The 144179-nt window shown below is 45.8% G+C and overlaps 1 protein-coding gene across 3 annotated transcripts; it reads right to left on the bottom strand.

Moving 5' to 3' along the window:
- Nucleotides 1-73656: 73656 nt before the first annotated feature.
- On the bottom strand, nt 73657-127317 carry GATA5 (GATA binding protein 5). Of its 3 annotated transcripts, none has more exons than XM_081011446.1 (7): nt 127049-127317; nt 100442-101112; nt 86732-86901; nt 78551-78676; nt 76703-76790; nt 75209-75333; nt 73657-74425 (listed from the first exon to the last, which is right to left on the bottom strand). In XM_081011446.1, the coding sequence occupies exons 2-7, from the start codon at nt 100974-100976 to the stop codon at nt 74270-74272; spliced, it is 1200 nt and encodes a 399-aa protein (XP_080867572.1). In that variant the 5' UTR covers nt 100977-101112; nt 127049-127317; the 3' UTR covers nt 73657-74269. The 3 variants fall into 3 exon arrangements, with proteins under 3 accessions (XP_080867572.1, XP_080867573.1, XP_080867571.1); XM_081011447.1 differs by lacking the exon at nt 127049-127317 and adding an exon at nt 108070-108171; XM_081011445.1 differs by lacking the exon at nt 127049-127317 and adding an exon at nt 106519-106920.
- Between the last annotated feature and the right edge of the window lie 16862 nt (nt 127318-144179).

The raw sequence follows: 144179 nt of genomic DNA, 5'->3' as shown, positions 1-144179 counted from the left end.
CCTTCCTTCCTTCCTTCCTTCCATGACTCTCTTAGGCCACACTTGCCCCATACATTTAAAGCACTATGATACCACCTTAAACAGTCCTGGCTTCCCCCCCAATGAATTCTGGGAGCTGTAGTTTGTTAAGGGTGCTGAGAGTTCTTAGGGGACACATAATTTGCCTCAGAGAGGTACAATTCCAAGAGTGGGTTAACAATAGGTTGCCAAATGTCCAGAATTTCCTGGACATGGCTGGGATTTGGTCATCGGAAACAGTGTCCGGGCGGAAATCGCTGAAGTGTCCGGGGAAAATCTGGACATATGGTAGGTATCCCATGTCAGAAGTGCTGATTTTCAGCTCACAAACAACTTCTTCTTCTTCTTCTTCTTCTTCTTCTTCTTCTTCTTCTTCTTCTTCGAAAAGGCTCAGCAAGTTTGAAATATGGCAACCCTACTTAACAATCAATCCCTTTTCATAGTGAACTATGGCAAATGTAGCTCTGTGAGGAGAATAGGGATCTCCTAACAGGACTCAGATGGGACGCAGGTGGCGCTGTGGGTTAAACCACAGAGCCTAGGACTTGCCAATCGAAAGGTCGGCGGTTCGAATCCCTGTGATGGGGTGAGCTCCCGTTGCTCGGTCCCTGCTCCTGCCAACCTAGCAGTTCGAAAGCATGCCAAAGTGCAAGTAGATAAATAGGCACCGCTCCGGTGGGAAGGTAAACGGCGTTTCCGTGCACTGCTCTGTTTCGCCAGAAGCGGCTTAGTCATGCTGGCCACATGACCCAGAAGCTGTACGCCGGCTCCCTCGGCCAATAAAGTGAGATGAGCGCTGCAACCCCAGAGTCGGCCACGACTGGACCTAATGGTCAGGGGTCCCTTTACCTTTAACTGGACTCAGCATGCTTAACAGACAATGGATCCCAGAATTCTTTGGGGAAGCCATGGCTGTTTGAAGTGGTATCATAGTGCTTTAAATCCATGGTGTGGATGTTCAGCTCCCATTCTGGAATATGGAATAATTATACTGGCTGACCTTAGAGGGCTGTTTTAAAGATGATTGAGGTTATGCATGTAAAAACCTTTGAACATTCTTAAAGTGTTGCATAAGGCAGAAAAAAGACCTCAAAAGCTGCCTTGCTGGAACAAGACCAAATCTTTGTGTCTCTCTGTGGCAGTGTGCAGTAGATGTGCACAGTTTTTTCTGCCTGCATTGATGCTTTCCAGCTCCAGAGAATGGTTATCTGAAGGACCAAGCTGCCTCGGAAGTCTCCTAAGTACCATAAGATCACGCTGAATAATTTAAAGAATATGCTTAGTCCTCGGAGAATGCATGGGAATTTTGATGCCAAGTGGCAAATAATAAAAATATTTGCACTAAGTTCATTTCTACAACCGCACATAAAAATACCTCCCCCTTCACCCCTCCAGGGTATATATCTAGGAGGGCGGGGGGAAGAGAGAGAGAGACCTGTAATAAAATATAAATTCCAAACAGCAATAAAATGTTTATCGCTTTTGGGGTTATGAGTGTTCAGCTTTTACGGCTATGAAAATCAATTTACTGAGCTGAGCTTTACAGCAAAATCGAGAAGTTAAAATCTGAATTCGTTCTCCTGTAGCCAGATCTATTTATTTCCTAGTCAATACGGTAAGAGAAAGCAGGCACCCCCAGAGCAGATGTCACCCCGACTGACAGCCTCATAGAAAACCATCTTGTTAAACATCTGTTATGACCTGCCAGCAACATGTGCTGATCTTTCTGTTTCCCTTTATGGGGAGCACGCGAGAGAACCTAGGCCTGAATGCTGAAGGCTACAGTTGAGATCAAGTTCTCTTCTTCCACTGAGAAATAATTGCACAGAACAAGGACAGACAAACCTGCCAATTTCATTTTTTCTTGGTTCCCTATTTCCCCCAGCTTAAATTCTCTATATTTCGCAGCAATTTTCATTAAAAAAGAAGAAGAATTTGTGCGAAAATTCACCAGCGTTCAATGCAAATTTCTCCTGGTACGCACATTTTGTAAGCAGTTCTCCTTTAACATGATGCAGTTTCGTATGCCATTTTCACCAATACATGCATTTTTATGCCCATGTTTCCTCCAATTAATGCATTTCCATAATACAGTGCAAAATCGGGAGAAGTGCACATTTTGAAGGGCAATTGTGTTGTGGTTTTGCATATTGATTTGAGACGCATGAATTAGGTAGTTTCTAATTGAAATGCAAACAAAATGGTATTTCTTCCCCATCCCTAGAACTGAATAGACCTATCCATCTTCTGATAGGAAATGATCTGTGGGAGGGGGGACAAAAATGGGGGGTCAAGGAGGGTCAGTTCATGGGGGAGTGAGTGAGAAATGTCGCTATTTTCATCTAAGGAATGTTAGAGGGTCGGCTACTGACTTATAGGCTCACTGATCATGTACACATTGCTTAGGGGCATAAATAATAATAATAATAATAATAATAATAATAATAATTTATTATGTATACCCCGCCCATCTGGCTGGGTTTCCCCAGCCACTCTGGGTGGCTCCTAACAAAATATTAAAACACGATAAAACATCAAGCATTAAAAACTTCCCTAAACAGGGCTGCCTTCAGATGTCTTCTAAAAGTCAGGTAGTTTATTTCCTTGACATCCGATGGGAGGGTGTTCCACAGGGCAGGTGCCACTACAGAGAAAGCCCTCTGCCTGGTTCCCTGTAACCTCATTTATCGCAGGGAGGGAACCACCAGAAGGCCCTCAGAGCTGGACCTCAGTGTCCGGGCAGAACAATGGGGGTGGAGACGCTCCTTCAGGTATACTGGGCCGAGGCCATTTAGGGATTTAAAGGACAGCACCGACACTTTGAATTGTGCTAAGAAACATGTAATATGGTCTCGGCAGCCACTCCCAGTCACCAGTCTAGCTGCCGCATTCTGGATTAGTTCTAGCTTCCAGGTCACCTTCAAAGGTAGCCCCACATAGAGCACATTGCAGTAGTCCAAGCAGGAGATAACCAGAGAATGGACCACTCTGGCAAGACAGTCCGTGGAAAGGTAGGGTCTCAGTCTGCTTACCAGATGGAGCTGGTAAACACCTGCCCTTGACACAATATTGACCTGCGCCTCCATGGACAGCTGTGAGTCCAAAATCACTCCCAGGCTGCGCACCTGGTCCTTTAAAGGTCAGCACCAACACTTTGAATTGTGCTCGGAAATGTAGTGGGAGCCAAAGTAGGTCTTTCAGGACCGGTGTTATGTGGTCTCGGCGGCCACTCCCATTGTTACCTGGGCATCCTCGTGGGTCTTCTTGGCTGTGAACGCAGCTTAAAGGTAAAGGGACCCCTGACCATTAGGTCTAGTCGTGACCAACTCTGGGGTTGCAGCTCTCACCTTGCTTTATTGGCCGAGGGAGCTGGCATATAGCTTCCGGGTCACATGGCCAGCATGACTAAGCCGCTTCTGGAGAACCAGAGCAGCACACGGAAATGCCGTTTACCTTCCTGCCGGAGCGGTACCGATTTATCTATTTGCACTTTGACGTGCTTTCGAACTGCTAGGTTGGCAGGAGCAGGAACTGGGCAATGGGAGCTCACTCCGTCACGGGGATTCGAACCGCCAACCTTCTGATCCGCAAGCCCTAGGCTCTGTGGTTTAACCCACAGCGCCACCTGCGTCCCTGTGAACGCAGCTTAGAAGGTCAATAACACAGGCACATGTGGAGCACTAAACCCCTGGTTCTCTTAAGGCAGGCCCCCCTCATCCGTGACCTGTAGCACTACAGGCTTTTAGTGGATGCCGCTGCAGAAGGCTGCCTGTCAGCTTATCCAGATTCCACCATCAGCTTTCCAGCATCTCACTTTCCCTGTTGACAGCTTCTTGGATTTACATGGTATTTGAGGAGTTTCTGTTTTGGCTCCATGGAGATTTTGGAAGTGTACACAGCCACGCCACCCCTTCTTACTCCCAGATATAAAATATGGGTTGAAGACATTTAGAGCAACAGACACACACGCACAAACATTCCCCCCTGTATCCAAGAAATTAAACCAGGCAGTTCCAGAGTGCCGACTGAGCAAACGATCTGTTCTAGACTACCACATTCCAGCTGTCCTTGATTGACAAGATGACACCGGAGCCGTTCTGACCACCTCTTTCCTGGGATCCACTGGCTATTGGAAGGCACCCAAGATTTATGGAGGAGCCTTTGAGCGGAGGGATAGAGTAAACAGCCGTGTCTCTATGAGCAAGTGATATAGCACACTGCTATAATTCTGCCTCATTAAGGTCACCAGGATCTGCTGGAGTGTGTTGCCTTGGCCTTTTCACATCTCCACCGAAAGCCAGGGGGAACGGAAAGGATGCAGCCACGGATAATTAGATGAGCCCCGAAGAAATGTCGCCTTGATTTAAGCATCGTGATCTGGCAGCAGCGATGCAGAACCTGATCGCGGTGCCAAATGTAACACATGGGTAAATGAATACTAGGGGTGCTAGCATGGGTGGTTAATTGGTAAACACACAATTTTTAAAGATATTGGGGTTATATTGCATGTTTGGTATTATCTTAAGAATTGGATTTATTTGATTTTAAATAATCACTTTTCACACTGAACTATCTTAAGGCAGTTTAGGACACATCTGCACTGTACATTTGAAACACATTCTTTGGCTTCCCCCAAAGAATTCTGGGAACTGTAGTTTGTTAAGTGTGTTGGATTCTGTGAGGGCGTAAGCTACCGTTCCCAGTATTTCTGCAGGGAAACCATGTGCTTTAAACGCACCTGAGTGCTTTAAATTATTGTGTGGATATGACCTCTAAGAAGAAATAAATAAAAAGAAACATTAAAACCGAACTGCAGAATTGTTTCATTGAACTTCCACCCCACCCTGGAACCATAGTGAAGAAATCCTATAAATCCTATAAACAAGCAAATATTTTGCTGTGATTTTTATGTATTGTTCTTCAAAAACATCTAAATTCGAGGTACTAAATAATTAGGGGTGATGGTGAGATCCACTGGCACCAACTATAAGGGGCCTTGGGGGCCTGGGCACCCACACTGTGGGGCTCTGGCATGATGTCCGAGGCCCTGCAAAGCCTTGGAAGCGACGTCCAAGGGCCTGCCAGGCCTCTGACGCGACTTCCAGTATAAACCAGAAGTCACATCAGAGGTCTCGTGAGGCCTTGGACTTGACCTCCAAAGCCCCACAGGGCCTCGGAAGTGCCGCTGCAGCATGGTGATGTAATGTGACGTCATTATGTCATGACATCATGATGTCACATTATGTCACGGGTGCCCTTGGGCGCCCATAAACCGGGGCACAAGTCAGCACCCCTAGTGAGATCCAAGCAAGCTGGTGGCAAGTATTTTGGTGTCTATTTGGAGGAGGACAACTGCAGAGACTCAATGGCACCTAAAAAATACCCACCACTTGGCTGGATATCTTTAGAGCACCATGTTAGCTTCCCTCAACCTAGACCTATTATTTCTCAACACCCACCACCACCAAAAAAGTAAACTGGTAGCCCCAGATTATTTGCAGACTGGGGTTCAGCCATTGCCAGTAAGGTGAGAGACGTGTTTTATTTTATTTAAAAGAATTACTAAACCACTTTATGTTTTAAAGATCTCTATGTTGAATGGAAAAACAGCGCCCGTTAAAATAAAAATGCAGCCTCAAGCCAATTGAGCAACAATTTAAAAACATATAAAAGCAAGTAAGAAAAAGAGAGTCAGGGGATTTGTACAGAGAAACCAGGATACAATCTTAGGGATCAAGGAAATCCCAGGGAAGAAGTTAAGTCCTAACAACCTTCATAAGTCTCCACAATCCCACTAGAAATATGTCACCACAACAGAATAAAATCCAATCAATTAACTCAAATAGGTATCAAAGGTATTAAATTCTCGTTTAACTGTAGAGTCCCTTCTCCAAAGTGACCAAAGCTTTCCCTGACTTGCAAAGTAGCTCACAAGGAGGGACAAAGCTCCTATGCTAGCTTCCTGGCAGGTGAGTTGCTGTTGCTTACGGAGAGATGGAGGAACAAGATGGCGGCCAGAGGGGTTGTTATATACTGAGTTGAATAGGATCCAAAATGCAGCAGTCTGATTGGTCCACAGGAGCCACCCAATCCAGCTCCAGGTAGAAGTGAATCCACAATCTGATTGGCCTACAGGAGAATCCCGGAATTACCTAATCACTTGGGGCCCATTGTATATAAAGCAGTATATAATGTATATATATGTATATAAAGCAGTATATAATGTATATAAAGCAGATATTCTGGGGAAAATTCGATTCCTCCTCACCACTATGAGCTGAATAAAGAGCATGAAATCCACTCTCGACTCTGAGTATATTTCAGGGGTGCAAATGCACCAGCAGGAATGCCAGATTTTTAAAATTATTTATTAAATTTGTATACCGCCCTATACCCGCAGGTCTCAGGGCGGTTTCTCGGTGCTTTGGCAGTGTGTTTGCACTGCACCAACCTCCCCGGCATCTTGCCCATCCCCTTCCCAGAAAGCAACAGAGACCCCTACCTTTTGGCAAGCTGGCAAAGCACCTCCACCCCCCACAACTCACCCAGAAAGCTGCTTCAGAAAAGATCCTTCCCCCTGCAGGATTGGGAAATAAAATCAGAGCAAATTGGGGGCAAACCAGATTTGCCATACAAATTGTAATTGGAGTGCTATTTTGTATCATTCAGCTTTTTGGACTGATGAAGCGTGTAGCGAAACCTGTAATATATCCGGAGAACAGGTCCCCTTTTGCCCACTTGCGTTATTCCCACCAGGGTGGTGGCCTTGATTTGCCTTCCTGTGATTGATCCATGCATACGGCTTTGTGTTTCCAACTCAAGACCCATTGAAGAACATCTCATCCAGTTCAATCTCTGAAAAACTTTTTCATATTCTCCAGTGTGCTACCGTTGTGATTGTGGCGGCACGGGGTTGCCGTTCTGCGATTGGACTTACGCTACCTCTTGAACAGTTCATTTATCCAGTCTGTATAACGTTTATTGCACATGTAACTTGTTAAGATACAGTTGTACATTTATCCACTCCATGTTTACAGTATCTCCAGGCTTTGTTTTGCACATGGCACCTTAGTGTGTTGCTTGAATGGTTACAAGTCTATCTCTATTCTAGCTATTATTCTAGTAAATTTGGTTTTATACTTATAAGCCAGTTTGTGGTGTTGTTGTTTTGTTGGCAAACCAGATTTGACATTGACGACACATCCAGTGCTATTTTTCTAGAAAAAGAAGTGCCGGAACTCACCACGAACACCTCACTTGTTCTTTTAGAGTGGCAATGGTACCCACATGAGAGGTGCCAGAACTAAATTCAAGCGAGTTCTGGATGAAAAAAAAGCCCTGGTCACATCAATATGATTCATCTTTGCATTGTCTGGTGTTTGTTGTTGTTGTTGTTTAGTCATTTAGTCGTGTCCGACTCTTCGTGACCCCATGGACCAGAGCATGCCAGGCACTTCTGCCTTCCACTGCCTCCCGCAGTTTAGTCAAACTCATGCTGGTAGCTTCGAGAACACTGTCCAACCATCTCGTCCTCTGTCGTCCCCTTCTCCTTGTGCCCTCCATCTTTCCCAACATCAGGATCTTTTCCAGGGAGTCTTCTCTTCTCATGAGGTGGCCAAAGTATTGGAGTCTCAGCTTCAGGATCTGTCCTTCCAGTGAGCACTCAGGGCTCATTTCCTTAAGAATGGAGAGGTTTGATCTTCCTGCAGTCCATGGGACTCTCAAGAGTCTCCTCCAGCACCATAATTCAAAAGCATCAATTCTTCGGAAATCAGCCTTCTTTGTGGTCCAGCTCTCACTTCCATACATCACTACTGGGAAAACCATAGCTTTAACTATACGGACCTTTGTTGGCAAGGTGATGTCTCTGCTTTTTAAGATGCTGTTTAGGTTTGTCATTGCTTTTCTCCCAAGAAGCAGGCATCTTTTAATTTTGTGACTGCTGTCACCATCTGCAGTGATCATGGAGACCAAGAAAGTAAAATCTCTCACTGCATCCATTTCTTCCCCTTCTATTTGCCAGGAGGTGATGGGACCAGTGGCCATGATCTTTGCTGTTACATTGTGGTATATTTTTATGATACAGCAGTATATAAATATTTTTACAGATAAATAAATAATAGCCCTTGCATTTTTTATTAATTTTTTTGTAAAAGAAGGGAGCTGGGTGGGTGGGCAGTGGGGAGAAACCAATTGGCATGGGTGGAGGTTGGCCGTAACAATTTACCTGAATTAAGCTGGTTTTCCCCTGTGCCTTTCATGTGCCTTGGGGAGAAAGCACTCGTTGCCAATGAAAGATTGGCATGTTTGTGTTGGATTTGGATTAGGACCATGACTTGTTATTTACTGAACAACATTTATAACCCCACCCATTAGCCGGAAATGCATCTCAGAGCAGCTTCCAAAAATAATCATTAAGACAGACAATTCACGTCCTCAGGTGCATGATTCAAAAAAGACATGACACACAAGGGAAAAAGAAGAGGAGGGCAGAGGGAAAAGCAAGCTTCAGCAAAAGTTTGTAAAACTATAGCTCTTAAAGTTATGGCCAATGTCAGTGGAAATCTTGGCTGTCTTGCCTTTGATAAAGAGTAGTGATTCTCAGGAACCCATAGGTGAATCACAGGAGCTCAGTAGTAGAACATCTGCTTTGCATGTAGAAGACCCCATATTCAATCTCCAGCAGCTACAGGTAGGACTGGGAAAGACATCGTGTTCGAAATCTTCAGCATATTGTTCAGAGAGATGCTGACAGTCTGTGTTGACAATACTGGACCAGATAGATCAATGGCTTGACTCAGTCTAAGGCAGCTTCCTAAGATCCTTGACTTCTCAATCGCCTTCTTGCCGGTCCTTCCTTGAGGGATGGGCCCTTCTGTTTATTTTGCCCAAAACAGCAACGGAAAAGTGCTTTGCAAGCTTTCAAGGAGAATGTGTATTGACCTTGTCAGGCTTAATTGTGCCATAACCAAATTACTCCCTGAAACGCAGTGAGATGCTGCAGGATTTTGTAAGGTTTGCATTTTTCAAAGAGCAAAGTGTCCCGGGAGTAGGGGGTGCAGCTGCTTGCATTATGTTATAAAACCGCAGTTGCACTCTTGTGACTCCCTCCCTTCTTGAAAAGTATACAGTGCCTAAATGAGGGAGATCTTGTTAGAAGAACTCAGTCTTGCTGTTTATGGATATTTCTTCTGCACCGGTTGTACATGGCAATAAATGTGCAAAAGAGACATTGTGAAAGTGCTGCCATCTCATAACAGAGGAGTCTGCAGCTATAACCCTAATTACTCAGAAGTAGGGATGGAAGGATCTGTCAATTTCAGTTCTCTTAATTTTACATTTTTCCGGTTTTAAATGAATTTCTCTGCATTTTGCAGCATTTTGCATTTTTTTAAAAGAATCCTTGTGAAAATTCATCAGCATTTTAGTTTGATTCCCACCCACCCCAATTAGTTTTGACTAATGCACACATCCCTGCAATCAATTCCCCCTCCTACAATGCATTTTTTGTATGTTATTTTCACTAAAATCTTCAACTTTTAATGCACACTTCTCCCTAATATATGCATTTTTGCAAACATTGTTTGGCTGGAGAGTTGCATTGCAAAATTTGGATATACCGCATCAGACCCGCTTGTTTGGCTGTGTGCTGGTTACATTGTGTAGCCAAATCTGATGGGCTGCATCACATTGTCACAAAGCCAATTCCCCACGAGGGAAGCAAGCCTTGTTCTTCCTCGAATCCGATACAGGGAAGATGTTACCCCAGTGTTTTTGTCGCTATTTGTACTTCCCTCAAATTTCCAAAATGGGGGTACATTTTTTTGGGGGGGATATAATGTCCCTAAAATGTGTCTCCCCATTTTGGCTCAGCCAGAAACAGTAATTATTGTAGAGAGCTAGTATATTGCAGAAAAATGTAAGTGAGGAAAGAGTGAGGTACCAGCTAGGTCAATAGCCTTGCTTGTCGATCATAAATGATGCTGCTGATCAAGATGCTATAACTGTTTTATTTTGGTTTTCGGAGGTGTTCTTAGAGCAGCTTTGCAGAAACACGTTTAAACCATGTGACGGCCCCAGCGATATAAGCAGCTCTATGGGTGTAAGCAGTCATTACTGAGAAACAGGAGATGGCATCTCTCCCAGACCTATTAGTGGCTTCTGAATAAAATGTACTAGAGGCTTCCTTGATCCACTGGAATTTATATGACTCTTAATGGAGACTGTAAATTGCTGTCAGTCTGGATGGCTTAATCCATGAGGCTACCTTGCAGAGGAAAGCAATAGGGAAGGAGGAATTTGAGAGGAGATGGCCGGGAAACATCTTGGAATGGTGAGAGGAGAGACCAAGGAACAAGGAGACCAGGGATGGGTGGACTTGCAAATTTCAGTTTTTCTCTGTTTCTCATTTCCGCCATCTTAACCTCAGTTATCCACATTTCCACAACAATGTGCATTTCCTTAAAGTCATCATGAAAATTCACCATCATTTTAGTATGAATTTCTCCGAATATTTATTTATGGATCTCCCACCATTTTCTTGAAGGATCTCAAGGTGGCAAACATGGTTCTGCCTCTCTTCGTTGAATCCCCACAACAACCCTGTGAGGTAGGTTAGGCTGAGAAGCAGTGACTGGCTCAAGGATTTGAACTCTGGTCTCCCAGATCTGACATTCAAACACCGTGCACACAATTTTCGATGCAATTTTGCATAAGGTGAACATTTTTGCAAAGCAATTCCCCCTAATATAACACACTTTTGTATGACTTTCACTAGCATACACATTTTTGTGTGTGCAAACTTTATCCTAGCATGTGCATTTTTTTGTTTGCATTGCACCACTGGAGAAATGTCTTGTGAAATCGGGAGGGGGGGGATGCAATTTTTGAAGGATGGCTGTGATTTAGTTCACTTATTTTTTCAGAAACTGTGAATTAGCTAGGTTCGCCTTTAAACATGAACTGAATTATCGTTCTCTCCCATTCCTAAAGGAAGCAAGACTGGGCTATCCGTCGGCTCATCACAGGTAATAAAAAGAGAGAGAGAAGGGATTTAATTTAACATATCAGAGCTTGTTGTCAAACTACGTTTTAAAATTTACACCTCCCCTACCCCTCCTGCCTGCACCCCGGTGACTTAACTTAAGGGCAGAGCCAGCCAAATAAAACAGTCACTGGCCATGCTGCCGGCATCAGTTTCACTTCATAAAGATACAAAATTTCATAGCCCATCTCCTCCTAGGCCATCTCGACTGGGTCTTTGTACCTTTGTTTTCATTGCATGATAAACAGAGATTGAGAAATTTACGAGACAGGAAAAGAGAAACGTACAGATCACAGTGACACCAAAAAAACACAGGCAATGGCGAAAGAATTAGTTGGTGCTGTGCCTTCCTTCTTTGTTAACATTAAGAAACATAAGGGGGTAAGGGGAGTAACAGATTACTTTTAAAAGAACTTGGAGGTGTTGCCATCAGCCATCTGCGAGAACTCATATAGCTTTGAGAAACCTAAAGAGGTCTCCTGATATGGTGGTGGTTGTGGCGGTAGGTTCAGTTTCGTCTCTCCATTAGATGCCAAATTGATGGACTGATTCACCCATACTTAATGGATTAATTGAGACTGGGCGACATGCCGCTGAACATGCGAACAGACTCAAACATTTATATAATGTTTCTGGAGTGTACAAAATGCTTCACAGATGTAATCTTGCCGACATCCTTACAACAACCTTGCAAAGCAGGTCAGCGTTATTAGCCCCAAGTTGCCGATGGTGTGTGTGTTTGTGTTTGTGTGTGTTGAGGAAGATAAACGGCTGCCTCTCCTCTTGGGATGTGAATGTACACTAGATTAATGACACCGGCTATTACCTGGGAAGAAAATTTCGCAAAAGCGGCAGCTACTGTGTCTTCTTTATTAGGTGATAATATGCCATGGGTTTATTATTATAAATCACCCTGTGTTCCCTTTAACTAATGAAGTCAAGCCTTTGGGGAAGATTTCTCCGGGTGTTAAGAAATCCTTTAAAAATTGCAAGCAATTAAAATATATATTTGAAGGGTCTTAATACAGCCGTTTTAATGTGGGGAGCAGAGTGTGCCAAGCTAAAATAAAAAATCGTGCATTTGCTCGAGTTTGGAACTAATCAATCACAGTTCAGCTGTTTTAAGTGTTGCAGAAGAGGTTTCATCTTCTTCCCCACCCTGGTATGTTGCAGTGTGTTGTTTTCTGGCTGGCAAGGTGACTTGGAGGTGTACCTTCTCAGGCTGATGCACAAAACCCACTTAATTAGCAACCCAATTCGACTTCCCACCAAGTTCTACTGAGTTCCACAAGTTTACTGCTAAGTAAGGGAATGCAGTCCCATGGACTGCAAGAAGATCAAACGCATCCATTCTGAAGGAAATTAGCCCTGAGTGCTCACTGGAAGGACAGATCGTGAAGCTGAGGCTCCAATACTTTGGCCACCTCATGAGAAGAGAAGACTCCCTGGAAAAGACCCTGATGTTGGGAAAGATGGAGGGCACAAGGAGAAGGGGACGACAGAGGACGAGATGATTGCACAGTGTTCTCGAAGCTACAAACATGAGTCTGACCAAACTGCAGGAGGCAGGGGAAGACAGGAGTGCCTGGCATGCTCTGGTCCATGGGGTCACGAAGAGTCGGACACGACTAAACGACTAAACAACAAGGGAATGCAGCCTGCAAGTATCTATATTTAAGAGCCTGCCGGATCAGGCCAATGGCCAAGCAGATGACAAACCCACAAGCAGGATTTGAACACAAGAGCACTCCCCCTTCCTGTAGTTTCCAAGCACAGTTCAAAGCGTTGGTGCTGACCTTTCAAGTCCTAAACAGTCTCAGCCCTGTATACCTGAAGGAGTGCCCCACCTCCATCGTTCAGCCCGGACACTGAGGTCCAGTTCCAAGGGCCTTTTATGTTCAGTTTGCATTTCTTAGTGCAGAACGTATTGATCTCATGTGTAAAGTTCTTTCCTATTCTGATTAATACAAGAAACTACTAGAAGCTTCTCTGTGTGAGAGAAGCAGAGGCAGAAGGGGTAATGATTGTTTGGGTTATACCTTCTGGGAAGCTGCTTTGAACTAGTTCTCTCTATTCTGCAGAGTCATGCTGACTATAAATATAAGCCAAAAAGTGCCCGGGTCTTATCTTTCTCTTTCTCTTCCTTCCTTCTGGTGTGGTGTTTCTGTTTCTGTACAAAGGATGCTTAGTGCTAAGGATTAGTCTTATTATGAGTTAAGTTTATAATACTGCAACTGGATTTTGTATGGACTGAGCCAATCCTGATTATATTGGATCTGATAACCATTACTCTCATTTGCCTTCAGCACAAGTAAAGCTCTGCTGCATGAAGTACTATTGCCTCTGATCTATTTTTTTGGAACTCTGATGAACTCTGCATTGTGTTTAAGGTTTTCCTCCACACGTATGACATTTTAGTGGTTCCCTCATTGTGAGAAATGAAGTTACAGGGAACCTGGCAGAGGGCCTTCTCGGTAATGGCACCCACGCTGTGGAACGCCCTCCCATCAGATGTCAAAGAGATACATAACCTTACAACCTTTAGAAGACGTCTGAAGGCAGCCCTGTTCAGGAAAGTTGTTAATATTTCATGTTTTACAGTGGTACCTCTGGATATGAACGGGATCCGTTCCGGAGCCCCGTTCATATCTAGAAGCAAACATAACTAACGACGGCACGTCTGTGCACATGCACGTCGCTTTTCGCCACTTCTGAGCGTGCGTGTGACGTCATTTTGAGCGTCTGCGCATGTGCAAGCGGCGAAACACGGAAGTAACACGCTCCGTTACTTCTGGGTTGCCGCAGAGTGCACCTTGAATGTGCTCAACCTGAAGCGCATTCAACCCGAGGTATGACTGTATTATGTTTTTGTATATGCTGGAAGTCTCCCAGAGTTGTTGTTGTTGTCATGTAGTTTCCATTAATTGGACTGCCCCTCAAATAGAATACTCTTTTAAGCAAAGGGCTCTCTTCTATAAAGTGGAACACATGGCAATCCTATTTCTGAGCCATGGGCCCATACCTGGACTTTTTAAATCAGCTCCTCACTCTCTTCTTTGAAAAACTACCGTATTTTTTGCTCTATAAGACTCACTTTTTCCCTCCTAAAAAGTAAGGGGAAATGTGTGTGCGTCTTATGGAGTGAATGCAGGCTGCGCAGCTATCCCAGAAGCCAGAATAGCAAGAGGGATTGCTGCTTTCACTGCGCAGCGATCCCTCTTGCTGTTCTGGCTTCTGAGATTCAGAATATTTTTCTTCTTCTTTTCCTCCTCCAAAAACTAGGTGCGTCTTGTGGTCTGGTGCGTCTTATAGAGTGAAAAATACGGTATATATTGGCAGATTCAGCAAAGGTCCTCTCTGGCGTGCGTTTTCAGTTTCCTAAGGTGAGGACAGAGAGGCCCGCAACAGCCAGTGCCAATGACTAGGCTGCAAAGCATCATTTAAAAATCCGGCATGTTGATGTGAATTAGCCTTTAGTTTACCTTTGGGGGAGAAAGACTAATATGACATGACGTGGCCGCTATAAATATTAATGTGGAGTAAACTATGTTTGCATATAGTAAATATTAATGAGGCATTAATATTCATGCTGTAAGCCACAGTTGCCTTTGAGGAACGCTTCAGATGAGTTTTTATGGGTGATGATATTAATAGATTTTGCTGTCCTCTCCTTTTGCTCCCTCAAGGCATACCAAATCACTTGGGTAAAGGGGTGTGTTCACACCCACTGCTTCTAACAAATGGCAGTAGCTCACTCCCGCACTGTGGACCTGAAATACTTCATGCCTGTTCTCTTCATCTGTCCTTCTTCATGTGTATTTGAGGGAAATTAGGAGTTGATCTGGACCAGGCACCCCCAAACTCGGTCCTCCAGATGTTTTGGGACTACAACTCCCATCAGCTAACAGGACCAGTGGTCAGGGATGATGTGAATTGTAGTCCCAAAACATCTGGAGGACTGAGTTTGGGGTTGCCTGATCTGGACGCTGAGAATAAGTAGCTGAAAATGGCCGCACGTGTTCTTTTGGTGGCTGCGTTAAACATTTAGAAAGTCCTTCCTCCCCCACAAAATCCCAGGCTTTAAAACCCTATCTAAAATATTCTATACAACTTACAGATGTTTTTAAAATATCAGGTGGTTTATAAATGCTTTTAAAAGAAAGAAAGAAAGAAAGAAAGAAAGAAAGAAAGAAAGAAAGAAAGAAAAGGAGTGGCTAGGAGGCGCTGCCATCCAGTATCTGCCACCTGAGACAATTGTGTCACTCTGTCTAATGATAGGGCCGGCCCTCATTGTAGGGCAAGGTCTTCTTACTGCAGGATGTCTCCTCCAATTTGAGGAGGGCTCCGTGCTGTGCTGGAAGGAGCAGGTGGGTAGCTAGCACATCCCTGCTTGTTCTCTCTCACGAGATTCCTAATGCACAGGGACTTTCACAGCTGAAAAGGGCTACAGCACAGGGCTGTATCTTGGGTGTGTATGGGTATAATCTATACCCTACCACTATGGACTGGTGTCCAGGGTGAGAGGCAGGCTTTGTTCCTTTTCATCTCTGCTTCAGATTGCAACTCATGAACGTTGCAGGATGTGGGGGCCCACCAGGCTGAAGGCAGACCACCAGGCTTGCAGCACCCACCATCCCCTGCCACCGAAGATGGTGAAATAATGGAATATTTAAACAAACCTGTGGTCAATTGCTATAGAGTGAGCTGTATGCAGCTTGGTAGCTTCAGTCGACAAAACCTTGGAAACAGATCTGAATACAGTATCCTAGCTATCTGCCTGCCTGCCTGCCACTATCATTATTGTTCCGCTGATAATGTCCTGTTGTTGAGATCACTTCACAATTCTAATCTTATTTATTGTAAGTATCACCCTAATTCTTTGGTTGCTTCCAGGCAACCTATTTATTAAGCATTCACCCCAATTCATTTGCACAACGTTTGTGGGGCGTATAGATAATGCCAGCTATTTATTAAGCATCTGCCCTGATTTGTTTACAAGGAGATAATCCAATGTTGCATCAAATTAAATGTTATCCCACACTTTCCAGGACAACTTCCCGTCACTTTCCTTCTTGCAAAAAGAGCACCAAATCAACTTTAATTGTGCACGCTGCATTTGCTAGGATGCGATTAAACCCCACTCCAAAATAGTATCCGCCTGGAAGTGCCCTTTTTCAAGAAAACAAATCTGTCAAGGAGTGCCCTGAACTTCCTGGACCTTGAGAATGGGGGAAGGAGCCAAAGGAAGCAATCATTTTAATATAAAGAACGCCCTGTATTATGACAGGCCTTTGGTAGTGTTGTTTGGTATCAACGCATCATCCCGTGTCTTTGCAATTTTTAGATGACTCAGCATGCAACTCTGTGTGGTCCATCATTTTATATTGACTTTCCCCAAACATTTGGCATTAAATAAACTGCGATAACACTTCATAAATATTTTCCTAACATGTGGAATGTTTGACATGAATTTCAGCTATTTAAAAATGAATAAACAATTGGATGTTGGAGAATAAGCAGAAGCTAAGCGCATGTGTGTGTGTGTGTATATATATATATATATATATATATCACATCAAAGGCATCATAAGTATCTCCTTAAAGAAACTGTGCTATGTCTGTTTATTTGGGGAGTGGGTGCAATTGTCTAGCCAGGCTAAGGCCTTGGCAAATGAAGCCAACTGAGTGAGCTTTGTGAGGTGTTAACTCTTCATATTGTCAGAACTCAGTTGAGCTTCGGTTCAGTGGTAGATCTTGAGTCTCTCTTGCTGGTCTACTCAGATTTAGACCCTGGTATCTTCAGGACACGGGTGGCGCTGTGGGTTAAACCACAGAGCCCAGGACTTGCCGATCAGAAGGTCGGTGGTTCGAATCCCTGCAACGGGGTGAGCTCCCGTTGCTCGGTCCTTGCTCCTGCCAACCTAGCAGTTCGAAAGCACATCAAAGTGCAAGTAGATAAATAGGTACTGCTCTGGCAGGAAGGTAAACGGCATTTCTGTGAGCTGCTCTGGTTCGCCAGAAGTGGCTTAGTCATGTTGGCCACATGACCCGAAAGCTGTACGCCGGCTCCCTTGGCCAATAAAGCGAGATGAGCGTCACAACCCCAGAGTCGGTCATGACTGGATCTAATGGTCAGGGGTCCCTTTACCTTTACCTTTATCTTCAGGTGCAAAAGGGAGTGTGCCCTTTAGCCTGAAACCCTGGAGGACTACTGCTAGTCAGTGAACACAATGCTAAACTAGCTGGAACAAGGAGTTGACCCATTTCAGGTTAGACTGTTGGTCTGTTAAGCCCTGTATCAACCACACAGGTCTGGCAGAAGATCTCCAGGCATTCTGCCAAACAGAGCTCTTTCACATGACCTGCTTCCTGAGTTTTCTAAACTGGAGATGCCAGGGATTGTTTGACCTTTAAAGCCTTAAAAGGCTCAGGACCGCAATACCTCAAGGACCGCCTCTTCCCATATGAACCCACCCAGACCCTGAGATCATCTTCTGAGGCCCTTCTTTGTGTGCTGCCTCCTCAAGAGGTCTGGAAGGTGGCAACATGAAAACGGGGCCTTCTTTGCAGTGGCTCCCTGCCTGTGGAATGCTCTCCCCAGGGAAGTTCACCTGGCGCCTTCATTATACAGCTTTAGGTGCCAGGCAAAAACGTTCCTTTATAACCAGGCCTTTGGTTGATTTTATTGACATCCAACACCCTTTTAGAATATGGTTCTTTTGGGGTTTTTTTTAATTGGGTTATTGTTTTTGGTTTGATTTTATATGCTGTGGTCTTGTTTGTGAACCGCCCCGAGACATCTGGGTATAGGGTGGTGTATAAATTGAATTAATAATAATAATAATAATAATAATAATAATGCCCCGAACCTTCCTTAGTCAAGGCATGTACAGTAGCACTGAGTTAGGGTCCCCACCTAAGTCCTGCGAATCTGCATGAACCCTCAACTCTCCATGCCTGAAGGCTCGAAGTATGTTCTCTTAGTCTGGCTGGTGGCCTCAAATTTCAGAAATGTGACAATGCCTACTCCCAGATTATACATTTTTTTATGGACATAGGAGATTGGTTTTAGTATGGTAGTCCTTGGTTCAAATGTTGCTTCTGCCACAGGCAAGCTACTCTTTCTTAGCCTCACATCTACAATGTGAAAATCTTTGGCCTGATTCCCCAGTGGTTGTTAGACCTTGACTCCCATCAGCCCCAGCAAGCCTGGCCAATCATCAGAGACGAGGGAATGAAGCATAGCATCATCCAGTAGGCCACAGGTTCTCCTGTGATAAACCATGGAGAGGACATTCTGGTTTGTACTGTCTGCCGTTCTCCCATTGGCTACCAGGGAACCAGTCCCTCCAGAGCTGGGCTTAACTCCACAGTTCTCTCCAGCCCCATCTAGACATGCCCTTTAGAGGCAGTGATTCATTCATACCCACAGGCCTTGCATGGACCAATGGTATGGCAGAGACATATGGGTGTACCTGTTCCCTGCCCTAACCTAGTCTAGATGGTGCTCTTACAGAGTGTGGGACACTTTGCAGCGGAGGGAGGGTAAAGGATCCTTTGATCCTTTGCTTCTGGGTGGGGTGACACTTCACGGAAATATTTGTCAGGGGAAAAATGTCGCCAGTTGAGGGGATTTTTGCGAGAGGCGTAGCCTGGATGAAAGAGGAAACAAATTGAAAATAACAGCTCATTTAGCAAGAGATAGCCGGGAGCCTTTAATCTATTGTCTTCAAATGTTCCAAATAGTGAAAAGTTTCCTTGCTCGGTAATGATAACAAGTGGTCCAAGCTGGGAAAAAGGGAGAAGCCAGTGATCTGTATTTATTTTTCCATGCGGCACATATCAAGATGGAGTTGTCCAAAGGAGCCACCATATTAGTTATCATGCACACACTTGCCTGTCTCTTTATAGAAATGCCTGCGTTGATTATGAGAAAGGATAGCAGACAGTCTTGCTTTGAAACAGTGCAGGCAAGTTCCAGCCAAGAGAGCCAAGAGCTTGGATAACATACAAATGGTTTCTTTGTTGAGGCTCCTGGAAGGAAAGACTTGGAAATGAATCTAAAGGAAGAAACTCTGATCAGCGATCTATGACTTAATAGTTACCCAGCCCTGGCTCACAAGGCTAGAAAGGAAAAGTTGGGCAGATCCCACCCTCCTGGCAACGTGTAACCCTGTGGCTTAAGACAGACATCCTTCGCCAGGGAGAGGATTTCATAATAGTGACCTCCAGGTATTGTTGGATCCCAACTCCAGAAATTATTATTATTATCATCCTTATAAAGCACTGCACGTATATTAAAAGGTAAGGTAGTCCTGGCTCACCATCTACCAGACACAATGCGAAAAGAGAATGAATGAGGAGAGAAGAAGAAAGTCTCCCTCACCATTGGCCATGCTGATGGGTTGATATGAGTTGTAACCCAACAACACCTTGATAGTGCCATATTGGCCACCACTGCAATAAATGTGTTTTTGTTGCCTATCCACAATAGCAAAAAAAGTGTGTGTTTAAATCCATCTCAGGTGCTTCTGTTCACATCTCAGGTATAAGGCGGTACAGTGGTACCTCGGGTTACATTACGCTTCAGGTTACAGACTCCGCTAACCCATAAATATTACCTCGGGTTAAGAACTTTGCTTCAGGATGAGAACAGAAATCGTGTGGCGGTGGCGCAGTGACAGAGGGAGGCCCCATTAGCTAAAGTGGTGCTTCAGGTTAAGAACAGTTTCAGGTTATGAACGGACCTCCAGAACGAATTAAGTTCTTAACCTGAGGTACCACTGTATACATATTTTAGTAGTAGTACAGTCACACCTTGGGTTACAGATGCTTCAGGTTGCGTTTTTTTGGGTTACGGACCCGCTGAAACCCGGAAGTACCGGAGTGGGTTACTTCCGGGTTTCGGGGGTTGCGCATGTGCAGAAGCGCTGAATCGCAACCTGCACATGCACAGACATGCTGCTGCGGGTTGCGAACACTGCGGGATGCGAACGTGCAGCCCGCACGGATCATGTTCGCAACCCGGGCGTCCATTGTAGTAATAATGATGATGATGATGATGTTCCACAACATTGGCCAAGCAGGTTCTTCTAGGAGCCCCTAAACAGGATAAGAAGGTCAGGATTAATCCAAGGCCAGTGACAGAAAATGGCAAAGTTGGGCAATTGCAAGGCTCCCAAGACCAGAGATACGCCTGCCATCTTCAGAGTGATGCCATTTCCACTTTGCACAAAGACTGGATGTAATCTAAGAGAATGTTCAGTTTGGATGTTCAGCACCATCCAGGTGAAGGGCCCCCCCCCTCCGCTAGGGTAACAGTGCCCCAAAGCTCCCCGCTGCGTAAGTCATTATCATTTCTCCTTTACAAATAGGGAAACTGGGGTTGGAGTTTATATCACCCACTTCCAGGACTAAGAGCCAAACTGCATGCCATGTGAAAAGAAGCATTCTTAAGTAAAGGTGGTTTAAAACAGCTACCACTGTTCTTAAAAGAAAACAACAGCTGGGGTGTGGGTGTGCATTGGGATTGGGTTGGGACTGTGAGTTGGGTGGGAGGGGGGTTAACTCTTTCCCTCTTGTTTTTTGTTTTTTGTTACCCTCCAATACATCAATAATTTTTCTTTTGTTTTATAGACTCCCACCCTGTTTTCCATGGTGTTTTTTTTTATTTCTCCCCCTTTACTGCACCCTATTCTTCTGTCCCTTACACCATAACAACAATGCAACAATCTCTAATTCCTTCTGTTGCTGATAGTTCAAATCCTGCTGGCGAGTTCATCATACTATAGTATTTCTTTAAGTAATCCTAAAAAGGCTTCCCTTCTTCCACGAAAGAAACATCAGTAGGTTCTCTTATTTTGACTGAGACCTCTGGATATAGGGCGGTATATAAATTCAATATACAGTGGTACCTCGGGTTACAGACGCTTCAGGTTACAGACGCTTCAGGTTACAGACTCCGCTAACCCAGAAATAGTACCTCGGCTTAAGAACTTTGCTTCAGGATGAGAACAGAAATCGTGCTCTGGCGGCGCGGCAGCAGCGGTAGGCCCCATTAGCTAAAGTGGTGCTTCAGGTTAAGAACAGACCTGCAGAACGAATTAAGTTCTTAACCCAAGGTACCACTGTAAATTCAATATACAGTGGTACCTCTGGATGCGAACGGGATCCATTCCAGAGCCCTGTTTGCATCCTGAAGTGAATGCAACACGTGATTGTGTGTGTGTGCATCTGCAGGTCGTGTTTCGCTGCTTCCGCACATGCGTGTGATGTCATTTTGAGCATCTGTGCATGCGCGAGCGGCGAAACCCGGAAGTAATGGTTCCGTTACTTCAGGGTCACCATGGAGTACAACCCAAAAATGCTTAACCTAAAGCGTATTTATCCTGAGGTATGACTGTATATAATAAAATTGACTGTTAACTTTTTCAGTTCCACATAGGCCATCAATTTACTTATACATTCTTCTTTGGTGGGAACTTCTTCCTTCCATTTTTGTGCATAGAGAATACTAGCTGTTGTTGTTACATACATAGACAGCTTAGTCTATTGTTGTAGTCATAGAATCACAGAATTGTAGAGTTGAAAGAAACCCCCAAAGGCCATCTATTCCAACCCCCTGCAATGCAGGAATCTCAACTCAAACATGTAAGACAGATGTCCCTCCAACCTCTGCTTAAAAACCCCCAAGGAAGGAGAGTCCATAACCTCCCGAGGGAGACCGTTCGACTGTCAAACAGCTCTTACTGTCAGAAAGTTCTTCCTGATGTTTAGTCGGAATCTCCTTTTTTGTAACTTGAAGCCATTGGTTCGATTCCTAACCATCTCAAGGGCACCAGGTTGGGAAAGGCTGTTGCAGATGTTAGCCATAATATTTTCTCACCCGGTTTGCTCTGGGGGAGGATTACAGGCACGAGTCCAAATTCTTTGTGGAAACCGCTGGCCTTTTTAATTCCCTTGCTTCCGTTCTAGAACTGCGATGGCCACCTGATAGGGGCGGCTGTCGGCTTTTCTCATGTCAGGCCCAAATTGGCCGCGAGAGATTGGGCGGTTGTATATGCGACTTGACTTCTTACACCTTCCGTGTTGTTTTCCCCAGATTGCGACGCAGCCGCCGCAGAGTGGAAACAGCACCCAGCTCTGTCTTATCCCCAGCACTCCCACTCAGCAGCAGGAAAAAGCTGGTGGGCCACAAAGGAGCCAGTCTGGCTGATTTCGGCCGAGCCAGTTACTGGAGCAGATAAGTAAACACTCAGCCAGCTCTGACATAAATTACGAGAGTCCTTGACAGCAAGACACTGACCAGGGTCGCCGATAAGGAGGGAGAAGGCCTTGCTTGTCTCTCGTTCCCATTTGCCTGTTTCACAATAACTGTCAGGGGGAAAGAATAGACACTTCAGCAACCAACAGACAAACGGGTACTGTATTCCCGTCACCTTGAGGGTGCACTGTCAGGACTGTCTCAAGGCACCGTGGATGGGCAAACCTGTCATTCTTTGTTCCTCTCAGGTTCTCATTTCCACATAGTTTGCATTAAGAAACAACTCCTCATGAAAATTCATCGGCCCCGCAGTGTGAATTTCTCCCAGTAGACAGGTTTGTATGCATTTTTGTGTAATCTACACGTTTTTGCAAAGCAGTTCACCTTGTCCTAACACATCTTTCTGTGCTATTTTCACTATCACGTTTGATTTTGCGGACGCTTCACCCCAGTGTTTGCATAACGTTTTAGAAAAGGTAGATTTGCCTTTAGAACCGAATCAAATTTCTCCTTTGTTCCTGAAGGGCAGTTCCAGACTGTCATTATTTTGGGGTGGGAGTCAGCCACACACCAACAAATTCAGATTGCACAATTAAAGGTTTTCCCACCACCATACACACAAACACAATTGAACTTTTTGCAAAAATGATGGGAAAGTGCACTGGAAATGGTGGGATAATATTTTCTCATTGTGATGCCATCTAACTCCCTTCCAACAAATCAGAATGAATCCTCAATAAATTGCTCCCTGTTTCATAACACTGGAACTTGTAGACGTCCAATGAAGCTGAATGTTGGAAGATTTTGGATAGATAAAAGAAAGTACCGTATTTTTTGCTCTATAAGACTCACTTTTCCCCTCCTAAAAAGTAAGGGGAAATGTGTGTCCGTCTTATGGAGCGAATGCAGGCTGTGCAGCTATCACAGAAGCCAGAACAACAAGAGGGATTGCTGCTTTCACTGTGCAGCGATCCCTCTTGCTGTTCTGGCTTCTGAGATTCAGAATATTTTTTTCTTCTTTTCCTCCTCCAAAAACTAGGTGCGTCTTGTGGTCTGGTGCGTCTTATAGAGCGAAAAACACGGTACCTCTTCACTCAGCAATTAGTTAACCTGTGGAACTCACTCCCACAGGAGTGATGGGCACCAACTTGGCCACAGTGAGAACAGGATGTTGGTCTAGATGGACGATTGGCCTGAAAACAACAACAACAACAACAACACAACAACTTATACCCGCCCATCTGGCTGACTTTCCCCAGCCACTCTGGGCGGCTCCCAACAGAATATTTAAAACACACTAAAACATCAAACATTAAAAACTTACCTAAACAGGACTGTCTTCAGATGTCTTCTAAAAGTCAGATAATTGTTTATTTCCTTGAGGGTGTTCCACAGGGCGGGCACCACCACCGAGAAGGCCCTCTGCCTGAATCTCTATAACTTCACTTCTTGCAGTGAGGGAACCCCCAGAAGGCCCTTGAAGCTGGACCTCACGATGGGGGTGGAGACGCTCCTTCAGGTATATATACTACATCTTATGTTCTTATGTAGCACTATGATGGGGGGGAAATGCCTTTCATCATGCTGTTTGGGTGACAGCCCTTCTATGTGCTTCTGTGCTGGTCCAGGGGGGAGGTTACCGTGGGGCGAGGTCCAGGACCTGAGTAGAGGGTCTCCAGACAGTCCTCCTCGGGCAAAGCAGGGTCCACAGCGAGAAGCCGGGCAAGGACAGGAACTCTGGGGGAACAGGACTGGATGCTGGCCGAGACAGCTCATCAACAACGTTGCTCCCGCAACCTGGGACCGGGCTGACTGGCCTTTATCTTCTCTGAGGCCAGGGGCGGTCCCGGCCCCCAGGAGACCCGCCTCTCCTGGCCTTAAGGCGAGCACTCCTCCTGGGAGAAACCAGTTCCCTTCGCCTCTCTGCCCTGAGCCTCTGCAGTTCAGGAGAGGCTGAAGGGTTACTGGACCCAGGGGGAGACTCACCTGTAGGCACTGAGTCCTCAACCACCTCCGGAGCCAGAGTGGATTCACCTGGTGCCTGCTCCTGAGGATCCGGCACAGGTGCAGGCGCTTCAGAATCAAGGCCCTGCCCCAGTTCAGCCGGCCCTGGAGGCGGGGACTCCTGTGCAGGCTGGGATTCCTCCGGTTCAGCCTCTGAATTGGATTCCCAGGCCATCACACCTTCTCTCTGACTGCTAGCCATAGGAAGTGTATCTCTGATACCAGAACAGATGAGACTATTATTTCTAGCAAATGAAAAAGACAACTAACAGTGTAGTCCTAACTACATCCACTCAGAAGTAAGTCCTATTGTAGAGTAAGACTGGGGGGGCACTCCTTCATTCATGCCTTTTGGCCGGCCCAATATTATAGATGAGCGCAACCAGGGCTTCTATTTTGTTTCCAGGGTTAAGATGCAAAGTTTGGAACTAGAAATACACATATATCCGCACACAGTCAGCTCACGAAAGGGATCTCAGGAGATTCAGTGAAGGGTTGAGTTAGTCCGCTCTTCTCAAGGAGGGTTTCAATTAGCTCCACGTCTCCTGCGTGTGACAGCTTCACCAAGTTGATAAGTGGGAACGAGCTCAGACTTGCGTTGGCTGATCGATAGATACACCTGGGGAGATGGGATTTTGGTGCCAAGATGTACGGTTTGCTCAAATGAGTAATTGTGCTATTAGAACAACCCAGCACTGCGGTTCTGTTGGCAAGGGGACGACATGGACTGCACTCTTCAGCAAAGTTATATAACTCAAGGCGGGCTGACCTTACCCTGGGGGCTGTGGACCACTCTCAAGAAAGAAGAGCTTGAAGAGTTTGGATTTGATATCTCGCTTTATCACTACCCGAAGGAGTCTCAAAGCGGCTCACATTCTCCTTTCCCTTCCTCCCCCACAACAAACACTCTGTGAGGTGAGCGGGGCTGAGAGACTTCAAAGAAGTGTGACTAGCCCAAGGTCACCCAGCAGCTGCATGTGGAGGAGCGGGGAAGCGAACCTGGTTCACCAGATTATGAGTCCACCGCTCTTAATCACTACAAAGGAGGGATCTGGCCCTGGGGAAGAAATGCCCACGATTTAGCCCAAAATCCATCGTTGGTTTGGATCCAAAGATGGGAAGTTGTCCCTTTGGGGTCAGCCCCACCAATGGTGCAACTCACCATTTCTGGCAGGCCTGGCTTATAGTCTCACTTCCCACAGCACCAATGCAAAGTGTTGGTTTGGGGAGTGTTCTGAGCAGCTACAGCCGCTCAAGCCAATGGTATACAGCCTCAGCGAGCCTAGCCCTGATGTTAATCCCTCCTCAAACAACAGCTTCTTAGACATCTACTTCTGCAAGGGGTGTGTCTCCCCACTCTCCCTCTTTCATCCAGCTGCCTCTCCAGCATAACCCCTTCTTGTTGCTGACTCCATGTAATATTGAATGTTTCACTGACAGCTGCCATAACCATGCCACCCAGATCATTGCAAAGAGGACAGATTTGTCCCCCAAGAACCTTAGAGGGGCTCAGGGGTTCATCATCCCGGGACAGCAACCTCCAGACCACCCTGAAGAATTCTGCTGGACAGCTACTCAATAATGCAATGGATTCAGCAAAGTACGGAAATGTTTTAGACAGGCCCTGAAACACCCCCTTGTCCTTCCCTCTGCTTTTAGCTGAGATGCTGGATTGAATTTTAACAATTTGCTGAACTTAAGTGCTGCTCCTGGTCTTTCGGTGTGTTCTGTCTACTAAATGAATTTTACAGGAGTGTGGTGCTAGCCTGTGAAATGTACTTTTAAACCCCCATTTTAAATCATTGTGTTTTATTGGGACACTGCGTTTTGTGTTTTAGTGTTAGCCACGTTGTGCAAGCTTGGCCTTAAAAGCAAGACACAGAAACTTTTAAATAAACAAACACACTCTTTTATTTCAGCCTGCCAAGAGGTGCAGACCAACAAGCTGGTTTTCATTCATCTGCCTAAGTATTTCAGAGCTGGCTTCAAGTTTAGAGAGCCCTTTGGTATAGCACCCTTCCCGTATTGGCGCACATCTCTTGTGGCAAGGTCTGGCTCCTCTTCTTCCCTCCAGACCTTCCCACTGAGGAGGGGATGGATAGGGGACTCAGCCATACCGCTGCAAATAAAACATTTTGTTATAAAGTGCATTAGGCAAATGTGACACTAGATGGCGATGGGGAGCTATGGCAAATTCAACATATTTTTCAAAATGTTTTTTTAAAAAGCATATTTCACAGCGTTTTTTTATATGTGTCCAGATTTCACCTGGGAAGAGGCCTTACAAAAAGAAGCGGGAAGAAAGGCACAAGGCAACAGCAGGGGCGGGAGGCCTTGTTGCTGCTACAATGGAGGTTATGTGTCTGTTGTTGCACTTGCCCACAATCAGGGGCATACCTTGGTAATATGGCACCCTGTGCAAGGCCAAAATTTAATGTCACCTCAGCCTTCAAGCTGCTTTCCCAAAGTTGGGAAAGTGAGGGCTCTACAGTCCTGCCCCCTTCCCAAAGCCTAGTTAGTGCTCTCCCAGCTTTGGGAAGGAGATGGGTGGGCTCTAGGACTCTGCCAGAGCCAAGTGCCCCTTCCCATAGCCTGGCAACTTGCTACCTGAAGCAAGTGCTTACTAGGCTTTGGGGAAGAGGTGGGAAGCCGCTCCCTCAGCTCGGCGCCCCTTGTGAGGGAACCAGTCATGCTGCTCTAAATCCATGTCTGCCACAATGTACTGACATAGTGCTGCTCCAAGACATCACAGATATTCAAAATGGCGGCCATCCAGGGCTCTTCAGAGTTCCAGGAAAGTGGGACTGGGACAGTCACCCTTGGCAGCTGCCCAAGGAATGGATGTTGTCTGTGGATGCCAGGAATGGTTTGTACACTGCAAGAGCCTGAGGCAGGAAACCCTTTGTCTGACTTTTGCCATTAAACCACTTAAGTGGCTTTGGGGAAATGTCCACCTCGCCATCTCAGCCTTGCACCTGTGATACGGGGACAGCTGTTCTGGTCTACCTTACAAGGGTGTCGTGAGGAGAGGTGTATATTGAGCATTTTGAACCCCCTGAAGTGCGACATCAGTATGATATTTTTATTTATTTACTTGTCCCTGGCAATGCCGCCTGGTTCTTGGATGGATGGTACCTGTTTCCAGTGAGGTTTGGCGCACTTGCTGAAGGGTTTGTCTCCCTGGGCCTGCCTTATCAGGTGTTTTCATCTCGAGATAAGTCTTTTGTGCAGCTGTCTCTTCACACCCTCCAATTCCTCCCCTGCCTTGCCAAGAAATATAAACCCGGCCTGCTCATGACTCTTGAGAGAGACAATTATGGAAGATTTTAATCAGATGCCCTCCTCTTCTCTTCTTCTCCATCCTCAGTTTCAGAAACTCCTCCTCCCTTTGGCTCGGTTTAACCCAGGCTTGCAGGCCTCCTTGTTAGACACTCTCAGCCACCCTTCAGTATTTGCTTATCCATCTTTCCATCTATATTTCCTGCTGGGTTCTGCTTATTTTTACATGTTCGCCTAAGTGTTTATTCTTTTGGAAAGCCTTCCGTTCTGTGCATGGCATCTTCCTGGCAACCCCCTTCTCCAGCTTTCTATATCCACGCCCCCCTCTCTTGAGGGGACGGGAGGGATTAACTCTGGATTTATTTCAATTTTAATCTCCCTGGCTGTTTATTAAACAATCTCCCCATTTATCTGCAGACCATTTTCTTTACATTATAAAATTTCAATCAAAATTCCTTCAGGCAATCTTGCGTCCCCCCTTCCTGTGATCTCTAAATCGTATTTATGCTCAACTTTGACCCCGCCTGGCTGGCTTCCCAGGAGCAGCTTCAAGGAAGCTTAAGAGTGTATTATAGGCTGCTTCCTGAGAATTCAAGAGTCCTAAATTGGGTGAGCAGTGGTATGTCTGAGGGGGGATTTGAACTCATGGCTATACTGATCAACCAAAGGCTCTGTGGAAAGTTCATGCCTCTGAGCTGGCATCCCAGGCCATCAAAATATTCTCTTGGGCAGGAGAACATTGGTTTCCTTATTTATTACATTTATATCTCGCCATTCCTCCAAGAAGCTCATTGGGGCTTCTTGGGCCCTTCCTTCCCCAAATTGCATCCTCACAGCAACCCTGTAAGGTAGTCTAGGTAGGCTGAGATACAGTGATTGTATAAAGTCAGTAGGTTGCTTCATGCTGGAATGAAGATTTGAACCAGGGTTTCTACAGCTGTGGTCCAATGCTCCTCTAAACCCAGGTGTGAGGAACATCAGCCCCAGGGGGTAAATGCAGTCCTCTAGCCCTCAGGACTCTTTCCTACAGGGCTGGCCCAATAAAATTTGGCACTCGAGGCAGACATCAGAGTAGTCAATGGCCAGACCAGGGAGGTGGAACAACACGGAGCAAATGGAACGTTTTTGGAGGAAGGAAATTTGTCAGTTGGACTACAGTGCAGCTTGTAGGAAATAACTTTAGTAGGACTGAACTCCGATTAATTGGGCAACCCTTTTTTTTAAAGAAATGAAAGTTAACTTTCTTTAATATAGGTCAATAGGAAAAATGTAAAAGAAAAATAGAAGGGATATATCCTTGACCGCCTTCTCCTAGGAAAGGAAGCACCTCTTCAAAGATGGCATCTGCTGCAAGATATGGATGCACATTGCAAAAAAATACAGTATCCCCTTTGCTTCAAAAGTGTTATGTACGTTGTAGGGAAATGCATGCTGATTGACTTGATTAACTAGTTAAAATCACATTGATTCTTCAGCGAAGAGGTCTTTAATCAACCCATCAAATATCTGAATGACTATAGGTAGGAGATGGCCCTCTGTTGCTCCAGAAGGTTGATCTTGAATCAATGGGTGCAAATGTTAGGGGGTGAGAGTTTTGCTAAAGACTCTCCTCCCTGAAGGGGAGGGGAGGGGTTGTGGTCGGGGCCCGAGCTCCGGCTAGCAGGGGGCGGGGCCCCCTGCCGCCCGCTCACCTGGCTGGCGCTCACGCCCCCTCGGTGGCCCTCCAACCAGGGGCCACGGGGGGGGGCGTGTTCAGCAGTATTTTGCTGCAGCGCCAGCCTTTCCCCGGCCTCATTCTTCCTCCTTCGCCCATCGCGAGTCACCCACCCTCTGCTCCCTTTAGTTAGGGCTTAGGTTTTTGGCCTTGCTATGGACCTTAGGTTGGTCGCCCTGGTTGCCTGGGGGGCCTGGTAGGAGTTTTTCCATTTGGCACTAGGCTTTTTGGTTTTTTCGCCTACCTCGTAGCAATCGTCACAACTTTTGTGGTATTGGTGGGTAGGTTAGGCATTGGAATAATGTGTTGCGGTGTGTGGAAGTGCTAGGTGTGGCCATCGCCTATGCCTTCAATTTTTAGGGGTATTCCGTTAAAGGAATCTGGGGGTCGTGTATTCCGTCCGATGCCTGCTTGGCGGGAGGCCTTGGCACGACCCTCGGTGACAGCAGGGGTGAGCCTATAGTTGGATTAGCATCAACAGGCTCCACCTACTGGTGAAGAACCCACTTGTTTCGATCCAATGCCTAAGCCAATACCTTTTCAATTGCTGTAACCAATAAAGTTGTGGCCTTTTTCTAGCCCATTAACCTTATATCTTGTGTCCATGTGTCTTCATTTCACTTCGCCTGGGGTCGGGCCCTCGAACCACAAACACTTGGGGGTAAGGTCCTAACCATAAGAGGTGCTTGGCAGTGGAGCAGACCACCTTGGTGTGGGTGAGCTGTCCTATCCTGGAGGCAATTAAGCAGAGGCTGCATGGCTGTATCTCAAGGATTCTGTTGTTGCATCCTGCATTGCCAGATCCTGCACTGAGCATGAGATTGGACTTGATGACTTGTCTGCTCACCTTTCAACTCTGTGGGTGCTATTCAAAGTTTTATGCAGCGTGGGCCCACTGAAATGAATGAACATGACTAAATGAGGTCCATTCATATCAATAGGTCTAGTGAAACTTTGTTGAAACCATTCCAGGATTCTACTTTTGTTTCATCAAGACTTTGGGTTCTTTTGCTAAACGAGTAGAATTATTACCTGCTTTGGAACTGGAGCACCTTCCCCAACCTGGTGCCTTCCAGATGTTTTGGAGTATAACTCATAGAATCGTAGAGTTAGAAGGGACCCCAAAGGTCATCAAGTGAAACCCCCTGCAATGCAGGAACTCCCATTAGCTCCAGCATATACTCACTGCCAAACAATGCTTGAAACGACTTCAAGAAGCAGAAGACAGAGACCGTATCAAACACATTTTTTCAATGGGCATCACTGAAAAAAAATGATCTCTTTCAGCTTCTGCCTTCTGGAAGATGGTACAGGGTTATAAAGACTAGGACTAGCCGCCTGAGAAACAGTTTCTATCCAAATGCGATTTTGGTTTTAAATGCAGTGTAAGGTAGTCTTTGGGACGTGGGTGGCGCTGTGGGTTAAACCACAGAGCCTAGGACTTGCCGATCAGAAGGTTGGCAGTTCGAATCCCCACGACGGGGTGAGCTCCTGTTGCTCAGTCCCTGCTCCTGCCGACCTAGCAGTTCGAAAGCATGTCAAAGTGCAAGTAGATGAATAGGTACCACTGCAGAGGGAAGGTAAACGGCGTTTCCATGCGCTGCTCTGGTTCACCAGAAGCGGCTTAGTCATGCTGGCCACATGACCCAGAAGCTGTACGCTGGCTCCCTTGGCCAATAAAGCGAGATGAGGGCCATAACCCCAGAGTCGGTCAAGACTGGACCTAATGGTCAGGGGTCCCTTTACCTTTACCTTTAAGGTAGTCTTTGTGTGAGTATATTGTATTCAATTATGAGGTATCAGAGTTTTTAGGGGCTAACCAGGCTGGGATAGCACGCTTGTTGGTTTTTGAATGTCTGATGTAGATTTTTTCAATTTTGTTGTTCTGTATGGGCCAATGACAATAAAGATTATCGTATCAGTGATCACTAGTGGAGAAAATGAGACCATGTGTCACCTGAAGGCTGATTATATGAGACCCTTTCCCTTTGCTACCTAAACACAAAACTTCTAACTCCCCTTCCCCGTTTTACACAAGGAGGAGGTGCAGCAACCCCAAAGCGTGGGATCTCTAACCATCTCCAGATTCCTTCCCACCTCTGGTGCGACGTGCCAGGAACTACCGCCCACCTCTCTCTCTCTTGTGGCGCCTACCGATTCCACTCTGAAAACCTCCCTGGTTTATCACAGCTGGGAGAGCTCCTGTGAAGGCCCCTGGTGCCTGCCGCTTGTCAACAAGCCCTCTTATCTTCTCAAAACATTGACTTAACCCTTTGTCTTGCAGCCACATGGAACAATGTGGGGAGAGGGGGAAGGTGGAGTGTGAGGGGTTCTGGGGCCGTCCAGGCTGAAAAGATACCTCTTGGGAACTTCTATACATTAGGCACAACATGTCCCGCCTTCCTGGGGCAAAGCCAATCTTAATGGGGGGGGGGCTACTGGACATCAAGTCTGCGTATGGACTCTGCCTTTAGAGCATATTCAAAGCACGTTTCCCTCCTCAAAGAATTCTGGACACTGTCATTTGTTAACGACCATGCCCAGAACTCTTTTAGATGAAAAATGGGCTTTGGGTGTGCTCTAAAGGTGTTGTGTGCCCACAGTCTGAGTCTTTAGGGATTCCCCAGGAGTGATGACCATGGTGTACTTACAGGAAGTGTCACTACCAGGGGAAACAGGTCTTTTCCAGGTGATCTGTTTATTGAGCGTTCAACCTTGATTTATTTGCAGGGAGGTGAGATGACGTTGGTTATTTATTGAGCATTCGTTTTGATTTGCTTGTGAAAAGGTTAATAATAATAATTATTATTATTTATACCCCGCCCATCTGGCTGGGTTTCCCCAGCCACTCTGGGCGGCTCCCAACAGAATATTAAAAACACGATAAAACATCAGTCATTAAAAACTTCCCTAAACAGGGCTGCCTTCAGATGTCTTCTAAAAGTCAGGTAGTTGTTTATTTCCTTGACATCTGATGGGAGGGTGTTCCACAGGGTGGGTGCCACCACTGTGAAGGCCCTCTGCAACCTCACTTCTCACAGTGAGGGAACCACCAGAAGGGCCTTGGAGCTGGACCTCAGTGTCTGGGCAGAACGATGGGGGTGGAGACGCTCCTTCAGGTATACTGGGCCGAGACTGTCTAGGCTTTAAAGGTCAGCACCAACACGTTGAATTGTGCTCGGAAACGTACTGGGAGCCAACATAGGTTAGGCGAAGGGGCATCAAGCAAGGGTTGTCCCACACAATGGAGGTTTTGGGGCTCTCATATTTCAGTGGCACCCTGTGTGATGCTAAAATTTGGCACCCCCACCACTCGTGCTCCGTTCTACATCTACCCTGCGGTTCTGGCAGTCCCTGCCCTAAAACCACCTCTGTCCCACATTTCCCATTGCATCTCCCCTCCTTACTGTGAAAAGTCTGTTCTTTGGTGGGAAGTGGATTAGTTGCGCCAGTGTGGTTTAGTGGACAGAGTCTTGGACTAAGGCCTGGGAGACCAGGGTTCAAATCCCCACTTGGCCATGAAGCTCACTGAGTGAGCTAGGACCAGCCATCATCTCTCAGCCTAATCTACCTTACCTATGGTGCTACCTATGGTGCTGGAGGAGACTCTTGAGAGTCCCATGGACTGCAAGAAGATCAAACCGATCCATTCTGAAGGAAATCAGCCCTGAGTGCTCACTGGAATTACAGATCCTGAAGCTGAGGCTCCAATACTCCCTGGAAAAGACCCTGATGTTGGGAAAGATTGAGGGCACCAGGAGAAGGGGACAAGATGGTTGGACGGTGTTCTTGAAGCTACCAGCATGAGTTTGATCAAACTGTGGGAGGCAGTGGAAGACAGGAGTGCCTGGCGTGCTCTGGTCCATGGGGTCATGAAGAGTCAGACACAACTAAACGACTAAACAACAATCTACCTTACAGGGTTTTCATTAGGATGAAATGGGGAGGGAAACCAAGCAGGATAGTGGATTATAAACGTGGCACCATTATAACAAAGACCTCCAAATCGACTATCGTTGTGCAACCCGAATTTGCTTGCCATTAGCCACTTCACCCTTAAAAGGAGAACGGAGTCATTTTAACAATCCCCTTGATTCCACTTATCCAATATGACAGGATCTCCTGTTTTCCTAAAGCTCTCCTTCTCCGTCTCTCTTTTTTAACAAGTATTGAGCCTGGTTTCTGATATGAACCAGAGGCCCAAGTGGTAGAACTAAAATGTAAGAGGGTATTTTGCGTGTAATAACCAAAAGGAGTTTGTGAGTCTTATCGCCAGAGATAAGGGACTGGCTCCCGGCCCCCTCTTTTGGACTTGGCTGGCACCATTAAATATACAAGTCACCTAAAAGAGAAATGAGGCTGGATTTTCCCTAATCACTCCCTTGTTTCATGTCTCTCCTGCCCCTCTCTCTCCCCTTTTAAATGTGGGAAAGACACATTAAGACATAGGGCTACGATCTGCAATGTTTCGAGGGAGGAGAAGGTGCAATCCAGATCCGTTCAACCCAACTGGCATTTGGTCAGTGACATCTACGGGCTGTGTGACTCGCACTCAGGATTTCAAAACAATTGATTACGATTGATTGTGAAGCTTTCAGATCTATTTCGAGAGATGTTATTTAATTAGCTGTTACAGCTCTTACATTGTCCATACGTTAAGAGTAGAAGCATGATTGATGTTGTGTTTGTACGATGTCAGGCAGGCCCAAGCTATTTGTAGAGTAAGTCATAGACTTTCATCTTCGATGAATATTTGTGAAAGTGCTTTTCTCCTTGCCCCCATGATCAAGCTGCTGAAAGCCCACTGAGAGCCCAGTATTTGCAATAAAGAAAAAGAGAGCGCTGTGTTACCATTAGGCTAAGCATTTCTAAAGTCTAGAGACTAGTATGGTGTAACCACTTCACCTAATATTATCTATGTATTTATTTATTATTATTTATTGAATATCTGATCTGAACTTTCCAAAACAATACATGAATCAGGACACAGCCATCCTTCCAAATTGCCAGATTTTATTTATTGATTATATTTATTAAATTTGAATAGCACCCTTCATCTGAAGATTGCAGGGCGGTTCAAAATATAAAAAGAGACAAAATGAGAATATAAAATATAGAACGAAACCAAGCCAATAACCTCTCCTCCCACAATCACATTTTAAAGGACATAGAATGTTAATCGGCCAAAGGCCTGGTTCTAAAGAAACATTTAAAGATGTATTATGAAGGCACCAGGCAAGCCTCCCTGAGGAGAGCATCCCTCAAATGGGGAGCCACCACAGAAAAGGCCCGTTCTTGTGTTGCCACCCTCCTGGTCTCTTGTGGAGAAGACACACAAAGAATGGCAACAGATGATGATCGCAGGGTTTGGGTTGGTTCATATGGGAAAAGACAGTCCTGGAAGTATTGCGGGAATACAGATAATACAGATTTTACAAAACAGTTCTCCAGACAAGTTAAAAGGTAAAGGGACCCCTGACCATGACCGACTCTGGGGTTGCGGCGCTCATCTTGCTTTATTGGCCGAGGGAGCCGGTGTACAGCTTCCGGGTCATGTGGCCAGCATGACTAAGCCGCTTATGGCAAAACAGAGCAGCGCACGGAAACGCCGTTTACCTTCCTGCCGGAGTGGTACCTATTTATCTACTTGCACTTTGATGTGCTTTCAAACTGCTAGGTTGGCAGGAGCAGGGACCGAGCAACAGGAGCTCACCCCGTCACGGGGATTCGAACCGCCGACCTTCTGATCGGCAATCCCTAGGCTCTGTGGTTTAACCCACAGCGCCACCCACGTCCCAAAAGAGGCGTGTGCACACAAATGAATATACCAGGATAATGTGTACATAAAAATGGATATATTAGTAAAAAAATAAAAAACCTACAAAAGTGCATTATATATGGGAATATTGGTTTGCAAGCATGTCCATATTAAGCAAAATTGCATACAAAAACATGTATATGAAGAGAAATCAGTTCTAAAATGCGGGTGAAATTTCTTTTCATTGCAATGATGTGGAAATGTGCAGGACTGAATTTAAGATGGGAGAAACGAGGATTTGAGAGAAACCAAAATGGACGGATTCTCATTTTTGGAGACACCCATTTCCCCTGCTCGGCTGACCTGTTGAAACAACCAGACACCAAACTGTTCAAAGGGAAAAATAGTTCTTCCGCTGCATAACATAATCATTGGGTTTTTACAACTGGCGTTGCTGAACTGGCTGGTGAAACTGGCTGTCAGGTGGCAACTGGGCATTGTCAATGCGGTCAGAGTGAGTGGCGTTCCCACACGTCCACTGCGGTGGAAGACATGACCGCATTGGGAATATATCCCAAGACAATCACAGTAGGAAAAATCTCGCATGCTTGGGCAACGCCAGGAGGGCACCTGGTAAGGATCACTCATCACCGCCAGCCCTCGATCCAATTCAGCGTTACCTTTTCAGGCTTTCGGAGATAATGGAAGCTGGCAAGCCTGTTGGTTTTAATCAGTTCAAGGCAAGGCTGAGCAATATAAATGACTCTCCCGGGGGAAGACAGGATTCCGCATTCCAAATGGGTATGATCAAATGCATTACTCTAATTTTAAAGCCAGGGAATTGGGGGGTGGGGAGTTTGTGCCCGGTGTACTGAGTTTTGAAGTGAAACTATAAGGCGGCTATCCCACCCTCCCACCCCAATTCAACACCTGAAGTTTGGTTCCCTCATATCTCATGCCTTGTATGAATATTGCAAAAGCAGAAGAAAAAGTAGAAGGGATCCTTTTAAAAAGCCAAGCATACATTGTGATGGAATCATGTGCCCTGTTCGGAAGTTTGTTAATTGTATCTGTGAAAGGCCTGAACACAGAAGACTTGATTTCCAATAATTCTGCAGAGGACCAGGACTGCAACTGAATAATGAGAAGTTTCTTTTCCTCCTCCTGATATTTTCATACCAGCCAAAAGTGCAATGCACTTGTTTTTCAAAATTCTGACTTTTTGTTGTTTGTTCCAGTTATAATTCCAGTTCATTTATGTTATTGGCTATTATTGTTGTTCTAGATAATGGAAGGAAACAACAGATGGAGAGACGTTCCACAGCTCTCCTTATTGAATCGGGGTAGTCAACGTGGTCCCATCCAGATGTTGCAGGACTGCAAATCCCTTCACCCCTGATCATTGACCATGCTCACTGAGGCTGATGGGAGTTGGAGTCCAACAGCACCTCAAGGGCACCACATTGGATACCCATGTTATAGAACTACAATTCCCAGGATTCCAGTGGAGGAGAAACCATGGCAGATATACCAATCTAAGTCTGAGCAGCTACCTTTCAGCAGTGTGATACTGGTAATACGTATGACTTGTAATATTATCCCTAAGATTCCTAGGTCTATATTTGTCCTTAGCACCTCATCACTTCTTTCAGGGCTTTGCATTGTCTTGAATCTTGTAAAATGTAAGGTTCAGCCAACAGTCTCAGTCAGAGATGTTCTTTTTTCTTTTTTCAAAGTCCCAAGAAAATGTTATGAAGCGTAGACAAAGCAAGATCCTGTGCTTGCTTCATCCAGATCTTGAGAAGGCACAGATGAACATGCCAGACATGATTTCCTAAATATCAGACAGAGCTGAATCTTGTTATTGATAAACCAGGCGCATTCAGCAAATCTCAATTCACTGCTGTGTTGTGTTGGAGCAACACACTTGATTTGGCTATAAACCAAAAGTGACAAAAGGGTCTTATGCTTTTCCTTAAAAACAGCTCAAAAACCTCTCCCCTTTTTTGCAAATTTGCCAAAAATACCTCAACAACTTTTCTGTCTGGATTTCACTGTCTGAAATATGGCAACCTTAAGCTAAGAGGTCCCATCATTTTCCACTTGCAAAAAAGAAAAGAAAAGGAAAAGTCTATTGGTTAGGACAAGGATAGAGAGCCTCTGATCCATTGAATGTTGTTGGACTGTAACTTCCAACATCCTTGAGTATTAGCCATGCTCACTGGGGCTCATGGGAATTAGAGACCAACAACACATTGAGAGTTGCAGGTTTGCAGTCTCTGGTTTAGGGCCAATCTACATAGTGCTACATTAAACATGTGGTGTGACATCACATGAATCTACTAGGCTTTTGAAGCCACATGCAACTTTTTTTAAAAAATCAACACAGGTTGTTTAAAGGTAAATGGACCCCTGACCATTAGGTCCAGTTGTGACCGACTCTGGGGTTGCGGTGCTCATCTCGCTTTATTGGCCGAGGGAGCCTGCGTACAGCTTCCGGGTCATGTGGCCAGCATGACTAAGCTGCTTCTGGCAAACCAGAGCAGCGCATGGAAACGCCGTTTAGCTTCCCGCCGGAGCGGTACCTATTTATCTACTTGCATTTTGAGGTGCTTTCGAACTGCTAGGTGGGCAGGAGCAGGGACCGAGCAACGGGAGCTCACCCCGTCGCGGGGATTCGAACCGCCCACCTTCTGATCGGCAAGTCCTAGGCTTCGTAATTTAACCCACAGCACCACCCGCGTCCCATAACAGGTTGTTTAGGTATACTGTATTTATGAATTGCTTCTTGCAACAAAACAAACACCAAAGCAAGTTTTTTTCTTTTTCTTTTCAAGATCATTTATCTAAAAGGAAAACAATGCAATATGATGTAATTTTCTAGAGAAGAGAATACAAGAAATTTACAAGTCACATCATGACCCCCTCAAAGAATAAAGCGTTTCAGAATTCATGTACTGCCATTGTTGTGTCTTTTTGTAATTTTTTCCTGGGTGCATATGTAATCAGGTTCCAACAGGTGATGTAAAATGATTGTGTTCTTTCTTTTCCTTGCCTAACCTGGATTTTATGTGTAATTTTCTCTGCCATTGCTAATGTACAAGTTGTTCTATACCATGCTGGTGAGTTTAGGTTATTCAGTTTTTTCCCCACCACTGAATGATAGTTTGTCTAGCCACAAAATTAAGTATTTAGACTTCATATCCTTATTCTGTCCTGTAAACACAGAAAACACAAATAATTCTGGATTATGTTAATTTAGAACCCCAGATTTCTTAGCCACATCCTCGTGGCTGATTCTGTAGTTGCCACTAGACTTGGTGAAGACAGGGGGAAGCAACTGCCATGAGGTCACAGGGGAAAAACAAGTGTTATTTTTTCCAGGTTTTAAGTGCAAAGCAAAGTTCATTGCCAAAGTGTGGGTTCATAAAATAAACAACAAGCACAATTAGGCACTCAGTTTATGTTTCTTTCTAACCCTTGCCCGTATTGCAGCTACTGATGGCTTCACAGTGGATTGAGAAGGGCTTTATGGTCTGCTGTGCTACCATAAATAAACTTTAATTTCCCATTATTAACCCCCACAGAATGACTGCTACCTTGATGATAATTAACACTGCTGCTTGTTGGCACTGCACTTTGGTTTATGACGGTGTGGTTTTGGTGCACAAGGGAAAACCTTTGAACTTGTTTTACAGATCCTCTGAAGGACATTCCTGAGTCTCTTGAGAAGGAAGTTTAACCCTCCTGACTCTATGTGCAATAGATAACCTGGTTCTGAGGGCAGATGAAGCCGCTGTTGCCGATTCAAATGCACTGCTTCTCGCAGAGTGCACTCCTCCTGGGCTTCAGAAAACACCTGGAAAGTTGTGCTTGGTGCAAAGTTTCTCCCACGCCACAGCCTCCTGGCATGTTGAAATCTTGCAGGCCAGCGAGTACAATTTGATATGCCAGCACTGGGAGACAGTGGAGGAGTGTGCCTTTGGGGGTGAGGTCAAGCTGCTGGAAGGCTGCAGCAGCTGCTGTGGCAGAAGAAACTGATGCAGGAGAGACATGTTTTGTTGCAGGTTGAATCCTGACAAGACAGAAGTACTGTTTTGGGGGGACAGGAGGCGGGCAGTTGTGGAGGACTCCCTGGTCCTGAATGGGGTAACTGTGCCCCTGAAGGACCAGGTGCGCAGCCTGGGAGTCATTTTGGACTCACAGCTGTCCATGGAGTCGCAGGTATATTCTGTGTCCAGGGCAGCTGTTTACCAGCTCCATCTGGTACGCAGGCTGAGACCCTACCTGCCCACGGACTGTCTCGCCAGAGTGGTGCATGCTCTAGTTATCTTTCGCTTAGATTACTGCAATGCACTCTATGTGGGGCTATCTTAGAAGGTGACCTGGAAACTACAACTAATTCAGAATGCGCCAGCTAGACTGGTGACTGGGAGTGCCGCCAAGACCACATAACACTAGTCTTGAAAGATCTGCATTGGCTCCCAGTACATTTCCGAGCACAATTCAAAGTGTTGCTGCTGACCTTTAAAGCCCTAAGCGGCCTCAGCCCAGTATACCTGAAGGAGCGTCTCCAACCCCATTGTTCTGCCAGGACACTGAGGTCCAGCTCTGAGGGCCTTCTGGCGGTTCCCTCGCTGCGAGAAGCCAAGTTTCAGGGAATGAGGCAGAGGGCCTTCTTGGTAGTGGCACCCGCCCTGTGGAATGCCCTCCCACCAAATGTCAAAGAGAAAAACAACTACCAGACTTTTAGAAGACATCTGAAGGCAGCCCTGTTTAGGGACGCTTTTAGTGTTTAACAGACCACTGTATTTTAATATTTTGTTGGAAGCCACCCAGAGTGGCTGGGGAAGCCTAGCCAGATGGGTGGGGTATAAATTATTATTATTATTATTATTATTATTATTATTATTATTATCATCATCATTATTATTTTATTGCAGATGGGGCAGATGAAGGCGTCTACTTGTGCACTGCAGATAAACCTTGGCATTTCTTCTCTCTGCGCTCTTCTTCCTAGAGGTCATGTGATCTCTCGCACTGACTAAGGCAGCTCATGCCTTATGCCAATCAGGTTGAGTTTATAACTTGTAAACTGTTGCCTCCTGTGTTGTTTTTGCAGAGCTGAAGGGACCTCTCCAATATTAAGATTCATCAGAATCATTTTTAAAGCATCATGACCAACCAGGTTTCTAGCCCTCAGGGCTGTGAAGATACGTTTGAAAACACCTAGTGAAATATCAGGCTTGGGTTGAGGTTGAGGTTGCTGAGCAGGAATACTAGTGAGCTGAAGAACATAGGAAGCTATGATACATTAAGTGTGACCATGGGCCCATCTAGCTGAGTATGCCCTACACTGACTGGCAGCAGCTCTCCAAAGCTTCACACAGGGAGTCTTTTTTTCAGCCATACCTGAGACATCAGAGATTGAAACTGGGACATTTTGCATGAAAAGCATCTGCTGTTCTACTATGCTGTGGCCCTTCCTCTAGATTTCTATTCCATTCTGGGTTTTTTTCCCATTCCATGGCTAACAGAGGCAGAACAGCTTATGCAAAATAACCATAAAAGCAAATGTACTTAATATTCACAATTTTCATAATTAATGTTCATAATGTTCATAATTAAACATGCCAGAACATTTTTTGTTGCCAGCGCTTTACATGAGCATACAGTTAGGACAGGAATGGGGAACCTGTGGCCTTCCAGATGTTTCTGGATTCAAAATTTGATTATCCTCCACCATTGGTTATGCTGGCCGAGGCTGGTGGGAGTTGGAAGTCTCCCGTTATGGTCAATAGTCAGTACAATCCCTTTGTAAGGATTGCACCACATTTTAAAAAAACACACCAAAACACCACATCATTGCACCCATGTCCCCATATAATAAACAAGAGGATTTGTGTGTCCAATTCTGTGGGAGTTTGAGGCTTGCAGGAGAAGCTGGCAGGATCCAGTGAAGACAAATCAAAGTCAGATTAAAGCACAGAGCAGGCAAGAGCAGAACCTTGGACAGCTCCAAAGAGGAGCAAAAGTGCTCTCATCGTAAGGCAACTACATGAAGATGTTGTCCCAGCAGGGAGTAAGAGCCTATGGAAGCCATATGTTGGCTGATCGGACCTGCAGTGAGCTAAGTGCCACCTGCCTGGGAGAACTGGCTGGGTAGTTAATAATAATAATAATAATAATAATAATAATAATAATAATTTATTTATACCCCCCGCCCATCTGGCTGGGTTTCTCCAGCCACTCTGGGTGGCTTCCAACAGAATATTAAAAACAATACAGCGTCAAACAGTTGTCTTTTAAAAGTAAAATAGTTGTTTATTGCCTTGACATCTGCTGGGAGGGCGTTCCACAGGGCGGGTGCCACTACCGAGAAGGCCCTCTGCCTGGTTCCCTGTAACCTCACTTCTTGCAGCGAGGGAACCGCCAGAAGGCCCTCGGTGCTGGACCTCAGTGTCCGGGCCGGATGATGGGGGTGGAGATGCTCCTTCAGGTATACAGGACCGAGGCTGTTTAGTTAAAGGGACCTTGTCTTGTTTAGCTTTCTTTGACTTTTGTAAGGCTGGAAAGATATAGAGGCACTGCAGGGGAGTCTGAGGATGGCAGTGTTGTACCCTCTGGTCAGTAGGGCTCAGAATAAAGCAAGTATTCAGCATTCTTTTAAACCTGTGACCAAGAAACGAAATCCAGGATGAGGTTTGGTACTTCAGAGCTTGGTTTTCTTATTTTCTTGTTTCTTTTTTCTTTTCTTTTCTTTTTTTAATAAACATCTTTATTGATTTAAAATACTATCATACAAATACATTACATATGGTTACAACAGAGTTTCACACGAAAATGAAAAAAAGAATAACAAGAATAAAAGTAAAAAGCAAAAAAGATTTAACATTAAAATAAAAGAATATCGATTGTATTATCATATCTTGACCAATAAAGTCTTCTGGAACAATCATTTTCATTGTATTTTTTAAAAAATCTTGATTTTATCGCACAGTTTATTTTATAGCTTTTCCTGCATATTCTTCTAAGATATTTTTCCCAATTATTTATTATACACAAGTATCATTCAATTCTGCCAGGATAGTTTCATTTTTACAGTGTGATCTTATATACTCCTTGAATAATATCCATTCTCTATATACTTTTTGATTTAGGGCTCCCCTAACTTTTCCTGTCAGCTCTGCTAAATGAAGATATTCTACCATGAGTGTTTGCCAGTCTATTATTGTTGGTATAGAACTATATCACAGCTTGGTTTTCAATCACTGTGAACATTAGAGTCCAGGAGCCAATCTGAATGTGTGCCTTTACTTCTTTAGTTCCTTAGTGGCAAAGAGGACATGCTTTGCATGCCAAAGGTCCCAGGTTTAGTTCTTAGTATCTCCAACAGAAAAGGGTCAGGGAGCAGCTGAATGGATAGATCTCTGCAAAAGACCCCAGGGAGTCTGCTACCGGTTAGAATGGATGGTACTGGTCTAAGACAGGCAAGCTGTATGGTTTTAGACAGACAAGTGCCTCAGTAAGAGCAAGCGTTGCCTGTTCCCAGTTAAATAGATTTGTTATTAGATGGTGCATTTCATGCTGTGCCGGATTGCTGTTTCTTTATACAAGTAACTTTTTAAGGAGGCAAATGGACTGAGGTAGATAGATGTTGTATCCTTTGCTTGCATTATTGGACTGTTTGTCATCCTTAGTACATTTGGAAACAGTGGTGAAGCTGTGAAGTTGCACTGGTATTTTATTCATCCAGATATATAATAGAATCAAAGAACTGTAGAGTTTGGAAGGGACCTCAAGGTTCATCTAGTCCATGGGTAGGCAAACTAAGGCCCGGGGGTCGGATCCAGCCCAATCGCCTTCTCAATCCGGCCCACAAACAGTCCAGAAATCAGTGTGTTTTTACATGAGTAGAATGTGTCCTTTTATTTAAAATGCATCTCTGGGTTATTTGTGGGGCCTGCCTGGTGTTTTTACATGAGTAGAATGTGTGCTTTTATTTACAGTGGATGTTCGGGTTGCGAACCTGATCTGTGCAGGATGCGCGTTCTCAACCCGCAGAGTTTGCAACCTGCAGCGGCGCATCTGCGCATGCGCGGGTTGCGATTCAGAGCTTCTGTGCATGCTCAAAGCGCGATTTAATGATTCTGCACATGTGCGACCCCCTGAAACCCGGAAGTAATCAGTTTCGGTACTTCCGGGTTTCAGCGGGTCCGTAACCTGAAAAAATGCAACCTGAAGCGTCTGTAACCCGAGGTATGACTGTAAAATGCATCTCTGGGTTCTTTGTGGGGCATAGGAATTAGTCATCCCCCCCCCAAAAAAATATAGTCCAGCCCCCCACAAGGTCTGAGGCACAGCAAACTGCTGAAAAAGTTTGCTGACCCCTGATCTAGTCCAACCCCCTGCAATGCAGGAATCTCAGCTAAAGTATCCATGACAGATGACCATCCAACCTCTGCTTAAAAACCTCCAAGGAGGAAGAGCCTACAAGAGCCTACAACCTCCCGAAGGAGACCATTCCAATGTTGGACAGCTCTTATGGTCGGAAAGTTTCTTCTGATGTTTAGTTGGAATCTCAATTCTTGCTAGTCTTTACTCTGTTGTTGTTTTTTAAGTCTTATTGCAGTGCACACAGAAAATGCAGGGATGCCCTTAGCTCTCACTCTCACTGATTACAATTCCCCTCCCACAAATCAATCAACTAAAGTTTTCAGTTGATTGATTTATTAAGTGGCTGCATTTTTATTTTTATTTTTTTGCTATCTGCGCTCCCTCTAGCTCAGCTGAACCATGTATGTATGAAAATGCCTTCCACAGAGCTATTCTGGAATGGGAACAATGCAACTCTGGCTCGAGTCATTACTATGACAAACAGTTATGGCAAGTGAGCACTTGCTGCCAATGTTTTCGCTTTCTTTTAAGTGCAGCACATTTCACTCTAAGTGGCTTCGGGGAGGCCAGAGGAACCATTTATAATTAAAACGAGCGGCCCTCAAAAGAAAACAGATACAATTCCAGAAGGTGTTAGCTGCTTATAGCTATAATAAAGCATTCATAATTAATTGAGTGCCCATATAAATATTACAGAACCCTTTAATAATCTGCAGATAACTTTTGAGGCTTGCTGGAGACGGGACGCTGCGGAGGCAACGTTGGTGCGCCTGTGGTGGTGAACATAGAAAACTGCCTTGCACCAGATCAGATTGTTTTGTCTGTCTAGCCTAACATTGCCTGCATTCTGACGGGCAACAGAGCTCCAGGCTTTTTTTGGCAGAGGGCTTTTCCCATCAGCTGCTGCCAGATTATCTTTCAAATGGAGGTTCCAAGGACTGAAACTGGGAGCTTTGTTTTGAATGCAGAGCACATTCTCTGCCCCAGGCGTCAGGGAACCTTAGGCCTGGGAAAGCTGTATGCCATTCTAGTTTCCCAGTGTGCCCCCTGACATAGCATTGGCCAAATCAATGTGGTTCTCCCACCATCACCCGCAGGTGCCACCATTTCCATTTTCTCTTTGTTATAACAACTTTATTGAATTTTTAACATATTAAACAATGAGATTCAAAGTTGTGTACAAGCAAGAAAATGCAAAACACCAGTTGTATATACAAAATAATAATTTATTATTATTATTATTATTTATAACCCGCCCTCCCCAGCCAAGACCGGGCCCAGGGCGGCTAACACCAGATATAAAACAATTGATTGAAATACAACTTAAAAAACAAGATTAAAATGCAACATTAAAATGCAGCCTCATTTCAGCAGAAACTCAAAAACTTTTTTTGGGATGAAAACGTCAAGTCTTCACCGAGGCTAACTATCCAGACTGGTCCTACGTGGGCCAGAAAAAAGCCAGGGAAGTCCCCAAGTAGGAGTTCCATCACAGAATGAGAAAGGAAAGAGGGGGAGGGGATCAAGTTGATTCCAAGCCAAAGGCCAGGCAGAACAACTCTGTTTTGCAAGCCCTGCGGAAAGAAATCAGATCCTGCAGGGCCCTGGTCTCATGAGACAGAGCGTTCCACCAGGCCAGAGCCAGTGTTGAAAAGGCCCTGGCTCTGGTTGAGGCTAATCTGACTTCCTTAGGGCCCGGGACCTCTAGGGTGTTGCTATTTATGGACCTTACAGTCCTCCGTGGGGCATACTGGGAGAGGCAAAGTGTGGGGCATACCAGAATAACTAAAAAGACCCATTATAAAATTTATATTAGGAATATCTCATCATTTATCCCCACATAGAAAGTCAGACTCCCCCAACTCCCATCTGGGTGCCCACCTCTTCTCCCACTTGCCCACCATGAGAGATCCTATCCTGCTTTTCTTTCAGGTACCTCTCACCTCCAGCTATCCCCTTCCTGCATGTGTCCTCCTTGATTCATCATTTCCATTTTCCACTGCCCCCTCAACTGACAATACAGTAGCCATCATTGCTGGGGCTCCAACAATCGCCCAAGGATGCCATATTCTGGTGCGGATCCTGCTCCTTCTCTCTGTCTCCAGTGCTTCTGAGTTTTCAATTAGCCACCTTCTCAGTGACATTCCATAGACCCTTCTGATGAGCACAATAATTCCCAGACCGGGGTGCTCTCATCTGCCAGGGGACATTATTTCATAAAGCAATTTGCAACTGCTGTGAGTGCTTAGTATCGCCCCACAGAGGAGGGTGCCTGCTATATCTCTGCATGATTTACTGCTCTGGGCCATTTTCCAATCAGCCTTCACTGGTGTGCTTGTGTGTGCATAATCCAATCATTCCTAGCCCAGTGTTTCAGCAGAAGGCTCCCCTTCCCCTTCAGATAAAACTGTCCATTGCATCACTGCTTGAGCTGGGTTGCTGCTCTGAGCTTGCATCTTCTTAATCAGAAGGCTTGCCCAGAACAATGACTCACATAGGAGCGCACTGAATAGGTTCCACTACGAGTGAGTCATTATTCTTCCTTGTGCCAAACAACACACATTAATTGCAGACTTGCGATGAATGTGCCTAGTTTTTAACAGCTGCTCTGAGGGAGCCGGATTAGGGTTGGAGCCACAGCACAGAGATAGGGGGTGTAAAACTTCCCCCTTGTGCTAGGATCCTGATGACCCCCTCCTGCAAAAGGGAGCCACTAAGATTGTGAAATCCTCCAGCAAGGAGTTGCTCAGCCTCCTTGCTCCTGGTTTTTTAGAGGGATGATTAAGGAGCTCCCCTTTGGGAGAGCCTTTGAGACTGTCCAGGCGATTGGGGAACTGCTTTCTCGAATATTGCACAGTGTTCTTTGTTACTGTTTTAATCTGCGGTTTTAAATTAGGCCCGTCAAAAGGCGGTATAAACAGATTGGGCTGCATCCAATGTTCTCTGTCCAGTAGTGTGAGAAATCATGTGCTTGTAGGTGGCTGGGTTTAAATGCTGTGCAGCAGAGCAATCTGATGGAACAGTTGTGCTATTCAAAGTCACTGCAGGACATATTGTACAATCTGTTGTGCAGCAAAGTTACCAGCAGCATCATATGCAACCATGTTCTTCTGGCACAAAACGTTTTGCCAGTGGAACAAGCATTCCATCTAAGGGGCTTTAACTTAGAGCTATGTTGAAAATAACCCATTGCGATCCCATCCAATCCAGACTTCCTGGCACTGGAATGAATGAAGAAGCCTGTGGTGCTAAAAAGCACCATGGATAGGGATGGAGGAGGAATTTGTTTGGTCTTCTTTTTGCCAGCTCAATGGCCCCAGGCTTGCTTACAGTTAGGAACACAACCCCCCCCCATCAGATTTTGAACTTTTCCATATTTTGTGATGCATTTTTCGTGCACAAAAATACGCGTTTTATCAGAGCTGGTTGGGTGGAGTTCAGCTGAATTATGCAAGGCACCACCACCAACATAGGATGCGGGTGGCACTGTGGGTAAACCACTGAGCCTCTTGGGCTTGCTGATCAGAAGGTCGGCAGTTCGAATCCCCATGACAGGGTGAGCTTCCATTACTCTGTCCCAGCTCCTGTCAACCTAGCAGTTCGAAAGCATACCAGTGCAAGTAGATAAATAGGTACCGCTGCGGCAGGAAGGTAAACGGCATTTCCATGCACTCTGGCTTCTATCACAGTGTTCCATTGTGCCAGACGTTGTTTAGTCCTGCTGGCCACATGACCCAGAAAGCTGTCTGTGTACAAACGCCAGCTCCCTCGGCCTGAAAGCGAGATGAACGCCACAACCCCATAATCGCCTTTGACTGGACTTAACCGTCCGGTGGTCCTTTACCTTTACACCTAGGAACACTTGAAGCTGCGTTGTACTGAGTCAGACCATTAGGCCTTCTTGCAGAATACTACCTAGACTGATTGGCAGTGACTCACCAAGATTTCAGGTAATGGACATTTCCAAACCTACCTCAAGATGCTGGGGACTGAATCTGGGGCCTTCTTCATGCAAGTTGTTCTGCCGCTTAGCTAGATTTTGCAGAGTTCCTCGGGAAGAAAGAGAAGCTGCGAACTGTGGCTTTGTGGAGGAAATAGGGGTCTCCTAGGGTCTCCTAACAACTCCCAGGGACGCAGGTGGTGCTGTGGGTTAAACCACAGAGCCTAGGACTTGCCGATCAGAAGGTCGGCGGTTTGAATCCCTGCGATGGGGTGAGCTCCCGTTGCTCTGTCCAAGCTCCTGCCAATCTAGCAATTTGAAAGCATGTCAAAGTGCAAGTAGATAAATAGGTACCACTCTGGCGGGAAGGTAAACGGCGTTTCCGTGTGCTGCTCTGGTTCACCAGAAGTGGCTTGGTCATGCTGGCCACATGACCCGGAAGCTGTATGCCTGCTCCCTCGGCCAATAAAGCGAGATGAGCGCCGCAACCCCAGAGTCGGCCACGACTGGACCTAATGGTCAGGGGTCCCTTTATCTTTACCTAGCAACTCCCAGCACCCTTAACAAACTTTAGTTCCCAGGATACTTTGGGTGCAGGAGCCTTAATTGAGTTCAGTGAGCCTGAGTGCAGCTAATAGTGGATATCACCCATAATGTCTAGTTCAGGCCTTCACTTGGAAAGTAGATCCTGCCAAGAGAGCAAGGAAGACGACACCGCAAGATGTTTTCCAACAACATCTTATGCATGGAGCGAAGCCTTACTGAAGTTCCTTGTTCCTTCAAGATGGCCAGGCTATAACTACTGTGCTCCCATTACCAACAGTATCAGAGGCGGCATGTGGACCAAAGTGCAGGTATGATTCAGAGAAGCCGCAGGCCGAGTCAGATATGCTGGTTGCAACCCACACATGGATTAATGAAGTTTGACTGGGCTGCCTTGTGTCTGGCTTTGTGTATATGTAAGCGATAATGAACACCCGAAGTATGTTTGCCTTTGAAAAAGCACATAGCTTGATTGATTGCATCAGGAGCCAACACCAATGTTACATGCTCCGCCACCATGGATTTCAGCATCCTTTGTCTCTCTAATCTTTCAGAAGCCGTGGCCTAAAGGGCGTTGCCAGTGACGTGGTGAGGAGACTCCAGACAAGCATGGCTTCTCCAAGGCCTGCATTTGACTGCCTATGCCCGAACCAGACAGGACTTGGAGTTGCATGAAGGGTGAGATTTGATTGGCCCTGTCCTCTGCAGTTGTCTTCCCAGTCAATATTCCAACCTTCCTGCACGGCGAAAAACTGGGTGGGTGGGGAAGGGTTAAGCAACCAACTCCCTCTCCCACCCGCTGACCATTCTCCTGCTCAGAGCTGCAACCTCTCCAGCAGTGCTTTGGGTTCAAAACAGACAATAAGCCTCAACTTAACTCTGTGCTGGACTGGAGTATACCAATATAACCTTAAGAACAGGCATAGGCAAGTTCTGGTCCTCCAGATGTTTGGGACTACAATTCCCATCATCCCTAGCTAACAGGACCAGTGGTCAGGGATGATGGGAACTGTAGTCCCAAACATCTGGAGGGTGGGAGTTTGCCTATGCCTGTTTAAGAAGGTAAAGCATAGCTATCAAGAAAACTGGGTGGCTATCTGTCATGGAGTCTTTAGCTGAGATTCCTGCATTGCAGGGGGTTGGACTAGATGACCCTTGGGGACGCTTCCAACTCTACAATCCTATGATTCTACGAATATAAGAAGAGTCCTGCTGGATCAGGCCAGTAGCCCATCTAGTGTTTTTAACAGCATCCTGTTCTACCATCTAGTCCAGCATCCTGTTCTACCAGTGCCTACAGAAAGCCTGAGATAAGGACCGGAGTGCAATAGCACTTTCTACACTGGCATTGCCAGCAACTGCTATTCAGCGACATCGTTTTGATGGCTGCAATTCACATCACTTTTTTTCGCTGCTGTACCAGGGCTGAGCTGAGGAGGCGCCATCTCAAAGCCTGGTAAGTAAGGCACTGGGCTTTGGGAAGGAGGCACTAACAGGGGCCTAGAGTCCTAGATTCTTCCCTCCTCCTTCCCAAGTCCTAGTTAGCACTTTACCAGCTGGGGGGAGGAGGAAGGAGGGCTCTGGGACTCTGCCAGAGCCCTCACACCTCCTCCCTAAAGCTGGGTGCCTCCTTACCCACCTTTGGAAAGGCAGGGCAAGGGCTGGTGTGTGTGTGTGTGTGTGACAAATTTTGTCCTTGCCAAAGTCCCCAAGTCTGCCACTGGTTGTACACACCAGAGGAGAGGCAGGGGTGTCTTAATTGGCTCACATTGCATTATTCGCTTACCTGCACAGAACTCCTATTCAATGAAGTTGTCGCCTGCTCATGTGCTGTCATTGGCACACCTGCAATGGCTGCCTCAAATGCCCACACCTCGGTTGGACTGCAGCTGGCATTTTCAAATCAAATGGAAGCCAATTTGAGGGGAAACACAGCAAAAACGAGTGTTTCTCAAGAAACAACGGCATGCCTGTGAATTGCAACTAGAGCTATGTGTACTCGACTTCAAACACCAGCAACAGGAGCACACCGGAGCTAGAGTTAAAAGGGAATGCGCACCCACAGCCAAAGATTTGTTCATTGGAACCGTCTTCGCTCTCTCATGTCCGGAGCATTTTCAAAACCAGCCAGCAGAGGGAGCCTCAAGCTGTTTTTCTTCTTTGGAAGAATGCAGGTCATTTCCCACAAGACTGCACAATTTGGGACACCGAAATGCAAAGCTCCCAATGGGCGCATTTGCACACCATCCAGATGGGAGAAGCTGATAAAGCCGACCCTCAAAGATAAAGAGAGTTTGACTCTTACGCTTGTCACGGACAGTAGTGGCAGCCAATGACCTCTCTGGCCTGGAGCCGTGGAGCACACCATGGCACACATATTGAGGCTGAAGTCAGTGCACATGGCCAGCTTGGTGGGGGAGGAAGGGAGGAATAGCTTGGTAGCAGAGCAGATGATTGCATGCAGAAGATCCCCGGTTGGTCCATGCCATCTCCAGTTAAGAGGGTGAGATGGCAGCTGATTGGAAAGACTTCAGCTCCAGGTTCTGCTGTCAGTCAAAATAGACAACAGTGAGCTAGCTAGGCAAATAACTTCACCCGGTATAAGCTTCCTCTAGAGCCGTGGTTCCCAACGTGGGGCACATGCCACGCAGGGGGGCAATTTGATTTTTAAGGGGGGCAATTTGGAAGCTTGTTTAGTTCAAGTTAAATGGGACATGGGTGGCGCTGTGGGTTAAACCACAGAGCCTAGGGCTTGCCGATCAGAAGGTCGGCGGTTCGAATCCTCACGACGGGGTGAGCTCCCATTGCTCGGTCCCTGGTCCTGCCAACCTAGCAGTTCAAAAGCACGAAGTGCAAGTAGATAAATAGGTACCGCTCCGGTGGGAAGTTAAACGGCACTTCCGAGCACTGCTCTGGTTTGCCAGAAGCGGCTCGGTCATGCTGGCCACATGACCTGGAAGCTGTACTTCGGCTCCCTTGGCCATTAAAGCGAGATGAGCGCCGCAACCCCAGAGTCGTCTGCGACTGGACCTAATGGTCAGGGGTCCCTTTACCTTTTACCTTAGTCCAAGTTAATGGCCTTTTAGGCTTCCTCCATGTGAATAGGAGTTCGCTTTTTTAATAATAAGAATTATATGCCACAGAGGGGGTTGGGCACCAGAATTTTAGAGATGCTTAGGTGGGGCATGGCTGAAAAAAAGGTTGGGAACCACTTCTCTAGAGACAAGTACTGAGTGTCAGGGTAGCAGTAATGAGTCCTAGAGGGGCACTGTATCTTTAAGGGTGCCGAGCCTCATGTTGTTGTTATTTAGTAATTTTCCTCACAAAGTGACCTACAAAAATAGAGCAAACTCTTATGTACTGAGTTGAATAAGATCCAAAATGCAGCAGTCTGATTGGTCCTAGAACAATAGGACCAAGAATGCAGCAGTCTGATTGGTCCACAGGAGCCACCCAATCCAGCTCCAGGTGGAAGTGAATCCGCAACCTGATTGGCCTACAGGAGAATCCTGGAATTAGCCAGTCACGTGGGGCCCATTGTGTAAATAATGTATATAAAGCAGATATTGTGGGGGAACTTTCATTCCTCACTTCTATGAGCTGAATAAAGAGCATGAAATCCACACTCGACTCCGAGTATATTTCACAAAAATTAAAACCAATTTTAACACATACATCCAATAAAAACCTAAAACCACATCCGTGTAGATAAAAGTCTGGCCTTGCAGATCTTTCCCCACAAAAAGAGGCAACATATATCTGAAACCCCTCAAATTCAGGACCAAAAGCCTGGTTAAAAAGGGATGTTTTTGCCTGGTACCTAAAAACAGATGAAGATGGCTCCAGGCGCGCTTCTCTGGGAAGAGCAATCTGCAGGCATGGAGCTGCTACTGGAAAAGGGGACCAGCAGAAGCAGGCAGTATAAAATGAATAAGATCACAGACAGGGACATGGAAAAGCCACCCCATGTTTCTTGAATGGAGCCTATGTTAAAAACCAAGCTAGACTCATATGCTGGCCGGAGGATAGATGGAGATTATTTACTGGTGAGAGGAAGTCACTCTGAGGAATGCACTCCATCTAAGTGAAACGTTGTGGTAGCCTGTACAATTGTTGTATTGGTTGTAAGAGGGTTGTGGAAGCCCCACGCTTGCTGCTGTGTGACTTTGGAGGGTGCATTACAGGAATAACTTAAAAATAAACACCCTGCACCCAGCTTCATAGGCCTAAAAATAAGATCTCTTCCACACAGATAAACCAGCAAACCCCATTTACCCTCCTGCCCCTCGACTATATATAAAACCTCTCCATCTACCAAGCCGAAAAGCATTCCAGGCAAATTCCTGTCACGGGATATTTTTAGCTGCTATTGTCTGCTCTGACATTGTGCTGCGCAGTGTGGACTAGGACATTGCAGAGAGCCCGTCATGCTTCCACAATTAATTGCTTTCAGGAGGAAGTTCTGGTGGAGTATTCACAGAAGTGCTTTTTTGTCCTTCGGTTTGTGAGTCGGCTTTCCTTCTCAGAGGGAGATGGGGTAAACAGGTTGTATTCTCGCTCTGGGTAGAAGTCCTTAAAGGTAAAGGTAAAGGGACCCCTGAACATTAGGTCCAGTCATGGCCGACTCTGGAGTTGTGGTGCTCATCTTGCTTTATTGGCTGAGGGAGCCGGCGTACAGCTTCCGGGTCATGTGGCCAGCATGACTAAGCCGCTTCTGGCGAACCAGAGCAGCGCACGTAAACGCCGTTTACCTTCCCGCCGGAGCAGTACCTATTTATCTACTTGCACTTTGATGTGCTTTCAAACTTCTAGGTTGGCAGGAGCAGGGACCGAGCAATGGGAGCTTACCCTGCCGCGGGGATTCCAACCGCCGACCTTCTGATCGGCAAGTCCTAGGCTCTGTGGTTTAACCCACAGCACCACCCGTGTCCCTAGGCTTTGTGAATTACAAGTGCGGTCCTAAGCGCACGTCCCTATGTGCATCTAGGACAGGGGTGCTTCTCTGCCTGTCCCTCAGAACTCTCCTCATGCCACACGCCTTCCCCCCACCCCTTACTGGTCCCGCTTTGCACCTTCCTTGAGTACTTTAGCTGAGTTGGTTGTGATCCTGAACTCAGATAAAGCTTCTTGCTTTCCTGGAAGGTCTGTGTGGGATGGGCATTGAAGAAAACTGGATAAAGAAACAGGTGTGTGCAGTGGCAGAGGAAGAGGAGTTTGGGGGGAGCACACCACCCCCAGTGGCACACCACGATCCCAGTGGAGTGCCATCGTGGCTGCCCCCTCGCCCATGCTGGGAGCCACGCCCCCGCAGGCGGCGTGCCACACCCCCAGGTGGCATGCCAGACTCCTGCGGGCGGCACGCCACGCCACGCCCCCAGGACACCCACCACACCCCCAGGATGCGCGCCAGCCCCACCCCCACCTGCTCTCTGCCACCCCCCCGGTGCTGGAGCATGAAGCTCCGCCACTGGGGGTGGGGGTGAAGATTCAGTTTGGAATTTGCAAATTAAACCACAGAACTCACTCCTGCAGGAGACTGTGACGACCACAAATTTCGGTGGCTTTAATAATAATAATAATAATAATAATAATAATAATTTATTATTTATACCCCGCCCATCTGGCTGGTTTTCCCCAGCCACTCTGGGCGGCTTCCAAAAAAATATCAAGATACTGTAATACATCAAACATTAAAAGCTTCCCTAAACAGGTCTGCCTTCAGATGTCTTCTAAAAGTCTGGTAGTTGTTGTTCTCTCTGACATCTGGTGGGAGGGCATTCCACAGGGAGGGCGGCACTACCGAGAAGGCCCTCTGCCTGGTTCCCTGTAACTTGGCTTCTCACAGTGAGGGAACCATCAGAAGGCCCTCGGAGATGGACCTCAGTATGCTGGTAGAACGATGGGGGTGGAGACGCTCCTTCGGATATACTGGATTAAAAGAGGATTAGACAAATTCATGGAAGAGGAGGCTCTCAATGCCTGCAAGCTATGATGGTTGTGTTCTACCTGCACAGCTGGAGGCAGCAAAGCTTCTGAATACCAGTTGCTGGAAACCACAGGGCTCGACTTCTGCTTGTGGGTTTCCCACAGGGATCTGGATGACAACTGTGAGAACAGGGTGCTGGACAGATGGGCTTTTGGCCTGATCCTGCAAGCTCTTACGTTCTTATGAATTCTGGCCGTTCTCACTTCATAAGAAAAGTACACAGCTGTTGCCCATTAAGATGCTCAGGAGGACTCTCCATCCTTGGAGGTTTTTAAGGAGACGCTGGGACGGCCATCTGTCCTGGATGCTTTAGTTGAGATTCCTGCACTGAAGGAGGTTGGACTAGATGACACTCAGTGTCCCTTGAAACTCTACAATTCTACAATGCAGGAAGGTTCTCTAACCCTCCTCCCCAAACTGACCGTTTGATATAGTATAGTTCTGTAGCCAGTGGCATAGCGTGGGTTGCCTGGGCCAGGCAGGTGACAGACAACCACCAATGTCCCTTCCAACTCTACAATTGTGTGGTTCTACAACTTTCAAGCAATGGTTACAAATGGATGCAAAAATGTGGCAAACACAGGAGTTGGAAAAGGGACAGCTAAGAGATAAGGATATTTGTTTTAAAAAATGGGCGCAAATTAGAGATAAATTTGTAATGTAAGCAGCATGTAATAGGGGAAGAAATGGAAATACCCGAGGAAGAGAGTGGGAAGCCAGTTTTTGGGGAAATTGTATTAAATTAGTTTTAATTTCACATTGATGTGTTATAAATTTGGGGAATGAATAAAAATTAATTGGCATAAACAAACAAACAAACAAATGTTGTGAACCAAGGTTAAGATTGGGAAAATGAGAAGTGGAGAGGGGCCAAGATGGACAGATTCACACATCCCTGCTCCAGATGCAATCCCTACAGAAAGACTTGCTGATGTGAATATGGGCCATATCTCCCCCTCCATAATCATCTTCTTCAAAATGGTTCTGCTCTACTTTCCTGTCGCAACTGAGGAAGAATTTTGAACCTACTGGGAGCAGCAGCCGTAGTGCCGGCGTCTGACCCGGGTGGAGAAGCCCGCCCCCTTTCGCGGCCCGAGTCACTGGCAGCCAATTGGGATGGGGAAAGAAGAAGAAGAAGAAGAGTTTGGATTTGATATCCCGCCTTTCACTCCCTTTAAGGAGTCTCAAAGCGGCTAACATTCTCCTTTCCCTTCCTCCCCCACAACAAACACTCTGTGAGGTGAGTGGGGCTGAGAGACTTCAAGGAAGTGTGACTGGCCCAAGGTCACCCAGCAGCTGCATGTGGAGGAGCGGAGACACGAATCCGGTTCCCCAGATTACAAGACTACCGCTCTCAACCACTACACCACACTGGCTCTCCGAAAGACTCCGATAGCATCCCTTTACATAAATAAAGCTATATGTCAAATTGTTGTGTTTGGACATGGGGCTGAAATATCGTGTGCCAAGCGACGAGCTTATAAACATTAAAGCCATATGCTGCAGCGAGGAGCTCTGTGGCCCAAGTGCGCAGGCATTGCTGCAGAAGCCTCATTTATCCGCCGAGCTCTGCTCGGGAAATTGGCAGGGAAAGCAAAGAGACGAACCCAGCCTGACCCCGCTGCATGGAGCATGCTGAGCCCCAGGGGCTGGAGAAGAAGGAAATCCAAACCATTTACATGGGCCTTCGGACATTTATCATCCAATAATCTGTTTGGCTCAAGTAGAGGCATTTAATGTGTCAATCATGTCCGCATTACTGTAGCCATTCATTATTACAGCAGGATGAGATACTGAAGAAAACTCCCAGCAAGGGCAAGCAGGGTGGGTGGATGGATGGGGGAATACTTTCTGAAGGCTTAGGAAGGTTGGATCACTCCCGGAAGATGTCTTGGCTTTCAATGTTCTGAGCAGAATGGAATCATACTCAGTTAGATGTACACGATGCAAAGATTGAATGAGAAGTCAATGTACAATCAGGTACAACCGGAGTGAGGGACCTGCCTCAGGCAGTAGGTGTTCTAAATAAGTGGCATACCCTCCAACATTTCTCAGATGAAAATAGGGACATCCCCAGAGCCTAGGACTTGCTGATCAGAAGGTCGGCAGTTCGAATCCGCACGACGGGGTGAGCTCCCGTTGTTCGGTCCCTGCTCCTGCCAACCTAGCAGTTCGAAAGCACGTCAAGTGCAAGTAGATAAATAGGTACCGCTCTGATGGGAAGGTAAACGGCGTTTCCATGCGCTGCTCTGGTTTGCCAGAAGCGGCTTAGTCATGCTGGCCACATGACCTGGAAGCTGTCTGCGGACAAACGCTGGCTCCCTCGGCCAATAAAGCGAGATGAGCGCCGCAACCCCAGAGTTGGTCACGACTGGACCTAATGGTCAGGGGTCCCTTTACCTTTATCTTTAAGGGGGGCAATTTAAGAAGCTGTTGCACAGTTAATACCATGTCGGAAAGCGACACACGGCCACTATTGAATCAATGTGTGTCAGAACACTGCGTAAAACAACAGCATTCCTTCAGCATGCAAAAAAAGCAAACAAGAAGATTTCATGATGATCGAAAGCAGCGACGGTGGAGGAGTCTGGAATCCCAGAGAATGGGCCAGGGCACGTACAGATTTATGACCTTTTCAATTTGGAAATGAGCCTTTTAGGGAATAGGCAGGCTCGGTATTAAACAGCTCAAAGTCCTGTTTCCAGGAAATGCAAATTCTGTAACAAGAAAAGGGGGTTCTGAAACCTGTCTGAACGGTGCCAAGCAAATTTGCACAGTTTTTCTGTGTGTCCTCTAAACACTCTGGAAGTTGGGTGACTACCTATCAGGGATACAGTAGCAATGGATTTCCTGAATCGCTTGCCCCCAGGTGGGTCTAAGTGAGATTGGAGATCCCTCCCAAATCTTGGGATTCTATGGGTCTATTCTCCAGAATCACCTCCAGTGTGTGTTGTTGTTGTTGTTATTTCTATACTTCCCTTCATCCAAGGATCACAGGGCAGTTTACAATATAAAAACACAAAAATACATACCATAGTAACAAAAAGAATACTCCGTATGCACAAAGTTTAAAAGACCATGGGTTTTTAAAATTTGGGGTGCCAGGATAGTTCAGTTGATAGAGCATAGGGTCTTAGAATCATAGAACTGTAGAGTTGCAACCCCCTGCAACTCTACAATTCAATGGGGATGGGCTAGATGACCCTCAGTGTCCCTTCCAACTCTACAATTCAATGGTTCCATGAATTAATGAGCAGGGGGCAACTAGGGGTACCCTAGCTGAGATACATGGAAGTCATCTCTTTGTCTCCCTCTATAGGTTAAAGGTAAAGGACCCTTGGATGATTAAGTCCAGTCAAAGGTTTCTATGGGGTTGCGGTGCTCATCTCACTTTCAGGCCAAGGGAGCTGGTGTTTGTCCACAGACAGCTTTCCAGGTCATGTGGCCAGCAGGACTAAACTGCTTCTGGTGCAACGGGACACTGTGACGGAAACCAGAGCACACGGAAATGCCGTTTACCTTCCTACTACAGTGGTACCTATTTATCTACTTGCACTGGTGTGCTTTCAAACTGCTAGGTTGCTCCATCATGGGGATTCGAACCGCCGACCTTCTGATTGGCAAGCCCAAGAAGCACAGTGGTTTAGATCATGGGCAGGCAAACTAAGGCCTGGGGGCCAGATGCAGCCTAATCGCCTTCTAAATCTGGCCCACGGACGGTCCGGGAATTAGCATGTTTTTACCTGAGTAGAATGTGTCCTTTTATTAAAAATGCATCTCTGGGTTATTTGTGGGGCATAGGAATTCGTTCATATTTTTTTCCAAAATATAGTCCGGCCCCCCACAAGGTCTGAGGGACAGTGGACCGGCCCCCAATGAAAAAGTTTGCTGACCTCTGTTTTAGACACAGCGCCACCCGTGTGGCGTCCCTCTATAGAGAAGTTCAGGTGGTGGCGGGGAGAGGCAACATTTGCAAACACACACACCCCCTACATGATATTCTCCAATAAAAGTTGAAAATGTTGCAGAAGGCACTCCTTTTAACTCAGAGGCTCTCCTGGGATCTTAGTCAGCAGTATGTAAAGGTCCCTTGCTCCATAAATCACCTTTAAAGCCTCCTTCAGGAGAGCAAGGAAATTTAAAAGGGCAGTTAGCTCCTGGCGTGGAGATGTAGGACTTTATTTGGGTATTTAGTTTCCTCTTTCATTCATAAAATAAACATTTCTGATTTATTTCAACGAGGCTGCATGCTCGCTCGGTGTTTTCTTAAAGGACTCCAGAGCAGCCTGGCAACGTTAAACGCTTTCGAGAACTTGACCCAGGAAAAGGACAGCCTTTTAAATTATGCCCATTCAGGAAATGGTTGGATTCAACACTTTAGATGGAAAGGTTAAAATGTTTGTGCTGAATTGTATTAAATCTTTCTACAGTAAATCCTGGAGGAAGCTGGACGTTTGAAGGAACCCACTTATTCTTGGTGTCTCGAAGCGCCTCCTGTACTTTCAAAGGGAAGTGGTCATTAATCAGGCAGGACAACCCCCAGCTAATAAAAGCTGCTGTTAAATTGGAACAAGTTTTCCATTTTTAGTTTTTAGTGTTTTTTTCATTGTAAAGCCCTCTCTTTTCATATAAGTCTGTGGTGACTCTTTCTTACCCTCTGTCCTGGAACAAAATCCAAAGAAACAGCAGCAACATTAAAACAAAAAAAACCACCCAACCCTTCTTAAGTGCATTCATATTTATCCGGGATATAAAGTGTGATCCATGGCAAAACTTAGGGCTAAATAAATTAAGAATGGTTTTGATAGGTTAGAACAAACTCCATTTAGAGCTGCGTTCTATGGCCAGCAGTAGTCAGCCAGATTCCTACGGGAAACAACTGTCCACCTCTGCCTGTCTGCAGCAGCTGGTTCAGAGGTACACTGCCCCTGTACAAGGAAGCTTTATTCTTAGCTCTCCTTAGGTGCTCACAAGCCACACACATTGCATATCTCCTCAACCTCTTACATTTAAGAGTAGACTTCTACTGAACATGTGGGTTCCTTTAGTTATTGTTGATAGCCATCAATACATCAGTCTTCTTGAATTTGCTTAGTGATGAGGGACTTGGGGCCACCCATATGATGTTGGACTACAACTCCCATCAGCCTTGATTACTGGCCATGCTGGTTGAGCCTGATGGGAGTTAGAGTCCAACAATTTAGGGAGGACACAGGTTCGCTATCAATGGTCCAGTCTCCCCTTTCAATGCCTTCTATGCTAGTAGCCATCACCTTAATAGTGGATTCCATAAGGAGGAGAGGGGCAGGGAACCTACCCATACAAGATATGGGTATTCAGTGGGAAGTGAAATGATCTCTCTGCACATGGTCAGAGGCACTCTCTGTTGCATATATCAATAATGTGCTGCTTGAAGCAACTGGATGCATAAAGACTGAATCCTTTTGGAATAAAACATTGTCCAGACCCATAAGTTTGAGTCAGGCTTCCCTTGCAAAACCATCTTCAAAACACAACAAAAATATTTAAAATGCATCCTAATAATTCCACACAATATCTTCTGCATGTCCAGCATCTTAGAAATCAAAGGCAATTCCAAACAGACCTAGAAGCAAAGATCTCTTTCTTCCTACAGTCTCCATTTTCTCTCCCTTCAGGAGACTCATTTACATCTCTTGTGGCATTCAGAGAAAGGCTAAAACACAAAATGGAGACCCACCAATTAACATATGCATAAAGTGTAAAAGGGATGCGGGTGGTGCTGTGGGTTAAACCACAGAGCCTAGGACTTGCTGATCAGAAGGTCTGTGGTTCAAATCCCCGCAATGGGGTGAGCTCCCATTGCTCGGTCCCTGCTCCTGCCAACCTAGCAATTTGAAAGCACGTCAAAGTGCAAGTAGATAAATAGGTACTGCTCCGGCGGGAAGGTAAATGGCGTTTCTGTGCTCTGCTCTGGTTTGCCAGAATCTGGCTTAGTCATGCTGGCCACATGACACGGAAGCTCCCTCGGCCAATAAAGCGAGATGAGCGCCGCAACCCCAGAGTCGGTCACGACTGGACCTAATGGTCAGGGGTCCCTTTACCCTTTACCTTAAAGTGTATTCCTTTCTCTTTCATGTGATCTAAGTCAGGCATTTGACAGAGCAGAGAACAACAATTAATTATCAACCCATCCAGGTGCTTAGAGAGCTCCTGTTCTTCTTCTTTAGCATCAATGAAATCTTCCAGTTGAACCCTTTCAGCAACACACACAGGCATTCTCCATTTCAGTGTGAATTAAACCATTATACCTGACATTCACATCCTCCTACAGGTGCTCAGAGGGGCACTTTAGCTTCACAACAACCTTGTGAGGCGATTAGGCAAAGTAGCCTACCCAGGATCACTGATGATCCACTAATGAACCTAGCATACCTTCAAGCCCAGAAGTCTCGCTCCTGTGCCATCGGTGGTACAGTAGGGTAATTTGAAACTGCCCCCCAAAGTCCTGCTCTGCTGGCACCACTGCATGACTGCTTCATTCCACAGCAACCCCCGACGTTCTGAGAAATTACGTGGCCTCAGACGGAAAGTTTGCCGTTCCTGCAACTTCTGAAAGGCAAAAGGGCACATTTCGAGTGATAAAAGTCAACCGCTTCAGGGCGAAGGCTTTGACCATCTTGAAACCTTGTGATTAAAACCAGACACACAGAAATAAATGAGTTGTTAATATTTCATGCCCCAAAGTGGCTAAATCCTTTCTAATCACATTTTAATCCCAGGCAAAGTAAGAATGTTTAAAGGGGGAGAGAAAGTCGCCGGTGCCGCTCACAGTGTGTAAAGGATGGGGTCAATACATTGAGGGGAGATGTGGCGAGCCAGACTGAGGGCATCTTCAAGAGAAAAGACCAGGGATGGCTGATGGTTCCAAGGTGGGAAGTGAGTTGATGTCATCCAGACAAGCTGATGGTTTGCCCATGAGGCCTTCTCCACCCTGCCCCGTTGAGCAAGGGCACATAAGGACATGAGAAAAGCCCTCCTGGAGCAGGTCGAAGGCCCATCTATTCCAGAATCCTCTTCTCAGACTGGCCAACCAAAAGCTTCTGACACTTTTCAGGTCACTATCATGATCCCGACTCGGGATGCAGTTCTCCATGGCATGGCAAAGCACTGCGAAGAGCCATCTGGATGAGCCATTCCAGGTATTAAGAATGTTCTTGTAGTGTCCTTCCCCAGTCTGCAGGTACTTGGGTAAACGGCCTCAGCCCTGTATACCTGAAGGAGCATCTCCACCCCTGTCATTCAGCCCGGACACTGAGATCCAGGCAGAGGCCCTTCTCAGTAGCAGTGCCCACCTTGTGGAACACCCTCCCATCAGATGTCAAGGGGATGCAACCTTTAGAAGACATCCAAAGGCAGCCCTATAGAGGGAAGTTTTTAAATGTTTCACGTTTTATTGTGTTTTTGTATATGCTGGAAGCCACCCAGAGGTGGCTGAGGCAATCCCGACAGATGGCCAGAGTACAAATAATTAAATTCATTTAATTACTTATTTACTTACTGGCAGCTGTAATTCTGGGAGTGACTGGTGCCCATTGGGGCTGGTAGGACAGAAGCCAGAGGGACCAACCGGTGGAGCCAGACCCAACGACAGGCAGAGCCATTCTGATCGGTTGTAAGAAGACAGGCAGGTTGGGGGTTGGCTGATGTCAGAGCCCTTGCTGAGGAGGGCTGCTCTGAGGAGAAATGATGGCAGCCTCCCCCTGCTCCTGATCAGGATCCTGAATCTTCCCAGGAGCAGGAGGACAGTATAGATTTGGAACAGTGGTTTGCAGAGGGGCACAGTTCAGAAGGCAGAAGCTGGGAAATACTGGATGAAGAAGAAGCACTGGGGGAGAGAGAGTTAACAGATTCACTGTCTCTGCAAAGTATTCATCTGCTCAGCCCAAGGTCAAGAAGAGCAGACAAGGTGGCAGCACAGAAAGCACAGTGGTTATGAGCTCAGGTTTCAAGACATGGTAGTGACGTGGGTGACCAGGGAGGAAGTGGGTGAAACCCTTTATTGGGAGCACCTTCATTCTTAAGAAATGGATTCTTTGTTCTCTCATTGTGATCATTAAAGTTTCTAACTGGTATGAAGACTCCTTTTCCTTTGTTCTGTTTATCTAATGCCAAAGGGGGGAGGAAGCCAATTCCCTGAAGCCTGACAACTGATGGCTGGCTGAGGTTGGTGGAGCGGTGCCCTAATGGGCCAGCCTCCAGTGCAGGAGTGCTATTAGTGGTGGTCAAGGGAGCTCAAACTCCAGGTTTTTGCACCCTGCGTCTCTTGTCCCTTTCCCTCCATTTAATTATTATTATTATTCTTAGCAAAGGAGTGCATAAAGTAGACACCAGCCCGATGATAAGCAGAACCTCCTGCTCTGCTAAGTTCCATGCAAAGCTTCTTCTCCTCCCTTGGCAGGTGCCCCCTGCAAAATGGGAATGCACCCCTAAGCCCCCGAGATAATGCTGCAGTACTAGGATTGGGTGAAAGGAACCAATATCCATTTGAAGCTTTCAGGCTGGCACAGCTTTCCAGGAGATATGGAAGCTGTAGGGCTTTGCATGATAAGGTCCCTTGAGGGACAATCCAAGTAGGTGGAAGCGGGAAGGGTAAATAGAGGAGAGAGGGAGGGAGAGGGAGGGAGGCAGGTGGAATAAAAATATACAAGGACAGGCTTCTTCACCTTACTGTCCCATTTTCCTAGGATTTAACCTAGGATGAAACAAGAAGCTTCAGATCCCCAGCTAAGATAAGATAAGATAAGATAAGATAAATTTATTGTCATTGTCCGTATATACACAGTATACACAACAACGAAAATCAAACACCCACCCAAAGACCGGGTTCACATACACATTTGCACGTATCTCCAACACTCTCATCCTATTCAGACATAATCTATAAAAACATATCATACTCCAGAATGTAACATAACCTATTAAAGGCATAACATAACCTAAAAACCTGTCTCATTCCTTCCTACTCCCTGCTTGCTATTTCTTGCAACTGGCCCTGAGATCATTATTTAGTGCAATCAGAGCTCTTGGATAGAAACTATTCAGAAGGCGTGTGGTTCGTGTTTTCATTGTCCTATATCTTCTGCCCGAAGGCAACAGTTCAAAGAAGTTGTGAGCAGGATGGGTGGGATCTCTCAGGATATTGTGTGACTTCTTCAAAGTGCGAGACGTGAAGATCTCATCCAGGGTTGGTAGTTGGAGCCCAATAACATTCTGGGCAATTTTAATTATTCTCTGTAAAGCTTTTTTATCCGTTTCAGAGCTGCTCCCATACCACGATAATATACTATAGGTTAAGACACTCTCGATGGTACTGTGATAATAGGACAGAAGTAGGTGCTGAGATAGATTCAGTCCCCTGAGCATTCTCAGGAAATACAACCTCCCCTGCACCTTCCTCACAACCATATTAATATTTGCAGTCCATGAGCTATTTCTGCTTAGCTCTGAAACAGCTAGAATTTACCACCACTTCTCTAGCCACCCCTGTTTTCTTTCCACACTTCACAGCAATGGGTGATTTCACATGGCAGAAAGTAAAGGAATCGGTAACTACACTTCTGAAGCAGAGGGTTAACCTGCTCCTTGCAATATCCTACATGTACCTGCATGACAGAGTACTTGGATGTGCTTCCTTTGGCATCTCTTAAGTGGGGCTGGGGGAAACCCCTGTCTGGAACCTGGGGCCTTCACCACTAGTCTAGTTTAGGCCCAGATTGGGGGCAGGGAGTCGACCTGACTAGTGGGCTGGCACCTAATCTCCCCCAACCCTCATGGGCCAAATTTGACAGGCAGGATCTCCCACATTCAATCACATGACTCGCAGTGGCATCAGGCAATGGGGTGCTCTGAAGTCCCAACAGTGCAGGGGACTTGCAAGCCCTTTCAAGGCTTATTCGACTCTCCCCACTCAGCTGCCTGTTGTCTTTGTCCATGGAGTTTTCTCGGCAGGGATACTGGAGTGGCTTGCCGGTTCCTGCTCCAGGTGGATCACGTTTGGTCAAAATTCTCCACTATGACCTGTCCGTCTTGGGTGGCCCTGCACGGCATAGCCCATAGCTTCTCTGAGTTGTTCAAGCCCCTTCGCCACGGCAAGGCAGATCAAACCTATCCATTCTTAAGGAAATCAGCCCTGAGTGCTCACTGGAAGGACAGATCATGAAGCTGAGGCTCCAATACTTTGGCCACCTCATGAGAAGAGAAGACTCCCTGGAAAAGACCCTGACGTTGGGAAAGATTGAGGGCTCAAGGAGAAGGGGACGATAGAGGACGAGATGGTTGGACAGTGTTCTCGAAGCTACAAACATGAGTTTGACCAAACTGCGGGAGGCAGTGGAAGACAGGAGTGATTGGCGTGCTCTGGTCCACAGGGTCACGAAGAGTCGGACACGACTAAACAACAACAACTCAGCTGCCTCCCTTGCCAATGATTGGGAGCATAAAGGCATCAGCATCCTTGTCTCCACCTGCCCCCTACCTCATATCAGATATAGGGCAGGTGGCCTTGGTTTGGAGGGAAACAGCCTCATGTGCCAAATTGGGACCCATGTTGGGCCTGATTAGGCCTATGGGCTGGAGGTTCCCAACCCCTGGTTTAGAGATTATTGACCTAGATGGAACAATGGTCTGACATAGTATAAAGCAGCTTCTTCTTGCCTATGATCTCAGCCTTTGAGAATCAGAACTCTGCAGCCCTGCCAAGTGAGTGTGCCCAAGAAATGAACTGTGTTTCTTGGTCTCGGTTGCTGGAGAGGAAATCCAGAGCGAGAGAGGCTTCTGAGCTTGTTGTCCCATTTGCAAAGAGGCTTCAAATGGTCTTGTGACCGAAACGGTATTGCTGTGTGTAGCTTACCACGCCCTTTAATCTGGAGTGATAGAATGCACTTTAAATGCTTCCTGACAGCCCCCAAACAAACCCACAGCCTTCTTAGTAAGTTCCCATGTAAGCTGTCAGGCTAAGAGAAACATTATCATTTATTTTTAAATGTCTAACAGCATTAGCAACTGTCGACTGTGGAAGTGCTCCCACCCATGTCTGATTGTGGTTTGAGAGTTATTAATCAAAAGAGGAAAAGATGGCAAGGTCAAACATGGACACCTCATTCGCACGGTAACCTGAACATATGAAGAGTCAGGATTGCTATGGATCAAGCAATAGCAAGAGAGAGAGAAAAAGAAAATGGTAATCAGTGTGCCAAGTTAGCTGTCACAAATGACCTTTGGGGACATCAGTTGGGGAGAAATCATGGAGGACATAGCACTAATTTCCCCTCCCCACATTGAGATTTGAACTACAAATTATAGGGATGTTATGTACTGATCTGAATCCTAGAACAATAGAATCCAGAATGCAGCAGTCTGATTGGTCTGAAGGAGCCACCCAATCCAGCTCCAGGTGGAAGTGAATCAGCGACCTGATTGGCCTGCAGGGGCAGCCAATCAGGCTCCTGGATGAAGTGAATCAGCAACCTGATTGGCCTGCAGGAGCAGCCAATCAGGCTTTTGGATGAAGTGAATCAGGAGCAGCCCAGAATGAGCCAATCACGTGGGGCCCATTGTGTAAATAATGTATATATAGCCAGACATTTTGGAGAAAGTTTCATTCATTGCTACTATGAGCTGAATAAAGAGCATGAAATTCACACTCAACTCCAAGTATATTTCAATGGAGTTCCATGATTCTGTCTTGCAAAATCTAAAACACCGTGGGAGGAGGCTGGTTCTCTGTCTATCTGTTACATTTATATCCCACCTTTTCTTCAGTGAGCTGAAGGTGGCATGCATGGTTCTCCATTCCCCTTTTGTGCCCTCACAACAGCGCTGTGAGGTAAGTTAGGCTGCGAGACAGTGACTGGCCAAAGACCACCCAGTGAGTTTCGTGGCTGAGTGGCAACCTGAACCCTGGTCTCCTTGGTCTTCTCGGCCTTCAACTCCCATCATTCCTCATGTTATTGGACCAACTCCCATCAGCTTGGCCAATGATCAGGGATGATGGGAGCCGTAGGCCAACATCCTCTGGACGGCAGCACGTTGGCTACCCTTCTGCCCTAAAGTTTCATTGCTGGCCTATATTATGTCCAGACTCCAATGGAACTCTTACAAAACAGCCGAGAAACTCCTGAGTGGCCAAATGGGGACAGTATCAAACAGACTTGGTGTCTGGCTGAGGAACAATGGAGACAGAAGTGCCTTCTGCCTAGGGGAAGGGCAATAATAATAATAATAATAATAATAATAATAATACCTCACCCATCTAGCTGGGTTTTCCCAGCCACTCTGGGCAGCTTACAGCATATCTAAAAACATAATAAAAACATCAAACATTAAAAACCTCCTGATACAGGGCTGCCTTCAGAAGTTGTGTAATTCTTTATCTCCTTGACATCTGAAGGGAGGGTGTTTCACAGGGAGGGTGCCACTACCAAGAAGGCCCTCTGCCTGGTTCCCCGAGGCGGACCTCTATGTCTGGGCTGAGTGATGGGGGTGGAGACGCTCCTTCAGGTATACTGGGCCAAGGCCGTCTAGGGCTTTAAAGGTCAGCACCAACACTTTGAATTGTGCTCGGAAACATACTGGGAGCCAGTGAAGATCCTTTACAACAGGCTTCTTCAACCTCGGCCCTCCAGATGTTTTGAGACTACAATTCCCATCATCCCTGACCACTGGGCCTGCTAGCTAGGGATCATGGGAGTTGTAGGCCAAAAGCATCTGGAGGGCTGAGGTTCAGGAAGCCTGCTTTAGAACCAGTGTTATATGATCCCAGTGGCCACTCCCAGTCATCAGTCTAGCTGCTGCATTCTGGATTAACTGTAGTTTCAGGGGTCACCTTCAAAGGTTGTCCCACATAGAGCACACTGCAGTAGTCCAAGCGAGAGATAACTAGAGCATGCACCACTCTGGCGAGACAGTCTGCAGGCAGGTAGGGTCTTAGCCTGCGTACCAGGTGGAGATGGTAGACAGCTGCCCTGGACACAGAATTGACCTGCGCCTCCATGGACAACTGTGAGTCCAAAATGACTCCAGGCTGTGCACCTGGTCCTTCAGGGGCACAGTTACCCCATTCAGGACCAGGGAATCCCCCACACCAGCCCGCCTCCTGTCCCCCAAAACAGTCCTTCTGTCTTGTCAGGATTCAACCTCAATCTGTTAGCCGCCATCCATCCTATAGATGAACCTTCAGTATATAATCCATTAAAATGTGGACCACACGTCTTTGACTGTCTAATGGTCTCGCTTGAACCTCTCTGCCCGCAGCTATGATGCCTCTTGTGCCTATCACTTGCTGTCCTGTTATGCATGCACAGGGCTTAAAGACTTAGAACTGTGTCCCTGCCACACCTCCTTAACCGAAAGCACATGTGCAATATGTGCTACCCCGTCACCCCACGTGCGTTGGTGGACGCACTCTGCTGTTGCTGCACAGCCACCTTCAGGCTATGCATTGTCACTGTCCAAAGGCCACTGGCCCAGATGGTTTTACAACATAACTGCAGCGATCTGTTTGTCCTGCCCTTTACACTGATGCCTCTGAATTTTCACAGAGTCAGCAAGTAGCACAACGAAGCTCTCACATCTATATCAATGCAAGTTGTTCTTGTTTATGGTCATGTTAATGGTGCAATAAATCTTCAACTAACCTGGGAGACTTAAAAAAAATAAAAAATCCAAAGTTATCTCTAGGGGACATTACTGCTTCAATCCCACCAGGAACCTTTGCAACTTCAGTTCCACTTGGTAGCTTTGTACCTTCACAGTAATCTGTACCGCTTTGAAGAGTGAGGCCCAATCCACTAGGAATTTATTCTGGACCATTGGAATGAACAGGATCTGTGCCAGGGGCATAGGAAAGGAGGGGCGGTCTGCCCCAGGTGCCATCATGGGGGGGACACACACAAATGATCAAAGAACAATTACTGCCATACCAGGGCGGTTCATAAAAAACTTTTTTTTAAAAAAAATGCCTGCTCCAAAGGTCTTATCTTACTACGCTAGGGATTATATAGCTACATATGAAATTTCATTCATATCAGTTAATATCTTGACCCTCCTCCACGAAAATAGCTGTTTATTTGGCCGTTTTCCTGTGTTGTGAAGGCTGAAATTTCAACAAAGCATGTTCCTTTGCTAGACTTTTTTTGGGCACCTGCTAAAAGCATTCTTCTTTAGGCAAGCATACCTAGATGCTTAGGTCCTGCGAGTTCTGCATTGGCTCCCAGTACGTTTCCGAGCACAATTCAAATTGTTGGTGATGACCTTTGAAGTCCTAAACGGCCTCGGCCCAGTATACCTGAAGGAGCGTCTCCACCCCCATTGTCCAGCCCGGACACTGAGATCCAGCGGCAAGGGCCTTCTGGCGGTTCTCTCCCTGCGAGAAGTGAGGTTACAGGGAACCAGACAGAGGGCCTTCTCGGTAGTGGCGCCCACCCTGTGGAACATCCTACCTTCAGATGTGAAGGAAATAAGCGGCTTTCCTATCTTTAAAAGACATCTGAAGGCAGCCCTGTTTAGGGAAGTTTTTAATATTTAATGCTGTATTGTTTTTAACACTTGATTGGGAGCTGCCCAGAGTGGCTGGGGAAACTCAGCCAGATGGGCGGGGTATAAATAATAATTTATTATTATTATTATTATTATTATTATTATTATTATTATTATGCTTCCATCATATGCATTCCCCATGCCCAGAAATCTAAGTATCAGGAATGAAGTTATCCTCATTAGCTTGAGGACTGGTGCCTTAATTTTAGCAACAAAAGCTTTTAACTCTTGGGAAACTCTGCTCAGTTCAGCAATCAATCCATACACCTTTCAGTGCATGCTTCTGTATGTATTCCTGTGCATATGTGGGCTTGACCCTCGATGATTTAACTGTATTCTCTTATCACATTCACTATGTGGTCCCTGATTGGCTAGGATATTGTAGCAAAAGAAGCAGCCACCGTGTTAAAGATAAACTAGTACAGAAGCAGCAGCAGAGCTGGAGAATGATGGCTGCAAATAGGCATGGAAAAGCAACGGATAAGGTCCCCCCCCCCCCCCCGTACCTGCACCCCTGCAAAAAGGACTTTTTTTGCATATTCTATTCTGAAGGCAAAAATGTGCTACAGCTCTGTCTTAATGGGTGTTTAAGCTGAAATAGCTTCTGTCTGAGGGGGGAGTACAACAGGCACCAACAGAAATTACAGAGTGGCAGTGGAAGATCTGGAAATTGGCAGAGGAGACACGTGCTGTGATTAAAATTACAGATTCCCAACTAAAGTTGGTAAAGTCCACTCAATACCAACTTGAATTGCAGTTGCTTAAGAAGATGTCCTGTGAACAGGCCTATGTTGCTGTTTGAATAGTGTTTTTTTTAAAGTGATCGTTTCAATTATTGTTTCGTACCATTTAAATGACATTTTATCATTGTACACCGCCCTGACGTCGCAGTATATAAATGGCAGTATATAAATACCTTTATAAATAAAGATCGCATTCAGGCTCTGTCAAGTCCAGGATGTGGACCACGAGTATTGATTTGTGTCTTTATTGTTGTTGTTTTCATGTTGTAATTTTATAATACTGAAGAGAGAAACTGCCCGCTTCCCCCTTCCCAGCCTGTCCTATAAATGGACGAGAGGGATGCGGGTGGTGCTGTGGGTTAAACCACAGAGCCTAGGGCTTGTCAATCAGAAAGTTGGCGGTTTGAATCCCCGCGACGGGGTGAGCTCCCTTTGCTCGGTCCCTGCTCCTGCCAACCTAGCAGTTCAAAAGCACGTCAAAGTGCAAGTAGATAAATAGGTACCACTTCGGCGGGAAGGTAAACGGCGTTTCCGTGCACTGCTCTGGTTCACCAGAAGCGGCTTAGTCATGCTGGCCACATGACCCGGAAGCTGTACGCTGGCTCCCTTGGCCAATAAAGCGAGATGAGCGCCGCAACCCCAGAGTCGGTCACGACTGGACCTAATGGTCAGGGGTCCCTTTACCTTTTTACACATGGACGACATATGGGAACTGGGATAGAGATGGTGGTGGACAGGGGTTAATTTTCCTGCCTCTGCCCATTGCAGAAAAGGAACTGTTCCATTTGCTACACTGGAGACTATTGTGCAAAACCTACTCCGAGGGCTACAAGAATGAATGCACATGAGCATCGCCTTTGGGTGAGGAACGCTGCTCCATTATACTTCAGGTGTAAAAATAATGGATGCCTTGCAACAAGCCCCCTTGCAGCCCTCTGCAGAAGCAGGTTGGGCTTGCAGAGCAACTGTTTCGTTTTTCCCTCATGCTGTCATTGTTTCTTTAAGCTGCAAGTGTACAGTCCGCATTTATCAGCAGCTCATAAATAACTCTACTGGAGCCATCGGGAGTCAGCTCTTGGCAGAGTTTTGGTTCTCTCTGTGCCCGCTTTACAAAATGACTTATGCAGACAGTGGCGTAGCGTGGGGGGTGCCAGGGGTGCCGGCCGCACCGGGCGCAACTTCTGGGGGGGGCGCGCTCGCTGCCTCCGGAATCGCCCAGAGCCTCATGGCAGCGGCTCTCAGCGCTCGCTGCGGAAGGCGCGCCAGGCAGCCCCTCCTCACCGACGGGCAGCGTTCGCCTGCGGGGCTCGGCCAGCGCGCAGGGCTGGCCGCATGGAGTTGCCGGGGAGCCGCCGCCGCCTGCCATGCCGCCCTGGCTGCTTCAGCCGCGTCCGACAGCCGGCTCGAGGCTCCTTCCGGCCAGGTCTCCCGATGGGGTGCTGCGGGCGGAGGCTTCGGCACCAAGCGCCACGCCGCCCACCCGCCCCGACGGGGCCCGCCCACCCGCGCCGGAGGCTGGCCAACCCACTGGCCCCAGAGGCGCCCCCTCCCCGCGCCAGAAAGAAGCCGCGTCAGGGCTAGCCGGGCCGGGGAGGGAGACCGAGAAGGCTGCGCCGCAACGCCCAAAGACGCGCGTCTTGGCGCAAAGGGGCCCACGGCACCCAGACGCGGAAGGGACCCTCTCCCCCTGACCCGCCACTGAACTGCAATTCCCAGCTCCCTTGGCAAATCCCAGTGCCCAATCCCCATGCTTTATTTGAGGCAGGGGTCCTTTAATTGCAAAAACAACACCACGGAGGGCAGTAGTCACTACGAAATTTGCCCCAGAGTAGAGCCGTCAGTATTAATGACCATGGTTAGGGGTTAGGGGGCGCAAATTACTTGCCTTGCCCCGGGTTAGGGGGCGCAAATTACTTGCCTTGCCCCGGGTGCTGACTACCCACGCTACGCCGCTGTATGCAGACAAGGTTGAGAGCATGGCTATTGCCTTTGGACATGGCTGTGGCTTGCTAGGTGTTGCTGAAGTCCAATGGCCATCATCCCTGACCATTACCCATGGTGGCTGGAGCTGAGCTGAGCAGCAGCCATTGTTGGCTGATGGGAAGTGGAGGCCAGCATCTGCAGGTCCACCCATTCCCCGCTGCTGGCTACAAGATTGATGGTCAATGGATTTAAAATAGCTCTCTCTCTCTCTGTGTGTCCCCCTTTGTTCAAGCATTCTAAAGCATCCAGTATCTTCATTCCAACATCTCACATCAAATCCAACACACCTTCAGGCATTTTCTTGCTCTTTGCTTCAGGAGGTTATTCACCCCGTAATCCTATTATGACGCTGTGGAGTTCCAACAAGTATGTACAGAGGTGGCAGAAGTAAGGCACCATCTGCATTATAAATAGCCATGGTTTACCCCAGAGAATCCTGGGAAGCTGTTATGTACTGAGTTGAATAGGATCCAAACTGCAGCAGTCTGATTGGTCCTAGAACAATAGGATCCAAATTGCAGCAGTCTGATTGGTCCTAGAACAATAGGATCCAAATTGCAGCAGTCTGATTGGTCCAAGAACAATGCAGCAGTATGATTGGTTGGCAGGAACCACCCAATCATGCTCCAGATATAAGTGAATCCACAACCTGATTGGCTTACAGTAGAATTCCAGAATTAACCAATCATGTGCAGCCCATTGTGTAAATAATGTATATAAAGCAGATACTTTGAGGGGACATTCATTCATTCCTCCTCACCACTATGAGCTGAATAAAGAGCATGAAATCACTTTGCGACTCTGAGTATATTTCAGAAGCGTGGTTTGTTAAGGGGGCTGAGAATTGCTAGGAGACTCCCTATTCCCCTCATAGAGCTATAATTGCAGAGTGGTTTAATGATCAATTGTTAGTTCCCGGGGAACTAACAATGTCCCCATAATTCACAGACAGTCTCCTCTCCATCTCCTCTCCCCTTCGGTACCGTGGGACATTGTGTGTGTCTGACATCATAAAAAAACACCACCACCACCAAACCACATAATTCTCTTTGACAAGGAAAACAACCAGTGCAGGAAACCCTGAACCAGATTGTTTCCATAATAATGGGTAATTCCTTGACAACTTCCTGGCTATAAATAGCTCCTGCTAGATTGAAGCAAAGTTACTGGACACACAATTGGTCATGCTGAGCTGATGACACCTCACCACTCACTTCTCTCACTCCCATTTTTGTTTCCATAGAGCATTTTAACAGGGGAAAACAGTAAGTTTGGATCTCTCCAAATCTCCTTATATTGGTCCCCAAATAATCTTGGAAAATTCTCACTTGTTTACAGAAGCTGGTCTGGCAGGAACCCAAGGTCACTGAACATAATATACTTTCACTGAATACTGGCAGATCCCAAACTTGAAGGGGTTCTTCAAGAGTAAGAGGGATCTCCCAAGATCTGCTAGTCTAACCCGCTGCTCAACCCAGCAAATCCAGGGATAGGGCATCTCCAAGATATGGCTGCCTAATATTTGCCTGAAGACCTCTAGAGTTGGAGAACCCACCAATCTCTAGGTTATGAATTCCTTTGTTGAGCTGCTCTTACCACCCTAATGGACAACTAAAATTCCAACCTCCTTCTCTAAGCCCATTAGATTCGTCCTGTTCTCAAGGATCACACCGAACAAGTCTTTGCCCTCTGCTGTATGATAGGACAGTCAGGTATTTGCAATGCAGTGAAGTCTCCTGGCCCCAAGCTTCTCTGTTTACGTTTGACTGGCCTTTCAGGGCAAGAGCAAAGCTGAGCTACAAAGATTCAAATGCCTGTATTTGGAAAGTCAAAATTAAATTCCCAAAACACAATAACCACCATTTTCCATAGTAGTTAGTTCATAATGAAGAGTCCTGCCGGATCAGATCAAAGGCTCATCCTGTCCAGCTTTCTGAACCTACAAGGGCCAACCAGATGACTATAGGAAGCCCCCCATCAGTGCAAACTCTGGCTCATGTTCCCCAGTGACTGGCATTCAGAGGCGTACGACCTCAGATAGATTCATTTACTTTTTTACATTTGTACCCTACCTTTCTTCAGCCATGGAGCCCAGGGTGGTGGGCATGGGGTTCCAGGCCCTGGTCAGACCCAGATCTGCTGAACCTCAGCAAGATGGTGACCTCATGTGCCTTCAGAGCATACCCTGGGTGTATAATATGACAAGTAGGCAATGAAAGTCTTAATCCACAATGTGGCAGCTAGACTGATGACTGGGAGTGGCCCCACCTCTGCTACAGTGTGATGGGCTGGTGTGTTGAGAAACTTTCTTCAACAGAATGCTTGGAAGAGCAGTTCAAGAGAATCTCTCTGTGCGATTTATTTTTTTTAAATGGTGATAAATTAGACACTCCAGAAGGTAACACACTATCAGAAGTATTTTCTTTTTAATATAAAACAGCAAATGTTTTAAAACAGGTTTATTTTCCTCTCCCTCCTCTCCCCTTTGCCTTGCCCACACCAATAAACATTAGGAAGGCAAGACTTGTTTACATTTTAATAAAATTAAGTTACTTGGTGCCACTTTCTATTATAGTCTTTATTGGGAAGTGGAGTAAAATTGCACACAGGGGAGTCATAAAAAGAGGGGAGTTGAAATCACTGTGAACAAAAGTATAGATTCTGAGATTTATTTCTTTAAAATGGATCATGGGGAAGATAGATACCTCCTCCTCCGAACAGAGGTCTGGGTTTCTTCCCGCTTTCGATTGGTGCTGGTAAAATTTGAAAACTTTTTGAGAGCAAAAAAGAGACCCATAGAGTCAGATGTGTCAAGAGGGAGGCAAGTGGCCATATTCAGTTCAAATGGTGCATCTTCCATGGAAAAAGAAGCCAGCATTTAGAAAACATAGACCCACATTGATCACCCAAAGTACTAAGGTAGGAAGGTCCTTTTTTTTTGCCTGCTATCCACTGACGTCATGGGAACAACAGGTTCATCTGCTGCCTGCTTTCAATTTTAAAAATGGAAGACCAGTTTCCTAGGCCAGTGCCAGGGCGCACCACGAGTCTTGGCGAAGAGGAACGCTTAGTCCCGACTGCTGGGTCATGGTGGCCGCAGAGAAGGCGTAGTCCTCTGGCTCGTACTTGAACTGGGTGTGGCTGTCAGCCAGAGCGTCTTCAGATTGGCTTGGACCCTATGAGGATTTGCAACAAAGAAATGAATGGGCTTGGTGTCCCCATTAAAGGTGAAATTTCTATTGCATTGGTTGCTTTAACCCCTACCGTAAAGACTAAGATGTTTAACACGGGTCAGACCTCCAGTCTTCCTGATCTCTGCAGCTCCTGGCTGTATACACAAAGAATGGGAAACCTGTAGCCCTCCAGATATTGTTGGACTACAGCTCCCATCACTCCTGAGCAGTGGCCATTGTTGGCTTGGGCTGATGGGAATTGGAGTCCAACAACATCCAGAGAGCCACAGGTTCCCCGTCCCTGACACACACCCTTCTTTATGCCTCCCTGCTTCTAGTTTCCCTTTCAGTGTTTCTCAAACTTGGGTCCCCAGCTGTGGTGGACTACAACTCCCATCATCCCTAGCTAGTAGGACGAGTAGTCAGGGATGATGGGAGTTTGGTCCATCAGCTGGGGAGAAACACTAAACTCTTGTATTCCTTCTTCAGGTCTCCCACTCATTATTTTGCAGGACTCATCTCCACTCCCATAATTCCTTTGGTCTACTGCCCCCTTTTATAGACCTCCATTTTTAATACAGGCCTTTATTTCCGTTCTGGCCTGCCATACATTAAGATTATGCCCAATTTCTAACTGGCCCAGGAGACTCTGAAATTACGGCAGCTTGGCCAATCGCTGCTAGAGGAGTCCATCATTATCATCTCCACCAGCAGCACAAAATCCATGAGCATGCTACATATCATATCATTTGTCAAGATACACTGCAGTTCCCATCATCCATTTACCTGGGAAGCTGCCACGATCGACTGCCCTGGATATTGCGATGTTACTGAGGGTTCTGTTTTTAAAGTGACAGTGCTTTCAGAATTTGTGATGGAGGAAGGGGAATTGGTGGTTGAATTGGTGGACCCTGCAAGATAAAATGGTTTAAAGAATACATACATTAATGGAAGTGTGAAGCAGAAGCAGATTCCATTATTATTGCTAGTTATAAGCCATATGATTTATTCATATTTCCATCTCCTTCAAACTTCTGACATCTGTGCAAGGCCCCTGAGACCAAACATTTGCTTCTTTCTCAGGAGTGAGGAACTGTCAGATCCAGGGGCTGAATGTGGCCCTTGAGGGCTATCTATTTGGCCCTTGGGACCCTCCCTAGACCCTACGCCACCCCATACTTCTCACTGGCTCTCCTCTGCGTGTTACTTGAGAACTTTTGCCTAGATGTCACATTTTCTGGAACTGTGATAATGGCTCTTGCTTTGGGGATGAAGGATGAAGAATCTAGACTACTGTACAAAGGCAACAATCACATCCATTGCTTTCCTTGCTTTCGCCTCTGGCCCCTACCATCACTGCATGTGGCCCCCAGAAAGCTCCTGCAATGGAATACAGCCCTCAGATTGGAATAGGCTCCCTACCTGTTGTTTTATCCCATTACCAATAGCAAACTCAACCCACTGAGTGCCAATCCTTTTGCAGCCAAAACAGTACCGTCCACACACAAGAGGAGCAGTCCCCAAGGTTTGCACAAATAGAAAATACTTTAGAAAATCTTAGAAGATCTTAATGGGGATGACAACCCCAAATAGCCAAACAAGAACCAAGCATTTTAATTTTATTACTTATAATTTAATCTTAATTTTTATAATTGTCATCCTTCAAGCTCACCCTTGCCCTTAACCCTTATCCTTTGTTATCACAGAGGGTCCAACTAGTCAGCCAGCAGAATCATAAGAAATAATTCTTTCTGGGTTGCATCTCTTTGGACTGTGGGTTTGGCTAGGGTTGGATGTGTGACAGGGTGAAGGTTAAACACAGAGAGAAACCTTGGCTGAACTGTGGATCACACACAGAGAGAAAGATGAACTCTCTGTGTGAACACATGGGCTGGATCTACACACGGGGACGACGACGCTATAAATAAGTCAGAAATTAAATTGTTACAAGAAAAAAAAACCCTATGAAAAATCGCAAATAATTTCTTTTTGCTCTCCAGCACCATCTGGTGTTGGATCTTTATAATGCATTCAAAACACTGCTGTTGTTTTTTGTTGTTTTTACTAATGTAGCTGACTCCATAGTGTGTATGAACTGTGCGAACACTTCATGAATTCTGCTTCACAATGGTAGACATCGAAGGATCAAATCATGCAGATACTGCCTTCCTTTCCTTAATTCTGCAGTGTAGAAGGTTGGATTGCAAGCTTTTTTGAGCAGGACAGCCCTGCATGCACCGAGACGGCATTTATTTTATAATTTACTATTATTACTGATACCTGTTGAGGATTTTCCTTTGGTGATATTTTTAGGTTTCCTCTTCCTTGTCTGGATGCTTTCTTTTTTCATTGCCAGAGGTCTGGGTACCTTGACATCAAAAAGAGGAAGAATCGTCAGTACCGGCTTTGACTTGCTTTTCTGCAGAGCACTCCAGTATTCACTTTATAGTCACTGTATCTGTGCAATGCACATGGTGTCCTTGTCCTTCAAAGGGGTTCATTTTTCTCATTGGCAGTCCTTGGGCTAGTAGATGCATGAGGCAGAGTATTTGGAGAACCTTACGACAGACACACACACCCATATTTCCTCCAGTTTCCTTCCTACACTACTGGGTTAGGAGAAATAGCTGTGGCTGATGACTACAGTATTTTTACTTCTTGAACAAGGACAGTCTTCCGTCTCTGGGACAGGTGAAACCTAGGTCCACATTTTTGAAAGACGCAAAGTACACTGGCACAGGTTCTGGCCCGGTGGCAGATTCCACTTCTGAACTAAAATCAAAATGGTGCATAAAGCCTTAGACAGTTTAGGACCCCGGTTCCTTATAGACTGCCTTATCTCATAAGTACTGACCCACACCCCAAAATAGTTGTTTGAAGCCTGTTCTCTCAGTGCCCTTTCCAAGAAAAGTTTGGAGGGGAGCAATGAGAGAACAGGCCTTTTCAGTGGTAGCCCCTCAGTTGCAAAAACACTCTCCCCAGGAAGGCAAATACACGTTTCTTTCTCAAGTATTTGGGAACTGATGGAGACCACTATATTGTGCTGCCTTTAGGCAGTACTTGTCCATCCTGTTGTTGAGCAGAAGGGTTTTTGTGTCTGAGTCTTTTGTGAACTGACTTTTAGAGTCATTGTTTTTAGCTACATACAGGCCACTCTCAATTTGTGTGTGTTTGATGCACACATGCTGTCCATGGAGGCGCAGGTTCATTCGGTGTCCAGGGCAGCTGTCTACCAGCTCCACCTGGTACGCAGGATGACCCTACCTGCCTGCAGACTGTCTTGCCAGAGTGGTGCATGCTCTAGTTATCTCCCGCTTGGACTACTGCAATGCGCTCTACGTGGAGTTACCTTTGAAGGTGACCCAGAAACTGCAATTAATCCAGAATGCGGCAGCTGGACTGGTGACTGGGAGTGGCCACCGGGACCACATAACACCAGTCCTGAGAGATCTGCATTGGCTCCCAGTATATTTTCGAGCACAATTCAAAGTGTTGGTGCTGACCTTTAAAGCCCTAAACAGCCTCAGTCCTGTATACCTGAAGGAGTGTCTCCACCCCCATCGTTCTGCCCGGACACTGAGATCCAGCGCCGAGGGCCTTCTGGCGGTTCCCTCATTGCGAGAAGTGAGGTTACAGGGAACCAGACAGAGGGCCTTCTTGGTAGTGGCGCCCGCCCTGTGGAACGCCCTCCCTTCAGATATGAAGAAAATAAGCAGCTATCTTATTTTTAAAAGACATCTGAAGGCAGCCCTGTTTAGGGAAGTTTTTAATATTTAATGCTGTATTGTTTTTAATACTTGATTGGAAGCCGCCCAGAGTGGCTGGGGAAACTCAGCCAGATGGGCGGGGTATAAATTATTATTATTATTATTATTATTATTATTATTATTATTATTATTATTATTGTTATGTTCGGCACCGGAAGGAGGAGGGCTGGGGCGGACAGCTTAATGCGCTCTGCCAATGCATGCGCTGACCTGGAACGTAACTCCGGCATAAATTGAGGTGTGCGCGCCTGTATTTATTTCTGTATATTGTACTTGTTTCTGCATTTATTATTTCTTTGGGGCTTTGTGTTTGAAGAGACACATGCACAGAATACCAGGCTAATGAATACAAGCTCCTTACCCCATGCAGTTTCATGTATAATCCACACGCGTTGCAGACTGGCTCCCCTTCTGCATTCCGTCTCCAGAGCGTAGTGTTGGTCGTATGGCAGTTAGTGCAGCAGAGACCGGCGCGTCTAGAGGAGGACTGAAAAGGAAGAAATATATATATATAAGTGGGGTGGTGCTGAAGTGATGCTGCATTTGCATCAGGCAGGAAATGATCAAATCTGAGATAAAGCCCACTTCCTAGAAGATGAGGGGTTGATGTGACATCAAATATAAACATGTCTAATTGCCTTTTAAAGCCATCCAGGATGGTGGTCACCGCTACCATCTTGGGGGAATGAATTCCATAGCTTATAACTACGTACTGGGTGGAGAAGGTAACTGAATATTAATGGAAAACTATGCATTTTTTTATTAAATGTGTTAACTGTTGAAATATACAGGGTGAGTCTTTTAAAAGAGGCCTTGTGGAACATGTGTACTCTATATCCACGGGGCCTCTTTTAAAGGACTCACCCTGTATATACCGTATTTTTTTCTCTGTAAGATGCACTTTTCCCCTCCTAAAAAGTAAGGGGAAATGTGTGTGCATTATGGAGTGAATGCAGGTGGGAGGCTCTGCTCAGCGCTCCCTTTAAAGAGCAGCGCACACACTCCATGCGCTCTTTAAAGGGAGCGCGGCTCTTGGGGGAGCCTTAGCTGTGTGCTGCCTCCCCTGGGCAGCGGGATGAAAGCTGTCCTGGCTTCTGGGATTCAGAATATATTTTTTCTTGTTTTCCTCTTCCAAAAACTAGGTGCGTCTTATGGTCTGGTGCGTCTTATAGAGCGAAAAATACGGTATACACACACACACACACACACACACACACACACACAGAGTGAATGAGGGAGGGAGGGAGACAGAGAGAGAAATAACCCAGTGGTCTTCCTCGCACGATGGTTGTGTAAACAAGCAGAATAGTAAACAATTACAGTGCAAGAACTGACAATGCTAAGGGTACCTGGATGAGCTGAATCTCCTACCACTACTGCCCACGGCAATTCTCACCAGCCCCTGGTGCCTTCTTCAAGGTGTGGTCATACATGTGCCCATGTTCATGAAGAAAATTAAGAGATTCTCTGGCTCTGTTGCAACCCCTTCACTTTTAAGGGCTTCAAATGAGAAACTTTTACGAGTTAGAATTATGGAGCCCAACTTGTTCCACTGCTAAGTCTCTGACCCAAACAGGGAAACATATTTTGACTGCTACATGCAATCAGTGGTTCCATGTGAAGTTTACGATGATTTGCTGCACAGATGCCAGCGTGAGAATCATACCACTGGATTTGTGCCTGGTGAAAACAAGTACTCATCCTTTCACATGAAAAGTTAGCCCGCTCTCTCTCTCTTGAGAGCCAGTGTGGTGTAGTGGTTAAGAGCGGTAGTCTCCTAATCTGGGGAACCGGGTTCGCGTCTCCGCTCCTCCACATGCAGCTGCTGGGTGACCTTGGGCCAGTCACACTTCTTTGAAGTCTCTCAGCCCCACTCACCTCACAGAGTGTTTGTTGTGGGGGAGGAAGGGAAAGGAGAATGTTAGCCGCTTTGAGACTCCTGAAGGGGAGTGAAAGGCGGGATATCAAATCCAAACTCTTCTTCTTCTTCTCTTCTTCTTCTTCTTCTCTCTCTCTCTCTCTCTCTCTCTCTCTCTCTCTCTCTCTCTCTCTCTCTCTGTGTGTGTTTAGAAGTGTTTTAAAAATATCCAGGAAGCTTTGATGGCAACCAAGACAATCAAGGGTCTGGAAACTGAGCCTTATGAGGAATGGTTGAGGGAGTTGAGTATGTTTAGCCTGGAGTTTGTGGACTCTCCTTCCTTGGAGGTTTTTAAACAGAGGCTGAATTTTTAAGCAGAGGTCTGCCGTGGATGCTTTAGCTGAGATTCCTGCATTGCAGGGGGTTGGACTAGATGACCCTCGGGGTCCCTTCCAACTCTAAAGTTCTATGATTCTGTGATGAGGGAAGGCTCTCTAACCCTCCACCCCAAACTGGCAGCTTGATATCGTGTAGTCCTGCAGCAGATACATCTTGCAAACTAACATACTCTCACTTTAGGTGCTTCAATAATATTTCACAGCCTTAAAGTATCAGTTCTTCGTGAGCATCACCCCATCGCCTTGGAAATTACCCACAATGCAAAAAAACTGCGCATCCGTTTGTTTTGCTATTAAAAACTTGGTCCCCACAAATGATGAATTAAGTGAAGGGGAGCAGGAATCAGAATGAGAAGTACTGCAAAGATCACAGTGGTGACCGGCATTTCAGGAAGACATAGTGGAATGACACATTTTAGCATTCTGGTTGTGAAGTTCCTAAATGCTCACCCACACGTTTGTTCTCCATTTCTAGGCACAGGTTTGGGCTTTCCAGGTCCAGGCCTGAATGTTTTGTGTTTGTTTTCTCCCACTGCTTTATATAATAATATGTAATATGGGGTCATCCCTCCTCCTCTGCCAGGTCACGTTCTACAGCGGCTACAGCAAAAATGGCCAATGCTACAGACCTCAACAAAATTATTGGTTAAACACTGTGATCACGATAATGAAAAAAAGTGTCGACGGATCACAATATTGTTAATTAAAGTAAAATCAACTAGGACTGTAAGGATTGCTGTGATACTGTTTGATCAAACAGTGGCATGGCTTCCCCCCCTAAACAAAATCCTTAAGAAATGCCATTTCTTAAGGGTCTCCTATCAGCTATCAGCCCCCTTCAAACCACAGTTCCTAGGATTCTTTGGGGGTAGCTATGACTGTTTAAAGACATATAAGAGTGATCGAAACATATGGTGTGACTGTGACCATAGCAGATGAGCCCTGGAGGAAAAGGACTACTCTTCCAGAAGAGAAACAGTCAGATTACAAATTCTCTCCAGCATTTGGCATTAGTGGTAAAAGACTAAGGTCTATTTTGGTTGTCAGGGAAGGAGGGAGGGAGGCACATTTGTTGCAAAAGCTCCAGCATTATTCTTACTGTGCTTTTTTAAAAAGAGAAAGTGAATTCCTCCCCCCTCTTCCTATGCCACTCTGCCTTTGCAGAGCTTTGACCTTGGCTAGGAAGTTGTTGACTTCAACATTGCGCCCCGATGTGTTTGTTTATACAAAACCAGACCGAGCCCTTAAAACAGAAAGTCCACCCCAGACTGCGCTCAGCAGCCAAATGCAGCTGATAAGCTTTTGGTATCGTGGACTTTGTAATGTGTTTCATTCAAAGCACGCAGGAAAGGCTCGTACGCAGCCTCAGCTACAAAGCCAGAGGACTGAACCAAGATGGAGTGTTGCACCCAGAATCACTGTGGCTCGAACGACACACGATACTCAGCTGAACAATTATTTTCTCCAATTCTTTATATGGTTGACTCTACACACACACAAGTGTTTGTGTGAAAGGCAGCTCAACTATTTTGTACTCTGGTGTAGACTTGTTGAATGTTACCTGTGAATAAATGCGCCAGTGTGCAGCTCAATGATTTGCGTGCACAAATTGTACATCTGTTGATCATACTGTGTGAGCACCCAAGGAACAGCCATGGGTCCATGCCCCACATTCGGCAAAAGATGCCTGCATTGTAGGGGTTTGGACTAGATGATCCTCATGGTCCCTTCCTATGAATCTGAGGGAAAGAGATGGACAACTCTCCCCTCTGGCTAACCTTCTCCAGGCACTTTAGTTCTTAGTCAAACTCTGATTCCAGATGCATGCTTGGTTCAGAGAGGGGGCTAAGGGGAGGTTAACCAGCAATATTAGGTTAGATCTTATCTTCATGTCCAGCTACTCTATTCCGAACTTAAAAATGGAAAGCATAATGCCGGTGGTCAACAAAAGAGGTTCAAAGACTCTCTCAAAGCAAATCTAAACAAATGTAGTATAAACACCGACAACTGGGAAACACAGGCCTGTGAGAGCTCCAATTGGAGAACAGCCTTTACCAAAGGTGTCATGGGCTTTGAAGACACTCGAACTCAGGATGCAAGGGAGAAATGTGCTAAGAGGAAGGTATACTTGGCAAACCCTCACCATGATCAACTCCTGCCCAGAAACTTATGTCCCTGCTGTGGAAGGACGTGTGGATCCAGAATTGGCCTCCACAGTCACTTACGGACTCACTGTTAAAACCGTGTTAATGGAAGACAATTAAAACCGTGTTAATGGAAGAGCCAGTGTGGTGTAGTGGTTAAGAGCGGTAGTCTCATAATCTGGGAAACCGGGTTCGCGTCTCCGCTCCTCCACATGCAGCTGCTGGGTGACCTTGGGCCAATCATACTTCTTTGAAGTCTCTCAGCCCCACTCACCTCACAGAGTGTTTGTTGTGGGGGAGGAAGGGAAAGGAGATTGTTAGCCGCTTTGAGACTCCTTAAAGGGAGTGAAAGGCGGGATATCAAATCCGAACTCTTCTTCTTCTTCTTCTTACTTGGCTACGAGTGATTGAGGAAGAAGAAGAAGAAGAAGAAGAAGAAGAAACAACAGAAACAGCAATACTAGGAAAGGGCTTATCTTCATTCACCACTGCGATTAGAATTGGACAATTTGCCCACAATCTCCCCCTTTTTAACTTTGATTAAGGCAGATTCCAGGTGCACACTGACCAGCTGCCACCGTGTATTTTCCTCTCCCTTTCCAATACTACGTTTAGGGCTTGAATAGTTTTAATCCAGCAAAGACAGAGGAAGGTCATGGGAAATACCTTTGGAATCCCAAGGACAAGTCAACATTTCTGCTGCCAGGGATGTAAGATATATTCTCCAAACAACTGAAGGGGGAGGGAAGAATGTTATACTTTAAAGCTCGGTGAGTAAGAGTGGAAGGGAAAGACGCATTGGGTTGTATCCAATGCTACTCCTGCTCAGAGTAGACCCACTGAAATTAATGAACGTGACTAACTTAGGGTCATTACTTTCAGTGGGTCTATTCTGAGTTAGCTGGAGTCCAGCCACAGAGTATAAAATTAGATGAAGTGTGAAGTTGCTAAATGTAAACATAGGCAGTCTTGACTCCAACCATGAGGCGCCAGAGTTTTGCAGACTGAATCTGGGGAATGGCTGTGCGTTTTGAAAGCTTGGGCTTCCTTTATGAAACCTAAAATTGGAACCCCAAACCTGAAAAGCAGGCCAAAAGAAAAGAAAAGCAGGGAGTAGCAGTCACGTGGTTTTAAAACCTGCATTTGGATGTATTCAGAATAAAATTGCAAGTGGAAAAAGTCACATGCACACTTTCTTGCTGAAGAGAGTCTGACCCTGTAGGCATCTTCAGATGTGCTTCAGTGGCAGAATGCAAAGATCAGGCAGAGGAATGGGGAATAAGGTGATCTCATATACACACTGGCCCCAGGTTGCTTAAGACTTTGAATGCCAATAGCAAGACCTTGAAAACAGGTTGGTGGAAGCATAGGAAGCTGCCCCATATTGATTGAGATCCATTGTTCTGTCTAGCTCATTACCGTCTACACAGACTGGCAGCAGCAACTCTCCAGGGTTTCAGACCAAGGCTCCTCTCCCAGCCCTACCTGGAGATGCCAGGAATTGAAGCCAGGCCCTTTTGCAGGGAAGGTAGATTCTCTGCCTCTGAGCCACAGCTCTTCTCCTAGTACATTCAACATACTGGCAGTTAGTGGAGCAACCTCAACTCAAACAGCTCAGAACCACAATAACTCAAGGTCCAACCTAGACCCTGCAATCATCATGTGAGGTCCTTCTTTGTGTGCCTCCTCCAGAGGTCCAGAGGGCGGCAACACAAGTCGGGGCCTTTTCTGCAGTGGCTCCCTGTTTGTGGAATGCTCTCCCCAGGGATGTTTGCCTGGCACCTTCATTATGCATCTTTAGGTACCAGGCAAAAACATACCTCTTCAATCAAGCCTTTGGTTGGTTAGCATTCTCTTTCCTTTTAAATGTGTTTGTGGAAAGGGTGTTATGGGTTTGTTTCGTTCTTGTTTTTATTATGTCTTTTGCGTTTTTATCTTGTATTTTTATGCAGTGTACTACCCTGAGAGCTATGGATGGTGGTTGGTATACTAATTTAATAAACCATAAATAATAATAGGTGTTATATGTTGGCAGTAAAAAGTAAAGGTAAAGGGACCCCTGACCATTAGGTCCAGTCGTGACTGACTCTGGGGTTGCGGCGATCATCTCGCTTTATTGGCCGAGAGAGCCGGCGTACAGCTTCCGGGTCATGTGGCCAGCATGACTAAGCCGCATCTGGCGAACCAGAGCAGCACACGGAAACGCCGTTTACCTTCCCGCCGGAGTGGTACCTATTTATCTACTTGCACTTTGACGTGCTTTCGAACTGCTAGGTTGGCAGGAGCAGGGACCGAGCAATGGGAGCTCACCCCGTCGCAGGGATTCGAACTACTGACCTTCTGATCAGCAAGTCCTAGGCTCTGTGGTTTAACCCACAGTGCCACCCGCGTCCCATGTTGGCAGTAGCCAACACCCAATAGCAAACAGGCTGCAGAATTCTGCACCAGTCATGGCTTCTAAACCAGCCTTATCTTCAAGATTACCAGTGCTTGAATCACCGTAGACCAGCTAAGCTGATCCAGGAAAGATTGCAGCTGACTCACAAACCAAAGCTGGTCAGAAACATACCTAGCCACCAAAGTAACCTGAGCCTTAAGCAAAAAGCTGGGTCTAAGAGAACCCACAGACTATATTTGCTGCTTCATAGAGAATGCAACGCTATCTAAAACTGACAACTCACCGGTCTACAAGATACAGGAACCACCCCCAGCTTCCAGATTCTCTGGATGTAAACTCAAGCTTATTAAACTGGATTAGACAGATTCCTGGTAGATAAGGCTACTCACCAGGATAGCTTTGTGCCTTCAGTACTGGCAGCAGTAAGCCTCTGAATACCAGTTGTTGGAAATCACAAATGGGCAGATGGGTCTTGCACCCAGGGGTCTTGCTTGTGGGCTTCCCATAGGCACCTCGTTGGTCGCTATGAGAACAGAATGCTGGACTAAATGGGCCTTGGGCCCGATCCAGGGGGGTTCTGGCAGGCAGCTTTCCTCATGCAGGAGGAGAGAACAGTCCCAAGGTCTCTGCACTGGCATCCACTCAGTTTGCAAAGAGTTCAGAATATAAGCAGCCACCTGCTGGATCAGACCCATGGGGTGTGGGGTATGTGTGTGGGTAGGACACACACAAACACACACACACACACAGAGAGAGAGAGAGAGAGAGAGAGAGAGAGAGAGAGAGTCCAACACCCTGTTTTAACTAGTATAATGCCAGATACTTCCAGGAAGCCCATTAACCAGAACAGGAAGGCACAGCAACTGGCGTGTAGATTTTACTGACTCTGAAAATGGAAGTTCTAATCTGCCTATCAGGTTAGAAGCAAAACAGGGAGGCAAGTGCTGTGTGGAAATCAGTCTGCCCACTCACAATATCAACACTATGCATGCCAGACCACAATATTATAACTCAGTTGGTAGAACATGAGACTTTTAATCTCAGGGTTGTGGATTTGAGCCCCCCCATTGGGCAAAAGATTCCTGCATTGGACCAGACGACCCCCGTGATCTCTCCCAAGTCTACAATTTCTGTAATTCTATGATTTATTCATTTCTATATCGGAAATCTCTCCCTCCCTCTTTCCTCCCATGCAATGTGCAGAACCTCAACTAAACAATGTAAGGAATAAAATCCAGTGGAAATACAGAAATGTGTTGGGTCATCTGACAAGAAGCTGATAAAAACTGTAAATCGTTTTCATAAGGCGGCTTGCTGAAATAATCAAGAATTAAGTTGGCTTGTGAAGCTCATTTCAGACGATGCGTACTTGATTTCACTGGGAAGAGAATTCCATACCCCTGGTACCATCCGCAAGCAGAGAGAATGTGGATTTCAGACCTAAATGTGGCCCCAAGGCATTTCAATCAGAAACCATAGAAATCTGTCCAGACTTCACACCTCTTCCAGACCCTTAATCTGTGACAAGACCTCTGGCTCACCTGGATGGAGAGTGGCATGTAGGTATGTGGCCCCTGAAAGGTTGCTCATGACTGGCTCCTGGCTTGAAAAATACCCTGCCCCTGACACCTAAGACTCCAGAAGCAGTAAACACAAGAGGCCATCCAATACTAAAGACCAGACAAGGTGGATGTGGAGAATCCTTTAGTAAAACAGAAGCCAACTGAGGGTTAGCCAGACTTACCAGCCTTTTCTGGGGCTTGATGAGAGGACGGTTAATGCCATTCATTTTGTGATATAGACCACAGGCGTTGCACAGGTAGTGCCCTGTCCCATCTTTCCTCCAAAGTGGAGTGGACATCGCTCCACAGTTAACACATTCTCTGCCATCTCCGGGGAATTCCTCCAAGAACTCTGAAAGTGAAACAAAAGGTGAGATTTCGTTAGACATTCAAGTGGGGACCCAGTCCCTTCATAGCATCAAGACAAGAGACACCGTAGCACATCTCAGAAATGGTAAATCTCCTACCGTGAAGTACAATAAGTCATGGAATGGGAACGATGGCACCAGAAAGCCTATAGGCTAGGTTTTAAAACTCCTTACGGAGGCTCCCTCCAGACACCATTTCCATTGCATTCATGGCAATTTGTGCTCATGATGGGGCAGGACAATCACAAGAGATCCCACCATCAATACTGCTTGTACCTTCAATTTTGGGTGCGGTTGCCTCATTGTTTCACATCCAATTGGTGCATATCCCCTTAACTTCCTGCTGAAATCCCACAGGATCCATACCACAAATATTCTGGGTTTATTTTTGTCCCCCTTTTGGTATGCCATAGCCTCTTGGGGCAGCAGTAAAATGGTGGATTGGGGAACCAGGCAAAGGGCCTTCTCGGTAGTGGCACCCACCCTGTTGAACGCCCTCCCATCAGATGTCAAGGAAATAAACAACTACCTGGCATTTAGAAGACATCTGAAGGCAGCCCTGTTTAGGGAGGTTTTTAATGTTTGATGTTTTATCGTGCTTTTAATTCTGTTTGGAGCCGCCCAGAATGGCTACGCAAACCCAGCCAGATGGGCGGGGTATAAATAATAATAAATTATTATAAGCACTGCAACTGATGAACAGGAATAAATCCAACACTAACACCCTTTTATCGTGTCAATAATTTTAAAGGATAAACCTGCCCCGCAACCTTCCCCCAGAGAAATCCATTGCATTCCCTGGGAGTGAAAGAAGGGCAAATAATTTCAAGGAAGGGTGAACCTCGTAGAGGGCATTCCTTCCTGCTCTCCTCAAACACAGCCTTGGGTTATTGTGTGCACAAACATTTGTAAGTCGGGTATAACATTGGACTAAGGGCAGGAAGCCCAATCAGTGTGACCAAGAGACAAGAAAATGACCACAATGTGTATATATTTAACACAAGGGACTGTGCTTGGGCCCTGAGAGAGAGAACCAGTTTGGATGGGTTGGGTCTTAGGTGAGAGCCAAGAGGTTGAGAGATCTTGAAAAGAGAGGTGAGTTGGAAGGAGAAAGAGACACGAGGTACCATCAGTACTCAATTACAGTATTGCTATCAGTATATATAGAACTTTAGTTGTGATTCCTGCATTGCATTCCTGGATTAGATGACCCTTTGTGTCCCTGACAACTCTACACGTCAATGATATGAGAAGTGAACACTTAAAACCAATAGTTTCCACTTCGTATTATTGGAAAAGGTAAAAAAAGGTAAAGGACCCCTGGATGGTTAAGTCCAGTCAAAGATGACTATGGGGTTGCAGTGGTCATCTTGCTTTTCAGATCGAGGGAGCCGGCGTTTGTCCACAGACAGCTTTCTGGGTCATGTGGCCAGCATGACTAAACCGCTTGGCTAGAGCACATGGAAACACAGTTTACCTTCCCACTGCAGAGGTGCCTATTTATCTACTTGCACTGGTATGCTTTTGAACTGCTAGGTTGGCAGAAGCTGGGACAGAGCAACGGGAACTTCCCCCCTTCATGCAGATTCGAACCGCTGACCTTCCGATCGGCAAGCCCAAGAGACTCAGTGGTTTAGACCACAGCGCCACCCTACTGTATCATTGGTATCTTCTTCCAGATTGCATTTTGTCCCTTCAATCTTCAATGTGCTGTATGGATTGTTTTGGGCTTATGGGTGTGGCTGTGTGTACTGTTGTAGTTCTGTGTTTTTATATGCCTTCCAATGAGAGACGGGATAGAAATACAAACAAAATAGATTGTTAGGATTTCACTGATGTTCACAAAGCTGAGGTGCGTCTAGATTTTGCCCAAGGGGTTTAGCATCAGAGCATTAAAACGATCAAATTCCCAATACTTGTCTCTTTCTTATGTTTTTAAGAAGCAGCCATGTGTCTCCTGAACTAGACAAGTAGAAAAATGATCTACATCCCCTCCACTCCGTCCACACACACCCCTTTTCAGTTAATTTCTTGTATTCTTTAATTAGTAATAAATGTATTGTCAATGAAGCAGCCATAACTAATAGCCACTGACATCGGCGGAGACTCGGAGGAGTGTATGGCTTCCATTTGCCCCCAGAAAAACCCTTGCTTTGTGCTGTTTGAATGGGCGAGATGAAGTGCGACCCAGCTTGGTTGTAAAAATAAATGATCGGGATGATGTTATTGTAAGATGATAAAAGGGGAGGCGGAGGAGATCGGGAGACTTCCCTGATTTCAATCAAGCAGCGCTGCTTGCTGACTGGTGGCGACAGGCAGACTGGACAAGACCTGGTGGAATGTCTTTGGCTGATGGAGAAGGTTGGGGGATACTGAGGCCTGGGAATCAATCACACCGACAGCTCAGAGCTGACAAATGACAGACTCCGGGTAGAGGTTGGGAGTCAGTTTTACAGCATGACGCCGGCCAAATACTGACCTCGTGGTAAGCAAGGACTCGAGAGCTCTGCTCCAATGGAGGGTCAGAGCTAAGCCTTCAGGCACACACATTTGCCCTATGTTTTGCTTTTACGGCTGCGAGTTTTAAACTGGTAGGTCAAGCCAAGGCTTAAAGGAGTCAGACCTATGTTAAATACCACCAAAGACTGGTTTCTCTTTCATTCCTTGCAGCAGATACACACCACAGCCAAACCAGGTGCAAGAGTTTTAATAGTAAGGATTGACTTAGCTTGTCAGATGGGGGGGGGGGGGAGACAGTAAGTGAAGTCTGCCACTTCCTGGCTTAACCTCACTCATTTATTTATTTTTTAAGTAGAAGTCTGCATGCTTGGAGAAGGACAACTCAATATTTAAGGGAAAGAGGACACCGCAGTTTTCAGGTACTGCACCAAGAATGCCTCACATGCACCTTAGCTACATAGGCTTGGATCATAAGAGGATATACCGTATTTTTTGCACCATAACACTCACTTTTTTCCTCCTAGAAAGTAAGGGGAAATGTCTGTGCGTGTTATGGAGGGAATGCCTACGGGTGGCATGCCTACGGATTTTCCTCCTCTAAAAACTACGTGTGTGTTATGGTCGGGTGCGTGTTATAGAGCGAAAAATACGGTAATTTAGAAGGTGCTCTTGACCAAATAAAAAGGGCAGATTCACAGCCGACCTCCACCAATGCACTTTCGGAACTGAATGCCACTGTAATGCATGAAGAGACCATTAAATAGAGATTGAATCTGATAATATTAAAATGGAGGTATAGGTACGACAGACACATTTTATCCAGAAGAAGGATAAATATAGGGAATATATAGATATGGGCTGCATCCACCTAGTGCTTAATCATGGTGAGCTATGCAATCCTATGCACAGACAGAAGCAAGTCCTACTATGTTTAATTTACTCCCATCTAAAAGAATGAACTCCTGTCAACCTAGCAGTTCAAAAGCACGTCAAAGTGCAAGTAGATAAATAGGTACCGCTCCTGTGGGAAGGTAAATGGCATTTCCGTGCACTGCTCTGGTTTGCCAGAAGCGGCTTAGTCATGCTGGCCACATGACCCGGAAGCTGTACGCTGGCTCCCTTGGCCAATAAAGCGAGATGAGCGCCGCAACCCCAGAGTCGGTGACGACTGGACCTAATGGTCAGGGGTCCCTTTACCTTTAAAAGAATGAACAGGGTTGTAGCCCTAAGTTATATAATAGCTAGAGTGGGGGCCACACGATGAAGACCATGCATGTGGTGTTCTTATTGTCATTATTAGTTATTCAGTTTCTTACCTACCCTTCAATACAAGGTCCTTACAATTTAAAAATGCAATGTTAAAATCAATTTAAAACAAATGTCAAGGTATGTATAAGTGTGTTAAATGTGCATGCATACTTGAAAGTGAACATGTGCTAGTCTACGTTTATAAATGGAATTGCATTACATGCAATCCAAAGTATAGGGTGTGTTAACTACACATCAAGATGTTGGCCTCTCTGGTGCCATGTGTATGAAGTCACATGCATTTTAGAGAGATGCTCCCTTATCCAGTTGTATTTAGAGATCTAGACACAATGTGGCGTGTTATTTCCCACCAGTTTCAGATTCTGTATGCAGTTGGGCTTTTAAACGATTGATGGGCCAAGCAAAGCCAAATTATGTGGAGCATCGGGCAAAGATACATAAAGTGACAGATATGCCCACAGACTATTTTGCTGATGACACTCACACACCAAGGAAGCCAACCCATGAAGACTACCCAGAGGAGACGTCTATCATGCCAGTGGAGGCTGGTCCATTAGTGTGAATATGGCACTGCCCCACACCAACCTGAGTCTGCCCTCAGCCAGCCTCCACCTGCCTATCTTATATCTTTCATCCAATCCATAGGGTGGCAGTGCCTGTCACCTTTCTCCTCCTCAGTCTCAATGTTGCCCTGGTAACACTGGTCCTGTCATTGGTTCTGGCTCTCCATCTATTCCTGGACCTTCCTTCCCTCTGCTCTACCAGTCACCAATGGTCTCCAGTCACCAATGCAGGTCACCCCACCCCAATACACAAAAAGCATGCAAAGGAGCTACAAACATACTCCAGTGGTTGCTGGTGCAAGTTCCAACATGGGTTCTTTTTGCTCTCGCATGAAATGAAGATGGACAGCTTGACAGCAGCCAGAAACAGGAATCCTGTGGTGCAGTTTCCAAAGCATGTACAGGCATGCTCAGGGGACTTCCAGTTCAAATCTGCACCAAGGAATTCCTCTTCCCTTTCCAGGTTGCAATTATCAAGTTGAAAAGGTGATGGCCAGCAATTGGGCTGTATCCTATGCTCTTCCATGGTAAAGTTGTATGGGAGGCTTTTGACACAGGAGTGGCTTTTGTTGTCTTGCCTTTCATTGAAGCCGATGGGAGGGAAATGTCCCGTGCCAGAACTGGTGGTATTGTCCAATGGTAGGAGCATAACCATGTCCTAGAGGCATGTGTGAAGTGTATCACCCAAATTGCTGCATTGCAGCCATGGAACCAGAGGAGTTTGACTGATGTAGCTGTGATGCCTGTAGAATGTATCTGGTGTTGCAGAAACATAGCCCAAAAACTCCAATACAGTGGTACCTTGGGTTACAGACGCTTCAGGTTACAGGCGCTTCAGGTTACAGACTCCACTAACCCAGAAATATTACCTCAGGTTAAGAACTTTGCTTCAGGATGAGAACACAAATTGTGCTTTGGCGGCGTGGCAGCAGCGGGAGGCCCCATTAGCTAAAGTGGTGCTTCAGGTTAAGAACAGTTTCAGGTTAAGAACGGACCTCCAGAACGAATTAAGTACGTAACCAGAGGTACCACTGTACAGGAATGCACCCTTAATTGATAGAGAGGTTAAAAGTAATTAAAAGGGTTTCTTTGACTATGTCTGAAGGAAGAGGAAGAACAAGCAAGTGGTAAGTCCTCTGTATTGGGAACATGGAAAAATGCTATTGGGTGACAGAGCAACACGGAGACTGAGGAGGAGAAAGCTGACAATTTAAGAAGGGTGTTGACAAGCTGGAACGTGTGCACAGGAGGGCAACCAAGATGATCAAGGGTCTGGAAACTGAGCCTTATGAGGAATGGTTGAGGGAGTTCAGTATGTTTAGCCTGGAGAAGAGGAGATATGATAGCCATCTTCAAATATCTTAAGGGCAGTCACATGGAGGAAGGGAGCAAGCTTGTTTTCTCGTGCCCTGGAGGGTAGGACTCGAACCAATGGCTTCAAGTTTCAAGAAAGGAGATTCCAACTAAACATTCGGAAAAAACTTTCTGACAGTAAGAGCTGTTCAGCAGTGGAACAAACTCCAATGAGAGGTGGTGGACTCTCCTTTGTTGGAGGTTTTCAGGCAAAGGTTGGTTGGCCACCTGTCATGGATACTAGTTTAGATTCCTGCATTGCAGGGGGTTGGACTAGATGACCCTCAGGGTCCCTTCCAACTCTAAGATTCTGTGATCTATTCTTTATAAGTGAAACATCAGGGATCACCTTTTCCCCTCTATTCATTTTTGGTTACTGAAATAATGTTCAATTTATTTCGGTATTTATACACTTTATATAAAGCTCCAGTGATAAACCCTTCAGACAATGATCTCCCATTTCTATACAATAAGTGGCCATTGTTGTAAAGAGGCTCTATTTAAAAGTCATTCAACAGGCAACTTCAAAGAAGAGCTGTTCTTATTTCTCTCATTAGAAGAAATGCCTCATTTTAAAATAGGTCACCTACTACCTAGGTTTTGTTTTAGACCTTTCATTTTTGATAAGTAAAGGACCCCTGACCACTAGGTCCAGTTGTGACCGACTCTGGGGTTGCGGCGCTCATCTCGCTTTATTGGCCGAGGGAGCCAGCACACAGCTTCTGGGTCATGTGGCCAGCATGGCTAAGCTGTTTCTGGCGAACCAGAGCAGTGCACAGAAATGCCGTTTACCTTCCCGCCAGAGTGGTACCTATTTATCTACTTGCACTTTGACGTGCTTTCGAACTGCTAGGTTGGCAGGAGCAGGGACTGAGCAACGGGAGCTCACCCCGTCGTGGGGATTCGAACTGCCGACCTTCTGATCGGCAAGTCCTAGGCTCTGTGGTTTAACCCACAGCGCCACCCACATCCCTTCATTTTTGATACAGCAGCTTAAAAATACACAGATCTGCTGCTCTGTTAAAGGAGTACCTGCTCTGATGCGTAAAGATATATTCTATGTTAAAATCATCAAACCAGGGAAACAACCAGAAAGCATTTGATTTTCAGGTAAATACTGTTGTGTGCACGTGCCCATACCAGAAAATAGAATACAGTCACCCTCAACTCATTCATGGGAAAGCTTAATTGAATACCAGTGGTTTATTTCCAAGTAAAACATGGACCGGGCTTCATATCTAGACATTTAACTCTGGATTGCAATCAAGGGATATGTACTTAGCCTAGCCATTGTAAAGTTAAAAACAAACAAACAAACAAAAGTATCAAGTTCACAAACTGAGAAAACAGTACTGAATGCTTACTATCAAAAGAAACCAACCCTTGCAGCTCATGGAACATTGAGAGCAAACATTGAAGGAGGAATAAGCAAGGCTTAAACAGTTTATGAAAAAGGAATTGCCTCAGTGCTAATTTATTTCAGTGATGCACAGCATCGCTCTCTCCCAAGGATATTTAGGTAAAGAATAAAGGGACCCCTAACCGTTAAGTTCAGTCACAGACGACTTTGGAATTGTGGAGCTCATCTCGCTTTACTGGCCGAGGGATGCAAATTCAACTGATCCCTCCCACCATCAATCCCTGTGGATACATTTCACATCACAGAGCAACAGCCCAGTCTTATTATATGTTTCCTTCTGAACTTTCACTGAGCTCCATAGGGTTTACTTCCTGATTAAGGGTGCAATCCTAAATGCATTGGAATGTAAGAACAACTGGAACCAGGATTTGCATTTTGAGTGAATAAACAGAGGACTGCACTGTCAAGAATGCTGATTCTAGTCACTGAACTATTAGAAGGTATAATGATACAAACACAAGGGGGAAATGTATTGATTTGATATGAAAATTATAAATATGCTTAACAGTTGATATGACTTTTAATATGATTTAGCACCCCTACTCAAAGACAAGTCATTTCAAGTATCTAAATAATTTAGTTGATCACTTGTTTGACGGAGTTAATCTGTTACAGCTCAACAATTTCCGTAACACAATAAAATAAAACCACACACCCCAAACCTCAGTAGACGTATGGCTGTGCAAAATTATCTGTAGACTGAATTCTGTAACTTAGGTTGCAAAACTGGTACTGACGGGGATGCAAATGTGCTGTGCAGTTTGATGCCACCCACAATATGTCATATTCCAGGTAGACACTCTGAAAATCAACAGTCTTCAGTTATTTATTTCAGCGGTCCTCCTCTAAGCATGACTTAGGAATACAATTCATACTTCCAATGACTCTGATCTCTGCAAGCTCAAAAAAGAGAATAATCAAGCAAAAAACTGGTGGTTATGTTTGAAAGGAGTTTTTAATGACATGCTCCTTTGCAATTTAATATATTGATTTAAACGGCTGAGAAAATTCCAAATGTAAGTAGCAGGGAGGGAAAAGACATGCCATTTTGATACTGATGGAAGTGTAAAGGGACCCAACTTTTTGTTGTTGTTGTTACATTGTGGAAATTCCTCGCAGGTTGAAAATGTTGCATTTTTCCACTTTCATATCCAGAATTATTTCACACCCCGTCCTGGACTCTTCTGTTGAAGATCAGTTTAGAATTTAAGGAAATAATGTACACAAATAGTACATAGAATTTCATCCTACTAGCCCCACAAAATTAAGTTCAACTCACTCCTTATGTGCTTATTCGAAAGTAAATTCCACTTTTAGGGAATTTGTGTTCAGGGATCTACTCCCAGATCACCTAGGCACAGGATTAATAGTCTTATTGCCTACTAAACACCCATATTATTATTTTGTAAATCCTAAACTGCAAGCCTGAACCTCCATACTTTTTTTGGGGGGGTAGATTAATACTGCAATCAATTAAACTTATTTCAAAGTAAAAAAAATAATCCAGTGGTTTAATTAGGGCTGCAGTCTTCTGATCACTTACTTGAGAGTAAATCCCATTGAAGACAGTGGGATTTCTGAATAAAAATGCACAGGACCTGTCTAAACTACAGGTTGCAGCTCCTAAATACAGAAACAATGCATTTGGGAAATTCAGGAATATTTCCTGCTATGCTAGGGAGACCTGGTTCCGTGGGTTTTGCAAAATCCAGCTGAACTGAAAGGGCAGCGGCGAATTCACTTCGCAACGGCTCTTTGCTTGCTTCTTTCATTCGAATGCGAAAATATTTCCAGGTGATGAAAAGTAGAAGAAAGGCAGTGTTTAGAATGGCGTTCCCCATGCGGGGGGGGGGGGGGTTTGGGTCACAACCCCCAAATTTTACTGCCGAAGCCTTTCCGTTCACTCTGGCGGTGGGACTCAAGGTTAAAGCACTTTTTCTCCTTTTAAGACTCGAGGACTAATTCTGCTTTGTTCTTAGGATAAAGATAAAGGGCGGAGAAAAGCAGAGACAGGGCCATCCAACCAAGATAACAAAAGATTAAGTCGTCTTTCAAAAGGATTCAAAAGGGACTTCGGAACATAAAGCCCAAACGAAGGGATAGTTGCAAGAACCAGATCGAGGCGGGTTTTATTAACCAAGCGCCAGCTTAAGAAAGTGCGTTTGATTGAGATTCTTTTCTGTTTCTGTTTCGTTTCTTTTCTTTTTGTAAAAAAAGCAGTGTGAACCCAAAGCGAAGCGAAGCGGCTTTGATGGCTGGGCGATTTTGAGCGGGTGTTGATGGATGGTGCCACGGCGCACGTAGCCGGGGAGGGCGAGAGATTTGTTTGGGCGAAGGCGAATTAGGAGCCTTGGAGTCTGTTCAGATCTCAACTCATTTACCCCAATAAATTACTTTTAAAAGGCGAAGCGGCTGTAAATCTGCTCACCTCATTTAAACACCAAACAGCGTCACCTCTGAAAGCTGCACAACATGGATATTGTGGAGTGAGGCAGATTACTCCGGGCGCCCGAAACCACCGCTGTTATTTCTGACTCCATGGGGAAAGTGTAACCCCGTGGCTCTTTCATAGCCTATATGTGACTATAGAAAGGCTATTCACCAAGGCAGCTTTTGGAAGGGCGCGACAACAACAAAAAATCTTTTCCCTTCTGAAGTTTCGCAAGAAGGGTTTGGGAAGAGAGAGAAGGGTTTGGGAAGCAACGAATCCGGGCAAAATCGAGGGCTGGTTGTGGAATGGAATGTCAGAATCTTCTGCCTGCTTACCTAAGAGGAAGCCTAATTGAATTCAGCGGATTTACTGTCAAGTAAACATGCATAGGACCAAGCTACATGGCATCAAGGTACAGATATAAAAGTTCTTGCATGTGTTTTGGAGACTAGCGCCTTTTCCGTTGTCAATCTTCCCTTGTCAGTCACTGTTCTTGCAACTTCAAGCATTAAACTTTGAGCCATAATCCAGTTCAGTAGAAACACCCACCAATTTAAAACTGGAATTCAGACCCCTGTTTTGAAATGATTCTTTTAAAGTGACAGATAAAATCTCAGGGAACTGGATTTTTAAAGTCAAATGTCCAAAGAACAGAAGATGCTCCTATTTTTAATCTGCAGTGCTGAAAACTTCCCTTCATTTGACGAGGGCCACCTCTTTCTTTTTTATGTTAACAGGTGACAGGTAACGAGAAATGTTATCAGAAAGGCAAAATCCTCACCAGGCACCACGTTACTACAACTACAACCCTTCCAAAATATTCCCAGGAAAAAGCCCAATTGCCTCCCAGCCGAATGGGACAATATGCTATTATCCTAACATATGCTGCAATGGCATATAAAATAGTTGATAGCATAGTGCTAGTCCCCATGCTAAATCAAGACTTTCCAATTCCATTCTGAAATCCCCTACCAATGAAAATTGATGGAAAACCCACTGGAGTGCAGTTGTTCATTCAAAAGAAATAAGAGATGTGCACACTTACACCCACCCACACAGACCCAATCCATGTGCAAAGCAAAGCAAGGCAAGGCCAAAGTTTGATATAGATGAGCATTTGACCCCATAATTCCTTCCCATTCTCGCTGCTCTTGATGGGGCTAAAGATCTAAGGGCAATATGCTGATGAGGCACAGCCACTAGCAGGGAACACTCCATCCCTAGTTCAGATCTGGAAGTCATGAACTCAGAAGCAGACTTAGGCGCAAGTGCCCTGCATGCAAATCAGCGCCAGCTCACTTCCAAATGAACATTGACTTCAGGCTAGACCAGTGGTGTGCAGCGAAATTTTCCGCAGGGGAACAGTTAGGCCAGAGGCACCAGCTAGCAGGGGCAATGGGGGTCACATGCACCAGGCCTCTGACAAGATACTGCAGCCCTCCTGCCTCCTTCCCAAAGCCGGGAAGGTGAAGGGAGAGCTCTTGGACCCTTTTGGAGCATCATGCCTCCCTCCCTGAGCCAGGCAGAATCTTCCCAGGCTTTAGGAAGGAGGCACCAGACTTTGATACTTTAATTTACCAGGAACATTTAGAGGACTAGTCTAGTCCCCCTATTCCACCTGACTGCACACTACTGGGCTAGATCCTGCACTCTCAGTCTCATGTCAGCCCCATTGGTATCTGCATTCGTAGAAATACTTCTGAAGTGCTGTGAACATTTGATGCAATGTAGTGCGACAATACAGAGCGTTGCCATCAAAGCCTTTTCTCCCTCTTGGATGCAGTTTTATATACACACACACACACACACACACACACACACACCACATACTGCACATACTGTGTAGAAAGGCGCGCGCACACACCACATACAGTATAGAAAGGCACTTTGCCTAGGAAACAGCATAAAACCTGAACAGATATATAACGACACAGAGCCATTGCACACTGAGCAAAATGCACATAGGTTTATGAATATATCGAAAGCTACTGCCGGCCAAAATATATCCAGCACACAAGTGCTTACTGAGAGACAAGCAAATGAATTCATTGCCTGAAACAAACTACGTTGCTCCTTCCCATATAGGGCATGAAAAATATCCAAGTGTTTTTCTCAAGTTCCTTTGCATCTGAACACTAACTACAGCGATCAGGCACATATTCTAAACTGAAGGGTTGCCATATATTGCCTGTCTGCAGCCACACCAAGGACAGAATTTGGCTTCCAAAGCCATGTCCCATGCACACAGAACCCCCAAAATAGTTTTTACCATTTCCAAGCCAAGGCAGCATTTGCTGGAGATTCTTGAATGCCAGGGTGTGGGGAGGATTTGTCTTGGCCAAAGTTTTCATTCTTCTAATATTCCATTTCATCCCTCTCTCCAGTGCCCCCATTTACAATACTACCTCTAGCAGATTATTCCATAAAGGGAGACTTAGCATTTTTAAAATGAATGATGTAGTTATGCATGCACCCACATAAAACAAAACAAAAATCCAGGACAAACTTTGAAAACAATTTCAAACCAGCTTAAGAACATCAAGAGAGCCATCAATCTAGTTCAGCTTTCTGTTTTCAACAGTGTTGACTCAAATGCCTTCTTGCCTTGGCTTGGCTTTCAGATGCACCAATGGTAGCCATCATAGCCAATGTCTCTCAGACACCTCTTGGAAGCTGCTTCTTAAATAATCCCCTTTTCACAGACCTATAATTTCCAGCCAACCTTAGAGGAGAACCAATTACGAATCAACTAGATACTGGTTTCAATACAGCATTAAAGCACTCTTAGGCCATGGGTGGTGAATTTCTGCCCCTCTGAATGTTGATGGACTCCAGCTCCCATCATCCCTCATCCTCTGGCCATGCTGGCTGGGTCTGATGGGAGTTTGAGTCTGAAAAGATCTAGAGGACCATAGCTTCCCCATCCCTGCCTTTGACTACATGCACATTTTGACTCAAAGTGGATTTACAGAATTTCCCAGGTTCTGGAACTGGGGTGGGTTTGCTTAGGACAAATTAAGACCAGAGACAGATTGTAGGTCAAACAGACAAGTACTGAACACAGTGTAATACACTCAACATAGTCCTTGTTTGCATAGAATGCCAGGTCAAACCATGACTTAGCATGAACATGCAGGCTTCTAGAAAGGAGATAGTGGTTGTTTTGAGCTTCCAGTCATTCTGCTGCTGCAACAAGTGAAACCGTGGTCTGGCTTGCTGCATGTTGCCAGAACCCAAGCTTGTGGTTTAATAGTCCCAGACAAACCATAAGGACAGATTTTGGTTACAGCTCATGGTTTATCAGAAGTGAGGTAAACCACAACCCTGGGATTGGATGATGCACTAAGCCAAACCATGGCTTCAGTCAGTGCAAGGCAGAAACAGAACGGCCCGAGGAGAAGCAAAACAACTCTGGTTGACACTCTGGGAGCCTGTGCGTTTCCTCATTCATGCTATTATGCCACCATTCAGCTTCATGTTATGTTTGAACTGGGCCGCAGACCGCACACTTCTTTAACATTCATTGACAGGTTTCGCGGACTTTCATGGTGCTTTTTAAGCAACTGTTTTAATGATAATTTCTGGACAAAAGAAATGGGTGATAAGGCCTCTATCATAATGCCCTCAGGTCTGAAAAAAAGTGTCCTACCCAGAATCAAAAGGTCCTCAATAGCAGAGAACCATGTGCTCTTGGAATGGCTTCTGAGAGTTGGACTGGATGACCCTTTGGGTCCCTTCATGGGTGTAGCCAGGATTTATGTTGTGGGGTGGGGCAGGACACCCACCTGTTAACATCCTCTGTCTGGCTCTGTCCAGCAGATTTGGAATGAAATGTCTCAATGACCATTGTTTTAAATTACTTTCTTTTGACCCCAAGTGCTCAGAAAAACCTGCCAAAAATCTTTCTACTTTAAGTATCTTTACTTATTTACTTGATTTAGGGGCCCAGCTGCCCCCCTTGCCCCCTAGCTATGCCCATGGGTCTCTTCTGACTCTACAATTCTATTAGTGGGAGATACGCTACATACCAAATGTGGGTCTCCGGCCAGGCAAGCCCCCCTGTCGCGTCTGAAGGCTGTGCAAGACGCTGCTCTCAAAGTGTCCCGCAGTCCAAGATGGCGGTATCTCCGCAGAGCTGACGTAAGCCCCGGAATAAGGGCTGGAGTAGGAGCCATTGACCGAGCGCACCAGAGCATTGCCATACTGGTCGCGCCCCCCAGTGCCCAGCAACAAGGGGCTCTGGTAGCCTGCCTCTCGTCCGGCACCGCTACCGCCAGGGGGGCTGTGAGAATAGGAGAAGCCCGGCGGTGCGTGAGGGCTGCTGCCATTGAAGTGCGAGGCCTCGGCGCTAGCCGGCTGTGCCCATCCTGGGTGGCTGCTCAGGGGGTGGCCCTGGTGGGCAGGTTCGCAGCTCTGCAGGTAAGGCAGGCTCTGGAGCATGGAAGGCATGCGGCTGGTGGGAACGTAGACGGCCGGGCTGGCTGGTGAGTGCAGGAAGTTGCTGGAGTCATGGGAGTATGCCGATTGGCCAGGGTTGGGGGCAAGAGTTAAGCTCTGGTACATTTTGTATCCTTCAAGGCAGAAGCAGCGCAGCTGGTGGGGCACAAACAAGGCAGCTGGACGGCAAGGGTCGGAGGTTTGACATGAAGAACTCGGCTAATCCTCCCACACCGATACAATTAAAGCAGCTTTCAGGCACCTGGAACACAGGAGAAATAAAGAGATGCTTTTGAGTCCTGTATCTTGGCTCCTTCTGGCAAATGACAATCCAGACTTTTCCTTTCCCCCTCTTTTGCTCATCTGTCAGTTACATAAAAGAAATTATTCAAAACATTCACTCTAGGGTAACATCCAGCTGTTCTACTATCTGCTAAGCAATATTGACCCAATCTTCAGACCCAAATGTCTCAAATTCATTCATTTTCCTTTGCACATAAAAAGTTCAAAAGGGGTTCTCTAATTATTATTAGTAGTAAATGTGAACAATGATTTCTCTCTAATCAAACTATCCATTTTGCTTCCCGTAGCTTGCAGCCCTGCCCTAAAAAACTTAGCAAGAGTGGTTTGAACATCACAGCAAAGATGGGAAGGAAGACTGGAACTCACATCATTTGAAATTTGGAGTGTTCAACATTTTTTTTAAAAAAATTGCTCACATGTTTTAACAGCAGCTTTACTGTCAAAGATCATCAGTTAGTAAAATGTCTCCTAAAAAAACTTATTTAACTGGAGATTATAATTTTTTTGCATCAATGACTTGAAAAGGGCTGGTAAATATAAAGTGGCAGCACATTCCATTTACATATCCTAGCCTATTCTCATATATATTTTTTTGCCCTTTCTCTAACTAGGTCAAGGTAGCAAACATGCAGGTACCCCATTGCTGTTGCCATTTTTAAATTATGAAATGTACAACTTCAGTGTTCAGCATGGGCAGCATAAAGCTAAGAAAATATAAGTTATACAATTAAGGGAAAAGGTAAGATCTTCACAATATCCCTGTGAGGTTCAGAGGGTGAGTGTCTGGAGAGCTTTGTTGCTAAGGGCAAAGGGGTGGACAACTCTGTCCTGGACACCAGCCAACCAGTTCTGCTGTGTTTGAAGCACTTTTGGCAATCAGAAGCCAGAGGAGAGACATTTGCAGCTCACTGATGCCCTCCATCCATGTATATTTGGAAGTAAGGCCCACAGAGTTCAAAAAGGCTTGCTCCCAAGAAAGTCTGCAAAGGATTGCATTCTCAGATCTGGACCCCGGTGCAGCTCACAAGCCACTAAGCATCAAACTCATGTAGATTCCAGTTATCCCTATACTACACCCCCCCCCCCCAGTGTATAAGCAACACTATGGTGACTTCAATTTCTTTATGCCTACCCAGCATTATCCCACTGAGCCCCATAGGGTTATGTTGCAATGAATGAGTTGAGGATTACAGCCTGCATCTGTAGTCTGACAGACGGAAAGAGAAGTGGAACAACTGGCTATTTTTAAAAGTATTTTACGAACAATGCAAGAATGCATTGTTTGTGCCCTAAAAGCAAATTCTTTTGCGAGGCTACATGGAATTTAGACCCACCCGTGTCAGTGGTGCTGATCCCCTAGCAAGTGGGCATTGCAGTCTCCAAATACACTTCCCGACAGGGCCTTACACAGGGAGCAAGTGGCAGAGAGCTCAAGCCTACTCATTTTGAGGTAGTCCTATCACCCTCATAAGAACAGACTCCAGGATCAGGCCAGTGGCCCTTCTGGTCCAGCATCCTGTTTTCACAGTGGCCAATCAGATGCCTATGGGAGACCCAAAATCAGAACCTGAGTACCACAGCAGTTGGTTTACTCTAGAAGTAGTAGCTGAATCCACTTTGAGATGCTCTAGCGATTAGTAAATGAAATACTACTGAGTTGCAGCCAACTAAGTCCTACTCCAAGAAGATTCATTGAAGAGTCTTGTGGCATCTTAAAGGCTAAGAAATTCACTGTGACATAAACTTTCAAGGACGGGGATCCACTTCATATGCCACCCAGCAGGAATTTGCTATATTCAGAAGTTGTGAATTGAAGCATAACAGCATTCTGACTTTAAGTGATTTATTTTTTATTTGCAGGGGCAGAAATATAATTTATGAACAGAAAGTCACATGGAACCCATTTGAGGCTCAAGAACGACACTGTTAACCAGATGAAATATCCTCTTCAGCTGTGAGTGAATTGATCCATCTATTACGAATTAAGCAAGAGCAACAGGCGTCATCCAGATAAGGTTCTTCCTTGCCACCAAGCTGAAAAGCTAATCTCTTACAAATACTTCTGGTGAGCATGGAGAACATATTTGCATGAAATGTGTCCGACTAAAATAATTAAGCATAAGCAGTGGTGCTCTTGGGGGGGGGGGGCATAAGCACCACCATATTAGTGTAACTTCCCCTAAACCCCCAGAATAGAACAGACTACCAAAATGAAACAAAAAGCAGTACAATCCTCTGCATGTTTATTGTTAATGATAATTAATTAATTTTTATAACTCCTCCCAAAGGAGCTCAGCTTACCATCTGCTAGGAATGCAAAGAATTAAAGCCCCTTACACAAACACACACACACACACACACACACACACATGCCGAAAGCTTCAGAATAAGAAAGAGAAACACTTAGCACATAAATAACATGTGGAATTCACACCCAGGAGGTGTTGTGATGGCCACCAACTTTGGGAAAAGATTATATATATATATATATATGGAGGACATATAAAACTAAAATACAATGAGCGATAAGTGCTAAAGGGACACCAGGAATCTATTCAGAAGAAGTTGCTTTTGGAAAGCCAGGTTCCAGGAAGGAACAAGGAGAGGTCTGACAGAGCCTCAAGAACCACCCAGCTGGCCACGGTCAAACACAGAACGGACTTTTGGTCTCATTTGGCTGTCCTTATTAGGCCAGTGGATTGTGTGTTAACGGATGCCCCAGCCTCCAAATTCATTTACACCCCGGTCCCAAAAGCGCTGTCAGGGTTAAGTTGCATCGCCCCAGATGGATAATGAAGCCCGTTTAGAACCACATTGCCTGGTTGTGGTGAATACACTGCACTGATATAAATGCAAGCCATAAATAGGATACTTTCTGTGCGCTGAACTACATCTGAAAGCTCAGCCTATAATATTTAGACAGAAAGCTAGCAGATTAACAGGATACACTGCAACACAGTTGCTCTTAACTGAGTTTGGAATTGGGCTAAGTACTAATAATTAATCCTGCGTGCTCCCAGCATCCACAGTAGATTTTGTCCTAATCATCACATATATGTGTAAATAAGTCCCGCTTCTTTGAAAAGAACCAGGTTCCAGGTAAGTGGATGTAGCTTTTTTGTCCTCAAAGGAGTTATCAACTGGCGTCAGAGTTTGCCACCATAGATGTAGTAACAAATTGCATTTAAAAAATAAATATTAGTAATATTACTGCTGCTAAGACTATTTGCAGATGATCCCTCCCCCTTTTTAATTGTTTTTATTAAGGATTTTCTTGGGTTATGATTTCTATGCCAGTCTACTCAGAAGCAGGGCCTAAATTCAATTAGTTGGCTCCCATTGAACTGCAGTTCATGCGCCATGCCATTTACACGGAAAAAAGTTGTGCCGAATTTGGTGAGCCATTTTTGGACCCAGAACTTTGGAAGGAAAACCCAAGTGTTATAATCTAGGGGTTCATAGTTTTTCTTCTTTCTTGGAACACTCTTGAATTATTTGTCCTCTCTCCCCTGCCCATAATGGTTTGGATAATTCGGATCTGTGAAAGCTCTCCCCAAAATTACACTACTATCCTAATAGCCACTTGCCACCCTAATGACAATTTTGAGGGAGAAAACCAAAAGCACTAAATCCACTTCCACAAAGGTGGCATTAAAATACAGACTTTCAAACCAACCCCAAAACCTCATCCCAGATATAAAAGCAACACTCTGCTAGAACATTTCAGAGAGCTAGCAATGAGTTAAGGGTGCTGGACTAGGAATTGCCCGGGGTGAGGGTGGACTGTGTTCAAATTCCACTCAGCCAAAAAACTACTTTAGTGACCTTGGAAGTGGGTGCTTAACCTATGGCTCTTTTTAAAGTTTCAAAAAGTAAATAAAGAAATAAAGTAGTTGAAGGATGAGGAGGTGAAGAAACATAGAATAAGTACAGTACTCTGAATGTTTACATGGAAGCAAATAATTCAGCTGTTGTCCAAAAATAAATAAATTGGAAAAATGCATAAAATGAAAATAGTAGAAACCCTTTTGAAGAGTTCAGTAGGAAATCCAGATCTCTGATCCATCACATATTCAAAATATATATATAGGAAGTCCCCATGCCCTGCAAATTAACACTGCAGTTGGAGGGCACCAGTATTTTAATTTCACTAAAACAATTTTATGCAATACAAAATAGCAGCAAACTTTCTGACGTAGTTAGCGGGTTTTGGCTGCTGAAACACAGGGACCAAAGCAGGACGAGTTACTACGGAATGCCGACTTAAACCTACACCTATAACCTTTTACTCCAAAGTAAGCCTCTGGTCTTAAGCAGCTCGTGTGGCTGCGACCTCGGTTGCAGTCCCATTCACTCGGAAGTAAAGGCTGTCGCGGAAATTAAATGAGATTTCCAGTGCGCCAACCTCGCTTTGAGAGGATCTCTCGAACAGATTTAAGTTTATTTCCAAGCTGTACCGAGCTGTAGGATCGGTAACCAACTTCGGTGCCCTACGCAGGTTTCCTTGCGGAAACAAGAATTCCCCCCCATTAGTTTCGAGGATTAGAATCCCACAGACTTCAGAAGTAAACTTACTTCCGAGTAAAGCATAGCTTGGCTTCTTGTTTACTAGGAAGTAAAAAAAAAAAATCCAAAAAAAATCGAGGAAGAAGCTGAACACACTGAATTCCAAGTCAGAATTAAGCGGTTCACGATAGCATGATTTACTCCGAAGTCAGTCCTGCTGCGCTTAACTCCGAATTAAAACTCGAACAGGATTTGCAAGATCAGATTGCAATGTTTTGGGGTTGCTGCAGGATTTGCAAGATCAGATTGCAATGTTTTGGGGTTGCTGCTGTTTTGTTTTGTTTTGTTTGCACGGATACATGCAAAGGTTCTAAAGAAGTAGAAAGCCATTAATGCTAAAATGGGACGTAAAAATCTCCAGTGTATTTGCTTTTAGGATTCGGGTGGACCCAAGGAAAGCAAATTCAGTAAAGGGGATCGGCGGCGGCGGCGAGATAGATCCCCTGCAAGATCTATCTAATAGGGAAAAGGAATGTGCTTCCTAGGCCCATCCTATATAACCAATCCTCTCGTTAAACAGGGCGGAGGGGCGCGTCCTTTCCCTATCAGTTCTTCTGTAGGAAAACATTATCTGAACAGGGTTCCCCCACCCTTGCAAAAAAAAAAGATAAAAAAAGATGGGGGAATTAATCAGGAAACTCGTAAATCACAGACACGGTTATCAATAGTGGGTCTTTGCAGAGCTAATAGAGTCCCCCCCCCCCCAACCGTTCCCTTTCCCCACTTCTCCGAGTGTGGCATTATCTGGGAAGATAAGCCCAGCTTGCACGAGAGATAATTTAGAGAGTGGGATACTTACGATGGAGCAGGCAAACTTCTGAGTTGAGACGATTCGAAACAAAGTATAAGAATTTAAAAAAAAAAATCCAAAAGGGGGGAAAATCCCGGGGGAAAAAGGAAAAGGGTTTGCGCGTGTAAAGGGAGTCTAATCCCAGTATCACCCCACCCCCTAAAAAAAAATAAAAAATGCAAAAGGGGTTCTTGCTCAGCAGCCCATTCCTTTGAAGCGCGGCTCTGCTGCGTCGCCGCTGCTCCGGCTGCGCCTCTTATCTCTGATCCGCCGCGCTGATAGCTGCTGGGGACCCGGCTCGCCTATCGCGCCTGGAAGACGAGCTCCTCTCTCGCCTAATCTCGGCCTTAAAGTGATTCCCTTCATCTGCGGCTCGGCCCCTTTACGGCGGGGGGGGGGAGGGGGCCGTGTCACGTGACCGCCCCCCCACCTCCTGGCAAGCTGGAGAAAGAGAGAGGCATGTAGGGCAAGGTTGGGTGGCGACCATTTAAAAAAGGAGGAGGAAAAAAAGTTAGGGAGATTTCCCTGCCCCGAAACCAGAAAGTAACTTAAGGGAATTTATTTATTTATATTTCTATTTTTTTAAAAGCAGGATATGGATTTCTCTTGCGTTGCCAAGGCCTCTTGATTTCTCCCTCGATTATTTCCTTTCCAGAGCTGCCTCCTCGGCTGGCAGAGAAAGTCGTGCGTGCTTGTGAATATACATGAAAGCACATCTCCACCCGCCTCGCCCAAAGAAGCGCGAGAACTGTAGTTTGTTCAGGGTGCCCGGATTGGTAGCTGGGGGGGGGACTATAGTTCCCAGATGTCTTCCTTTTAGGGGAGAAATTGGCTTTTAAATGTCTGGTGTGCGTGGAGGTTACTTGATAGACTGGATTGCCAATCGGCTACCTCCTCACCGTGAAAGGGGGGGGAAAGACCTAGTTACGGTTTTGATAGCATTTTTAAGACGGATTGCTTCGGAATTGTGGCCTCTGATGTCACATCCAGCTTCGATGAGAATCAATTTCTATAATTAAAACTGCGGTTGGGCGGAATTTAAAGGCTATAACCCTTAAACACCTTTGCATGGGAATAAATCCCTTGGGCTTCTAGTTGAGTCAACAACGCAGTTAAAGTCGTGCTATGTTTATTACTTCTGGGAAATCTCATTAACATCAGTGGGACTTTTCAAGGGTTTTTCTCTCCCCCCAATCTCTCAGCAGCCCCCCCCCTCATTATTTTTCTCTGTTCTGACCGTTCACCCCTATTTTGCCGACATCTCCCCCCTCCCTTTATGCAATCCTTTCTTGTCGACCTTTTCCCTTATGTTCTAAGTTTTTCGTATCGTTAAATCCCAGTTATTCCGTATTCGCTTCCCGTCTGAATTCTCTGGAACTGACATGCATCTATATATCTATATCTCTGCAAATTCTCTCGGTCTAAGACAACTAAACCATCCCCCACGCTTAAAAAAGTCACTCGAATTAAACCGGCTTTAATTGTGAGAGAGCAGCCTTGCTATCATTCATTTGAAACCTTAAAAAAATGTATGTAGTAATATATGAAGGATTTTCTCACCCAGGAAATCAATTCAAAATTATCAGAGGCATGAAGTTTCGGCTTAAGCAGAAAGGTTTGTTTCGGATACCGACCAGGTCTAGGCTCACATTGTTGCATATTCATATGTAACATCCACTAGGTTGATTAAAACTTATCTTCCCCCTAAGGGGACCATCCTTGCCTTGAGGTTTTTTTCGAAGACCCATAAAAGGGGGGGGGGGAGAGAAAGCGATATCTAGCACCAGCTGACAAACTCTGAAAACCGAGCTTTCTCCCACCGCAGAAGAAAACCCTCACACCTACCCCTGAACTTGCAACTTTTAGGATGCATTAAAACCGACCGACCGCGTTGCAGTTGTGCCGCTGGGCTGTAAGGCGAGCTTATCAGTTTCACGAAACTGTCCCGAAACCTCATTGAGCGAGTTTACTCGCTTGTTCCACGCGGAACTGGAACCGACCGCAGCCGAAATTTGAAGTAGAGAGGATGCAACGCTTCTTCCCCTTAGACGTTAAAAGTCAGGGAAAGAAGACGATTCGCGAAAGAGCTCGTGAATTTTCAAGCTCCAGGACAGGGTGATTTTTTAAAAAGTATATTTCTGCCTCGGGAGCAACAGTGTTAAGCAGAAATACTGTGGTTTCAAAACGATCTCGCCCCCTCCTCCAATCCTTGATGGCGCTACTAGGTCGAAGTTTGAGGGGAAGACCTTTAAAAAGAAAATAAAAAAGCGATTCTGGTTTCTGGCTGATAGCGAGGAATTTGTCAGATTTGGCCGGGCTTCGAATCAACCCAGCCAACCACATCATCGTAAGCTAGTATTACATTGTATAGCTTGATATATTTCCATTAAGCGGTTAATCTTTTCCTTTCTGACTGAAAGAGGCTTTCCCACTGCTGATTCTAGCCCGATTCTGCCTATTCTGTATGCAGTCTCGAGTCTTGTTAAGTTTAAATGGAGTTTGCTCCCCAAATAACCGTGCGTAAAGCCTATAGCCACAACAACACATTCCCAACTATGTTTACTTGGAAGTAGGTTCTTTCAATGGGATCGTCACACTTACTTAGGAGTAAGCCCCATTAAAGAACAAACTCGCGGAGGTAGGATTGGATTGTTTACTTCCAGAGAGTGGTGGCTGCTAGCTGGAAAACTTGGGTTGGATTTTGCTGTTTCCAAATACATCCGCATAGGTGAGATTTACCGGCTCTGGCGATCTTGAGATTAGCGTAAAAATGTAAGTAGTTGCACCAAACCCGAGGCCTATTCATTTCTGATTTGCATTATAAAAACGACAATCAAAGCCTCGTGGATTTCAATCCGAGCTGAAGCTTCAAATAATTTCGGGGGGCGACAGAAAAATGGTTGTGGGTTGTACCCTGAGCAGGCCCTAAGTTCATAAGTGTTCCTGCTTTTATGTGGTCTAAACACAAGCACCTGTTGCTCTCTGGCAGCTCTTTACAGGAAAGACGGGATGCTAGGAGTGATAATTAAGGGCGAAACCAGTTTCTTTGGACTTCCGAAGGGACCTTAATTTGCAAATCTCTTGCGCTAGAATTGGTTTCTGCAGAAGGTTCCAGGTTCGGGGTCCGGCATCTGCGGGTACAGCTGGGAAAGTCTCTCTACCTGGAGAGTCGCTGCCAGCCAGTGTAGACAACACCGAACTAGAGGTGGCATCTTCTATTCTCCACGGCATGCCCTCGAATAATGTCCTAAATAACGACTCCCTGCTCAGTTGCTTAAAGGACAAAGTGAATTGGATGTGACTTAAAAGGGGATCAGGAAAACGCGCAATTCTTTCCAGAGCAGCCCTGCTCTTTTTCTTGGGTCCAGCTGACTCGAACCAGTATTATTCCATCGGATTGCTCAGTATTCCATCGGATGTGGAGGGTCATTTATCAAAGTAGGCTCCACCTTTAAAGAAAAGATTTGTGAACCAAGGAGGCCTCCGAAGTTCAAAGAAACTCGTCTTCATCTGGCTGCCACTTATTTTAAGCTAATGAGCGAGGAGCCTTAAAACTGAAAGCCACAGGTTGGTCTTATTGATCTAAAAATCGAAGTGACTTCGGTTTAACTAGCTTGTGACTTCGAAGTGACTTCGAATCAGAAAGATGCCCTGACTTTCTGAATGTTCGTTGAACCTCCTCTCCCGCTGCAGAACAAATTAGGAAACCGAGAACCTCTCAACCGCCGAGGAAAGCGAGGTCTCCAGCACCATAGATCCAGCTAAAAGAAGCGAATAAAGAGGAAAACAAGCGTGTACCCACCTCCCCACTCCGGAACAAATGCTCTCTGCTGTGAGCAGTTGCCTGTCAGACAGTAATTCAACAGGTGTGGCTTCTCATGGCTACCTTGTCCGCAGTTAAAAACAACAGCCCTGCTTTTAGGGCTGAAAAAAGAGTAGCCTTACTTTTGCAAATGTAAGCTGCCCCCTCCCCCCCAAATCAATTTGTCTTTGAACGCATTCAGCACCTTTGTGTTGACGAGCCTCAAGCAGTAACGTAGCTGGAGACAGTTGTCCCTTGGACAACTTAGTTTTAGTCTTTATTTTCCCACTGGGTTTTAGTGTCGATTATTACTATTTTTAAAATTGGGACCCGCCTTGAAAGACGGTTTCGGCGGATCTGAACTCCCAGGATGTTCAGCGGGACAGACCTAACTGCAGCCTAACCTCTCTGGGTTTAGGTTGTTGTAGTCTTAGACATCCTTTCCCGGGAGTAAATCGCATTGCACTTGGTGGACTTACTTCCGAGTAGACCTGCTTAGGCTTGCGCGGCGGAGCCGAAAGTGATTTCCTGAGACGGAGATTGCAGGAAAGGTTCTGAAGAGACCTTATTGTATTTTTCTAAAACCAGACTCTTTGCCTTGATGAAATCTCGCTCTGAACAGGTATTACGGTGGAGATGTTGAATCCCAAGATATTTCCCGTCCGTATCTTTCGTCTTCAAAGTCCGGAAATTATTTATAATTTCCTCAGCTCTTAACTATTCCTAATTCCTCTCCCTTCTCTGATGAATTTGGATATATATTATTTCCTGCAACCACGTTCACTCACAGAAATAAAACATCCAGAGACAAATGATCAAACACAAGAAAGCGAGAGTCATAAAGGGCGTTTGAATTTCCCTTGGGCTACATTTTCCTGCTCACTTGCTTCCGAGTAAACCCCATCGGAGGCCGACGGGGGTCTTACTTCCGCGTAAATAAGCATGCATGAACACCCAACTACATCTCCATTCTCCCTTTATTATGGTTTTATTAAACGGACTGCGATGGCATCGTCCTTGGCTACTTTTATTTGAAATAAGAATCTCTAAGAGTGGCCTTATTTTGCTGGTTGATAATCTGCTTTTTAGAAGACGGTGGGCAGAAGGTAGATCTCAGGATAATTTGCAGCAGAACCGCAAGGATTTAGCAAGACCCCCAGCAAAACGACCCCTTCTCCCTGCCCTAAACGACCCTGCTGAAATGGACGTTTGGACGGAAAAGGACTTCGCAGAAGGACTTAGTTCTGGAACTCAGAACAAATTCCTGGGCTCAGAATCCTTCAATTCTCTAGCTTTTCGTTCGGGCTCTGACTGGTGCATCTTTCACTTCCAGCCAAAATAAAAGTCGATCCCACAAACCCAGAGTCTCCTGGTTCTTTAGCATACATCACAATTACTTTAAAATAATTTTAAAAAGACTTCAAAGCACGAAAAAGCAACCCGCAGTCTCTCAAGATAACAAGAGCAACATAACAGATCCACGGGTGGATGTCTTGCAATGCATATGGAGAAATGATCGCATAGAGAAATACGGGGGTAATGGTGTCCTTTGGGATGGGGAAAAGCCCTTATCGCTTCTTGGCTAATGTATCTGATCAGTTTTCCCCTCTGCAAAATGGGGAGAAAATGGCCTGCGACGCCTAGTTTTGCAGCAGCCCGATCTTACGCACGTGTAGCCAAGTTCAGTTTCCCGCTACTCAATGGGATTTACTCCCAGGTAAGTGCGCATGATAGATTTCTTGCAGTTCCTGCATGCAATGTCGGGGGCTTCAACCTTAGAGATGGGGTATGCCCCCTCCCTTTTTAGATTTACTAATATTGTGGCAGAACCTTAGAGATGGGGTATCCCCCCCCCCCCCAGTCCTGGTGGCGTTCAGTGGGGAACAAAGATCCTCGCTCCAAAGGAAATCCTATTGAGTTCAGTGGATAATGATTTTGATTATATATTTATATCCCACCCTTTTTCATTGACAGGGACTCAAGGCAGCTTACAGATCAAATGAGAACAGTTAAAAACCCCAATCCTTTAAAAAAACCAATTAAACAAATTCCAGAATGAAAGTATATTTATATATAGTTTTGTAACTACATAAAAATAGTTTTACTTCTATTGCTATTTAAGTGTTTATTTATTTATCCATCCAGATTAAGGGTGCTTTGTAGGTCTACAGCTAAAAATGCATTTTTGTATGGTAGGCACCAATTAATTTAACCCATGGGTAGGCAAACTAAGGCCTGGGGGCCGGATGCAGCCCAATCGCCTTCTAAATCCGGCCCGTGGACAGTCTGGGAATCAGTGTGTTTTTACATGAGTAGAATGTGTCCTTTTATTTAAAATGCATCTCTGGGTTATTTGTGGAACATAGAAATTCGTTCATTTTCCCCCTTTTCAAAATATAGTCCAGCCCCCCACAAGGTCTGAGGGATAGTGGACCGGCCCCCTGCTGAAAAAGTTTGCTGACCCCTTTAACCAGTAAATCACTTCAATGGAGGTTCATGTTGTTGTATTTAGCCCTTTCTGAAACAAATACAAGCACTTCCAAATTAAAATAGAAAACAACAGTTTGACTGAAGAGAGGGGGAACAGGGGCCGAGGTGGATGCCCACAGGATGGTACTGCAGTGATATCGCAGGAGCTGTTCTCCACAGCTGAGCCACTTCTAAGACTACACCACCAAAAGGAGCTTCTGACTAAAGGAAGACATTATGACTTCTGGACCAAAAAGGCTTCCCCCTTCAGTAAAGCCCCATTCTTGGTTTTACTTCATATCCAGCCTGCTGAAAAGTCCTGTTGAACTCAAAAGCCCAGGTGAGTGGGGTATAAATAATAAATTGTAATTTATTATTATTATTGTTGTTGTTGTGACATTTTTGGTTGCACTATATTAATTATGGTGTCTTTATAGTTGCATCTGTTTTAGTTTATGTTGTGATCCACCTTGAGTTCTTCACTGGGAGACAGGTGGACTAATAATTGATTGAATGGGCTTCAGAGTTTTCCGAATCATAAGCGGAAGTTGGACCATCCAATTGTTAATGGAACATACGTCCTCCCTCTCCCTAGTACACAACGGAATTAATTTTTTTCTCTATATAAGATCCAAAATAGAGAGACATAAAATTAACAGCAACAACCCTCCCCAACAAACTCCGATAAGCAATACCGCAGCCCAAGATGTTTGTGTTACAAGAGCCATTTCCCAGCATTCCATCTCACTCTCCCTACATTCTGTCACATTCTAGTGTGACCAGGAAACAGAACCTTAGTTGTTGCGATGCAAATGAAGAGGTAAAGTTATGCAGATAAGAGCAGGATTGGTTCTTAATGGTTCACCAGGTTAAGGTTCCCAGCCAACAGTGTCTCAGAATCCTTCACCTTCCTCTTCACAGAACCTTCTTTACAAAATATGAGCCATCTAATTGCATGCAATCCACCAGTCCAAAAGATGGACCTTTGGTGAATAAATCACCAGCATCATCCTTTTACACCAGGGTTTATTTTGCCTTGTTCCCCTGAGGTGGAAACTGTGAGTCTGGGCTGTACCACTTTAGAACACTTGAAAACCGTGTTCAGGGAAGACAATCTTACTCAGCTACAAGTGATCGCCAAAGAAGAAGACCACTTCAGTTCACATGACTGAACTCTCCTCCATATCAAAATATTCCCTGCACATGGAAAACAAGCATGTCAGGAGGAAGGCAAGACTGGAACCCTTCTCTCTGGCAGTTACGGTAGTTTTCAATGTGGAGGGGACTTTTGAATGGTGTAATTATGTGAGCCTCTACCTGCAGTCTTGAAATCGTTCAGCTCAGACATCTCAGTAATAACTATGCCCAAGCTTGCCCCAAACTCACTAGGTTTACTCAGGGCTGGCCCACCCATGAGGCAAGGTGAGGCAACCGCCTGAGGCAGCAGGGCTCACAGGGGCAGCAGATCTGGCCTCCAAGGAAGGCTGTCATTGCCAAGTGACAGTAATGGCTGCAATACACTCCTTGAAAGCCGGACCTGCCACCTTTTCCGTAGGCTCCTCATGCTGCGTCTTGGTGAATAGGAGGCATTGCAGGTCTCCTTCCACCCTTGTTGTCAATTTACCGGTAGATCTTTATTCCCTGCTTGGTACTGATGTAAATCTCCACTCCCCATTTTTTGGCTCTCCTTAGGTTCCGAAATGTTTTGGGCCAGCCCTGGGTTTACCGCAGAAGCTGTGATTTATGCAGTGGAAGTTGCTTGCTCTAAGCAGCCCTATTAGGACAGTCCTTGTGTAGCTTGGATGCGGGTGGTGCTGTGGGTTAAACCACAGAGCCTAGGACTTGCCGATCAGAAGGTTGGCGGTTCAAATCCCCGCGACAGGGTAAGCTCCCGTTGCTCGGTCCCTGCTCCTGCCAACCTAGCAGTTCGAAAGCACAAGTAGATAAATAGGTACCGCTCCAGCGGGAAGGTAAATGGCGTTTCTGTGTGCTGCTGTGGTTCTCTAGAAGCAGCTTAGTCATGCTGGTCATATGACCCAGAAGCTGAATGCCAGCTCCCTTGGCCAGTAAAGCGAGATGAGCGCCTCAAGCCCTGAGTCAGCCACAACTGGACCTAATTGTCAGGGGTCCCTTTACCTTTTGTGTAGCTTAAGTTGATGTCCCAATCGCAAGGTTAGAAGGCAGTGGTGGGGAATTTGGCCTGATTTCATGTCAGTGGGTAGAAAGCAAAGGGAGAGATGGATGGTAGTGTGTATGGGGAGGAACTGAGGGAGGGGGGCAAAATGGATGGAGCGATGGGAGGAGGAGGACGAGGAGGGGGAGGGAGGGAGGGAGGGGGAAGTCCTCAGTAATGAATTAGTCCAGACCTCTGGCAAGAGTAATCTTTGCCCAGATGGGTGCCAGGAAAGGGACAGAAGAAAAGAGAGGGAAGGGGGTGGTAGAAAATGTGTGTGAGAGAAGGGTGTGGAAGAAAGAAAGAAAAACAGGTGGAGAAAGAGAGAGGGGGGAAGAAGGTGGCTGCTGTGAGAACAGGGTGCTGGACTAGATGGGCCATTCTCTCTTTTTATGTTGTTACACATAAAGAGAGGATTATGTGACAGGACAAGAGAGGAAAAGTGCACTTTTGACTCTAGCCCTGCTCACCATTTGCCTTGGTCTGCTAGCAAGTGGCCTCTGAAAGATTACTCTCAAGGGAATGTGGCCCTGGGCAGGAAAACAAAAGCTGCCCTACCCCTGCTCTAGGTGCATAATCTATCTGGAAATGAGTGGGGCTTAAGGGAATGCCTGCCACTCTCATTATCCTCTTGCAAGATTTATTTACAGTTAAGCAGTATGCAAATGTTGTTCAATAAATAAATCTGGCAGGGGCTTGTTCACCCAAAACAGTTCAGATGGCTTCCTGTGCCTCTGCCACCTCCTGCAAAACTCTGTGATTTAATAAAATGTGGCCCTAGTTCCAGCCAATATCTTATGTCTTGGCTCTTTATTCCTACCTCTGTCTGCAAAGCCACATTCATTGCTCAGCTTCCGGATCAGACCTGCAAGAATTGACAGTGACTATTATTCAGTCCTAAATACTCCCATGGAAAGAGGGGTGAATCAAGCTCCTTCCTTCTGTCATCTCCACAAAAGCAAAAATGGCCCAGGCACCTGATGCTTGTCAGAAAACAGAGCGGGTGGGTAGGGAACTTCAGTTCACCTTTTCTGGCTTGACACGACTGCAGAGAAGCTAGTAAAGCAATTATCAGGATATCTGCCCTGCAGTCATTTCAGCTCTCATTGCTAGGTCATAAGTCATTGTCCCAGTACCAACTACCTTGGATCAGATGATGAAGCCTTCTTGTTGGTGCTGACATTGGGGGCAGCAACCAGCCACAGGGCCTTTTTGGTGGTGGTTCTCCTTTTGTGGGATGCCCTCCCTCGAGAGGTGCATCTGTCTCCCTCTTTATTGACTTTCAGGAGATATTTAAAAACGTTCTGGTTTACCCAGGCATTTGTTGGTTGAAGAACATTGCTCCTGGCAACGCTGAGATCACCAGTTGAGAATGGTTTTAGCTGTTTTTCAGAATGTTTTTTAAACTGTTTTTAGTTGCTGTGGTTTAATGTTTCATCATCACTCTGTCTGCTGCCCTTGGACCCTTCAGGAGGAAGGGTGGGAGAAAAACTGAATGAATTAATAGAGCAATAAGAACACAGGAACCTACTGGATCAGGGCAATGGCCCACTAGCCCAGCCAACTAGAGGCCTATGAGAAGCAGCAACTGAGTGCAGCAGTGCTCTGTCCATCTGTGATTCCTGGCAACTGGTATTCAGAAGCATACAAGGGTGGAACATAGTCATCATTGATAGAAGCCACTTATCCACCATGAACTGATTGACCTATCCTCCTTCAAAGTCATCCAAGTTCATGGCCATCACTACCACTTGTGGAAGTGAATTCCATAGTGTCATTATGTGCTATGTGAATAAATACTTTCTTCTGCCTGCCCTGAATCTTCCAGCCGTCAGCTTCATTTCAGTACATTTCCGAGCACAATTCAAAGTGTTGGTGCTGACCTTTAAAGCCCTAAACAGCCTCGGTCTAGTATATCTGAAGGAGCTTCTCCACCCCCATTGTTCTACCCGGACACTGAGGTTCAGCGCCGAGGGCCTTCTGGCGGTTCCCTCACTGCGAGAAAGAAGCCAAGTTACAGGGAACCAGGCAGAGGGCCTTCTTGGTAGTGGCACCCGCCCTGTGGAACACCCTTCCACCAGATGTCAAAGAGAACAACAACTATCAGACTTTTAGAAGACATCTGAAGGCAGCCCTGTTTAGGGAAGCTTTAAATGTTTGATGGATTACTGCATTTTAATATTTTGTTGGAAGCCGCCCAGAGTGGCTGGGGAAGCCCAGCCAGATAGGTGGGGTATAAATAATAAATTATTGTTGTTATTGTTATTGGATGTCCACGAATTCCAGTGTTATGGGAGGTGTGGTGGCAGAAATCTCTATCCACTTTCAATTTCAAACACTTCTATCCCGTTGCCTCTGACTCACCTTTCCTCTAAACCAGAAAGTCTCCTGATCTCTGGATTATCTGATCTGTGGTTTGCTGGAAACCACAGGAGGGGAGAACTCTGTTGTGCTTGAGTTCTACTTGAGGATTTCCCCCAGGCATCTGGGGGAGATGATGCTGGAGCCTGGATTGGATGGGTCATTGGCCTGATTCAGCAGGGTCTTTTATGTTCTCCTTCAAAACAAGCCAAGCTTGCCAGCTCGTTCTCCTGAGAGGACTACTATAGCACAACCAGATGCCTTCATCTGCCCCAGCTGCAACAAAACATGTCTCTCCCTACAGTCAAAGCGGGTGCTGCAACCTTCCAATAGCTTGACCTCACCCCCAAAGGCACACTCCTCCACTGTTTCTTGAGACAAATGGGTTCCAGCCTGTTGGGCACAGCTTCTCCCTTCACAGTGACAGGGAAAGCTGCACTTACACTGTAATTCTATACCCATTTAACTATGAAGTACTGTAGCACCACTGAACTCAATGGGACTCATTTCTGAGCTAACAGCATTCCACAACCACAGAGCATGCCCAGTCCCAACTGGGTAGTTTTTCTGGGTCCCCCGCCTTCATTTTCCCCCACCCTCTCAAATATCTTTTTTTCTACTTCTGAGTATGTTGGGATTCTTTCAGTCTGTGCAGGGGTGGTGCCATTTTTCTGTACAATGAGTACATGCTACCTTTGAACACTGGAAATATAATTATAATGTGTCAGACATTAAAGTTCTATTTTTAGCTATTGTGCTTTTAATGGACATTAATAGGCCGGACCGCCATTCATTTCCCTAATGGGTTATAAGAACTGCCTTGCTGCACCTCAGACTAAAGGCGCTCCCAATCCAATGTTATATATCTGGTGTGGACAATGGTTGGTCCTCCAACTACAGCTCCCATCGTCCTTGACTGTGTTAGCTGGGGCTGATGAAAGTTGTATTTCGGCAACCTCTGGCAGCGGTTCTAAACCTGTGGGTCCCCAGATGTTGTTGGACTACAACTCCCATCATCCCTGAGCTCTGGCCTTGCTCGCTATGGATGATGGGAGTTGTAGTCCAACAACATCTGGGGACCCTGCCTGGAGGGACAAAGTTTTTTTTATTGACGTATACAGACCTTCTTCTAGTAACAATCTTGACAGCTATAGTGTACTGTCAACTCTAGTAGAAATTCACTGATTTTCAAAAGCACAGCCTCTCTTGTCTATATTGCAGAAGAATCTTGCCAGTCACTCTTGAATATGGCAGTATAAGACTTCGTGGGTGTAGATAAAGGGAAGCATTTAAACAGAAGCATTAAGAATACAGCAAACTGGTGGCGGAGGAGCAGATCTTAGAAGGAATAGTCTCTGGGAGGACACAGAAAGCCAGATGATTCCAGGGACCGAGCCTCTGCAAGCACTTGTTGGAAGTGAAACGAAATCAAATCCCCAAACCACATTTTATTTGCAAGGGGGAAATTCCTTTGGATTGCCAAAACACAACTGTATGCATTGCCAGGACACAATTACATGCGGTAACATGGATAAACCAGATTTTTTTGAGTGCGTGTGTGCGGAGATAAGAAAAAATAAATAAACGAGTGCAGGATCCAAATGTAGGATAGTTCATTCTCCCCCTTCTTTATCTTGCTCCTCTTACAAAAAGCATGGCCAGATAAAGGACCGTAATTACCCTAGCATTCTTTTCCAGCGCATGGCCAGAAGTACTCCGAGCGCTGGGTATTAATAATTCGCAGCTGGGCTGAATGCAAAGGTTGGGGGGGGGGGGGAGGGGAGAGTAGATTTAGGAGGGTTGAGCTGTCCAGGTAAGTTTTCTTCCAGGACCCTGCGACAGACAGAGCGGCGCCCTTTAGACGCCCCACGCCTAATCCATCCCCTCCCCACACGTTTCGCTTTTGATTTGTGGACCTTTCGCCCTAACAAAGACACGTGGCGTCCTTAGCTGGGGTTGAGAATAGGAATCGGTGGCTTTCCACTAATTCCGGGGCTGTTTGTCGGCGGCGAGGAGGGGCCGAATCAAAGGGAAAACAGGCCTGGCATTAGGAAGAGACCTGGGTTCGAATCCTGTCTTTTTCATGGACCCGGAGAACCCGGGACCTTGCGCGCATCACTCCTTCCCAGATGCCCCTCTCTGCCCGCAAAATGGAAACAATTTCAGAGATTGAGGCTCTCAATCCCAAATCTGTTTTTAACAGGGCTGAGCAGGGGTGCCAAGTTTAATAAAATATTGAGGGGGTGGGTGGGCAGGTAAGCCCCGCCCCGCAAATTGATCACATGACGAGGTGCACGCACACCATTTAAATGGCAATGCCCATTAACTTGGGGAGCGGCCCCGTCAAATATTTTATGGGGGGTGACAAAGACCCCTCGGCCCCTAGGAGTTGGTTCCTATGGGGCTGAGCGATTAAAACTGTGGCTCCCAAACTTTGCCCCCCCACAACTTGGTTCCAGTGCCTTTTACCCTGCCCTATAAAAAGCATTTTTCAAAACAGTAAGAATTAATTCACATTGATTCAGACTCCAGTTTAAAGTTATTTAGTTTGATTAGTTCAAGAAAACTCATGCACTTGATCCAATGATTCCAGCTTTTCAAAATCTGATGGTCATTTACATGGACATAGTCAAGGGACTGCAAGAAGATCAAATCTATCCATTCTGAAGGAAATCAGCCCTGAGTGCTCACTGGAAGGACAGGTCCTGAAGCTGAGGCTCCAATACTTTGGCCACCTCATGAGAAGAGAAGACTCCCTGGAAAAGACCCTGATGTTGGGAAAGATTGAAGGCACAAGGAGAAGGGGACGACAGAGGACGAGATGGTTGGACAGTGTTCTCGAAGTTACCAGCATGAGTTTGACCAAACTGCGGGAGGCAGTGGAAGACAGGAGTGCCTGGCGTGCTGTGGTCCATGGGGTCACGAAGAGTCGGACACGACTAAACAACAACAACAACAAAAGGGGGGGCAGCTCCCCCCTAGATCAATCAAAATCAATACAAATCTAAGGTTCTGTCCCCCTATCAACAATCATTTACACCTCCAGTGACACCCTGCCACACTCTGCGCTTAAGAAGCATAGTCTGTGATAATTCTTACTATGTGTACATATTTATAACATTCGAATGCCTCCTTCCTACAAGGAGCTGAGTCTCCCTCCCCGCTTTATCCTCGCGCCAACCCTGTAAGGCTAAGAGACATCAGCTGGCCTAAGGTCGCCTAAGCTTTGCGTCTGAGTGGGGATTTTGCAGCTAAGTCCCCTGCTGTAATGGCAATGCACTAACCACTATAGCTGACCCGGGTGGCACTGTCTAAACCACAGAGCCTAGGGCTTGCTGATCAGAAGGTCGGTGGTTCAAATCCCCGTGATGGGATGAGCTCCTGTTGCCGTGTCCCTGCTCCTGCCAACCTAGCAGTTCGAAAGCAGGTCAGAGTGCAAGTAGATAAATAGGTACCGCTCCGGCGGGAAGGTAAATGGCGTTTCGTGTGCTGCTCTGGTTTGCCAGAAGCTGTTTAGTCATGCTGGCCACATGACCTGGAAGCTGTATGCTGGGTCCCTCGGCCAATAAAGCGACATGAGCGCTGCAACCCCAGAGTCATCCACGACTGGACCTAACGGTCAGGGATCCCCTTTACCTTTAACCACTATACCGGACTGTACTTGTGGCATGTTTCAAGGGGCATATTGACCCAGAAGCAATCCCCACTGCATTCAGGGGTTCTTACTCCTAAGTAAGTAGGTATAGCATTGTGGGCTTAGGGTGTTCAACACAGTGCCTGCTGAAAGTGTTGGGATACAACTCAACTTGCACTGGAAGCTGATGCGTCTGCCTGGGAGAAGGGAGAGAGAAAAAGACCCAAGTTCCCTACCTTGTCCTTTCTGAAGAAGAAGAAGAAGAGTTTGGATTTGATATCCCGCCTTTCACTCCCTTTAAGGAGTCTCAAAGCGGCTAACATTCTCCTTTCCCTTCCTCCCCCACAACAAACACTCTGTGAGGTGAGTGGCTCTGAGAGACTTCAAAGAAGTGTGACTAGCCCAAAGTCACCCAGCAGCTGCATGTGGAGGAGCGGAGACGCGAACCCAGTTCCCCAGATTAGGAGACTACCGCTCTTAACCACTACACCACACTGGCTCTCACTGAGTTCTCTTCTGAACTCACCTGTGCTGTTCATTTCCTCAGGTGCTAGCCTTATGCACTCTCAGGGTTGTTAACCTCATTTCCTAACTCCTTTTTCAGCCTCACCTTGGGAGAAGAGACATATTTGTGCGGGTCTCCTGCTGAGATGCCAGAACACGCATGACTCCAAGCATCTCCAACTAAGTTAGACAGAACTAGGAATCCCGCCCCCCATTCCTCCCACCCCATTTTGCAATTAGTTTTTTTTTAAATTAACTTGCAATTAGTTTCTTGATTCAGGAAGCCCCAGGAAGGGGCTTGATTGATTCAGGGGGCCCTCTCGCCCCCACTCTCTTATTTTTAATTACAGTACTGTGTCATTTAAATGGGATTGTTTTGGTGTATATTTTAATAAGGGGTGATTCTATTTTTATGTTGCAACGCGATGGATTTTATTTGGCATTAATTTTAATTGTGTATTTTAATTGATGCACGTGCGATTTGTTTTTATACTTGTGAACTGCTGAGAAGCCTATTCTGCACCCGGTAGGATATGTAGAAATAAATAAATAAATAACATTAGTAAATCAAATTTCCATTCCTCCACGATCTTACTATGCCAAAGCGACTTATTCTCTCACCACCCCTTTCCTTCTGCGATATGGTAATAATCATGCTGACCTATAGTGGAGCATTTACCCTGTTTAAGAACCAGCAAGTATTTATTTTAAGCCTTACTCCGCATTTCCTGGACCGTGCACAGTTCCAAATAGAAGCCGACCCCTTAGATTCTTCTTTTATTTTTATTTTTTTTAAAGCAATTTATTAAATTTTACAATAAAAATAAACATGATAAACAATGTAACATTGATCTTAACATATTTTCACATTTTCTTTGGACTTCCTCACATCTCCCGCTCCCATTTTCATCGTTAAAACATTTTGTCAGCAATTTATCCTCTTATTTAAATTCTTATATCCCTTCTATATTTCCTAATCTTATAATTCTCAGAAGAAGCTAAGTTTCACAGTCTTACTTATTTTCTTAAAAACTTCTAAATTTAGTGGTGCTCAGTTATTTTGATCTAGCATCTTATTTAACATTCACTCAAATTGCAATACTTTTGTAAATAGTTCTTAAATTTCTTCCAGTCCTCCTCAGTCCTCTCTTCTCCCAGGTCACGGATTCTGCCGGTCATTTCAGCCAGTTCCATGTAGTCTATCAGTTGTATCTGCCATTCTTCCAGTGTGGGTAGATCTTGAGTTTTCCAGTGTTTTGCGAGAAGTATCCTTGCTGCTGTTGTTGCATACATAAAAAATGTCTGGTCCTTCTTTGCCACCCCTTGGCCGACAATACCCAAAAGGAAAGCCTCTGGTTTCTTAGTGAAGGTATATTTAAATACCTTTTTCAGTTCATTATAAATCGTTTCCCAGAACGCCTTCACTTTAGGGCAAGTCCACCAGAGGTGGAAGAACGTTCCGTCACACTCTTTGCATTTCCAACACTTATTATCAGACAGGTGGTAAATTTTAGCAAGTTTGACTGGGGTCATATACCATCTATAAATCATTTTCATTACATTTTCTTTCAGGGCGTTACATGCAGTAAATTTCAATCCATTACTCCACAACCTCTCCCAGTCCTCAAACATGATATTATGCCCAATATCCTGTGCCCACCTTATCATAGCCGATTTAACCGTTTCGTCTTGTGTATTCCATTTCAACAGCAAGTTATACATCCTTGAAAGTACCTTAATCTTTGGTTCTAACAATTCTGTTTCTAATTTCGATTTCTCCACCTGGAACCCTAGTTTCTTATCATTTTTAAAAACTTCTTTAATCTGAGCGTAATGTAACCAATCTCGCACTTTGTCTTTCATTTTCTCCAGACTCTGCAATTTCCAATTGTCTCCATCCTTTTCTAGTATTTCCCAATATTTTGGCCATTTAGCCTCCATATTGGGTCTTTTTCGGGCCTTGGCTTCCAAAGGTGAAAGCCACCTTGGTGTTTTATTTTCCAGCAAGTCTTTATATTTTGTCCAGACATTAAACAATGATTTTCTGACAATATGGTTCTTAAAGGCCTTATTTGCTTTAACCTTGTCATACCATAAATATGCATGCCATCCAAAGGTATTGTTGAACCCTTCCAGATTCTTCTTTTATTTCATGGAGGACGGTTGCCTCGAGAGAACTTCCATCCTCCCCTCAAAGCGCCAGGAGTTCTGCCTGTGAATTTCCCCTTAAAAGCTGCTCTACAGCTTCTACTGGTGGAGAGCTGGGGTCCCATCATCTCAGCCCCCAGCCAGCATACCCAATGGTCAGGGAGGATGGGAGCTGGGAGTACAACAGCGCCTGGAAAACTACAGGTTCCTTGTCGCTCTGCTCCGACCTTCTCCTCCACGTAGTCTGAAAACCATGGCAGTCAGCCCAAGAGGATTCCTTCTACCTGCATTGCATTGCATTGCATTTGCAGACGTGGTCGCGCGGCTGCATGGCTTTTCCCTCCCAAGAAGGGGACCTTTCACAACCACCTTTCTGTGTGTCTCTCTGACGGGGGTGCCAACTTGAATAAAATATGGGGGGGGGGGGTGTTTCCAGGTAAGCCCCACCCCGCACAATTGATTGCATGACAACGGTGCGTGCACACCATTTGAGTGGCAATGCTCATCAGCTTGGAAGGGGCAGCCCCCTCAAATATTTTATTGGGGGTGGAGGTCCCTCGGCCCCTAGGAGTTGGCTCCTATGCTCTCTGATGCTTCGGCCCTCGAAGATTCACGGGGTGGCGACTTTCCACCTCTATTCCTTGGAGTCTCACTCCATTGAAATGGAAGCGATGCGCAGCGGAGTCGCCTCTAATGAAATATAACATACATTCAGCATCAGGTCTTTCTTGTGATCCTCACCAGAAACACCTGACTGTCCGTCGTTGGAAACAGAAAACTGGGTTAGACGAAACTTCGGTATTTGAGCTAGCGGTACTTCTCATAGGTTCCCAATATTACATACACTGTATATATATATTTGCAAATGATAATACTTTATAAAAAGGCTAGAAATTGTCCCTTCTCCCTCAAATAACTGGAAATTCCAGGAAACCGTCGCGCTGTTCATTTCCAGGGTTCGGGGCAAGGGAAAGTCGGCATTTGCGTCTGAAAAACGGCCGTTTCGGTCCATCCTACTTATTTCACATGGAAGAGATTTAAGAGTGTTTTTCCCGCGTCTCAGGACGTGCGTTGCCCGACTCGGAAGTAAGCTCCCTTTTCTTTAATGAGGCTTGCTCACAATTAAATGTGGAGCAGTCTTAAAAGTACTTCATTTTGGCTGGGTCTTGTCCCGCCTTTATCCCGCTTAATTAAACCTGGCTAAAGTAAGTTTCAAATCTGGCTGCCAAAACCTGAGCACAGAGAACGTTCCCTAAAGCTGGAAATCCAGTCCCATAGCTGAAAAATTACGCAGGACCTCAAAGAGCAAATTCAAAATGAAGATCTTTGATATCTCCTGATTTTCCCCCGGATTGTTATGCTCTTAGGTAGTTCGGGATTCTGGAAACTTAAGTGACCATTTTCTGCCCGTCTTAATTACTCCCTTGTCATGGTAGAATGATGTGTATTGGATCTGTGCAGAATGTCTGTGAATTATGAGCCATCTTTAAACATCAGACGATAGACTGTTCCGTATGCAGCTCATGGACATATATCGTCTATTTTAGAGTATGCCACTAGAATAGCTTAATGCAGTTTAAAGTGATTTTAAGATCTAGATTTTAAAGATGCACGCCATCTTTAAAATAAATACTATACACCCATTCATATCAAGACTTTTTGTGTCAACTACATCTGTACTTTTACACGGCGATGTGTTTCCCATCTGGGTAGCATTATTAACTTGACAACGTATGCAAAATATAAAATGCTTCTTTAAAAAACGCACAATCAATTTATGTTTATATGATTCCGTACAGATTTATTTTTATTTTTATTTTTAAATGGGCTGCGTGCGCGCTCGTGTGATTTACTAGCAATTTCCAGAGGGCAATACATCTGTTAGTATTTGCGGTGCCACAAAGCTCATTTTTATGTGTTAGTTGCAGCCTCTCCGGAAAACGTACAAAATAGTTTTCTATTGTTCGTAGATTCCCACTGACAAGTTAAGGTGGTCGGGATCGCTCTGCGTTAACCGTTCAGATCAAATCAATCATTATTTACAGCTTTCAGCAACGGTTAGATAATGTTTAATATTTGGTTAGTGTTAAAAGAGATCGAAGCGCAGCATTTTACCGAAGTCGAGTTAGCAACTCAATTCTTCATTAGGTTGTTAAATTAGGCTTTAATGAACTGTATTCATTAAGGATGGGGTGTCCGTCGATTTTATATCTCGATGAGGCGATTTGTCGGCCATATATTTGTCAGTCCATCTATTTGCGCAAGAGATCTAAAACCAGCGTTTTCTTAGAAACCCTTTTTTCCTGGAGTTTGTCCAGTCTATAGTCCGTGAATACTGTACCGGCTCCAATGCAAGCTGAGATCTACGTATCGAGTAAACCGATCACTCCCTACTCCCGCGGTGCTAATAAAATACAATAATAAAAAATAATAAATATATCGATGAAACGCCTTGAGATTTGTTTTCTTCAAAGGCACACATGATCTCTCAAATGATTAAAAACTAGCAGGAAGCGCTCTGAGGGACGTGGGCACAGCTGCTCAGCTCTTCAGGCGCAATCCCAGACTACTGGGATTTACTTTCGAGTAATAAGCTTGTTTGGCACCAACTCACGCACTTTGTTTAGAAGATGGACTTCGGCGGACAAATTGCGAATGACACTGATTGCAAGTGGGGAAGAATTATTCTAGGGAAAAGAAAATCTGCTCTCTATAAGCGGACAGCGAAGGACTTAGGACCCCGCGACCGCAGGCTGTATGGACACTATACATTGAAAGCACGTTATTTGCCTCAAACAGTTCTGGGACTTATAGTTTGGAAAGAGTGTTGGGAATTATAGCTCTGTGAGCGGGAAAACTACAGCTCCCAAGATTCCTTGAGGGAAATAATGTGCTTTAAATGTATGCATAGGCACCAACCACATATTTCGGCTTAGCCTGTTTGAGGATCGGCCTTATAATCAATCAGGTTAACCTAGCAATGTCTTTCCTTCCAAATAAGATGTACGAGCAGGCAAACCGTTTTCGAGGGCGGCTGCTGAATTATTTTATGCCTCTTCCCTTGCCTTGCATAATAGACCCCGCCCCACCCCGAAATGCAACCTGGTTAAAGCGACTAACTTTAATTAAAACCCCGCAGGCCGCGTAAAACTTGACGATCACCTTAAATCACGGAAGTCGCAGTTACTTATTTTATGTTTTTCAACTGTTAGCTCAATGCGAAGCAATTTCAGCGGGTCTCGTTTCGCGGTGAAATTGACTTAAGACCGTAGCCTTGCAAAAGCCCTGAGACTGCCAAGACGACTGCATTGCTGCGAAATTAACATTTAGGATCCCGGAGTGCGTGTTCTATATGGCACACACCTGACGATCGAAACGTCAGTACAGGAAGCAAACCTTTCCTTCGAAAGCCCAGAGAAGATTCAAATCCACATCCCCCCCTCTCTACCTGTCCAGAGTAGTTTTTCTCTAGGCGTTTTGGGTCCCGATTCCAAGCGCCTCTTGCAAGGAACAAGCGAGGAGGCGCTTCCGCCAGGCGCGCAGCAACAGAAAAAAGAGAGAAGATTGCTGGGGGATGGGGAGAGAGACATGCATCTTATTTGGAAAGTAGGAGAGATTATTTTGGAAGGTGGAAGGCAGTAAAAGATCGGGGAAGGGAGACCTAGACAGAGGGATCGAGAGAGGGAGCCCGAAGGGAGTGGGAAGGCAGAGATGTTACGTGAAGTGAAAAGGAACAGCCTCGCGGGCTGGTTGGAAGGAAAGGAAGATAAGAAGGGTCGGCGGGGAGGAGGCCGAAGAGGCATCTCTGGAAGCCGGAGGAACCCGTCTCTGGAAAGGGTTAAACAAGCAGATCGCCCTGCAGGGGAATAATATTATTTGCCTTGCTTGACTCCGGCTGGCGGGGATTCCCTTTGGGTGAGAAAATGCCAAACCGGGCTCAGTCCTCCAAACGGGTTTCCTCACCCTCCATCCGCAGGACAAGAGGGAGTCTTAACGCAGGGGTCGCTTTCTCAGGATAATAAATGTATTTATTGTGATTCCTGCATTGCAAAAGGGTTGGACTAGATGGACTCCTTGGGTTCTTTCCAGCTCTACGGTTCTATGATCCTTTAGTTTGTTGTTGTTTAGTCGTTTAGTCGTGTCCGACTCTTCGTGACCCCATGGACCAGAGCACGCCAGGCACTCTTGTCTTCCACTGCCTCCCGCAGTTTGGTCAAACTCATGTTCGTAGCTTCGAGAACACTGTCCAACCATCTCGTCCTCTGTCGTCCCCGTCTCCTTGTGTCCTCCATCTTTCCCAACATCAGGGTCTTTTCCAGGGAGTCTTCTCTTCTCATGAGGTGGCCAAAGTATTGGAGCCTCAGCTTCACGATCTGTCCTTCCAGTGAGCACTCAGGGCTCCTTCAGAATGGATAGGTCTGATCTTCTTGCAGTCCATGGGACTCTCAAGGGTCTCCTCCAGCACCATAATTCAAAAGCATCAATTCTTCCGCGATCAGCCTACTTTATGGTCCAGCTCTCACTTCCATACATCACTACTGGGAAAACCATAGCTTTAACTATCCTTTAGTTAGCACACCTTAAAGGTTAAGGTCCGCAGGCCGGAGGAAGTTAAGCGCGTCTAAGATCCTAAAATCCTAAGCGCACGTACAGAATAGCCAGCCTCAATGGAGGCCTAGGTTAGGGTTCCTCTGAAATCCATGGCGCAATCCTATCCACGCTCCCTCAGAATCCAGGGCCATTCATTTCAACGGAAATAACTCCTCAGTATGTAGCAGTATAACTCCTCAGTATCTAGCATCGCTTCCCCCGACGCCTGATACCCTAAAAGGCCTGTTTACGCAGAAGTAAGTCTCGCCGAGTTCGAGGGAGCTTGCTCTCAAGTAAGGATCACAGCCTAAGGAATTTACCCCGCGTTTATTTCAATGGGATTGAAACACCCTCGCGTGATGGAGTCCAGTTAGTCGCGTGCAGTTCCATAGGGAGAGATAAAGTCAATAAATCTATCGCGAAAATGGCAAGGGGTGGTGCGGTTTTTTTGGGGAGGGATGACCTGACATTTCTAAATATGAGATGGGGAGGATGAGGGAGGGGGGAAAAAACTCGTGGTCGTGGGAGCGGGGCGCAAAGCAAACCCACCCACAATTTTGCTAACTAGAACATTACACTTTGAAGGTGACGCGTAGCTTCATGCAGGACCGTGTGAACGTTGGAATTCAGTAGAAAATGCTGGTCTGCGTTGCTCAGATTTCGGGTGATGGGCACGAAGAACACAATTCACTTGCTCTAGGGGAACCAATTTGCGGGGAGGCGTGCTGAAAGAACAATTTCTCCTGGTCTCAGCCCGCTTGCCAAAAGCTTTTCAAATCTGAATTCTGAATCTGAATGTTCAGCTGTCCTGCTGGATTTAAAGCTTTTATGGGCTGTGATGGGGAACAAGAAGTACTATACTGTACAGTCAAAGCTTAACCCTATTAAATGTCATTGATTTTAAGCAGAGAGTTAAGAACATGCGTACACGCCTCCCACTGAATGCAATGGGACTTGAAAATGCATAATTTTATTTGGATTATATCCAAGATGTATTTTTTCCCTTGCAGGTTAGGCATCATGATTGCCAAAGAATTCATCAGCAAAATGTAAGATTTAAGGGGGTCTCTGTTTTTCCAAAACGAAGTGTACCTAAAAAATGTGTTTCAAAAGGAAGTTCCAAAACTTGTGGAAGTTCCAGAACGTGAATCATATTTCTGAAAGTTTGCCTAAACTTGAATGTGTGGGAAATCATCAGCCGTAAGGCTCTTGGGCATTCCATCGAAGCCAGTGGGGTTCAACTTCATGTAAATGTGCCTGGCTGCCTTATATCCAAGGGCTTCACTTCAACCTGACTGTAAAGGGAGGTCAGCTGGAATACAGTAGAATAAGGAGTCCAGGGTTATATTACAGCAAACATGACAATGAGCAGCAAGGTTCAGTTGCTTCACATTTTCTTCTGCTCCACTTGGGGATGGTGGAATAGATGCTGGGGAGAGATATTTGCAATTCTGGTCTGATTCATTTAAGAATCTTCTATGTTAGATCCCATACAGCCTGACATGCTTTTATACTCTTGCTCATAGAATTGTAGAGATGGAAGGGGCTCTGGGGGAATCATCTAGTCCAGGGTTTCCCAAAAGTGGGTCTCCAGCTGTTTTTGGACTACAGTTCCCAGCATCCCTGACCACTGGTCCTGCTAGCTAGGGATGATGGGAGTTGTAGTCCAAAAACAACTGGAGACCCAAGTTTGGGAAACCCTGATAGTCTAACTCCCTGTAATGCAGGAATATGCAGTTGTCCCATATGGGGATCGAACCTGCAGCCTTGACATTGTCACCTGCAAACTTGGCATTATTAGCACTATGGCGCTGTGGGTTAAACCAGAGAGCCTAGGACTTGCTGATCAGAAGGTCAGCGGTTCATATCCCCGCGATGGGGTGAGCTCCCGTTGCTCGGTCCCTGCTCTTGCCAACCTAGCAGTTCGAAAGCAGGTCAAAGTGCAAGTAGATAAATAGGTACCGCTCCAGCGGGAAGGTAAATGGCATTTCCATGCACTGCTCTGGTTCGCCAGAAGCGGCTTAGTCATGCTGGCCACGTGACCCGGAAGCTGTACGCTGGCTTCCTCGGCCAATAAAGCGAGATGAGCGCCGCAACCCCAGAGTTGGTCACGACTGGACCTAATGGTCAGGGGTCCCTTTACCTTTACCTTAATAAACCACTGAGCCTTGGGCTTGCTGATCAAAAGTTTGGTGGTTTGAATCCCCGCAACAGGGTGAGCTCCCGTTGCTCGGTCCCAGCTCCTGCCAACCTAGCAGTTTGAAAGCACGCCCCAAAGTGCAAGTAGTGCTTCTCTGGTTTCTCCAGATGTGGCTTAGTCATGCTGGCCACATGACCTGGAAAAACTGTCTGCAGAACAGACAAACGCCAGCTCCCTTGGCCTGTAAAGCGAGATGAGCGCCGCAACCCTCGAATCATTCGTGACTGGACTTAACTGTCAGGGGTCCCTTTACGCTTACCTAACCAACTGAGCTATCCAGCTTTATTTTGCCTAGGCTACAGAAAGCCTTTAAGCCGACACCTGAACTTGCAATTACAGGATTTATTGAAGCTGACTGAACACTTTGTGGCTTTGTGCCTGGGCTTGAATGCCCCATTTTGATCACCACCACTTGGTGGAACATGGTTGACAGGGCATCTCTGTCTGTGGAGCAGATGTCGCCCGGATGGCTACAAACATCTTGAAACCTGTAGTGGGCTGAATGCCGTCTGTAGGATTGCAGCGTTCAGTCTATGCACAACTCTCGGTGGTATCAATTGGGAGGTAAGGAACTTTTGTTTGGAATGGTGTGCAGGATGCTACATTTAATCAACAGCCATGTTAAAATGGAATATTTGGAGTGACGCTCATATCCTAGTTCTGAACCATTAGAATACTGCCAATGAACAGCTTGTTTTGCACAAGTTCTGTTGGGATGAATTGGAATTGGAGTTGTACAGGAGCACATTGCCGCCTCATTTGCAACATGTTTTTAAAGCAGCCATAAAAAGATAACAGGACCCCTGACCATTAGGTCCAGTCGTGACCGACTCTGGAGTTGCGGCGCTCATCTCGCTTTATTGGCCGAGGGAGCCGGTGTACAGCTTCCGGGTCATGTGGCCAGCATGACTAAGCCACTTTTGGCGAATGAGAGCAGTGCACGGAAATGCTGTTTACCTTCCTGCCAGAGTGGTACCTATTTATCTACTTGCACTTTGACGTGCTTTTGAACTGCTAGGTTGGCAGGAGCAGGGACCGAGCAACGGGAGCTCACCCCATCGCGGGGATTCGAACTGCCGACCTTCTGATTGGCAAGTCCTAGGCTCTGTGGTTTAACCCACAGCACCACCAGCGTCCCTAAAGCAGCCATAGTTGTCTTCAAAGCATTCTGGGACCTGCAGCTTCCTGATAATGCTGGGTGTGGTTAGGAGACCCATATTCTACTTACAGAGCTACACTTCTCAGAGTGGTTTAACAATCAAACCCTCTTCACAAGGAACTGCTGAACCACACAACAACATCATGAATGAATGACTATCCAAAAGCCTGATTAAATGTGAATGGCTTTGCCTGGTACCTAAAAGCTGGCAATCTTGGCTTCAGGTTGAGTTTCTCTGGGGTGCGCATTGTAAAGCAGTCCTTTTATTTCCCCAGAGTGTCTCAGATGGTGCATCATTCAAGGAAAAAGTGGTGGCTTCCAATGAGGCTCACAGATTTTATTCCCCTGGGATGCTGTGGAACACCCAAGGCATTCTGGGAAAATTGAAGCATCCTATGCTGTCCCTGCCACTACTGCTACCATCACAGGGGAGCAACAGGGAGAAAAAAAATGAGTTAAAGAAATGGGAGCAGGGGGAGTCACAGAAACTAAAATGAAAGAAGCAATATGGAACCAATAACGAAACAAGTGTGATTTTTTATGAATGAGCAATTGAACACACGAGTTAATGTATCATGAAAATGAATGGAATAATAAAGCAAACACACATAGCACTGATTCAGATGAACATTTAGGAAGTGGTCACATGTAGCCACTTGAAAACACAGCAGAGATTACTATATTGCTCTTGTGGGACAGCTTTGCTGTTTGTACCATCCTGGCCACAGCTGGAAGATTTAGCCACACCTTGGGTACAGGTGTGTGCTAAAACATGTGGTGGAATGTGTGATTTGCTAGGGCTGCAAACTGGGAAATGGTACAGAGAGTTCCGCCTCAAAGGAGGTGGGATTATAAAAAGGTGTGCCAACATGGTCATCTGTGTGAATCCTTATGGTGGGTAAGCTCCTTATAGGTGAATCTGTCCAATTTGGTTTCTCTTTTTCCCCAATCTTAAATTCATTTTTTAATATATACTGTATTCCCACACCAGTTTGCATTTTTTTAAATCCTCAAGAGAAAAGCATTTTAGGGCAAATGCCTTCTACTATACATGCACTTGTAGCTTACTTTTTTGGGGCAAATAAATCTTATCTACTAGCATGCATTTTTGTATGTTATTTTCCTAATATATGCACATTTATGCATATTTTACCTCAGTGTGTGTATTTTTGTATGCAGTACTCGGCCAATTAAGTGCACTGCAGAAGTTGGAGGATTTTGGTTCTCATACAGTTTTGGAAGTGCAAATTAGGTAGGTTCACATTCAAATGGGAATGGAAATCAAATTTTCCTCCATCCCTAGCTCTTTGTCAGCTTCCATCCTGGGTGAGATGCAGAAATAGCCACAGGCCTGGTGGAGTGTCTGGCCTAATGAGCAGAGCAACTCGTGCCCCTATGGACCAGTTGCTGAGAATGAAAGTCCCCACCTCCCCACAGCTGTCTAAGTCCCCTCCTCTCCAAGGATTTCCCCAAGCAATCAGAGACTGTGCCTGTGTGAAGCCAACCTCTCATCCGCCCTTTTCATACCTCTTCTGGTTCTGGGAGACAAGTGGATGGGGTGGGATTACACCTATGACTCTTCACCAGCCTGACTCATCTCTGCCTCTTGGCCTCCCTCTTCCCCTTTTCCTGCTTCAGCTTCTGTCTGATTCCAAACTTCTCTCTCTCACAGACTCCACCAGTTCACTAAGTTGTGTTGCCTTTTTAGCATCCAACACCTCCTCCTCCCAGCCTTCTCCCTCTGATCACTCGTTGTCATCCCACCACCACTCCCTGGACTCTGAGCCTTCATCCCTTGGGGGTTCCCCAGCTGGTTCCTCTCACCATTCCTCTGTGTCCAAGCAGTCGGAATGCTGAGGTAGGAATGCTGAGGTAACACTACGGGTGGATCTATACACAGGAAAAACCTGCTATAAATAAATAAGGTATAAATTAAATCATTATAACAAAAGAAAAAAAAATCTCTATGTAAAATCGCATAGAAAAGTTTTGTGCTCTCCAGCGCCATCTGGTGCTGCATATTTATAATGCATTTAAAACGTTGCTTTTGGCTAATGTAGCTGGGTCCTATGTATGTTGCTTTTGGACCCAATATAGGATTCATATATTGGGATTTTAGGATTAATAACGTGCACTGTTATCACCATTAAATCATGGGAGGGGTGTTTCCAACTACCACACCCCTTGCCCTCGGAAGCCTTATAAGAAACTGTTGCGGGAGAGGAACTGCAAGCAACAACATGGGAGGAGTGAAACTCTGAAGCAGGCTTCCTCAACCTCGGCCCTCCAGATGTTTTGAGACTACAGTTCCCAGCATCTCTGACCACTGGTCCTGCTAGCTAGGGATCATGGGAGTTGTAGTCCCAAAACATCTGGAGGGCCAAGGTTAAGGAAGCCTGCTCTGAAGCTCCCTTGTAATTTTTTGCTATTGGCTGCTACATGTTGATTAAGTAATCTTGGTATATTTATAGCATTGGAATGTGGTTTTTTTGGTAAGTTATTACATTTGCTATCGTTTTGCTAACTTATTATGACATTGTTATTGTTTTGCTATGTTATTATGACATTGTGTTCATAGTGTTTGCCTGAAATGCTTCTCAGTTTCTTCGTTGTAAGCTGCTTTGAGCATGATGTGTGTGTGTGTGTGTGTGTAAAAGTGTCATACAAATAGAATGAATGAATGAATGAATGAATGAATGAAAAAGTGAAAATGTGAAAGTTGGTCCCATGTTGCAGCTTGGGAGTCAGAGGTCAGTCTTGGGTCTGGACCAGTTGAAGGCCACTGCTGCCGTGATGGGCTGCATAAATGTTAGGACACTTCTAGGCTGTTGCTATGCGCTTGTGCGTTTCAGTTCCATGACAGCAATTTCAGTTAAAGTGGATCCAACGCTCTAGAACAACCAACCCACTCCCCCCCACCAAACCAGACTTAACGCAGTAAGGAAAGTGACAGGGAAAGTGTGGGATAACAATTGCTTGATGTGATTTTGTCTAACCTCCCCACAAACAAATCAGAACGAGTGCTCAGTAAACTGCCAACATCATCCAACCTCCCCACAAACTTTGTGTAAACTAGTCAGAATGAATGCTTAATAAGCAGATAAGCTGGATGCGACCTTAAATGACAGCTGGGATATCCTTATGCTGCCTGTATCTGGGTGCTTCCAGATGACCTCATTATTGAGCATCCATGGGTGTAGCCAAGAGGGGGCAGGGAGGGGCAGCTGCCCCCCCATCAAGTAAAACAGTAGAAATACTTAACTGGCCAATCACAATGGTTCTGCGCCCCCCAAGTCCTGCCCCCCTAACAAAAATCCTGGCTACGCCCATGTGAGCATCCATCCTGATTTGTTTGCAGGGAGGTTAGACGATGTGGCATCAAAGCAAGAACCACCTCTTGCTTTCCCTCCATCACTTTCCTTATTGCAAAACGTTCCAGTCTTTTGGGAAAGTGGCTTTCTTGTGCAAGAACACCAAATCAGCTATAACTGAGCAACCTAGATTTACGGGTACAGTGGTACCTCGGGTTAAGTACTTAATTTGTTCCAGAGGTCCATTCGTAACCTGAAACTGTTCTTAAGCTGAAGCACCACTTTAGCTAATGGGGCCTCCTGCTGCCGCCGCGCTGCAGGAGCACGATTTCTGTTCTCATCCTAAAGCAAAGTTCTTAACCCAAGGTACTATTTCTGGGTTAGCGGCGTCTGTAACCTGAAGCGTATGTAACCTGAAGCGTATGTAACTTGAACAGTATGTAACCTGAAGAGTATGTAACCCGAGGTACCACTGTATGTGAATGAATCTCACCCAAATACTGTGCCAGTCTGAAAACACCCTCAGTCTAAACCAAGCTGTAGTAACATTGCTTTCCAGAATCCCATGACCCTTGCATGCCCTCCAACATTTCTGTAATAATAATAATAATAATAATAATAATAATTTATTATTTATACCCCGCCCATCTGGCTGAGTTTCCCCAGCCACTCTGGGCAGCTCCCAATCGAGTGTTAAAAACAATACAGTGGTAATGAAAATAGGGACATCCTATTCCAACAACAACAACAACAACAACAACAACAACAACAGTTTTACCATTTATACCCTGCCCATCTGACTGGGTTGCCCCAATCACTTGGAATAGCTTCCATCTTATATAAAAACACAAGAAAACATTAAACATAAAAAACTTCCCTATACAGGGCTGCCTTCAGATGCCTTGGGGGGGGGGGGTCGGATAACTCCATACCCTCCAACATTTCTCTGATGAAAACAGGGGCATCCTAAGGGAATGCGGGACATTCTGGGATCAAATGAGAAACTGGGATGGCTTCTGTAAATCCGGGACTGTGCCTGGAAAATAGGGACACTTCGAGGGTCTGCCCTTGTTTCCATAAAAGAAGTGTCTCTTTTCCAACAATACTTGGCTTTCCTTCCTGAATTTCCTGATTCTCCCCCCCCCCCCAGAGCCCATCAAGTGGGGGAAGGGCAGGAGGAGGAGGCTATTTTGGTTTATTAACCTCCTTGCGGCCAGGTGAAAGGTTAAATTCACATGATTCATGGGAGGCCGGGAGACAGCACTTTGTTGCTAGGAGTGTGGGGAATGCGCAGGGCTCCAGCGAAGGAGTCTGACTAATCTTTAAGGGAGAGAGCCAGGCTCCTGTCTGACTGCTGCAGCCCCAGCAGTTCTGTGTTTCATTTCAGACTGTCATTCTCCTATCTCTCAGCTCACTCCCAGTTCTAGCCTCCTGCCAGATCCTGGGAACTGTTTGCTCAGGCAAATTTATAGATGAAGAGAAGCGAGGAGGTGGAGGGAGGAGGAGGAGGCGCGATTGCAGAGAGGAAGGGAAGCCCAGCTCGCTATTGTTCATCTGGGCCAAAGGAAAAGCTGCAACCTTCACGAATGGTGACATAATCTTGAACGGAGGACACACATGGGGAGACTGCGGCCCTCCAGACATAGTTGGACAACCGCTCCCATCGCCCCTGATGGGTCATGCTGTCTGGGACTGATGAGAGTTAAGAGTCCAACGATATCTGGAGAGCCGTAGCTTCCTGGTCCCTGCAGTAGAGTGAGGGGGGGTTGCTGTTTATTTGTTTCTTGCTTGCTTGCATTTATAATGTTATGAGTTTGGGGGGAGGGTTAGGCCGTACACCCAAGTCCCTCCTAATGCCTGGACCCAGCAAAGATTCACTTGTTGGAATAGCCAGGCTAACTTAATGGCCTAAGTAAAGATCTTGAAAATAGCAAAGAAAATGGATTTGTGCCAGAGGGAAGTGCGTGGACCCTCCCTTCCTCCCTCCTTCAATCGGCTGGTAGTTAGAAGGACAAAAGCCAGAGGCTGAGATGTTCATGAGCTAGAAGTTTGAAGCAGGCAACGGGCGGAAGGAAGCCTGGAGGGGACAGAAATGCTTGATTTCTGCTGGAAACCAATTCTGTGGCTATGGGAGAAACAAGACCTTCTTGTGGTGTTAATGTTGTCAGCCCCTCAGGTTGTACCTTGGTTTTCAAACAGCTTAGTTCTTGAACGTTTTGGTTCTCAAACGCCGCAAACCCAGAAGTGAGTTTTCCGGTTTGTGAACTATTTTGGGAAGCTGAACATCCGATGGGGCTTCTGAACGTTTTGGAAGTCAAACAGACTTCCAGAATGGATGCCGTCCAACTTCCGAGGTGCAAATAAACCATATATCATAAAGACACCACAGTCTCCTCATTCCAAGGAATCTGAACCCTGGCTAAGCTCCTTGAACCACTGAAAACTCACAATGCTCAGAGACTGGGGTGGCGTGCAACACTATCTCACCTTCATCCCCACCCCCTGGAGCTCAAGGTGACATAAATGGTTCTCCCCCTCCTCATTTAATCCCCACAACAACCCTGTGAGATAGGTTAGGCTGAGAGGCAATGACTGGCCCAAGATCACCCAGTGAACATCACGGCTGTGTTGAGATTTGAACCCTGGTCTCCCAGCTCCTAATCTGAAACTCTACTCACTGTAATACATTGCCAAGGAACTGCCTGCCACCATTGGCACCATCAGCTATGAAGGTTGTTTGTTTCTCCTTCTCGTTCCCCCCGTGAAATCTTCAGTGTGTCCCAGTTTGACCTTTCAAGTTAGGAGCGTTTCCAAACACTCAAATAGGAGAGAGGGCAGAGAGACTGTTGCAACAGCCCTTAACTGTGTGATATTCTTTTTGTAAAAAAGCTGTTTCTAGAGAGATGGTCCACTTCCAGGTCTCTGTCCCTCGAAAAGAGGCCACCAGTTTCCCCAAACCAGTCTATTCTCTTCCCCTCCATCTCAGCTTTCTAATAGTACTTTTTAAAAAACACATCCTGAAAGCCTTGAAGAGCTGGTCATAAAGACTGTTCACACATTGTGCCAAGTGCATTGAACATCTCTACTCATTCCAACCCCCTAACCTGCCCAGCACACAGGAAGTTTGGATTGCACCCAAAATTATGCTTTTATGGACTACTTACATTAATAGATAGGGGACACAGGTGGCGCTGCGGGTTAAACCACAGAGCCTAGGACTTGCCAATCAGAAGGTCTGCGATGGGGTGAGCTCGGTCCCTGCTCCTGCCAACCTAGCAGTTCGAAAGCACGTCAAAGTGCAAGTAGATAAATAGGTACCGCTCTGGCGGGAAGGTAAGCGGTGTTTCCGTGCGCTGCTCTGGTTCGCCAGAAGCGGCTTAGTCATGCTGGCCACATGACCCGGAAGCTATACGCCGGCTCCCTTGGCCAATAAAGTGAGATGAGTGCCACAACCCCAGAGTCGGTCACAACTGGACCTAACGGTCAGGGGTCCCTTTACCTTTACATTAATAGATATCGAGGGATAATAGCCTCCCCAAGAAGAGAGGAGATCCAGCCAGCTCTGCTCTCTCACCAGGGGCCTGAACAGCTTTCCCAATCCCAACCTTTATCAAACAGTAGCATTTTCACCACTGGCTACCAGGGCTTAGTGGCTTAATGACTCATTAGCATGGCTAGTACTTAGGTTGGCATTCATCTGTCTTGGGAGACAATGAAGGAGTGAGCCTTTGGGGGTGAAGTCAAACTGTTGGAAACTTACAGTGTCTGCTGTGGCTGTAGAGACCGATACTGGGAGAGACATGTTTTGTTGCAGCTGGGGCAGATGAAGACGTCTGGTTGTGCTGCTGCGGATGCACAACGGTGTGCTCCTCCCAGCGGTTATTCCTCCTCTGGTCACTGCTATGGGTGCACAACCTTGACTGTTTGTCTCCAGGCACTGCAGTCATCGGCAAGGAATTCCTACTCAGCAGGGTTGATGTTGCCAGCCTTCGCATCATGTTTGCAGACATCTTTGTAACACATAGTTGGGACTCAGTTACATTAGTTTTTGAAAAAGTGTTTTAACTGGGTTCTAAGACGGTGACAGGGATGCGGGTGGTGCTGTGGGTTAAACCACAGAGCCTAGGACTTGCCGATCAGAAGGTCATTGGTTCAAATCCCTGCGACGGGGTGAGCTCCCATTGCTTGGTCCCTGCTCCCGCCAACCTAGCAGTTCGAAAGCACGTCAAGTACAAGTAGATAAATAGGTACCGCTCCGGTGGGAAGGTAAACGGCATTTCCGTGCTCTGCTCTGATTCGCCAGAAGCGGCTTAGTCATGCTGGCCACATGACCCGGAAGCTATACGCCGGCTCCCTCGGCCAATAAAGCGAGATGAGCGCCGCAACCCCAGAGTCGGCCACGACTGGACCTAATGGTCAGAGGTCCCTTTACCTTACTTTTAACACGGTGACACCAGATGGCGCTGTAGAGTGCAATCCCTTGGCAGCGTGATTTCCCATTATGAGCTTTACAACACATTTTCCTGAAATGTTTTTTTGATGTGTTTAGATCCAGCTTTGGTCTCCCAATAGGCCTGGTGCCTGAAGCCAGTTCCCCATAGAGCATTTCCTTGGGGATCTTCAGCTAACATTTCCTAAAAGAGAAAGGATTGCTGCTTTTGCAATGGGACTCCCCCCCTCCCCAAATCTGTTCCAGAAGGGAACCCCTAAAACAAATTTAGGGGGTTTAGGGGGAGGAGAGAGGAGACAAGCCCTTTTGTTCAAGTAGAAATCCTTGCACAGACTTTGCACTGCTTTGGATACAGCCCATAAATACTGATACAGTGGTACCTCGAGTTAAGTACTTAATTCGTTCCGGAGGTCCGTTCTTAACCTGAAATTGTTCTTAACCTGAAGCACCACTTTAGCTAATGGGGCCTCCTGCTGCTGCCGAGCCGCGGGAGCACGATTTCTGTTCTCATCCTGAAGCAAAGTTCTTAACCCGAGGTACTATTTCTGGGTTAGCGGAGTCTGTAACCTGAAGCGTATGTAACCCAAGGTTGTTGTTGTTTAGTCGTTTAGTCGTATCCGACTCTTCGTGACCCCATGGACCAGAGCACGCCAGATACTCCTGTCTTCCACTGCCTCCCGCAGTTTGGTCAAACTCATGCTGGTAGCTTTGATAACACTTTTCCAACCATCTCGTCCTCCGTCATCCCCTTCTCCTTGTGTCCTCCATCTTTCCCAACACCAGGTCTTTTCCAGGGAGTCTTCTCTTCTCATGAGGTGGCCAAAGTATTGGAGCCTCAGTTTCAGGATCTGTCCTTCCAGGGAGCACTCAGGGCTGATTTCCTTAAGAATGGAGAGGTTTGATCTTCTTGCAGTCCATGGGACTCTCAAGAGTCTCCTCCAATAATTTCAACTCACCATCATGTAAATGAGCCCCTGCTCTAGAATAATGCATCAAAACTTTCGCCAGCTCCTAGTTCTGCATTCAGAGCTGATAATGTACGAATCATTCCTAGCCATAGCCGTTCTATCAGGTTTCAGAACAAAGAAGCAAAGCTATTCTTTGGTGGGGGAACCTAATGGGGCAACCCCCAGTAGCCCAATTAGGACAGAGCATGCTCAGTGGCTACAGAATGTTGAGTACCTGTTTGGGGGGGAGCAGATATTAAATGCCAGGGTGATGGTGAAATGGAATATCCTGAAAGAAGGCATGGTTGGCTGGCTGGCTGGAGCCCTGGACAGGAACACTGCACAATTTTATTTTAGATTCCCCTTGCTGTGTGTATTTAATGCAATGTGGGCACATAACACTTCCATTTCTTGGCTTGTTCCACAATGGGATTTCATGTCTCTCTGCCTAAGGCTCTCTCATTCCTCCACACTTTCACCGAATGCCTTTTAATCTCATTTTTTATTTCCATGTTCTTTCTCACCTCCTCCTGCAAGTTTCTGCTAAAAATAAAAAACAAAAATCTCTGTGGAATAGCTTTTCACCCACCTCTCCTTCGGCCGCATTTCTCATTTGACTGATTTCATTCTTCATTCACATTTATTCCTCGGTCCTTTACTTTCATGTCTCAGCCAATTTCTCTCATCCTACCTCCTTTGGCATATTGATGGAGCTGAGCAAAAGCAGAGGCGTTAAGTGCATGGATGCACATGCTAGAAATGTGTTCGTCCCTGTGCGTCTTAAATGTGCCATTGCTGTTGCTGCTGTTTGATTTGTATGCCACTTTTCAAAGATCCTCCTAAGGCGACTTGCAATCCAAAGGCTCTAAACAAAGAAACACAACAGCGCAGTTTCAGAACAAGCCCATCAATGAAATAACATGCAAATCAGACAGATTTTCAAAAAATTAACAGAGCAGATATCGCCTGTGTGTGCTTGTGTGTTAAGTGTGTGTGTGTGTGTGTGAGAGAGAGAGAGATTCTCTAGGACATACAATTGTGTGTGTGTGTGTGTGTGTGTGCGCGCGCGCATGTGCATGCACACTTTGGGGGATGGCTCTGCTGACTTTGAACATTGCATGATTGTCATGGCTAGTATCTATCAGTCATCAAATGCCTGGGTAAGCAGGAATGGTTTTCAATTTCTCCTGAAAGTCAATAATAATAATAATAATAATAATAATAATAATAATTTATACCCCGCCCTCCCTGGCCAGAGCCGGGCTCAGGGCAGCTAACACCATTAAAATTCAGATCAAAACCATAAGGGGAGGGAAACATAAGGGTCAGACTGAGTCCAAACCAAAGGCCAAAGTAAAGGCAAAAAAGAAAGGAGTTCATGCTATTCAAAATCATCTTATTTGGGATAAATGTGCCTGAGGGTTTGTTTAAAAATTGAAATGAAAATATAGGGCATAGATTTTTCCCTCCATACAGATTGACTGTGCGCACACCATACATTTAAATCACATTGCTTTCCCCAAATAACCTCAGAAACTGTAGTTTGTTGGGAGTTGTAGTTCTGTAAGGTGAAAGTTTCAGTTCCCAGAACTCTTGGGGGGAAACCATATGCTTTAAATGTAGGGCATGTATGCAGTCCTAGTGGTGGGGTAGGAGGGTGTGAAGTCTATGACAATCCAACAGCGTGATGATGATGATGATGAGGATAATAATAATAATAATAATAATAATAATAATAATAGAGACAGTTGCACTTCACCAGGAAGGAGAGTTGGCCCACCTATTAGGAGAGTGGAAGCCCGTGAGGCAGTGCTCCCATGGGTGCCCCACCCACCGCACTGCCTCCGCTGGTGAAGCAGCACCGGCAGTGGCACCAGTTTCTAGCTAGATCTCATGAGATGTCACCAAGATCTCCCGACATCTTGCTGGAACTCACTGCCAGCACTTCAAAATGGGACGGGCCATTCCTGCCATGGAGGGCACTCCCCAAAAGGGGAACCACCACTGAGAAGGCCCTATCATGGGTCAGTGACAACAAGGCAGCAGCCGGAGGTGGCACCACCAACAGGACTTCTCCTGCTGATCGTAGGGACTAAGATGGTTGATACTGGAGAAGGTGCTCTTTTAGCTGTTTGGGTCCCAAGCCATTTAGTGCTTTGTACATTAGCACGATGAACTGGGCTTGGTAGCTCACTGGCAGCTAGTGCAGAGGTTTCAGGACCAGTGACACTTGTGCTGGCCCACCTACCAACTTAGCAGCTGTATTCTGCTATACTGTCTTCAAGGGCAGCCCTACATAGAGTGCTTTACTGCAGTCAAAGCACTTCAGTCCAGAATCTTCCTGACACAGGTAACACTGTGCCGACATCAGTTGCACACCTTCATTCTAGGCAACATGTTGCTAAAGGGGGCTGCTGGGTTATTACTCTACGTTGCCAATTCTAACCACCTGCCATCTTGAACTCCTGTGGTTAAATAGCCGATTGGGATTGAGCCCATTTCTCTCAGCTGTTTCCTGAATGGATTGACCACCATTGTTCATTCTGAAGACCAAGGCAGCTGAGGTCAGGTCATATGAGACCTCCATTGATCGGCATCCAATGTTTCTTCCAGAGTTGAAGTTGAGGTCACCCCTTGAATAGGCTGACTTTGAGAGCTCTTGTTGACCAAGCAGAATTTGTTAACCAAGACAGACATTGACAGGTCTGATGTTGTATTTGACAGGGCGCATGTTGCAATGATTTACAGTCCAGGTGCTGTTGTAAAAAAGCAAGATATTTACCAGAGATTCCAAGGAAAGTTAAATTTTAATCCTTAAGGCATTTTGCTATTGGAACTCATTTGGAAATGTCCATTTTGACCCCAATCTGCAATATTTTCTCTCTTCTGGCTATCCACTAAAATGGCATTGTGCATTGCTGTTTCTTTTATATGGTAACCCCCCCAAAAAACTAAACCGGTGAGATGGGAATACTGACAAGCTTGTTCTAATGGAGTTTTAATGAGTACTGGATGAATATTGATACCAAGCAATCCTGAAATACCATTTCTACTGTTTCATTATGTTCCTTTATATTCTGTTGTAAGCCACCCACAATGGCTGGGGCAATGTAGTCAGATGGGTGGGATACAAGCAATAAATTATTATTAATAATAATGACATTGATTTCAATTGAATAACAATTCATGTTATTCAACTGCTGGTGACAGCAGTCACAAAATTAAAAGACGCCTGCTTCTTGGGAGAAAAGCAATGACAAACCTAGACAGCATCTTAAAAAGCAGAGACATCACATTGCCAACAAAGGTCCGTATAGTAAAATCTATGGTTTCCCCAGTAGTGATGTATGGAAGTAAGAGCTGGACCATAAAGAAGGCTGATCACTGAAGAATTGATACTTTTGAATTATGGTGCTGGAGGAGACTCTTGAGAGTCCCATGGACTGCAAGAAGATCAGACCTCTCCATTCTGAAGGAAATCAGCTGTGAGTGCTCACTGGAAGGACAAATCCTGAAGCTGAGGCTCCAATACTCTGGCCACCTCATGAGAAGAGAAGACTCCCTGGAAAAAACCCTGATGTTGGGAAAGATGGAGGGCACAAGGAGAAGGGGACGACAGAGGATGAGATGGCTGGACAGTGTTCTCAAAGCCACCAGCATGAGTTTGACCAAACTGCGGGAGGCAGTGGAAGACAGGAGTGCCTGATGTGCTCTGGTCCATGGGGTCACAAAGAGCCAGACATGACTAAACGACTAAACAACAACAATCATCTTTTTCTGTTTGTTTTTTCTTTCCTTTGGCCTTTCCATTAGTGAAAGGAAACCCATAACGATTCACCCCTAAAACACAAATGTTTAGCAGTGTTGAATAGAAATGGAAAGGAGAGATCATTTCCACTCTCCCATCCTGTGTGGGACATGG

Source organism: Podarcis pityusensis (genome assembly GCF_964106645.2).
Source record: "Podarcis pityusensis genome assembly, chromosome: 6".
Lineage (NCBI taxonomy): Eukaryota > Metazoa > Chordata > Lepidosauria > Squamata > Lacertidae > Podarcis > Podarcis pityusensis.
The sequence above is the reverse complement of the archived record's forward strand: the minus strand, read 5'-3'. Positions and strand labels throughout refer to the sequence as shown.

What these genes read in the sequence shown, in the direction of transcription:
- GATA5 (XM_081011446.1), bottom strand. Translation starts at nt 100,976, where the DNA reads ATGTACCAGAGCTTAACTCTTGCCCCCAACCCTGGCCAATCGGCATAC. An exon ending in TGGCCGGAGACCCACATTTG is followed by an intron (nt 86,902 to 100,441) that starts GTATGTAGCGTA and finishes TTTCACTTTCAG; the next exon opens with AGTTCTTGGAGGAATTCCCC. An exon ending in CGATCGTGGCAGCTTCCCAG is followed by an intron (nt 74,426 to 75,208) that starts GTAAATGGATGA and finishes AAATCCTCATAG; the next exon opens with GGTCCAAGCCAATCTGAAGA.